At 38.5% G+C, this 109,935-nt stretch overlaps 8 protein-coding genes and 1 long non-coding RNA gene across 12 annotated transcripts; 6 read left to right on the top strand and 3 right to left on the bottom strand.

The window, feature by feature from the left end:
* Positions 1–471: 471 nt before the first annotated feature.
* Positions 472–1,806, bottom strand: LOC148200805 (ribosome biogenesis protein BRX1 homolog 1-like). Its single transcript, XM_088113049.1, has 5 exons — positions 1,551–1,806; positions 1,223–1,364; positions 878–956; positions 553–677; positions 472–501 (listed from the first exon to the last, which is right to left on the bottom strand). Exons 1-5 carry the CDS (start codon positions 1,760–1,762, stop codon positions 472–474), a joined length of 588 nt encoding a protein of 195 aa, XP_087969175.1. The 5' UTR covers positions 1,763–1,806.
* A 12,074-nt stretch (positions 1,807–13,880) lies between these two features.
* LOC148200804 (notchless protein homolog) lies at positions 13,881–15,520 on the top strand. The gene is made up of 6 exons (XM_088113048.1): positions 13,881–14,059; positions 14,150–14,231; positions 14,423–14,512; positions 14,688–14,813; positions 15,242–15,369; positions 15,446–15,520. The coding sequence occupies exons 1-6, from the start codon at positions 13,895–13,897 to the stop codon at positions 15,518–15,520; spliced, it is 666 nt and encodes a 221-aa protein (XP_087969174.1). The 5' UTR covers positions 13,881–13,894.
* A 2,801-nt stretch (positions 15,521–18,321) lies between these two features.
* On the top strand, positions 18,322–20,682 carry LOC148200803 (uncharacterized). Its single transcript, XM_088114673.1, has 2 exons — positions 18,322–19,717; positions 20,258–20,682. The coding sequence occupies exons 1-2, from the start codon at positions 18,529–18,531 to the stop codon at positions 20,680–20,682; spliced, it is 1,614 nt and encodes a 537-aa protein (XP_087970799.1). The 5' UTR covers positions 18,322–18,528.
* Positions 20,683–27,379: 6,697 nt separating this feature from the next.
* Positions 27,380–35,564, top strand: LOC148200802 (notchless protein homolog). 4 transcript variants are annotated; one of them, XM_088113609.1, is made up of 15 exons: positions 27,399–27,536; positions 28,505–28,704; positions 29,162–29,436; positions 29,527–29,608; positions 29,800–29,889; positions 30,062–30,187; positions 30,616–30,743; positions 31,227–31,426; positions 31,752–31,815; positions 32,806–32,916; positions 33,962–34,099; positions 34,490–34,632; positions 34,710–34,764; positions 34,892–34,948; positions 35,043–35,564. In XM_088113609.1, exons 3-15 carry the CDS (start codon positions 29,272–29,274, stop codon positions 35,124–35,126), a joined length of 1,443 nt encoding a protein of 480 aa, XP_087969735.1. In that variant the 5' UTR covers positions 27,399–27,536; positions 28,505–28,704; positions 29,162–29,271; the 3' UTR covers positions 35,127–35,564. The 4 variants fall into 4 exon arrangements, with proteins under 4 accessions (XP_087969734.1, XP_087969737.1, XP_087969735.1 ...); XM_088113608.1 differs by lacking the exon at positions 28,505–28,704 and having other exon boundaries at positions 27,380–27,536; XM_088113611.1 differs by lacking the exon at positions 28,505–28,704 and having other exon boundaries at positions 27,389–27,536; positions 29,168–29,436.
* Positions 35,565–44,305: 8,741 nt separating this feature from the next.
* On the top strand, positions 44,306–67,849 carry LOC148200800 (ribosome biogenesis protein BRX1 homolog 1-like). Its single transcript, XM_088113632.1, has 9 exons — positions 44,306–44,471; positions 47,963–48,189; positions 48,376–48,517; positions 48,781–48,859; positions 49,060–49,184; positions 49,652–49,753; positions 66,973–67,041; positions 67,124–67,222; positions 67,310–67,849. The coding sequence occupies exons 2-9, from the start codon at positions 47,978–47,980 to the stop codon at positions 67,439–67,441; spliced, it is 960 nt and encodes a 319-aa protein (XP_087969758.1). The 5' UTR covers positions 44,306–44,471; positions 47,963–47,977; the 3' UTR covers positions 67,442–67,849.
* LOC148200801 (uncharacterized) lies at positions 65,793–66,333 on the bottom strand. Its single transcript, XM_088112470.1, has 2 exons — positions 66,121–66,333; positions 65,793–66,053 (listed from the first exon to the last, which is right to left on the bottom strand). The coding sequence occupies exons 1-2, from the start codon at positions 66,331–66,333 to the stop codon at positions 65,793–65,795; spliced, it is 474 nt and encodes a 157-aa protein (XP_087968596.1).
* A 27,435-nt stretch (positions 67,850–95,284) lies between the features above and the next one.
* Positions 95,285–98,746, bottom strand: LOC148200799 (uncharacterized). Its single transcript, XM_088113047.1, has 4 exons — positions 98,582–98,746; positions 97,907–98,374; positions 97,117–97,543; positions 95,285–95,706 (listed from the first exon to the last, which is right to left on the bottom strand). Exons 1-4 carry the CDS (start codon positions 98,744–98,746, stop codon positions 95,285–95,287), a joined length of 1,482 nt encoding a protein of 493 aa, XP_087969173.1.
* Positions 98,747–100,333: 1,587 nt separating this feature from the next.
* On the top strand, positions 100,334–102,403 carry LOC148200798 (uncharacterized). Its single transcript, XR_015785787.1, has 3 exons — positions 100,334–100,442; positions 100,544–100,632; positions 102,256–102,403. It is a non-coding gene; the product is annotated as an uncharacterized LOC148200798 (long non-coding RNA).
* A 483-nt stretch (positions 102,404–102,886) lies between these two features.
* Positions 102,887–104,262, top strand: LOC148200797 (uncharacterized). The gene is made up of 2 exons (XM_088113046.1): positions 102,887–103,887; positions 104,196–104,262. The coding sequence occupies exons 1-2, from the start codon at positions 102,887–102,889 to the stop codon at positions 104,260–104,262; spliced, it is 1,068 nt and encodes a 355-aa protein (XP_087969172.1).
* The last annotated feature ends 5,673 nt before the right edge of the window (positions 104,263–109,935 follow it).

Genomic DNA, 109,935 nt, shown 5'->3' with positions numbered 1-109,935 from the left:
TTACATAGTTTATGTCATATATCTGTTTAATGTATAAAATTGGTTTTAACTAAAAAAGAAGGATAAAATTGGAATTAAATGAATTTGGAGAGGTGGAGGAAGCACGGTGTGGTGGTAGAGAAAAAAATAAATGTAAGATTAATTGATCAGACATAATAAATTAAACAGATATATGACATAAACTATGTAAAATATATGACATAAACTATGTAAAATAGATGGGCATAACAATAACATCAATTGAATTTTCATTGATCAGACATAATAAATTGAGAAAAAAATCGTAGGAAGATATATGACGACAAAAATGTAAGATTCCAATTAAATTGGTAGAAAGCACATGAAGCAGTTCTTAATTTGGCCGGAAATTCATGGTGTACAACATCACGAATCATAAAAATAAGATGAAATCATCAAGCTAACCTTTACCTTATATATGAAAGTGCACATATGAGAGTTATCAACATAAGTTTACAGAAATCCATCTTTCCTCGGATGGAACTAGATGGACAAAAACGAAAAAACTTGCAACGAAAGAAACCAACAACACACCTGTAACAACATCTCCTTTAACAATTTCCAATGTGCATCTTTTTCAAAATTTGCAGAAAACGTCAAAAGTGGACGAGAACCTTTTATATGATTTCCCGTTAGCTTCAACTCCTCCATTGTATGAACTGAAAAAACAGGAGGAAAAAGGAAAATCACTAAAAGTGTATATAAAAAATGGTCGAGATAGAGAGAGAAACACAAAAGACATAGTTCACTGGGAAGAATGACCAGTGATGCCTAGAGTATACAGACATCAGAACTCTAAATAATCAGAGCAAGCAAACTAGTGTTATATCAACATTACAATGATTGAATCGGAATATACTTGCACTGACTAAAAATTTTACAGATGGGCCACTAGGGCATTTGGCCATCCAGAGATAAAGATCTTTTGCTTTCCTGCACTGAAATTGATACATAAAAAATGAGAGAAGACACTAATAGAATATAACAAGTTGACCAGACTCAAACTCACGACTACAGCATCTCATTGAAATAGCATCAACAGTTGTGACCAACAAAGAATTCCCCTACCCATTAGCATGCTTCAGGTTTTCCAAATAGCGCAAAAAAAAATTGCAAATACTAGTCTAGAGAACAGCACAACATATCAATCCTAAATTGAAGTAACACGGCACTGAAAAAACCTTGTGGCATATAAATAAAATACCTCAAAAAATAAACACGAAGAACAACTTTTGAGCTCAACAAGCTCATTAAGGGTGGCGCCTTTAGTTTCTTTTGATTCAACCTTGTTATCCTTCTTGCAATGCGGCAAAAGTGACACCAAGTTCAACATCAAATGTCGGTACCTACAAATTAATGGAAAACAATCACTCCACCCATGAATACCATAACAATATACAAAACCTAACTCACTATCCAAGGTTTCTCTGTCCTTAAACTTTGCAAATCAAGACACAAAATTAGAGTAATCCAAACTCGAAAAAGCAACAAAAACTGTAACTAAAAGTTATGGGGTGTGTATTAGGTTGTACCAGTAACTGATACGCCTAGAGCAAGTGACCAAAACCTTCTCTTTGTTCCTAAATATTGGTGAAGCAACGTTATTGTCTTCTACTTCATCAGTGACTTGACTCCTATCCTTCCAACCCAAAAGGGTCCTCACCGGTCTCTCTGGAGCAGCATCTTCCTGTTTAGGATGTGCAACAACTTGACCACTCTCACTGCGCTTTCTCTTCTTCACCATTTTCTTCTTCAAAATCTGCAAAAACCAAGAACGACAATCACAAAAACAAAACAAAACGAAAAATTGCCAACGACCCTTTAGCAAGGTGCCCGCCAGAGAATAAACGCACCTGGGGTGGGAAGAGATGATAGAAAAACTGGAATGGGATTTTGATAACAGTTGAAAAACTGTTATTTTCATGCTTAAAGTTGATACTAAAAGCAACCTTTAGACTTAGAAACTAGCTTGAAATCATGCCTTTTGTTTATATTTTCAGAAATAAGAGAGCTGGACAGGTTTATGCTTGATTTAAGTGTTCTTGTGCAGGTTTTGAGGTGAATTTGATGAAAGAAGTGAAGAATAAGAGAGAGGACATTAGAAAAGACAAGAAAGAGTGCAAAAAGGAGAAGTCGAAGGCACCGCTCAGCGGCAAACTACCGCTGAGCGGCACTCAAGAGGTGACGTTGGAACCGCTGAGGGGCAAAATGGCCGCTGAGGGGAAGAAAGAAGACGCGCAATCACCGCTGAGCGGTAAATACCGCTGAGCGGCACTTTTTGGGCTTGGACTTTTGTAATCTTTTGTAACTCTAGATTAGTATATAAGGGCTTGCACGTCCTATAGTTAGGCATCTTTGGCAGAAACGAGGCAAACACTCTCTCTTTCACCCCTTTTGAAGGAGGATCTTGGATGCTCAGGCTACCTCTTCACCTTTATTGGGTTTATTCTTTCATACTTTCATTGTAATTCATCTAGGTTCACCATGAATATGGTGAACTAAACCTTGTATGTTTGTTGGGGAGTCAAAGTAATCTCTTGAAGCTCTCATATATGGATTTGTTGAGTACATCTTTGAATTAAGACATATGCTTTCTTTCATCATTAGTTAGGGTTTTTCCTCTTTGCTCAATGCTTGCATTGTTTAACTCATTCTAATGCATGATTATTGGTTTTGTTGATACGGACACGTACGGGGAAATCTAGATCCGGGGAATTTCTCCCAATATTATACTGACAATATTATATTGGTTGCCTTTAAGCTCCTGCACTCATGAACTAATCATTAGGAATGCTAGGAATTGTATGAACTATTTGATTAGGGAGAAGCCATCTAGAATGGTACATTAGAGAGTGGCATTAACAATGATGATTTGAATGTTGAATTCCTAAAATATATGAGAGTGGATGAGATGAAATTGACCCCCAACAACATATTCATTCATATATTTCCTTGAAAGTGTTTATCTTTTGTCTTTGTCATTGATCAATTCATGCATACATATTTAATTTTCGTCTTTGCATATTAAACTTCAATTATTGTGTTCTTAAGTCGTAGCTAATCAACAAATCACATAACTAAACTAGGCCGTGAGTCCTTTGGGAGAACGATACTTGGTCTTACCAAGTTTATTACTTGAAACGATTCGGTCATACTTGCCGATTGTGAAACAAGTTTGTGACATCATATTTTGGTGCTTACAAATTTGTCCATCAAGTTTTTGGCGCCGTTGCCGGGGACTCGTGGTTTAACTGGTTAATTTGTGTGATTATTGATTATCTTTGACTTTAATTTGAATTTTTGTTTTTATTTTTCTGTTTTTATTGTATTTTATCTTTTTATCTTTTTAGATTAGATTTTATTTTATTTTATTAGATTTTATCTTTTTATCTTTTTAGGTTAGATTTTATTTTATTCTTATTTTATCTTCTTATATCTTTTCAATCTTTATTTTCTTCTATATCTTTTTGTGCTAACAAATCTTTTCTAGGGTTTTGTTTTCTTGTGCATGCAGGAGGCAATTCGAACTAGAAGTAAGAAAACAACAGAACCACTACTTGAAGGGCTAGACGAGAGTAGAAGGAGGAGAAGAATCAGAACGTCCAGAGAACTTTTCCCTTCTCCTGAAACTCTCCTACAATCATCACCACAAGGTTCTGTTCATAGCACAGGGAGTATGGAGAACAATAATAATGCTAGAAGAACTCTTGCAGATTACACTAATCTTGCTGGACCTCAGCACTTCAATAGCATAGCTCGACCTAGAGTCAATGCAGCCAACATGGAGGTCAAACCAGCATTAATTCAACTGGTAAAGAGTAATCAATTTAATGGGTTATCACATGAAAGCCCATATGAGCACCTTACAACATTTAATGAGATCTGTAACACGGTCAAGATTAATGGGGTGCCAGACGAAGCTATCAAACTTAGCTTGTTTCCTTTCTCATTGGGAGGCAATGCTAAGCTTTGGTTGAACTCTTTTCCAGAAGAAAGTTTCACGGAGTGGGAAGCAGTGGTTGCAAAGTTTTTGAATAAATACTTCCCACAATCTAAAGTGACTAAGGGAAAGCAAGAGATATCTTCATTCAAGCAGGGCATGGAAGAATCACTTGGACATGCATGGGATAGGTATAAAAGCTTGTTACGTAAAACTCCCACGCATGGCTTTGAAGATCAAGAAGTAGTCCTAACTTTCCTTGGAGGGCTTGGTTCACAAACCAAGATGATGCTAGATGCCTCAGCTGGAGGCAATATCAAATGGAAGACTCCAGAGGAAGCAACTGAAATCATTGAAAATATGGCTACAAGTGATAATGAGCTGCACAATGAAAGAGGAGCTCCTATGCCACAGAAAGGGGTTCTACAATTACAAACGCATGATGCTCTGCTAGCACAGAATAAAATTCTAACTCAACAGCTAGAGACTCTGACAAAAACTTTGGCTCAATTACCTAAAGAGTTGAAGTCTGCTGCCCAGATACAAACCCAGTTGTGCGAACTATGTGGAGGTGATCACATAAATGGCCAGTGTGCTTTTCCAGTGGAGGCCGTGGAGGATGTTAATTTCATGGCTAATCAGTTTCCATACCGTCAAGGGAATTATAATCAGGGTTGGAAACCACATCCAAGCATTGGCCAAGGACAAACTGGGCAGGCTAATCAGTATAATAAGCAGCAGCAGCAACCAACTTTGTGGCAACAATTATCTATGCTTAATGACAGATCAACAAGGTTGGAAGAAACTCTTCAGCAATTCATCCAGAAAACTGAATCTTCTCAAAAGAGCACTGAAGCTGATATAAAGAATTTGGAGATTCAGATGGGTCAGATCACCAAGCAATTGGAAGAAAGACCCAACAGAAACTTTGGGGCTAATACTGAGGTTAACCCCAGAGAAGAGTGCAAAGTGGTCAAGAGTGTAAATGAAGAGATCATTGAGTTGGAAGAAGAAGAAACAGAAGAAAGAAGAGAAATAGAGAGTGAAAATAATTTTCCTTTTCCAATAAATCAAGAGAAACAAATGGATTTCACAGAATTATTTAATATGTTGGATAATGAAGCACCTTGGGAGCAGATTCTACAGAAAATCACAGTTTACACAAAATCTGATGAGAACATCTCTACAAAGAAAAGACGTAGAGATGAGGAAGCAAAGAAGTGTATAGCTGTTAAAAAAGAGCCATTCCCTCCTAAAGCATCTGATCCAGGCAGCTTTTCTATCCCTTGTACTATAGGGAAGAAAAAGGTAAAGAAAGCTCTCCTTGATTTAGGTTCAAGTGTTAACTTGATGCCTTATTCTTTACTGGAGCAAATTGGCAAGGTTAAAATGAAACCTGCAAAGGTTAGAATAGTAATGGCCGATGGATCTTCAAAGGAGTCAAGTGGAATTGTAGAGGACATTATAGTTTGTGTTGGCAAACTTCAGTTCTTGGCAGACTTTGTGGTGATGAAGATGGAGACCGAGAAGATACCTATCATACTTGGAAGACCGTTTATGAAAACGGCCAGGGCTATTATAGATGTAAATGAAGGTATAGTGGTGCTCCAGGACAGAGAGGAGAGAGTGGTGGTAGATGTCTTCAAAGATGAGACGCAAGCAAAGGAGGAAGAAGCTAGTTATAAAGCTGCATTTCGAGATGCACCCATGACTAGCCGTAAAGAAGAAAATCTTGAGGTTTTAGGTAACCATTGTTTGTTGTTTCAGGTACCCAAGGAAGAAGATATTGGAAGAGGAGAAGCAAGTCCTAGAGACTGGAAGAAAAGAGGACCCCAACTTGGCACACATGTGAGACTAAAGAACAAGTTGTGGGTTGTGAAGGGCTTTAAAGAGAAGGAGATGATAGAGATAGAGTCTCCTTATTCTAGAAGAACCAAAACAGTCCAAAGGAAGCAGTTGAGAAGTTGGTGGAAAGACATCATTAACTATACAGAAGATGGAACTTGAACTTTACTGGGTCAAGCTAATGACGTTAAAAGAGCGCTTGCTAGGAGGCAACCCAGTGGATTTAAAAACTTTTGATTTGGTTTTGTAACTTTTAAATTGTGGATATTATTCTGTAATTATTTTTTTTTTTTGTTGGATCCAGCATCTACTGAAGGATGCTAGGTGGTTAAGCATCTACTGAAGGATGCTAGGTTTGTAACACCTGCTGATGGGTGTTGGTAAGAAAATTTTGCATCTACTGATGGGTGCTGGTGGAATTTGGGTCAGGCTCGTGACGTTAAACAAGCGCTACCTGAGAGGCAACCCAGTTGATTGATTGTTTTTGTTTGTTTATTTTAGTTAGGGTTTGCATAAGCATTTTTAACATTGAATTGCAGGGAACCTATGAGGGACATGTAGGGAAGGCACGTAGGTCAAGAAAAGAAGGAGAGGAGCACATCACGAAAGTGCCGCTGAGCGGTATTTTACCGCTGAGCGGTAATCTCGCAGACTGGGCTTTAGTTCCCCTTAGCGGGACCCGAGCCCATTAGGGTATTTTTATACCCCAAGCTGCGTTTTAGGGTTTATTTCCAGACTTCTCTCTGCACAAACACTTCCACACACCTTCTCCTAGGTTTTCCACATCTTTTCACTCTTCCCTCTTAAGAAAATCTCTCTTCTATTCACTTTTTCACTAGTGTGCTATCAAAGTTTGGGGTTGGAAGAGAGCATTCTAGTTTGGAAGCATTCTCATATCATCTAGCATCTCCACCCAAGTAAGTAAAATGCATTTTGTTCATTCTAGGGTTCTTGAAATTGACTGTGATTGTCAAAGCATGAATATTTAGGGGTTTTGATTTCTATGCATGATTTGATGATATATTTGATGTTTGAACCGATTAAACTGCTTGATTATGAACTGGAAAACTGAAAATTGCATTTGGGTGGAGTTAGGACAGTTTAAAAACGAGATTTGCAAAAATCTGCAGATCACCGCTGAGCGGCATTTACCGCTGAGCGGCACTCTGCCAGATTTGCTTTTTCTGGTTTGTTGAGTGTTTGAATGTGGCACTGGTGGCGCTGAGGGGAAATTCTGGCCCTCAGCGGTGGTTTAGCTTCAAAAGGAGTTTTGTTTTGTGTTTACTAATGATTAACATCATGTTCTGTGGTTTTGGATTTATGATTGAATGCAGGAATGACATCTTCTTCAGGAAAGAGATTGAAAACCATGGCAACCAAGAGAAAGGAAAAGGAACCAGAGCAGCCCCATAATGGCAGGTTCCTCTCTAGGAAACATGAGAAGCACTTTAGGGTGGTTCAGGACAGGAGACTTTTAATGGAGAGAAAGGTTGGAATGATACCTAACTTTGCTCCTCAATTTGGGGAGCAAGTGTTAGGGAATGATTGGGGGAAGCTAGCCACTTATCCATCACCTGCCAACATAGCTGTGGTGAAAGAATTCTACACCAATGCAAAGAAGATTGGTGATTATCCAGCTGAGAATTATTTGGGCTATGTTAGAGGCCATGCTATCAGCACACAGGTGGACTATGGATGAATTCCATAATGTGGTAGCTTGGCCAGAAGAACCATGGCATGGAGGAGCTGAAGCAGCTGAAGCTTCAGCCCGAGACATGGATGAAGATGAAGCTGAGGAGGAGGATGCGTTTGATGATGATGATGATGAGGAAGAAGAGGAAGATACAGAGGACAGCTCAGACTGATGAGGAGCTGAGATAGCATTTACTGATGAATGCTATCATATGATTATGCTTTTGTGGTTTAAGTTTTCTGAACTTATTTGTTTTTGTTTTTAGATTAGGGTTTGATGTACTCTATTTGAAACCTGGTTTCTTGTGATGGTTTGCTATTAACTGTGATTGTGTGATAAGTAATGCTGAATGATGCTTATGATTAATTGATGTTGAGATGATGTGCACATTAAAATGCTTATATAGGTGATTCACAAGCTTTGTGAACAAATGTGTAATATCATGATTGTGATTGTGAAATTAAGCAGGATGAGTATGTCAAATGTGAATGAGCTTATATGTGAGGTTTTGAGCTCCAGAGTTGTTATTGTTGAATGCTATTACTTTGAAAGCATGAATGACTTTGCCCAGGTTTTCTATGATTGAATCAATTGCTTGTTTTGCATCATATGATCAAAGGCCGTGTTTTTGAAACCCTTTTTATTGGCCAAATTCATAAAGTTAGCCTTCTAAAAGAGAACACGTTGTGTTCTATCCTTTGAACCCTTAGCCTTAAATATACACTGAACACCCTTGATTGAAAATCTTTACCTTGAGTTAAGTAGAAGATCTTGTGTGGTATTGTTAAATGTTCAAGTTTGGGGTTATTGGGGAAACATGAAAAAGGAAAAAGCATTGAGCTAACAGCTAAAAAGTAAGAATATGCAAAGAAAAGAAAAGAAAAAGAAGCAAAGCTCAATGCAAATGCAAAAGCAAAGGCAAAAGAAAGTTGGGAATGAATAAGAAGATTGTGTTGTTATGATTCTCTTAACTCAAGGATTTTGTGATCCAGAAAAACCAATTTTCTTGTTAGCCCAGCCACATTATAAGCCATTGAAAAGTCCTTGTGATGATGCATGCTTGTGAATGTATTTGATTGTGGTTAAATGAAAGGCAAAGTTGATTCATGTGATTGTGATAGTGGAGTGAATGAGTGAAACACTTTACCTCTTATACACTTGTGTGTTGAGTGAAACACTTTACCTAGTGAGGAAATAGTCCATAAGCACATGAACATCCATGCTTAATTGATTGATCATTCATGAAAAATAGCATTTGTTGGATTTTAAATGACTTTGTGAACACTAAAGCATGTGCACATCTTGATTGAACTCTTGGTCTTAAGTTTGAGTGAAGTTATTACTTATCTTGAAAAGAGGATTTTGAATGAGTGAACCATCATATGAATTGGTTGGAGATGGAGTTACATTTTATTTGCTTGAGGACAAGCAAAGTTCTAAGTTTGGGGTTGTGATAACAGTTGAAAAACTGTTATTTTCATGCTTAAAGTTGATACTAAAAGCAACCTTTAGACTTAGAAACTAGCTTGAAATCATGCCTTTTGTTTATATTTTCAGAAATAAGAGAGCTGGACAGGTTTATGCTTGATTTAAGTGTTCTTGTGCAGGTTTTGAGGTGAATTTGATGAAAGAAGTGAAGAATAAGAGAGAGGACATTAGAAAAGACAAGAAAGAGTGCAAAAAGGAGAAGTCGAAGGCACCGCTCAGCGGCAAACTACCGCTGAGCGGCACTCAAGAGGTGACGTTGGAACCGCTGAGGGGCAAAATGGCCGCTGAGGGGAAGAAAGAAGACGCGCAATCACCGCTGAGCGGTAAATACCGCTGAGCGGCACTTTTTGGGCTTGGACTTTTGTAATCTTTTGTAACTCTAGATTAGTATATAAGGGCTTGCACGTCCTATAGTTAGGCATCTTTGGCAGAAACGAGGCAAACACTCTCTCTTTCACCCCTTTTGAAGGAGGATCTTGGATGCTCAGGCTACCTCTTCACCTTTATTGGGTTTATTCTTTCATACTTTCATTGTAATTCATCTAGGTTCACCATGAATATGGTGAACTAAACCTTGTATGTTTGTTGGGGAGTCAAAGTAATCTCTTGAAGCTCTCATATATGGATTTGTTGAGTACATCTTTGAATTAAGACATATGCTTTCTTTCATCATTAGTTAGGGTTTTTCCTCTTTGCTCAATGCTTGCATTGTTTAACTCATTCTAATGCATGATTATTGGTTTTGTTGATACGGACACGTAAGGGGAAATCTAGATCCGGGGAATTTCTCCCAATATTATACTGACAATATTATATTGGTTGCCTTTAAGCTCCTGCACTCATGAACTAATCATTAGGAATGCTAGGAATTGTATGAACTATTTGATTAGGGAGAAGCCATCTAGAATGGTACATTAGAGAGTGGCATTAACAATGATGATTTGAATGTTGAATTCCTAAAATATATGAGAGTGGATGAGATGAAATTGACCCCCACCAACATATTCATTCATATATTTCCTTGAAAGTGTTTATCTTTTGTCTTTGTCATTGATCAATTCATGCATACATATTTAATTTTCGTCTTTGCATATTAAACTTCAATTATTGTGTTCTTAAGTCTTAGCTAATCAACAAATCACATAACTAAACTAGGCCGTGAGTCCTTTGGGAGAACGATACTTGGTCTTACCAAGTTTATTACTTGAAACGATTCGGTCATACTTGCCGATTGTGAAACAAGTTTGTGACATCATATTTTGGTGCTTACAAATTTGTCCATCAGATTTCGCCGGTGGTGGCGACAAATGAATAAACGAATGAGTTGCAGCAATGGGGGCAAAAGGTTTTTCTACTTAGCAAAGGGACTACGCTTAAATTGGGCCTTTATTCCCGATGGGCCTGACGGAAAGCCTAAATATACGACTTTTAGGGTGTTGCTGCATCCACCACTACACCATGTTTCCTCCGCTTGCCCTTAGGTTAAATTTTTTTTACTTTTATCATTTAGGATTTTTTAATTAATTTGAAAACCCTATTTTTCCTCATTATTTTCTCCGCGCGCCACCACCCATCTCTCACACGGATTCCTCTCTTCTCCCTTTTCGTTTCACTTCATCTCGTTTCTTCTTCCTTTCCTTTCTTTTTCCTTTTCTCACTCATTTGTTTGGTTTGTTTTTTTCTTCATCCAGGTTGGTTTTCTTCAATGGTTTTCTTCAGCATTCTTTTGTAGCCTTGTTTGGTAGTTTAATTTATGGTGTATTATTACTTTTTGGCTTTGGATGTGTGCTATTTTGTCGTTCTTGTCCACTGTCTTTCTGCTGATTGTATTGCTGGTCGCTTGAACAGAGCCAAAACGGTAGATCAATTCTGAAATTTCTTTTTCGAAAGACATTTAAAATGTTAAGTTAGACATTTAAAAATGTTAAGTTGTTCTTGGTATTTGCTAATTAAGTACAGGAATATAAATGATCAATTTAACTAAATGGTAAAAGGAGTTAGAATTAGTTGAAGGTTCTCGATGAGAAGTAGTGTGTTACTACTAAGGGGAATGTTCATACTATTAAATCTGGATCATGATGGAATTCTAAGCTGGCAAAGAATAGTGGGATGGTGGGAAAGAATAATGGAAAACAATCACTCCACCCATGAATACCATAACAATATACAAAACCTAACTCACTATCCAAGGTTTCTCTGTCCTTAAACTTTGCAAATCAAGACACAAAATTAGAGTAATCCAAACTCGAAAAAGCAACAAAAACTGTAACTAAAAGTTATGGGGTGTGTATTAGGTTGTACCTGTAACTGATACGCCTAGAGCAAGTGACCAAAACCTTCTCTTTGTTCCTAAATATTGCTTTCTCTTCTTCACCATTTTCTTCTTCAAAATCTGCAAAAACCAAGAACGACAATCACAAAAACAAAACAAAACAAAAAATTGCCAACGACCCTTTAGCAAGGTGCCCGCCAGAGAATAAACGCACCTGGGGTGGGAAGAGATGATAGAAAAACTGGAATGGGATTTCGCCGGTGGTGGCGACAAATGAATAAACGAATGAGTTGCAGCAATGGGGGCAAAAGGTTTTTCTACTTAGCAAAGGGACTACGCTTAAATTGGGCCTTTATTCCCGATGGGCCTTACGGAAAGCCCAAATATACGACTTTTAGGGTGTTGCTGCATCCACCACTACACCATGTTTCCTCCGCTTGCCCTTAGGTTAAAACTTTTTTTACTTTTATCATTTAGGATTTTTTTAATTAATATGAAAACCCTATTTTTCCTCATTATTTTCTCCGCGCGCCCCCACCCATCTCTCACACGGATTCCTCTCTTCTCCCTTTTTGTTTCACTTCATCTCGTTTCTTCTTCCTTTCCTTTCTTTTTCCTTTTCTCACTCATTTGTTTGGTTTGTTTTTTTCTTCATCCAGGTTGGTTTTCTTCACTGGTTTTCTTCAGCATTCTTTTGTAGCCTTGTTTGGTAGTTTAATTTATGGTGTATTATTACTTTTTGGCTTTGGATGTGTGCTATTTTGTCGTTCTTGTCCATTGTCTTTCTGCTGATTGTATTGTTGGTCGCTTGAACAGAGCCAAAATGGTAGATCAATTCTGAAATTTCTTTTTCGAAAGACATTTAAAATGTTAAGTTAGACATTTAAAAATGTTAAGTTGTTCTTGGTATTTGCTAATTAAGTAGAGGAATATAAATGATCAATTTAACTAAATGGTAAAAGGAGTTAGCATTAGTTGAAGGTTCTCGATGAGAAGCAGTGTGTTACTACTAAGGGGAATGTTCATGCTATTAAATCTGGATCATGATGGAATTCTAAGCTGGCAAAGAATAGTGGGAGGGTGGGAAAGAATAATGGAAAACAATCACTCCACCCATGAATACCATAACAATATACAAAACCTAACTCACTATCCAAGGTTTCTTTGTCCTTAAACTTTGCAAATCAAGACACAAAATTAGAGTAATCCAAACTCGAAAAAGCAACAAAAACTGTAACTAAAAGTTATGGGGTGTGTATTAGGTTGTACCTGTAACTGATACGCCTAGAGCAAGTGACCAAAACCTTCTCTTTGTTCCTAAATATTGGTGAAGCAACGTTATTGTCTTCTACTTCATCAGTGACTTGACTCTTATCCTTCCAACCCAAAAGGGTCCTCACCGGTCTCTTTGGAGCAGCATCTTCTTGTTTAGGATGTGCAACAACTTGACCACTCTCACTGCGCTTTCTCTTCTTCACCATTTTCTTCTTCAAAATCTGCAAAAACCAAGAACGACAATCACAAAAGCAAAACAAAACAAAAAATTGCCAACGACCCTTTAGCAAGGTGCCCGCCAGAGAATAAACGCACCTGGGGTGGGAAGAGATGATAGAAAAACTGGAATGGGATTTCGCCGGTGGTTGCGTCAAATGAATAAACGAATGAGTTGCAACAATGGGGGCAAAAGGTTTTTCTTCTTAGCAAAGGGACTATGCTTAAATTGGGCCTTTATTCCCGATGGGCCTTACGGAAAGCCCAAATATACGACTTTTAGGGTGTTGCTGCATCCACCACTACACCATGTTTCCTCCACTTGCCCTTAGGTTAAAACTTTTTTACTTTTATCATTTAGGATTTTTTTAATTAATTTGAAAACCCTATTTTTCCTCATTCTTTTCTCCGCGCGCCCCCACTCATCTCTCACACGGATTCCTCTCTTTTCCCTTTTCGTTTCACTTCATCTCGTTTCTTCTTCCTTTCCTTTCTTTTTCCTTTTCTCACTCATTTGTTTGGTTTGTTTTTTTCTTCATCCAGGTTGGTTTTCTTCACTGGTTTTCTTCAGCATTCTTTTGTAGCTTTGTTTGGTAGTTTAATTTATGGTGTATTATTACTTTTTGGCTTTGGATGTGTGCTATTTTGTCGTTCTTGTCCACTGTCTTTCTACTGATTGTATTGTTGGTCGCTTGAACAGAGCCAAAACGGTAGATCAATTCTGAAATTTCTTTTTCGAAAGACAGTTAGCACACCCCTGTTCCAGATCAAAATTTTCGGAAGCCATTTATGAGGTGTAGGTAGAAATTCGATGGGATGCACGAAGAAACACCCATCACCATGCATTTTTATCCCCATTCGTGTGCGTGTCTTGTTTGAGAACGTTCCGACGCATCTGTAGCACCGGAGAGAAGGATTTGTGGCAGAGCATCGTTCACGACGGCTGGGTAAGAAATTTTTTTTGTGCATGAAGAAAATCCCAAAAGGTGTTGTTTAATGCGTTCACAAGGCTCTCAATTCGAGTTTAAATTCTAATATAGAGAGTCTAATTTTTGTTCACTATAGAAGCGACACCCAAGTGGAACAGTAAGAAGCATCATCCATAAGAGAATCTCTGTATAAGAGAAGGAAAATCCCTGATTGAAAAATGGAGGTAGAGACAGAGACTATGGTGGAGAAGAGGGAGATAATCAACAACGTGATGTGTCTTTTGACCGACCCAAATGGAACTCCCTTGGGCTCTCCCATGTACCTACCTCAGAATGCTGGCCCTCAACACCTCAATCAGATTGTTAATAAGCTTCAAAACAATGTAAGCAAGTCCCTTTATTCTTCTCAAATTCTATTTTACATTTTGTTTATTATTTATAACATTGAGCGATTATCTATGCTTTCATTTTAGGAAGAGAAGTTGTCGTATGCTTTCTATATATCAGATGAGGAGCTCATTGAACCACTTGAAACATACTTGCAGAAAAACAAAGGTTAGTCATGTTTGTTTACAATAAATTATTTCTTTTTCCTTCTTAATTCGTTGTAAATTCACTTATTTACTTGCTTTTAACACATTTTGAGAAAAAAAATCCTCATCTTTCTAAAGAATTGATACAAAGAATTACGCACTTGTAATGATGTTTTTCTTTTCCTTTGCAATGTTACTTTAACACTATTCCAGTCTCGATGGACAAGGCTTTGCCTATAGTTTATCAACCTCAAGCTATTTTCCGGATTCGTCCTGTGAATCGTTGTTCTGCAACTATTTCTGGTATGTGAGACATATTGTGTATTTTCCCATTCGTAGTGGCACAATGTTGTATTGTGCTTGCTAAACTGTGAGAGACAACAGCGTGGTTTGGATGTTGATGATTATTGTAGCACAAGTTTGTGTTATTCTTTGAATTTTCTAGAATTCATATTTTTGCGGTTGTTTATATTTTTAGGTCATGCCGAAGCTGTACTTAGTGTTGCCTTCAGTCCCGATGGACGACAACTGGCAAGTGGTTCTGGTGATACCAGTGTTCGATTTTGGGACTTGACCACTCAGACACCATTGTACACTTGCAAAGGTTTGACATTTAAAAACGTTAAGTTGTTCTTGGTATCTGCTAATTAAGTACAAGAATATAAATGATCAATTTAACTAAATGGTAAAAGGAGTTAGAATTTGTTGAAGGTTCTCGATGAGAAGCAGTGTGTTACTACTAAGGGGAATGTTCATGCTATTAAATCTAGATCATGATGGAATTCTAAGCTGGCAAAGAATAGTGGGAGGGTGGGGGTTATTGCAAAGGAATGAGAAAATAATAAGAGGGAAGGATAGGGACTGTGAAGGCTGAGAATTATAGTATTGGGAGAATTATAATGGTCTACTCTGCTGTAAAGAGCTATTCTTTATCCTTCCTTATTAAATTAATATCAATTTCTATAGTTTCATAATGCTTCGACAATTTTAACGAGTCATATATAGCATTATAGCTGTTAACATTTTATGCAGGACACAAGAACTGGGTACTTTGTATTGCGTGGTCACTGGATGGAAAGTGTCTTGTAAGTGGGAACAAGGTTGGTGAACTTATTTGTTGGGACCCTCAAACTGGAAAGTCATTAGGCAATCCACTAACTGTAAGATCTTTGATCACCAATACAAACATCCATTATAAAGTTTGTTTACTCTTTTCTTAAATTTTTTTCATTTAAGTTTATTGATAGCATTGCAAACTTCCAATATTTGAAGATTCAAACAGAGAAACTTGATGCTTTGAACATTGAATAGTACATTGTCGTAGTGAAGTACATATTGAAAACAGTAGTGAGCAATGGAGCAATGGCTGCAGGAGCAACATTGATTTAGCTATAAGAATTACACAACTCTAGTTACACAGCTTCCCCTTCTTTCCTTGCCCTAATTCCAAAAGTAAATAAAAGAACATCATGCCTTATTCTGGAGATGTTTTATATGAATTGTCATTTATTTATTATTAGTTACTGATAACACTCTAGATTTACATATTTTTCTCTATTAAAAATCATTTCTTAGATTTCTTTAGTTTTTAATTTCTTAGAATTAGATTAGTTTTATGTTTTTCTCTTAATTCTTTAGTTTTATAAAATTTTAGTTAAAAAGAGGTTTTTAAGTGTAATTTTTAGCTTTTGTTAATAATTAGGAAATTAGTATTTTTTTGAAATTCTTTCAATAAAAATGTTTTGTTTTAATTGCATAATTTTTCTTCTTTTTCTTAATTGTTGTTTGATTTTTTACAGATTGAAACAACATTTGGGGCATAATAGAAGTTGATTGAGAGGTATTGAATTGAAATGAGCTGCTGGATTAAATTTGGGCCGCTGTTTTGGGCCACTGTTTTAACATTAAGCTGCTGCAAGTGAAATTGAAGGCAGCGCTGGCCTGCTACAATGGTGCTGCAATTGGAAGAGTGCTACTGATTGGATAATTGGGCTGCCAAATGCTGGTATGGACTTAAGTGAAACGGTGAGTTTCAATGGAGGCAGCTTTTGGGGGTCATTGCAGAGCAGCTCATTTGAGAAAATTTCATTCTCTCAAGCACATTCATTTGGAAGAGAGTAGAAACACTTAAGCTAGGGCTTGTGCGAGAGAAGGGAGAAGAAAAGCTCTCGCCACTTACCCAAAGAAGAACCTGACCGGTGAAGCTGAAGACGTGACCGGAGCGCGATCCTCGCCAGAGAAGAAGCTGACCGAAGCTTAAGTGGATCGGAGGGTTTGAAGAGCAAAACTTTTGGAGACCGTTGGATCAAGGTGAAGCTCGAAGCGTCATAGCAAGGTTTCCCCTCTCCCATTTTTCTTTTCCCCCTTCCTTTTCTCTTTTCGTTTTTGACCCTATATAAAGGGCCTTCACCATGTAAATAGGGAGATATAGAGAACACTTCTTCATATACTTTTGAGATACATTTTCAGACGCTCTGTAGATTAGGGTTTTTACGCTTTTCTTAGAGTAGAGATATTGTTCTTGTTTCTGGATTTCGCTGAGACAATTGCGAGAGTGACAGTCGCGAGAATATTGGTGACTTCCGATGTAGTTGTAATCTTCTTTTCATATTAATAAAGTTCTATTTCGTATTCTCGTTTGTGTTGAGATTGTTCTGTGTTCTTGATTTCTACCATTGTTATGTTTTGAGAAAATGATTTGGATTCTGATTCTCTGCAATTTTATGATTTCTTTCGGAATTAAATGTCTCCATAGTGAGCATTTTTTATCGAGATGTCTTCTCGAGACAGAGAAAAGTCCAATGCATAAAAATTGATTCAAATTTGTGTTTCTTGAATTTGTTTGTGAATTTTAGATTGATGAATAGGCTAATGAACCTTGATTGGAAAAATGAGTGGAAAGAGTCAAATTAAAGTTCTGAAATATGAACTAGAATACCCTGGATTGGGATTCACATTATCATGATGTCTTCTTGAGAACTCTAAGCACTCTTTTATTCATATCAATGTACATTCACCTATGAAATCAATTCTGTCTTTGCTTTTGATAGTGATAGTTGAAGTTCAGTTTGAGTTTTGATGTTCCAGTTGTTTACTTTGAGTATTTTAGAATTTATGATCTGCTTTACTTCTGTTTCAGCCTTTACATTCTTGTTGATATGATGCTTTTCAATCTTGAGTTTTAAGTTCTTTTCAATTTGGTTTTATTTCTGATTTTGTTCCAGTTTTAGTATATAGGTTTTGTTTTGGATATAAATAGGTTTAATCTCTTCATCACTTTAGCTTAGGTTTTATTTCTTTATTTTCTTCCTTCTTTTATTTTAAAATAGATTATAGTTTCGCTTTTCTTAATTTTTTAATTTCTGTGTTTTCATTTTAAATGTCCCCACCTGTTTAGTAGTAGTTAGTAAGTAAATAATTAGTAAATAAATACAAGACTTAACTCTACATTTTAAAACTTAATTTTGTTGAGTCCTAGGATTGATATTCTGGTTGCCCTATGCTACATTAGTGGGGACCAGATTTTGTTCTGATTTTAGGCGACAAAAATCAGTTTAACAAATGGCGCCGTTGCCGGGGACTCGGCGAGTTAAGTCTTAGAGTGTTAGGTTAGTCTTGTTTAGGCTTGTTTTCTTGATTTTATTTCTGTTTTGTGTTCATATATGTTCCTTTTTAGTTTAGGATCTGTTTGTTTTGTTTTCATTTTTGTATATTAGGATCTGTTCTGCAGAGTAGAAATTGTGAATATAGCTTGTATAGATTTTCTTTTCTTTCAATTCTTTTGTTGAATTCTGTGATAGAGGCTTTATTGGTCTGATTGGTTTTTATCTTGTGAGCAATTGTTAAGCATGGATCACTCCTCTGCATATGGTAATTTCTCATTTCCTTATAATGCTCAACCACCAAGATTTGACATGTTTTATGAGCCTATTCCTGAGGTTTTTATGCAGCCAGCCAATCAAGCTTTCCAGCAGCAACCACCACATTGTTTTCAACCATATCATGAGCAACCACCCTTGCAAGTGCAGCAGCAGCTGCCACACGTATACTGGGACCAATATGCTGAACCAGAGCAGGAGAATTTTTTGTCGGAACAGCCATGGCAGCCATCTTTTTTCCATTATGATGCACCAGAGCAAGAGGAAATTCATTCAGAACAGCCATGGCAGCCACAATTCTGTGATCAGTGGCAACAGGGGATTCCAGCGTATGAACTTCAAGGACTAACCAATCAAGTGGCTGAGTTAGTAGCTGTAGTCAACAAGTTGACTGGGAGAGTTGAAAAGGAGAAAGAGGCAGCAACCAATGAAGCACCACTGATGGTAGCTGCTACCCCAGAGTTTCAAGTGATTAAGTGTCCAACCACCTCTGTAATTGTATACGCTAATCCTTCTTTCACTGATTCAGATTCTGTTTTAATTTCTGTTAATGATAGTTCCAATTCTCTGATGAGTGGTGATTGTATGAATGCATCTGTTGATTCTGAATCTGTATATGAACTTTATGTTGGTGATGAGAGTACTGAACCTCATTCTGAAATTGATTGTATTGTTGATTTGAACTCTGATTTTAAAATTGAACCTGCTGAGCTTGAAGTACAAATTGATTTCAGAAAGTCCAAAGAGTATTTGAAAAAAATGAGGGAAGCTGCCAACCATGTTTTGGTGCTTCAGTACTATGAAATGGACTTTTATGCTGATGTATGTGATCCTAAAATTGATTTGACTACGTTTGATCAAATGCTTGATGTGCCTGTAGAGGTTGTTGATTTTAGTCCTTGCTTTGATAATTCTAATATCACAAATTCAGTATTTAACATTGATAGAGTTCATATACCTGCATCTAGTGTTTTTTATGATTGCACAGATTTAAATGCACTTCTTGATGATGAATCAGGTGCTCATGATGATAGATATGTAGTTTTTGATGATGTGAAAGTTGATATGACTGATTTTGAAAATGCCTGTACTGATTTAGGATTAGAACTTGAACTTGAGTTTGCTGGGTTCTTAAACTCTTTAGAACTGAGTAATGAAAAACTCACTGGTTGTACATGCCTTGGGGGTGGTTGTGAAGTTTGTGAAGAAATCAGTTCTGCCATATGTTCTGCTTCTAACTATTTTGCAGGCGCCAAGGAAGAGATCATTATGTTCAAGCTGGATGGAAATGACCTTGATGAGGTAGCTAGTGATCAGAGAACACAGGTTTATTCTGAACTGAGCATTCCCATAGAATTCTCTAAGGTTCAATATGAATTTAATGCTTTGGATCTGTTTAAAGTTGAACCCATAGAACCTGCTCCAGATTATGTTCCTGTTATGCCTGCACACAGTCATATTTTAGATTCAGCCTGTTCCATTGAAAATATTGACATGCCTTATGCTGTTTCAGAGTTATGCACTGGTTTTGACATTATTCCAGTTGATGATAGCTTCACAATAGGTGTTCATTTAGCTGCTGATTTGATAGATGCTAGTGAGGTCATTTTTGAGGAGCCAGTACAGGTTGATTTTAAATTTGAGCTTCCTGTCTGTTTAGGTGAGGTACAAACTAGCTTTGATAATCTTATGGATGAGAAAACCTTGCCAGATATTCTTGCTGTTATACCTGATTGTACTGAAAAGCTGGATGAAATTTGTGTTGTAGAACATATTGATATTTCTGATGATTTTTATGATGTGTGCATTGGTCTGGACAACAATTTTGAGGATAACTTTATGGACTGTGTTGAGTTCACTATGGATTTTGTTGTTATTACTAAGGAAGAGCCAACACAGGTGTTGTTTAACCTTGAAATTCTAGTTGTCTTATCTGAGTTTCCTTTGCAGTTTAGCTCACTTGATTGCCTATGCATAGATCCTTTAGAGCCTGTTGTTAACACTGCAGTAGTTATTGATTCTAAGGTTCTTAGAGCACCATTTGAGATTGAATGTATCCATACCCCTACTGTTTGCACTGATAATATTTTTCCCACCTTTGATGCATTGGTTCTTCATGAGAATGATCTTGATTTCAGTTTTAACAAAGCTGAAATGTTTGATGATTCACTGATGAACATTGACTTTGATTTTGCTGTTGCAGCTGACATTACTAATATTGCCACTCATCCAAAGGAAGCTGCAGACACAAAGGAAGTGGTCATGAATGCAAGAGAAGGTATAAATGATGCTCAAAGAGCCTGGAATTTGCAAAATCAACAGCAAAGGCATGAGGAGATCTGGTTGCTGCAGCTGAAAGCATTGAATGGAGAACTGATGATGCTAAAGCAGAGAGCTGGGAAGGAGCTAATGCACATCTTGGCTGACAATGGAGAAAATCCAATAAGCTCTTTGTTGTCCCTTCCTTTAAATAGTAGTTATAGGTCTTTTATAGTAGTTTACATAGCTTTAAGTAGCATAATAAATAGTAGGGTAGATCATATGTTGTTTTTCATAAAAATAAAAAGAATTAACTTTGATTTGTGGCCAATCTGAATAAGTTCTTTGCCTCTTTAGTTTTGTAGTTTTACTTTTAAGTCTTGTTTCTGTTCTTGTTCAATTGCTGTTTTTTTTGTGTTTTTCAGTTTCTATTCTTGTACATATCTATTGCTGTTTGATCTGAGTATGTTTTTGTTGATTAGAAAACCTTACTCACTCACACATTGAGGGCAATGTGTCTCTTAAGTGTGGGGGTGAGGGGTTGTAGTTAAAATTTTTGCTTTTACTTTGATAGATGTGTTTAGTATCTGTTTTAGCAATAAAATAGGGGTATTTTTTTCTGAACTGTTTTTCTCTTAGTTTAGGTCTGGTTTGGTTTATAAATCCCTAGAGTAGTTTACTATTCTTTCTTTAGTCTGTAAATACTTACTCTTGTTACTGATCTGTTTTAGTTTAGTTGTTAGTTTAGTTGTTAGTTTTGTTGATAATAGTTCTTAGGTCTTTTAAAGTTCATTCATTTTCTGGTTTATGTTGTTTTAGCTTAGGTTCTTTTGCTGTTTTTTAATCTGTTTTAGAACTTATTTTAGGTCCCTTTTCTTGGCTTATTTCTATTATTTTGTTTTCCTTATGCTAGTTTCTTGCTCTGTTTTTAGTTCTTCATTAGTTTCTATTCTTCATTTTATTTTCATGCTTTGCTTCAAGTTTTAATTAGGATTCTTTTCATAATTTGGTTCTATTTTCTTTCTGCTACTGTTTTTAAAATTTTTCTGAATCTGTTTAGCTTTCTTTTTGTCAATTCTCTATTCTGGTTATATTGCATAAGTCAGGTAGCTTATAGGAATAGTTTAGGTTTAACTTCTGTCAATATATTAGGTAGTTTAGGACTGATTCCAGGTTCCTTTTATTTCTCTAACCTTTGTTTCTATTCTTTTAGATTCTATTTTATGCTTATCTTCATTCTTTGGTGATGTCATTCAAATTTTAGCTTTATTTCCTTAGATTAGAATTGTCAAGAGTAGACTTAGCTTTGGATTTGGGCAGAAGTAGTTCTAGCATTAATTTTTACAGTCTTTAGTTCATTTCAATTCAGTAATTTTTACATAGGATGAGTAGCAAGTCAGTTTTAACAAATTTTAAACCCTTGAGAGATTTTGGGCCAGTTTTTGTCTTTCTTGTGTGATAACATGCATGTTTAATTGTCATTCTGATTTTGCATTGATTCTTTGTGATGTGCTCGCTCTTGGTAACTTTAAATATGATCTAGGCATCCTTCATTTTTCCAGTTTAGCTTATCCATTTCATTCCTTACCATTGCACCTTATATTGAGCTTTAGTTTTTTTTTCTTTGCTTTTCATCCATTTCAAGCCATTTCCCCCAACCAATCATTCCTTAGAGACTTGTGAGATGTAGGGAGAAGTCTAGAACTTGGTGAGTGCATGAAAAAGAGTGAGGCCAGAAGTGAAAAAGAAAAAAAAATGTGTTAAAAAAAAAATCTGGTTTGGTTGAAAAAGAAAGAAACAGGTTTGGAAATGAGAAAAATCAGAAAAAGAAATTGAAAAAGAGACCTGAAATGAATGAAATAGAAAGAGAACCAGAGAAAAAGAAAGAAAAAATCATCTGGCCAAAGTCTGAGAAAAATAGTATGTTCTGAGTTCTAGTTTTATCCCTTTTTCTTCACATTTCTCTACTCATTTCAGTTCCCATTCTTTTCTGTTTTTCCATTTCATTCCATGAACATTACAAGCCAATTAAAGACCTATTGATTTAAAGAAGCCTTGAGTCAAGCACATTTAGAGTCTTTTCAAAGTTGTGAATGGTAGTTGGCATGACATGATTGAGTGTGTAACATCCCAAAATTATACAGTCATCAACTATATACTTAGAATAATCACATTAATCAATATGGCAAAACAGTTTTAAAGAAAAGGGAAGAAAAATTCAAAAATAGCCGAACGGCCTTTCATATAATAATTGACGAGCGTTTACAAAAGAATTAGAACGAACGGTTTACAAAACATGACCGAAACGTTCAAATATTTACAACTAACAAAAGAGCGCTCGCTCACAGCCGCTCGCTATTCTAACTACACTAAACCGAACGCCTTTACTGTTCGGCCTTCACTTCAACTTCAACTAAGTTATCTTCAGCAATAACTTCCTCTTCAAGCGCTTGCTCCAGAGAAGCATCTCCATCTGCTCACATCCACACGGATGATCATTGCATTTGACAAGACGGATATACATAGACAGACAACACAATGGAAGTGCAAGGGTAAGCTTATTGAATTTAATTCAAATCAAACATACTTTTCATACATATCAAATACACAATCAAATAAGTCACAACACATACATTTCATTCCATCATTAACTCAATCAAAATCCTGATACTAGACCGACCGTCCGGACTTGTATGAATTCTGTGTAGCTACGACGTCCGTGCACTCAGGTGGAAGAGCTGGAATACTCGTCAGCTGCCACCTGAGGTTAGTCCGTTCTGTCCAAGTTACAGTTATGGACTAAGACCTCCTGCCATTCCCACACATGACATGCTCCTCTCTACTTGAGAACGAGCACTCACGGAATATCAGGATGACCCGCCAGCTAAGCTTACCACATTCATACTTTACAAAATCTCAATTTCCATTCAAGAGTCGTTCCTCCATGGAACGCTCGTTCAAAAACCATAATCACAATTTCAACTCTTATAGTGTTCGCACATCTTAATTCTTCCTCTTAAATACATTTTCATTCTATGTTCCACTTGCATAAAAAGACGAACGTTCACTCCCCTTCATAACGAGGACGAACGTCGAGAGCGAGACCGAGAAAGACTCCTTTGAATCAGTTAAATGAACTGACTTTAGTACGACCCGAATAACACTTAGAATAATTTAAATTCAATAATTCTGGGACGAATCAAATGGATAGATACATCACAATTGTTTAGATAAAGAATCCGAACCACGATTTACTCCAAGAGTCAACCGCCAGTCAATGACCGAGCGTTAAAATGAAACTTTTGGACGAACGTCACTGAAATCTTGGACGAACGTTACTAGAATTATTGGTCGAACGCTATTTAAATACTAGGACGAACGCTAGGAGAATTCAGGACGAATGCTATTACCGTTTCGTTGATAATTAAAGAAGGAACGAACGTTCGGTATATGACCGAGCGTTCTTTTTCCACATACACATTTGGACGAGCGTTCGGTATCAGACCGAGCGCTACTTATCACTTACTCTTTGGAACGAGCGTTCGGTCTAAGACCGAGCGCCACTTCAGGACGTACGCTTTTAGGTAGGGGACTTTCACAGATTCTAAATCAAAGAAGTTTGGGATTTCTATAAGATAAGATACTTAAAATTTATGTCTTACAATTTGACTAAGTGTTCAAAAGGATGTTATCAAGCTTCTCAATTCTCACGCCACACTCATGAAGTGTACGTCTGGCCAACTGCTCAAACGTAAAACTATAGAAGAGGGCGTTCGTCCTCAAAGGGAGTCCTTTCCAAATGAAAGGGTCCGATTAATACAAGAATTTACTGATAATACCGAACGGTAAATGACCGTATCGATAACGAACGTTCAATTTCACGCACTTTTCATATAAAATCCTCTTTTACAGTAACTCATTTTCCAGTATAATCTTACAGTCATTTAATCAATCATACTATGGTATTTTCCATACTTCTCAAGCTTTTAATCAAAATCATATACTAACATCAAATATCAAAATCGTACCACATACAACTTTTACAGAACATTCATACACCCAGCATATAATTTCCAGTACATACATGCATCGTTTTCTCATATCATATCAGAATCATATTCATAAACTCAAAAGTTCAATATCATAAATTCATATTTTCCAACATCACATAACGCACATGCAGTACAAAAATCATGCGAATTAAATTCTAATAAGCTTCCCTTACCCGGATTGTAGTGAACGTCCTAAAATGAGTGGATCTTGATTCGTCTAACCGAGACTCTCTCAACGTTTCACTTAAGCTTTCCAACTAAACTAACCAAAGAAAATGAAAGGACTTAGTCCACACCATTGCATGCAACTGAATATGGTTTGCAGGAACTTCCAGAAATGAGCGTCCAAATAAAACTTACCAGAACTGTAAGTTGTTCGGTTCAATCTGAAGCTCTTGGTGCAGTGATCGTCCTCACGGCTCTGAAACGTGATCGGAGTGCAGAATGGTAAGTTACAGAAGAGAGAAGAAGAAAGGTCTCTAGAGAGAAGGTAGAGAATTTGGAAAGCAAGAGTTTGGGGAAGAAGATGAAGTGTGCAGAAGAATGGGAAGAGTTTCCCAGAGAAATTAATTTCTCTTCCCACGTAGGACGAACGTCCATTCGTCTGCTGCCACTTGGATTCCACTACCGTTTTAGAATGTTCTAAAGTGACACTTGGCAGTCTGCATGCGGTGTGAGTTAGTGCGTTTTAATGAAGGGGTGTGCGTGTCACGGTGCATTAATGGAAGCAGAGAGGTGACTAAGCAGAATAGTTAATGGGACGTGACAAAATCCAATATAATTTAACCATATTTCAAAATCTGATAAATTTTTAAATAAGATTTCCAATTTGATTAAGTTCTTAATTAAATTTCAAAATATGATGTATTTCTATATCTAATGAATTATATTGCAATGTTAATTTCTTAATCAAAGTCTAAATTATAATAATTACTGTGATTACTTGATTTTGTCTGAAAAAATATAAAAGTAATTTTTAAAAAATTAATTAAAAATAAATGTAATAACCCAAAATATAACGATTAATCATATCTTAATCATTATATAATTAATAAGATAGAACAGTTATAAACTATAATATATAATACAAACTTACCGTTATCCAAAACTATTATAAATTTTTGGTTTAATCATTCACTAAGTCCCTATTTTCGCATGGAATCTCAATTTCGTCCCTTTCTTTCTGAAAATATCAATTGGGTCCCAATTTTATGAAAATTGCAACAAATCGATCCTTTCCGTTAAATAGTGTCAAACGGCGTTAAAAAAATTTATGAGTGGATGCTGAGATGACGAACGAACGCTCGTCCACCAGCGAACGAACGCTCGTTCACCAGCGAACGAACGCTCGTCCACCAGCGAACGAACGCTCGTCGACCACCGAACGAACGGTCGTCCAGTGTGGAACGAACGGTCGTCCAGCAGTAAGAGGTCCACGAGCGTTCGTTCGCTGGTGGACGAGCGTTCGTTCGCTGGTGGACGAGCGTTCGTTCGCTGGTGGACGAGCGTTCGTTCGCTGGTGGACGAGCGTTCGTTCGTCATCACAGCATCCACTCATCAATTTTTTTAACGCCGTCCAGCCAATTTAACGGAAAGGATCGATTTGTTGCAATTTTCATAAAATTGGGACCCAATTGATATTTTCAGAAAGAAAGGGACGAAATTGAGATTCCATGCGAAAATAGGGACTTAGTGAATGATTAAACCTAAATTTTTAACTTTATATACAAACTGGATAAATAAAAATAATTACATCATCAATCTAAAGAAAACTAAACTACGGGATTCCTCAGACATACCTCATTCTCCAAACTTTAGAATCTAAACGGAGTCAAATATTAAAAAAGGACACAAATTGACGCATGCAACAGAAACTCCTTGCATGGTCAAGAATAAAGAAAATGCCATGAAAGTGAGAATGAAACTTACTTGCTGTAATCACGAAACTGATCGGTCAAATAGGTAACCCTTGACTCTAGAATTGCCTAAACACCTCCTGATCATCGAATAGATAATTTAGGAGTAAGAAATTGTAGAAAAAAGTGAGAAAGAACAAAGATAAAGACTTTTAAAAGATGAAGTGTTCTTAAAATACTCAGACGAGTTTAAAAAATTCTATTTACATCATAAGATTATTTTATAATAAAATAATCAATCTCATTATTTTACTACACCTATTTAGTCTAATAATCTACTTTTTAAGTTGTTACAATAAAGATTTTAACTTAAAAAAAATATAATAATAATAAATGAATTAAGATGAAAAAATATCAATTATGTTAAAAATGTTATTACTAATATAATAAAAAAAAATATATATATATATATATATATATATAATAAAAATTAGGCTTAATTACCTACTTAGTCCCCATGTTCAGAGGTAATTTGCTGTTTAGTACCCGGTTTTAAAAATGTAGGCATTTGATACCTATGTTTTGAAATTTGTATCAATTGAATCCTACCCACTTAACGTCGTTATAAATCTAACGTTTTTCTGACTGTGTATGTGATTTGTGGACGAGCGGTTATGGACGAGCGTTCGCTTCGTTGGACGAGCGTCCTCTTCTGCCTGACTGGGCGTTCGCTTCGCTGGACGAGCGTCCTCTTCTGCCTGACTGGGCGTTCGCTTCGCTGGACGAGCGTCCACTGAACGTACTTGCGTCCACAGGACGAGCGTTATCAAACGCTCGTCCACAAATCACATACACAGTCAGAAAAACGTTAGATTTATAACGGCGTTAAGTGGGTAGGATTCAATTGATACAAATTTCAAAACATAGGTATCAAATGCCTACATTTTTAAAACCGGGTACTAAACAGCAAATTACCTCCGAACATGGGGACTAAGTAGGTAATTAAGCCTAAAAATTATTACTAATATAATAAAATTTAGAAACAAAATAAAAACAAAAAATAGAAAAATAAGGAAAATCTGAAATGCCCAATGTAAAAACCTAATCAGGGTTTTCTGCTTGCGTGGTATTTGAAAAAGGGAGAGGGGGACTGGAATTGAAAAACGGGGAAGGGAGCTAATTGGTTTCTGGAATTCGGAAAGTTGGAAAGAATTAGAGGGAAGAAGAATACTGGATTGAAGAAAGAAGAAAATTAGGATTGTATTGGTTTCCCACAAAGAAGGTTATTTACCCAAATCTTATCTCTTTACTTGAACTGTTTAAATCACTGGTCAAATTTTCTTATCTTTTGGATTTGTTCATGCGCGTTTTCTGAATCTTTGTTAGTTGTATTTCCTCTGTTATGCAAATCTGATGCATGATTTCTTAGCATTATTGCGATAAATTTTTGTGTGTCATAAATTTTTGTGTCTCTGTTGATTCATGGATACGGAATAAACAAGAAACCATAAACAAAAAATGACAGACCCATTATCAGAGATGATTTAAAAAAAAAATTAAAACCCAAGGTCACAAACACGAGCGATGCGATGCAGGAGGCATTTTCTTCTAACAACAATGGCCATTTTTGGTTAAACTGTCATTTTTGTTCACCTTGTCACTTTTGTAGTGTTTGAATGGAGTATTTTAAATTGAGATGTAACGGTTAAAATTTAGTTCTTATTTTGTAAAGCTGTGTTCAGACTTCTATTTAGTGAAATTAAAACATCCATGCAAACATGAAAAGAGATGTGAAAGGCTTGGAAGTACAACACGACGAAGTGCTGTGTGTGGATGTCCTCATTGAACCATTACACCCCTCCTTTAACCAAATCGTAGATGAATGGTGGGTGAGGTATCTTCAGAGATTCAAACTTCTAGTTTTAGATGGTTTAAATGGTTAAAATGTTGAAAAGAAAGAACCCTTTAGATATGTGACTTCAATTCGGCAATAGAATAATATGATATGTAAATATAATATTATTTTAATTTATTTGATTGAAAACATTAATTAAAAATTTTAAAAAAATTATATAATTAAATATGCTTTAAATATGGATAAACGAATTTTAAAAATAATTAAAAAATTTAAAAATAATTAAAAAATTTTAAAAAAAATGGCAGGCTAGGCTGTCCCTTAATTGCATAAAACTGGATTTTACTTTTCGCAACACAGTAGATCAATTCTGAAATTTCTTTTTCGAAAGACAGTTAACACACCCTGCACCGGATCAAAATTTTCGGAAGTCTGTGATGAGGTGCAGGTAGAAATTTGATGGGATGCACGAAGAAACACCCATCACCATGCATTTTTATCCCCATTCGTGTGCGTGTCTTGTTTGAGAACGTTCCCACGCATCTGTAGCACCGGAGAGAAGGATTTGTGGCAGAGCATCGTTCACGGCGGCTGGGTAAGAATTTTTTTTGTGCATGAAGAGAAGCCCAAAAGGGTGTTGGTTAATGCATTCACGAGACTCTCAATTCGAGTTTGAATTCTAATCGGGAGAGTCTAATTTTTGTTCACTGTAGAAGCGACACCTTCAAGTGTTCGTTAAAATGCCAGAGAAAAACTCTTATGTACACAGTCAATTCCTCACCCCACGAAGGTCACCCAGGTTCCTCCCCCAACTAAACCACACCACTCTCAACCCCAAATCTGCCGCTGTTTTCGTAAATAAATCCAATGAGTTGGGTTGAGAATATCATCATTTAAAATTTAAAGTTTAAAATTTAAAATTTAAAATGCTGATATTTAACAAAGAAAAAAAACATAAATATGGGAAGTCTGAGGTCTCTGTATGATGGGTCCTGGGTCCGATTTAATTTAGGGTTTGTGCCGGTGTGACTTTATTTCACTACTTTTATTAGTTTCAGCACGACAACGAAGATAGAACCAAATAGAATCCCAGGTGGAAGAGTAAGAAGCATCATCCATAAGAGAATCTCACCATAAGAGAAGGAAAATCCCTGATTGAAAAATGGAGGTAGAGACAGAGACTATGGTGGAGAAGAGGGAGATAATCAACAACGTGATGTGTCTTTTGACAGACCCAGATGGAACTCCCTTGGGCTCTCCCATGTACCTACCTCAGAATGCTGGCCCTCAACACCTCAATGAGATTGTTAATAAGCTTCAAAACAATGTAAGCAAGTCCCTTTATTCTTCTCAAATTCTATTTTACATTTTGTTTATTATTTATAACATTGAGCGATTATCTATGCTTTCATTTTAGGAAGAGAAGTTGTCGTATGCTTTCTATATATCAGATGAGGAGCTCATTGCGCCACTTGAAACATACTTGCAGAAAAACAAAGGTTAGTCATGTTTGTTTACAATAAATTATTTCTTTTTCTTTCTTAATTCGTTGTAAATTCACTTATTTACTTGCTTTTAACACATTTTGAGAAAAAAAATCCTCATCTTTCTAAAGAATTGATACAAAGAATTACGCACTTGTAATGATGTTTTTCTTTTCCTTTCCAATGTTACTTTAACACTATTCCAGTCTCGGTGGAGAAGGCTTTGCCTATAGTTTGTCAACCTCAAGCTATTTTTCGGATTCGTCCTGTGAATCGCTGTTCTGCAACTATTTCTGGTATGTGAGACATATTGTGTATTTTCCCATTCGTAGTGGCACAATGTTGTATTGTGCTTGCTAAACTTTGAGAGACAGCAGTGTGGTTTGGATGTTGATGATTGTAGCACAAGTTTGTGTTATTCTTTGAATTTTCTGGAATTCATATTTTTGCGGTTGTTTATATTTTTAGGTCATGCCGAAGCTGTACTTAGTGTTGCCTTCAGTCCCGATGGACGACAACTGGCAAGTGGTTCTGGTGATACCAGTGTTCGATTTTGGGACTTGACCACTCAGACACCATTGTACACTTGCAAAGGTTTGACATTTAAAAATGTTAAGTTGTTCTTGGTATCTGCTAATTAAGTACAAGAATATAAATGATCAATTTAACTAAATGGTAAAAGGAGTTAGAATTAGTTGAAGGTTCTCGATGAGAAGCAGTGTGTTACTGCTAAGGGGAATGTTCATGCTATTAAATCTGGATCATGATGGAATTCTAAGCTGGCAAAGAATAGTGGGAGGGTGGGGGTTATTGCAAAGGAATGAGAAAATAATAAGAGGGAAGGATAGGGACTGTGAAGGCTGGGAATTATAGTATTGGGAGAATTACAATGGTCTACTCTGCTGTAAAGAGCTATTCTTTATCCTTCCTTATTAAATTAATATCAATTTCTATAGTTTCATAATGCTTCGGCAATTTTAACGAGTCATATATAGCATTATAGCTGTTAACATTTTATGCAGGACACAAGAACTGGGTACTTTGTATTGCATGGTCACTGGATGGAAAGTATCTTGTAAGTGGGAGCAAGGCTGGTGAACTTATTTGTTGGGACCCTCAAACTGGAAAGTCATTAGGCAATCCACTAACTGTAAGATCTTTGATCACCAATACAAACATCCATTATAAAGTTTGTTTACTCTTTTCTTAATTTTTTTTCATTTAAGTTTATTGATAGCATTGCAAACTTCCACTATTTGAAGATTCAAACAGAGAAACTTGATGCTTTGAACATTGAATAGTACATTGTCGTAGTGAAGTACATATTGAAAACAGTAGTGAGCAATGGAGCAATGGCTGCAGGGGCAGCATTGATTTAGCTATAAGAATTACACAACTCTAGTTACACAGCTTCCCCCCTCTTCCTTGCCCTAATTCCAAAAGTAAATAAAAGAACATCCTGGAGATGTTTTATATGAATTGTCATTTATTTATTATTAGTTACATATTTCAACTATTATTTGGTTTGTTAACTATTTACTTTTAAACAGATATTAGTAGAAGGGTTTTTGTGTCATGAATTCCATATGATGTGTTTCTTTGATAATATAATTCAAATTATTCTTAAATATAGGGTCACAAGAAATGGATTACTGGTATCTCTTGGGAACCTGTCCACCTGAATTCTCCATGTCGTCGCTTTGTAAGTGCCAGCAAAGATGGGGATGCTCGTATATGGGATGTTTCTTTAAAGAAATGTGTTATGTGCCTTAGTGGCCACACACTTGCAATAACATGTGTAAAATGGGGTGGAGATGGTGTGATTTATACTGGGTATTTTCTCTCTCTTTACTTCGTCCTAGTTTCTGTGAAGTTTAGTCGGGATTTTTATTTGTGCTCATTGTCATAGTTTACATATCCCTGCATTCCCCCTGTTAGACTGGAAATATAAATTCATTTTGGTTCAATTCTCATTTTATGATTTTAACTCACGTTTTTATCTCAAGAGATTTTATTTTCTGTACTTTAACTGAACTGATCCTAGTGTTTAGTGATGCCTGTAGATGGCTTTTCCCTTGTTTTGGTTAAGTTAATGTCTTAATTATCATTCTGTAATTCTATTTACTGCTTGGAGCCTATCTGTGTTGCTTTATTACAGTTCTCAGGATTGTACTATCAAAGTCTGGGAAACCACACAAGGGAAACTAATCCGTGAACTTAAGGTGAGCCTCATCCCTTTTCAGTTGAACTTTTCATCTGCATGTTTATTTTTTAACATGGTTTTTGTTATGCATGACCCCTGTTTCGGATCTGGTGTAACTTTTTTCTTCATTTAGTGTTTTGATAATATCTTCTCATCAGATGTAGCTACCTATTGGTATTTTTCTATTTCAATCTGGAAGGATTTCGATGTTTTATTTTGAATCAATGTTATGTAAATTTGTTATACAATTATTGAAAGGATTAGTGACAAATCAGGTCACAAGGATGATACCGCTCTATTACCATGTTGAGAAGAGAGAAACCAAGATGGAATATAATGAATTCCGTGTATTGTACATATGAGTATTCTTATTAATAATAAAGAAGATATGCAATAATAAGGAACACAATCAATATCTAATAATAGAAAATATTTGGTAAGATATTTCCCTACCAAATCATATCATATCTTTCTATTTAGTGTAATCAAATCATATCTCTAACACTTCCCCCAAGCCAAAGCATATGTATCACATGAGACAACTTGCTACAGATGTCATCAACACAAAGACTCCTTAGAGACTTAGTAAAATGAAACTCAGTTGGTTGCTGAAGCTGACAAAGTAAATGATGACAAAGCTAATAGATATTTCCTCGACATGACTTTCTCTATGTCAAAGTGACTATCAATATTCATCATGTTTCATTTTTTCAAATCATATCTTTATTTAATACACCTCCTCAAGTTAGAACATATGTATCATAAGTCAAACTTCTTAAAAGTGGTTAAAGGGTATAGCAGCTGCTGTAGAGAAAAAATGTGTAACTGACACGATGGCTGTGGAAAGCAAAAAAAATACTTAGAGGTATTTTTAAAGCCAAATGAAAGTCTATCATTGATACGATGATGTTCTTTCTTTTCTTAATTTTTGAATCAGCTACATGTATTTTCTGTTATTAAACTGTCTTTACTTTCCAATACTTTTTCTAATATTTTGGAAAAATTTTAGGGACATGGGCATTGGGTTAATTCTTTGGCATTAAGCACCGAGTATGTTCTTCGCACAGGAGCTTTTGATCATACTGGAAAACAATATTCATCTCCAGAGGAAATGAAGAAGGTAACTTTTTAAATTTAATGGTATTGTTGGCCCTCTGAACGTAGGATTTTAGTTACTAGACCCGACTGCATTGGCTGGTCAGATTGGTTAGCCCAAACTCAGATTGGTCAGGTTTGTTTAATTATAGATTGGTTCATTGCTTATATTCTTGCTTATCTCAGAATTTTTTTTTTTGATATTGCTCAATGGCATTGCTTTATTCTGTATCCAATCCCATATAACAGTATTAGGCTTGATTTTTGTTATAAAAATGTTACTTGAACTTGGAAATTATTCTTAATAATTTATAATATTTTAGTGACCAGCTTAATGTTTGTCGAAGTTTGTAATTTTGTATGCTTTAGAGTTTAAAGCTCTCGAGTACTGCTTTATGCCGTCCATAAGTGATTTGTGTGGTTCTTAGTTTGGAAAGATTTATTGTTTTTCTGATAGGAAGTTGAAAGTGTATGTAAGGAAGAAGAGAGGTTAGTCGACTGTTATTAAACAGTTAGAGAGAGTTAGTTGGTTAGTTGGCCTAACTGTGTTAACAGTTAGATGGGGGGGAATGTTATGTTGTATAAATAGGTGAGCTGGGGATTAGAGGAGGAGGAGGAGGGGAAGCTCTGGTGTTTGAACAGACTTGTGAGTCTTGTTGGAGGGAGGTTAGGCTCCCTTGTTGCTCCATTCTTGTATTCTTTCTTGATCGATCAATAAATCAGAGGTTATATAGTATTCTTTCTTCTCTGTTAAAGTGTGTAGTGAGTGGTGGATAAGGTTTCTTAATTGGAAACCTATCATTTTCATATTACATTTTTCTCATTTCTGTTAATTAATGTTTTGGAACTTTGGTTTGAAATAATTAATCCTTCCATTCTTTTCTTTTAGTTATCCATTTTGCATTCATAGCTATTGTTAGAGTAGTTGATGCTTTCAATCTATTAAATGTTAAATTTATCTTTTCCTCACATTTCTCAGGTTTTAACTATTACAGATTGCTTCCTCTCGGAACATCTTCCATCTCTGTTATACATTTACTAATACCAGCTTATGCCACTGATGAATATAGGTTGCTCTGGAAAGGTATAAAGCAATGAGAGGCAATGCCCCTGAGAGATTGGTCTCTGGATCTGATGATTTTACTATGTTCCTTTGGGAACCTTTTGTCAACAAGCATCCCAAAACTCGCATGACAGGTCATCAGCAGGTACAACTTTTCTTTATTTTTCTTATCATTCAAATTATGGGAATGAGAATAAACCAAAACTATCATCAAATGCAATGCAACTTCGGTTTATATAAGCGTTATTGAGTGCCTAAGGCCTTTTGAAAGAATATTATGATATATGACTGTATCTTTGCAATCTAAAATTTGGAAAAAAGGTTCTAATAAATCTGATATCCTTTTCTTGGCCAATGTATCATATCTAAACTTGAGTCACAGCAGGTTGTCCTGCGGACTGCTATGTCTCCAAATTATGTTAAATATTTGCTGATGTCCATTTCTTGTTATTAGTTGCTGGTTGAAATTGATTGTATTGTTACACATGTAACATCTTTTAGGTTTAATGATTAAGTTAAGCTTTGTTGCTGACAGCTTGTGAACCACGTCTATTTTTCACCTGATGGGCTATGGGTGGCAAGTGCTTCTTTTGATAAATCTGTGAAGTTATGGAATGGCACCACAGGGAAATTTGTTGCTGCCTTTCGGGGCCATGTCGGGCCTGTTTACCAGATCAGGTACAATTACGTGATTCCTTCTTACTTGAAGCCAACGATATTTCATTTAGAACCCTAACCAAGTTATTATTGTACAGCTGGTCTGCAGACAGTAGACTTCTTCTAAGTGGCAGCAGAGATTCCACACTTAAGGTAAGCATGGTTTTCTGTTTCTATTAATAAAGGATTTTGTGTCACGATTTTTTAGTTTGATTTATACATCAGAACGTATAAATTTTCATTTGCAAAGGTGGAACCTTGGCCATGTTTGGTTTTCCAGGTTTGGGATATTCGGACTCGGAAGTTGAAACAAGATCTTCCAGGCCATTCTGATGAAGTATGTCTTTTCACATGCCAAATTTTTTGGTATTATTTTGCTATATACTTTTTCGTTCTAGTTGCTTACCTAAATTTATTTTCTTGCGGTAAAGGTTTTTTCTGTTGATTGGAGTCCCGATGGAGAGAAGGTAGCCTCTGGTGGTAAGGATAAAGTGCTGAAGTTGTGGATGGGCTAGGCTAATTTTGGGACGAATGTTGGAATCTAAAGTAAGTGTAATCTAATCTCAATTGAGTCATGGAGATTTCATGGAGATTCCAATGCAAGGTCCTCTTTAAATTATATGGACAGCATATAAGATGTGTTCATCAGAAATATTACTCCACATAAGCAATTCGGGTCTGGCCCTGGACGAAGTTGCTCAAATTGAGTCTCAGCACAGTGGTAAAGAAGCTGATTGAAATTTTTGGATGCCAATCACATACTAGCGAGAATATATACCTACCAAGATGTTTTATTGTCTGTTTTGAAGTCTTTTGTTTTTGTCCTCTACCCTTGGCATTTTCTTCTAACAACAATGGCCATGTTTTGGTTAAACTGTCATTTTTGTTCACCTTGTCACTTTTGTAGTGTTTGAATGGAGTATTTTAAATTGAGATGTAACGGTTAAAATTTAGTTCTTATTTTGTAAAGCTGTTACGTGCCTGACCACGTAACTTGCCTCTCACAGTGAACAAACGTACTTAACTGAATAAAAACTCTTTATTATTGCAACTTTGGTAATCACAAAACACAACCAATGACTGGGAGCAGGGTCTCCTTCAGTCACACGAGAGCATAACCTCTCTTACAGTACTCGAATAATCAAAAGCATACCCTAAGCTCTAGGTGCCTCCTTTATTAATACTAATCACTCCTTCCAGAAAAGGTAGGGAATAATAGTAATTGCCTATTTATTATAATTATCTGGAAAGAATCATTCTATCCTTATTTACTATAGTAATTGCCTATTTATTATAATTATCTGGAAAGAATCATTCTATCCTTATTTACTATATTTATTGTATTTATTACTGTAATACTCTGTTGACGTCCCTTGGGTCCCGCCTGTCCTTCCGCTTGCCAGTTAGACGCTCGTTGTCGTCTTCCTTTGTTCAAGACGCTCGTCCTCACTTAGGACGATCGTCCTCACTCCCTGTTGTGCCGTTCGCTCCGACCGTACGTCCTCGCTCTGCTCGCCCATGGCGCTCGGCCTCACTCCTTGTTGCCCCGCTCGCTCGGCCTCCCCTCGCTGAGGACGTTCGTCCTTGCCCCTCGTCATCTCCGGCCCAGAACGCTCGTCCGTTACCGTACGATTCCCCTCTTGCTCAGGACGCTCGTCCTCTCCCCTATCCCTCCTATATCTTCTTCTCTCGTACACTCGCCAGGCCCTAACATTACCCACCTCCTGAAGATCAACCTTGCCCTCAAGGTTGAAGTCGGGATATTGATCTTAGATGGTGAGGGCATCTTCCCATGTCGCCCCGTCAGGGCCTCCCTCTTGCCATTCGATCAAGACTTCCTGCCGCTCGTCCTCTCCCTGGTGCACCTGCCTTCTATCCAAAACTCTGACCGGCCGTGGAGACGGTTCCTCCATCTCTAAGTCTATTGGTAACTCCTGTTCGATCCGGTGGTCCCCTACTGCCTTCTTCAGCTGTGACGCATGGAATACGGGATGTATCCGTGCGGATTCCGGTAATTGCAGCTTAAAAGCGACTGCCCCCACCTGCTGAATGACCAAGAAAGGTCCAAAATAACGAGCGGCCAGTTTAGATTGTACTGTGGTCGACATCGTAGTTTGTCGGTGAGGTCTAATCTTCAGATAGACCCAATCTCCCACCCCTACCTGGGACGGCCTCCTTGCCTTGTCAGCCTGCCTCACCATTAATTCTTGAGCCCTGGCTAGATGGAACTTTAGCTGGTGGAGTGCTTCATCTCTTGTTTGTAACTCCTGATTGACTGCTTCCACTAAGGTTTCCCCCGGAACGAACCTGTGCAGTGAGGGAGGCGGCCTCCCATAGACGGTTTCAAATGGAGTGCATTTGGCCGACTCCTGGTAGCTGGTGTTGTACCAGTATTCCACCCACGGTAATACGATGCTCCAGCCCTTGGGCTGTTCGGAACAAAAGCATCTTAAATACCCCTCCAAGACCCTGTTGACAACCTCCGTCTGCCCATCAGATTCAGGGTGATAGGCGGTGCTCATCTTTAGTTGAGTGCCTTGTAATTTGAACAACTCCTTCCAAAAATTACTCAAGAACAGTGGATCCCGGTCACTTACTATAGATAGCGGCACTCCATGCAATCGGACGATCTCCTTCACAAAGACTTCGGCTATGGTGCGTGCGGAATAAGAGTGTTTTAAGGGTATGAAATGTCCGTATTTGCTAAGACGGTCCACCACCACTAACACAGCATCATATCCTCTAGACTTGGGTAATTTGACGATAAAATCCATGCTTATCTCCTCCCAAATTGCGTTGGGAATGGGTAACGGTTGCAGCAACCCTTGCGGTGATGAGGTCAAATATTTATGTTGTTGACAGACCAGACAGCTTGCAACGAAGTCGGTCACGGCTTTCTTCATTCCCACCCAATAAAGAGATTGCGCCACCTTGCGGTACGTTCGGTAGACCCTCGAGTGGCCTCCTGTCTGTGTGGTATGGAATTCGGCTATCAATTTGGGCACCCAGGCCGAACGGGCTGATAGCACGAGCCTCCCTTTATAGTGCAAGCGCTCGTTCTCCAGCGTGAACGAAGGGTGGGAGTTGGGGTCTGTCTTCAAATCGTCAATCACTTTCCTTAGCTCCTCATCCGCCTCGACTTCTTCCGAGATTTCCCTGAAATCTTGCCAGTACGGGCGAGCAATCACCGTCAATTCCTTCTCTTCCTGCAGTTCATCCTCATCCTTGCGTGATAGGGCGTCCGCCACCTTGTTGGTTACCCCGGATTTGTACACAATCTCAAAGTCGTATCCCAGGAGCTTTGCCAGCCAATTCTGCTGATTCTGAGTGGTGATGCGTTGCTCCAAAAGATACTTCAAACTCCTCTGATCAGTGTGGACCACAAACCGTTGCCCTAGCAGGTACGGCCTCCAGTGTTGTATGGCTAAAACCAACGCCATTAATTCCTTCTCATATATTGACTTCCCCAACGACCCCTCAGATAGCGCTTTGCTGAAGAAAGCTATGGGCTGCTTCCCTTGCATGAGTACCGCTCCAATTCCCCTTCCGGATGCGTCACACTCAATGTGAAACGGCTGGTCAAAATCAGGCAGAATCAATACAGGAGCAGTCGTGATTGCCTTCTTCAACCTTAACATGGCTTCCTCTGCTTGTTCCGTCCACGCAAACTGCCCCTTCTTAAGAAGGTCGGTCAAGGGTCTGGCAATCTTTCCATAATCCTTTACGAACCTCCTGTAGTATCCCGTCAGTCCCAGAAATCCCCTCAAAGCCTTCACCGTCTTCGGTTTCTCCCACTCCAGCACAGCGCGTACCTTGTCTTCGTCTATCTCTACACCCTTCTCGGATATCCGGTGGCCCAAATAACCTATTTGAGTTCTGCCGAACTCACATTTCTTCCTGTTGGCTACCCATCTATTTGCCACGAGCTCCCTTAGCACCGTCCCCACATGCTCCAAGTGCTCCTCCCAGGTACGGCTATACACCAGTATATCATCAAAGAATACCAGTACGAATTTCCGCAGATAAGGCTGCAATAGTTGGTTCATGGCACTCTAAAAAGTGGCTGGTGCGTTGGTTAGGCCGAACGGCATCACCATGAATTCGTAGTGACCCTGGTGTGTCCGGAAGGCCGTTTTCTCTATGTCGCCTGCTCCCATTCGTATCTGATGATAGCCTGACTTCAAATCCACCTTTGAAAAATATTTGGCCCCCCTTAGTTCGTCTAGCAACTCCTCTATCAAGGGAATCGGGAATTTATCAGGTACAGTGGCTCGGTTTAAGGCCCTGTAGTCCACACAAAATCTCCAGCTGCCATCCTTCTTCTTTACCAAAATTACAGGGCTCGAATATGGACTGTTGCTCGTCCTTATAACGCCCGTTTTCAGCATTTCCCCCACCTGTTTCTCAATCTCCCCCTTCATCACATGGGGATATCTGTACGGCCTTACATTCACGGGGTCCGTACCTTCTTTTAAGGGAATTTGATGAACCATTCCCCTATCTGGCGGTAGTCCGGTCGGCTCGTGAAATACGTCCCCGTACCTGTCCAAGATTCGTATCATGTCGAGCGTCTGCTTCCTTGTCAACTCCGGACCGAACGTTTCTTTTACCTCAGCGTACGGTCTTTGCTCCTCTTCCTTTTCTGTCTCCCTAAGCTCCCACATTAGCAACCAGACCTCTACTTCCTTCATCTTAAGCAATGCTGCAGGTTCCACCAATCTCCGAGTTAGAGTCGGGTCTCCTTTAATTGTCATTTTGCGCCCTGCTTGCACGTACGCCATAGTTAGCTGCCCCCAATTTAAGGTTACCTCGCCCAACTTGGCCAACCATTCTACCCCCAGTATCACATCCACTCCGCCCAACTCGAACAGGTGAAATCGTTCATTGATCACCACCTCTCCCATGTGGATCGTTACTGCCTCACAGCACCCCCTCGTCTCCTTTCTCTGTCCATCCCCCAAACTCACCCTGTAGGGTGGTGTATCTACTACGGGTAATGCCAGGTCTTCTACCAATTTCCTGCTTATGAAATTGTGGCTGGCGCCACTGTCAATCAGAATCAGAACCTGCTTCGTCCCTATCTGCCCATACAGCTTCATCGTTCTGGGCTGGGTGAGCCCTCCTGCCGAGAAAGCAGATAGCTCCATTTGTTCGAGTTCAACCTCGACCTCTTCTTCCCCTCCTGGCTCCTCGTCTTCTGCCAATATCAGCATCCGAAGTCCCCTTTCTGGGCAGTGATGCCCCGGACCGAACGGTCCTCCACACCTGAAACACCTCCCTTCCTCCCTACGTTTGACGTACTCAGCGTACGGTAAATCCCGTACGTTCCTGCCTTGAGCGTTAGAGAACGTACGTGCGCCTTCTCTCCTTGGGCCTCCTTCCTTCTCAACTGTACCCGTTCGGTTCTGATTGTGGCGGCTAGGATCCACCCTTGCCACTGAACCGCTCGGTTTTCCCCACATTTGTCCTTTGCTGCTGATTCCCCCGCTTGCCCTTGCTCCAGCTTGGAATGCCTCCACGTCCCTTGCTAGTCTCATGACGTCCATGAACTCCTTCGGGTCAAGCAACCTGAGTTGGTTACGAATCCCCTCCTGTAGTCCGGCCATGAAATACCCCATCAACTGTGCCTCGGGTATTTTTTCTGCTTGGCCCACCAACACCTCGAATTCTTGGATATAGTCTCCCACGGACCCTGATTGTTTACAGGATGCTAGCCTCTCGAAGACCGTTCCTTGATTTCTGCCTCCAAACCGAACCACCAACGCCTCTTTTAATCCTGCCCATGTTCGGTTCCTGGCTTTCTCCCTCCAAAACCGAAACCAGTGTCCTGCTATCCCTTCCATGCTGATGTATGCCAGGCGCAACTTTTCGTCCTCTGATACCCCTTGTAGTTCGAAAAATTTATCTGCCCTATAAATCCAGTTCATAGGCTCGTTACCTTCGAATACGGGTAACTCAACCCTCCTCCTCCAGTACGGCTGCTCCTCTCGGTGTCCACCCTCCAAGCCGCTACCGTCCTTCTCCTCCTCGTCATTCCTTCTTCCATTGACCGATCCCTGACTACCGTCAAGGTGGCCATCCTCCCGTCGACCTCGCTCCCCTATCACCCTCACCAGTTCCTGGACTGCCGATTCCAGACCGCCCATGGAGATTTCTAGGGTCTCCATTCTTCCTTCCATAGCATTCAGCCTTCCTTCCATGACGCTTTCCTCCCTTCAATAGGATCCGGCAGTTTCCTCCCTTGACGATCCGGCAGGTCGGACCAATTGTTACGTGCCTGACCACGTAACTTGCCTCTCACAGTGAACAAACGTACTTAACTGAATAAAAACTCTTTATTATTGCAACTTTGGTAATCACAAAACACAACCAATGACTGGGAGCAGGGTCTCCTTCAGTCACACGAGAGCATAACCTCTCTTACAGTACTCGAATAATCAAAAGCATACCCTAAGCTCTAGGTGCCTCCTTTATTAATACTAATCACTCCTTCCAGAAAAGGTAGGGAATAATAGTAATTGCCTATTTATTATAATTATCTGGAAAGAATCATTCTATCCTTATTTACTATAGTAATTGCCTATTTATTATAATTATCTGGAAAGAATCATTCTATCCTTATTTACTATATTTATTGTATTTATTACTGTAATACTCTGTTGACGTCCCTTGGGTCCCGCCTGTCCTTCCGCTTGCCAGTTAGACGCTCGTTGTTGTCTTCCTTTGTTCAAGACGCTCGTCCTCACTTAGGACGATCGTCCTCACTCCCTGTTGTGCCGTTCGCTCCGACCGTACGTCCTCGCTCTGCTCGCCCAGGGCGCTCGGCCTCACTCCTTGTTGCCCCGCTCGCTCGGCCTCCCCTCGCTGAGGACGTTCGTCCTTGCCCCTCGTCATCTCCGGCCCAGAACGCTCGTCCGTTACCGTACGATTCCCCTCTTGCTCAGGACGCTCGTCCTCTCCCCTATCCCTCCTATATCTTCTTCTCTCGTACACTCGCCAGGCCCTAACAAAAGCTGTGTTCAGACTGCTATTTAGTGAAATTAAAACATCCATGCAAACATGAAAAAGAGATGTGAAAGGCTTGGAAGTACAACACGACCAAGTGCTGTGTGTGGATGTCCTCATTGAACCATTACACCCCTCCTTTAACCAAATCGTAGATGAATGGTGGGTGAGGTATCTTCAGAGATTCAAACTTCTAGTTTTAGATGGTTTAAATGGTTAAAATGTTGAAAAGAAAGAACCCTTTAGATATGTGACTTCAATTCGGCAAAATCTTACATGGTCCCCGTCAAATTAGCGGTGGATTGTTCTACTAACCCGTTTTTTTTAAATTAAAATATAAAATAAATTAAAAGTTAATATTTTTATGTTATATTATTTTAAGAATATAAATATATATTAGTGTTGTAGTTTAAACCATTATCATTATAAATTAAAATTTATTTTTTATTTATAATAGAATAATGTGATATGTAAATATAATATTATTTTAATTTATTTGATTGAAAACATTAATTAAAAATTTTAAAAAAATTATATAATTAAATATGCTTTAAATATGGATAAACGAATTTTAAAAATAATTAAAAAATTTAAAAAAAAAATTGGCAGGTTAGGCTTTCCCTTAATTCCATAATACAGGATTTTACTTTTCGCAACACAGTAGATCAATTCTGAAATTTCTTTTTCGAAAGACAGTTAACACACCCCTGCTCCGGATCAAAATTTTCGGAAGTCTGTGATGAGGTGCAGGTAGAAATTTGATGGGATGCACGAAGAAACACCCATCACCAAGCATTTTTATCCCCATTCGTGTGCGTGTCTTGTTTGAGAACGTTCTGACGTATCTGTAGCACCGGAGAGAAGGATTTGTGGCAGAGCATTTTATCCCCATTCGTGTGCGTGTCTTGTTTGAGAACGTTCCGACGCATCTGTAGCGCCGGAGAGAAGGATTTGTGGCAGAGCATCGTTCACGGCGGCTGAGTAAGAATTTTTTTTTTTGTGCATGAAGAAAAGCCCAAAAGGGTGTTGGTTAATGCATTCACGAGACTCTCAATTCGAGTTTGAATTCTAATCGGGAGAGTCTAATTTTTGTTCACTGTAGAAGCGACACCTTCAAGTGTTCGTTAAAATGCCAGAGAAAAACTCTTATGTACACAGTCAATTCCTCACCCCACGAAGGTCACCCAGGTTCCTCCCCCAACTAAACCACACCACTCTCAACCCCAAATTTGTCGCCGTTTTCGTAAATAAATCCAATGAGTTGGGTTGAGAATATCATCATTTAAAATTTAAAGTTTAAAATTTAAAATTTAAAATGATGATATTTAACAAAGAAAAAAAAACATAAATATGGGAAGTCTGAGGTCTCTGTATGATGGGTCCTGGGTCCTGTTTAATTTAGGGTTTGTGTCGGTGTGACTTTATTTCACTACTTTTATTAGTTTCAGCACGACAACGAAGATAGAACCAAATAGAATCCCAAGTGGAAGAGTAAGAAGCATCATCCATAAGAGAATCTCAGCATAAGAGAAGGAAAATCCAGGTAGGGACAGAGACTATGGTGGAGAAGAGGGAGATAATCAACAACGTGATGTGTCTTTTGACAGACCCAGATGGAACTCCCTTGGGCTCTCCCATGTACCTACCTCAGAATGCTGGCCCTCAACACCTCAATGAGATTGTTAATAAGCTTCAAAACAATGTAAGCAAGTCCCTTTATTCTTCTCAAATTCTATTTTACGTTTTGTTTATTATTTATAACATTGAGCGATTATCTATGCTTTCATTTTAGGAAGAGAAGTTGCCGTATGCTTTCTATATATCAGATGAGGAGCTCATTGCGCCACTTGAAACATACTTGCAGAAAAACAAAGGTTAGTCATGTTTGTTTACAATAAATTATTTCTTTTTCTTTCTTAATTCGTTGTAAATTCACATATCATTAAAATTATACCACATACTTCAATTAAAAGCAAATCCTTTATCTTTATAAAACTTCCATAGTTTCCCCAATTGTAACTTACACCTTAAGAAACTTCTAAAAATATGTGCAAATCACCGATTGGTGATTGGAAAGAAACTTTAGAATCTAAAAGGAGTCAAAAATTGAAGGACACAAATTGACAGATGCAACAGAAACTCCTTACATGATCAAGAATAAAGAAAATGCCATGAAAGAGAGAATAAAATTTACTTGCTCTAATCACGAAACTGATCGGTTAAATAGGTAACCCTTGACTCCAGAATCGCCTAGACACCTCCTAATCATCGAATAGATAACTTAGGAGTAAGAAATTTTAAAAAGAAGTGAGAGAGAACAAAGATAAAGACTTTTAAAAAGATGAAGTGTTCTTAAAATAATAAAACAAGTTTAAAAAATTCTATTTATATCATAAAATTATTTTATAATAAAATACTCAATCTCATTATTTTAGTATACCTATTTAGTCTAATACTCTATTTTTTAAGTTCTTACAATAAAGATTTTAACTTTTAAAAAAAATATAATAATAATAAATGAATTAAGATGAAAAAATATCAATTATGTTAAAAATATATATGTATATATATAAATATATATAATAAAAATTATTATTAATATAATAAAATTTAGAAAAAAAATAAAAACAAAAAATAGAAAAATAAGGAAAATCTAAAATGCCCAATGTAAAAACCTAATAGGGTTTTCTGCTTGCGTGGTATTTGAAAGAGGGAGGGGGGGACTGGAATTGAAAAACGGGGAAGGGAGCTAATTGGTTTCTGGAATTCGGAAAGCTGGAAAGAATTAGAGGGAAGAAGAATACTGGATTGAAGAAAGAAGAAAATTAGGATTGTATTGGTTTCACACAACGAAGGTTATTTACCCAAATCTTATCTCTTTGCTTGAACTGTTTAAATCACTGGTCAAATTTTCTTATCTTTTGGATTTGTTCATGCGCGTTTTCTTAATCTTTGTTAGTTGTATTTCCTCTGTTCTGCAAATCTGATGCATGATTTCTTAGCATTATTGTGATAAATTTGTGTGTCATAATTTTTTGTGTCTCTGTTGATTCATGGATACGGAATAAACAAGAAACCATAAACAAAAACTGACAGACCCATTATCAGAGATGATTTAAAAAAAAAATTAAAACCCAAGGTCACAAACACAGAGAAGAGATATGACTTTTGATTTCAAAATTTTGGATGGTGAGATAATGAAAACCACGTCGCGCCAGAGAACATAATGCAGTGGTTGAGCGATGCTTCCGGCAAGTGGTTTTGTCAACACCAATGACGGTGGCGATGATTGAATGACGCAACGCAGGAAACAGTCAGCGGCAACGGCGTGGCCAGCGATCTCGGGGTTAGGCGGCGCAGCACAAGTTGATGGTTTTTTAAAATGTTTAAAAACATATAAAATAAAAAAGTTAAAATAATAATTAGAAATTGGATGTGGCTGGACTTGACCCAATTAATTTAATATTTTATATATTCAGAAGGGACGTATTTGGCATCACCGTAAAATTTGGGTATACAAGAAGAAAAAGGATGTTGCTCCCTCCACCACTACAACATCCTTCTTCCATCTTTCCAAATTCTTTTAATTTCAATTCTGTCCTTACCTTAAAACTTTTTTACTTTTATCATTTAGGATTTTTTTAATTAATTTGAAAATCCTATTTGTCCTCATTTTTTGCTCCCCGTGCCTCACCCATCTCTCACACGGATTGCTCTGTTCTCCCTTTTCGTTTCACTTCATCTCATTTCTTCTTCCTTTCCCTTCTTTTTCCTTCTGCTGTCTCTTACTCATTTTCCTTTAGGGTTTCATTGCTTCCATTGTTGTTGATCTCTGGTATGGAGGGGCGTCAAGGAGCGTGGATCCAGATTTTGTTTGGTTTGTTTTTTTCTTCATCCAGGTTGGTTTTCTTCACTGGTTTTCTTCAGCATTCTTTTTGTTGTTTAATTTATGGTGTATTATTATTTTTTGGCTTTGGATCTGTGCTATTTTGTCGTTCTTGTCCACTGTCTTTCTGCCGATTGTATTGTTGGTCGCCTGAACAGAGCCAAAACAGTAGATCAATTCTGAAATTTCTTTTTCGAAAGACAATTAACACACCCCTGCTCCGGATCAAAATTTTCGAAACCCTGTGATGAGGTGGAGGTAGAAATTTGATAGGATGCACGAAGAAACACCCATCACCATGCATTTTTATCCCCATTTGTGTGCGTGTCTTGTTTGAGAACGTTCCGACGCATCTGTAGCACCGGAGAGAAGGATTTGTGGCAGAGCATTTTATCTCCATTCGTGTGCGTGTCTTGTTTGAGAACGTTCCGACACATCTGTAGCACCGGAGAGAAGGATTTGTGGCAGAGCATCGTTCACAGCGGCTGAGTAAGAATTTTTTTTTGTGCATGAAGAAAAGCCCAAAAGGGTGTTGGTTAATGCGTTCACGAGGCTCTCAATTTGAGTTTGAATTCTAATAGGGAGAGTCTAATTTTTGTTCACTGTAGAAGCGACACCTTCAAGTGTTCGTTAAAATGCCAGAGAAAAACTCTTATGTGCACAGTCAATTCCTCACCCCACGAAGGTCACCCAGGTTCCTCCCCCAACTAAACCACACCACTCTCAACCCCAAATCTGCCATCGTTTTCGTAAATAAATCCAATGAGTTGGGTTGAAAATATCATCATTTAAAATTTAAAATTTAAAGTTTAAAATTTAAAATTTAAAATCTAAAATGATGATATTTAACAAAGAAAAAAAAACATAAATATGGGAAGTGTGAGGTCTCTGTATGATGGATCCTGGGTCCTGCGTAATTTAGGGTTTGTGGCGGTGTGACTTTATTTCACTACTTTTATTAGTTTCAGCACGACAACGAAGATAGAACCAAATAGAACCCCAAGTGGAAGAGTAAGAAGCATCATCCATAAGAGAATGTGTCAATTTGCTTCTTACTTTTCCACTTGGGGTTCTATTTGGTTCTATCTTGGTTGTTGTGCTGAAACTAATAAAAGTAGTGAAATAAAGTCACACCGCCACAAACCCTAAATTACGCAGGACCCAGGATCCATCATACAGAGACCTCACACTTCCCATATTTATGTTTTTTTTTCTTTGTTAAATATCATCATTTTAAATTTTAAATTTTAAACTTTAAAGTTTAAATGATGATATTCTCAACCTAACTCATTGCATTTATTTACGAAAACGGCGGCAGATTTGGGGTTGAGGGTGGTGTGGTTTAGTTGGGGGAGGAACCTGGGTGACCTTCGTGGGGTGAGGAATTGACTGTGTACATAAGAGTTTTTCTCTAGCATTTTAACGAACACTTGAAGGTGTTGCTTCTACAGTGAACAAAAATTAGACTCTCCCTATTAGAGCCTCGTGAACGCATTAACCAACACGATTTTGGGCTTTTCTTCATGCACAAAAAAAAATTCTTACCCAGCCGCCGTGAACGATGCTCTACCACAAATCCTTCTCTCCGGTGCTATAGATGCGTCGAAACGTTCTCAAACAAGACACGCACACAAATGGGGATAAAAATGCATGGTGATGGGTGTTTCTTCGTGCATTCCATCGAATTTCTACCTGCACCTCATCACAGGCTTCCGAAAATTTTGATCCGGAACAGGGGTGTGCTAACTGTCTTTCGAAAAAGAAATTTCAGAATTGATCTACCTTTTGGCTCTGTTCAGGCGACCAACAATACAATCAGCAGAAAGACAGTGGATAAGAACACAAAATAGCACACATCCAAAGCCAAAAAGTAATAATACACCATAAATTCAACTACCAAACAAGGCTACAAAAGAATGCTGAAGAAAACCAATGAAGAAAACCAACCTGGATGAAGAAAAAAACAAACCAAACAAATGAGTGAGAAAAGGAAAAAGAAAGGAAAGGAAGAAGAAACTGAGATGAAGTGAAACGAAAAGGGAGAAGAGAGGAATCTGTGTGAGAGATGGGTGGGGGGCGCGCGGAGAAAAAATAGGGTTTTCAAATTAATTAAAAAAATCCTAAATGATAAAAAGTAAAAAAGTTTTAACCTAAGGACAAGCGGAGGAACATGGTGCAGTGGTGGAGGCAGCAACACCCTAAAAGTCGTATATGTGGGCTTTCCGTAAGGCCCATCGGGAATAAAGGCCCAATTTAAGCGTAGTCCCTTTGCTAAGTAGAAAAACCTTTTGCCCCCATTGCTGCAACTCATTCGTTTATTCATTTGTCGACACCACCGGCGAAATCCCATTCCAGTTTTTCTATCATCTCTTCCCACCCCAGGTGCGTTCCTTGCTAAAGGGTCGTTGGCAATTTTTTGTTTTGTTTTGTTTTTGTGATTGTCGTTCTTGGTTTTTGCAGATTTTGAAGAAGAAAATGGTGAAGAAGAGAAAGCGCAGTGAGAGTGGTCAAGTTGTTGCACATCCTAAAAAGGAAGATGCTGCTCCAGAGAGACCGGTGAGGACCCTTTTGGGTTGGAAGGATAAGAGTCAAGTCACTGATGAAGTAGAAGACAATAACGTTGCTTCACCAATATTTAGGAACAAAGAGAAGGTTTTGGTCACTTGCTCTAGGCGTATCAGTTACAGGTACAACCTAATATACACCCCATAACTTTTAGTTACAGTTTTTATTGCTTTTTCGAGTTTGGATTACTCTAATTTTGTGTCTTGATTTGCAAAGTTTAAGGACAGAGAAACCTTGGATAGTGAGTTAGGTTTTGTATATTGTTATGGTATTCATGGGTGGAGTGATTGTTTTCCATTAATTTGTAGGTACCGACATTTGATGTTGAACTTGGTGTCACTTTTGCCGCATTGCAAGAAGGATAACAAGGTTGAATCAAAAGAAACTAAAGGCACCACCCTTAATGAGCTTGTTGAGCTCAAAAGTTGTTCTTCGTGTTTATTTTTTGAGGTATTTTATTTATATGCCACAAGGTTTTTTCAGTGCCGTGTTACTTCAATTTAGGATTGATATGTTGTGCTGTTCTCTAGACTAGTATTTTCATTTTTTTTTTGCGCTATTTGGAAAACCTGAAGCATGCTAATGGGTAGGGGAATTCTTTGTTGGTCACAACTGTTGATGCTATTTCAATGAGATGCGGTCGTGAGTTTGAGCCTGGTCAACTTGTTATATTCTATTAGTGTCTTCTCTCATTTTTTATGTATCAATTTCAGTGCAGGAAAGCAAAAGATCTTTATCTCTGGATGGCCAAATGCCCTAGTGGCCCATCTGTAAAATTTTTAGTAAATGCAGGTATATTCCGATTCAATCATTGTAATGTTAATATAACACTAGTTTGCTTGCTCTGATTATTTAGAGTTCTGATGTCTGTATACTCTAGGCATCACTGGTCATTCTTCCCAGTGAACTATGTCTTTTGTGTTTCTCTCTCTATCTCGACCATTTTTTATACACTTTTAGTGATTTTCCTTTTTCCTCCACTGTTTTTTCAGTTCATACAATGGAGGAGTTGAAGCTAACGGGAAATCACCTAAAAGGTTCTCGTCCACTTTTGACGTTTTCTGCAAATTTTGAAAAAGATGCACATTGGAAACTGTTAAAGGAGATGTTGTTACAGGTGTGTTGTTGGTTTCTTTCGTTGCAAGTTTTTTCGTTTTTGTCCATCTAGTTCCATCCGAGGAAAGATGGATTTCTGTAAACTTATGTTGATAACTCTCATATGTGCACTTTCATATATAAGGTAAAGGTTAGCTTGATGATTTCATCTTATTTTTATGATTCGTGATGTTGTACACCATGAATTTCCGGCCAAATTAAGAACTGCTTCATGTGCTTTCTACCAATTTAATTGGAATCTTACATTTTTGTCGTCATATATCTTCCTACGATTTTTTTCTCAATTTATTATGTCTGATCAATGAAAATTCAATTGATGTTATTGTTATGCCCATCTATTTTACATAGTTTATGTCATATATCTATTTAATGTATATTTTCTGTGTGCAGTTCTCTCTATTTCTGATACTGTTGTTTGTTTACTGTATTTGATAATTTCTAATATACTATTTCTTTCCTTTTGTTTAGATATTTGAAGTACCAAAGGACCATAGAAAGGTTAAGCCCTTCCATGATCATGTTTTTGTTTTCTCAATAGTTGATGACCATATATGGTTCCGGAATTACCAGGTTTGTGTCTGTATTCCGGAATTACCATAGACTATTTTTGCATTAAGACAAAGGTTAAAAAATCCTGGAGATTATTGTTAGGAGCATCTTTTCTGCCTATTTCTATACAAATTAAGTGTATGCATTGTTATTATAAACATGTTTATTGCTCTTTTTAGCCACATGTTAATGATTGAAGTGAAGTTTGGGTCGAGCATTTTTAACCTTTACTCCTTTACTTTCTTATAAACATTACTCAATTATCAACTTATCTATACATTTCAATTTGAAGTTTTAGTTTTTGACAAGACTTAGATAATATATAAAGAATGGTTAACCACAGTGTTTCGGTGGATACTTTTAGGGACCGAGAGACTAACCTGCTGACGCGTCTCGGCCGCTCGCTCGCTTCCAAACTCCTCCTGTTGGCCGATCGGTGTTGGCGCAAACCGATCGGTCTCCTTCTTGACGAGGGGGATGTACCTGCAAAAGTGATGGACAAATTTGTAAGCACCAAAATATGATGTCACAAACTTGTTTCACAATCGGCAAGTATGACCGAATCGTTTCAAGTAATAAACTTGGTAAGACCAAGTATCGTTCTCCCAAAGGACTCACGGCCTAGTTTAGTTATGTGATTTGTTGATTAGCTAAAACTTAAGAACACAATAATTGAAGTTTAATATGCAAAGACGAAAATTAAATATGTATGCATGAATTGATCAATGACAAAGACAAAAGATAAACACTTTCAAGGAAATATATGAATGAATATGTTGTTGGGGGTCAATTTCATCTCATCCACTCTCATATATTTTAGGAATTCAACATTCAAATCATCATTGTTAATGCCACTCTCTAATGTACCATTCTAGATGGCTTCTCCCTAATCATATAGTTCATACAATTCCTAGCATTCCTAATGATTAGTTCATGAGTGCAGGAGCTTAAAGGCAACCAATATAATATTGTCAGTATAATATTGGGAGAAATTCCCCGGATCTAGATTTCCCCGTACGTGTCCGTATCAACAAAACCAATAATCATGCATTAGAATGAGTTAAACAATGCAAGCATTGAGCAAAGAGGAAAAACCCTAACTAATGATGAAATAAAGCATATGTCTTAATTCAAAGATGTACTCAACAAATCCATATATGAGAGCTTCAAGAGATTACTTTGATTCCCCAACAAACATACAAGGTTTAGTTCACCATATTCATGGTGAACCTAGATGAATAACAATGAAAGTATGAAAGAATAAACCCAATAAAGTGGAAGAGGTAGCCTGAGCATCCAAGATCCTCCTTCAAAGGGATGAAAGAGAGAGTGTTTGCCTCGTTTCTGCCAAAGATGCCTAACTATAGGACGTGCAAGCCCTTATATACTAATCTAGAGTTACAAAAGATTACAAAAGTCCAAGCCCAAAAAGTGCCGCTCAGCGGTATTTACCGCTCAGCGGTGATTGCGCGTCTTCTTTCTTCCCCTTAGCGGCCATTTTGCCCCTCAGCGGTTCCAACGTCACCTCTTGAGTGCCGCTCAGCGGTAGTTTGCCGCTGAGCGGTGCCTTCGACTTCTCCTTTTTGCACTCTTTCTTGTCTTTTCGAATGTCCTCTCTCTTATTCTTCACTTCTTTCACCAAATTCACTTCAAAACCTGCACAAGAACACTTAAATCAAGCATAAACCTGTCCAGCTCTCTTATTTCTGAAAATATAAACAAAAGGCATGATTTCAAGCTAGTTTCTAAGTCTAAAGGTTGCTTTTAGTATCAACTTTAAGCATGAAAATAACAGTTTTTCAACTGTTATCACAACCCCAAACTTAGAACTTTGCTTGTCCTCAAGCAAATAAAATGTAACTCCATCTCCAACCAATTCATATGATGGTTCACTCATTCAAAATCCTCTTTTCAAGATAAGTAATAACTTCACTCAAACTTAAGACCAAGAGTTCAATCAAGATGTGCACATGCTTTAGTGTTCACAAAGTCATTTAAATTCCAACAAATGCCATTTTTCATGAATGATCAATCAATTAAGCATGGATGTTCATGTGCTTATGGAATATTTCCTCACTAGGTAAAGTGTTTCACTCAACACACAAGTGTATAAGAGGTAAAGTGTTTCACTCATTCACTCCACTATCACAATGTCACATGAATCAACTTTGCCTTTCATTTAACCACAATCAAACACATTCACAAGCATGCATCATCACAAGGACTTTTCAATGGCTTATAATGTGGCTGGGCTAACAAGAAAATTGGTTTTTCTGGATCACAAAATCCTTGAGTTAAGAGAATCATAACAACACAATCTTCTTATTCATTCCCAACTTTCTTTTGCCTTTGCTTTTGCATTTGCATTGAGCTTTGCTTCTTTTTCTTTTCTTTTCTTTGCATATTCTTACTTTTTAGCTCTTAGCTCAATGCTTTTTCCTTTTTCATGTTTCCCCAATAACCCCAAACTTGAACATTTAACAATACCACACAAGATCTTCTACTTAACTCAAGGTAAAGATTTTCAATCAAGGGTGTTCAGTGTATATTTAAGGCTAAGGGTTCAAAGGATAGAACACAACGTGTTCTCTTTTAGAAGGCTAACTTTATGAATTTGGCCAATAAAAAGGGTTTCAAAAACACGGCCTTTGATCATATGATGCAAAACAAGCAATTGATTCAATCATAGAAAACCTGGGCAAAGTCATTCATGCTTTCAAAGTAATAGCATTCAACAATAACAACTCTGGAGCTCAAAACCTCACATATAAGCTCATTCACATTTGACATACACATCCTGCTTAATTTCACAATCACAATCATGATACCCTGCATTTGTTCACAAAGCTTGTGAATCACCTGTATAAGCATTTTAATGTGCACATCATCTCAACATTAATCAATCATAAGCATCATTCAGCATTACTTATCACACAATCACAGTTAATAGCAAACCATCACAAGAAACCAGGTTTCACATAGAGTACATCAAACCCTAATCTAAAAACAAAAACAAATAAGTTCAGAAAACTTAAACCACAAAAGCATAATCATATGATAGCATTCATCAGTAAATGCTATCTCAGCTCCTCATCAGTCTGAACTGTCCTCTGTATCTTCCTCTTCTTCCTCATCATCATCATCATCAAACGCATCCTCCTCCTCAGCTTCATCTTCTTCCATATCTCTAGCTGAAGCTTCAGCTGCTTCAGCTCCTTCTCCATGTACTGGTTCTTCTGGCCAAGCTACTACATTATGGAATTCATCCATAGTCCACCTGTGGGCTGGAGGTGTATCATACATCCCCACTATCATCTCAGTAGTGGCCACCTGCCCTCTGTGAATGGACTGCATCTGAGCCCCTATAAGAGACATATACATGTCCCTCATCTGGAATGGCTCTGCTTCATGTGTCTCAGCAGATGTCTGGCTCTGTGCTGGCCCTCTCTCTCTACGAGCACGGCGTGGTGGAACTGGCTGAGCTGCATCCTCACCTCCACAGTACTGTCTATAATAAGCCTCATCAATAGCTTTTCTTGGCCTCTCAAATGGTGGAACAGAAGTATCCACCCCAGCTAGCTTGCAAAGGTGAGTAATCAAGGAGGGATGTCCTAATGGTGCTTTGTTGTTTGAGGTGTTGGCGCACATACTAATTTCATCAGCTATCACCTGCCCAATATTAACATTTAAGCTTCTGATAGTACAGTAGATGAATAGTGCCCTGCTGAGAGTAATATCTGACACATGTGAACATGGCTGAATGTTGGCATGAGAAAACGCCATCCAATACTTTGCAAGAGGAGTCAAATCTGTCCTCCTAATGTTAACCACTGAGCCAGATCTATTCCTTTGGAAGTGTCCTCCAGGTATACACAATACTCTCTCCACATCCTCATAATCAGCACCTTCCTCCATGCTAAGAGCAAACTGACATTGCTCACCAGCCCACACAGTATCCAGGAAATTGTTGATAGAATCAGGATCATACCTGATAGCATGGCCTCTGACATAGCCCAAATAATTCTCAGCTGGATAATCACCAATCTTCTTTGCATTGGTATAAAATTCCTTCACCACAGCTATGTTGGCAGGTGCAGGATAGGTGGCTAACTTTCCCCAGTCATTCCCTAACACTTGCTCTCCAAATTGAGGAGCAAGGTTAGGTATCATTCCAACCTTTCTCTCCATCAGAAGTCTCCTGTCCTGAACCACCCTAAAGTGCTTCTCATGTTTCCTAGAGAGGAACCTGCTAGAGTGGGGTTGCTCTGGTTCCTTTTCCTTTCTCTTGGTTGCCATGGTTTTCAATCTTTTTCCTGATGAGGATGCCATTCCTATATTCAAAACACAAGCAAAACCACAGAACATGATGTTAATCATTAGTAAAACATAGAACATAACTCCTGTCGAAGCTAAACCACCGCTGAGGGCCAGAATTTCCCCTCAGCGCCACCAGCGCCACATTCCAACATGCAAAAATCAGAAAAAACCAAATCTGGCAGAGTGCCGCTCAGCGGTAATTTACCCCTCAGCGGTAACTCTGCAGATTTTTGAAAAATCAGTTTTAAAGCTTCCCTAACTCCACCCAAATGCAATTTTCAGTTTTCCAGTTCATAATCATGCAGTTTAATCGGTTCAAACATCAAATATATCATCAAATCATGCATAGAAATCAAAACCCCTAAATATTCATGCTTTGACAATCACATTCAAATTCAAGAACCCTAGAATGAACAAAATGCATTTTACTTACTTGGGTGGAGATACTAGATGCAATGAGAATGCCTTCAAACTAGAATGCTCTCTTCCAACCCCAAACTTTGATGGCACACTAGTGAAAAAGTGAATAGAAGAGAGATTTTCTTAAGAGGGAAGAGTGAAAAGATGTGGAAAACCTAGGAGAAGGTGTGTGGAAGTGTTTGTGCAGAGAGAAGTCTGGAAATAAACCCTAAAACGCAGCTTGGGGTATAAAAATACCCTAATGGGCTCGGGTCCCGCTAAGGGGAACTAAAGCCCAGTCTGCGAGAGTACCGCTCAGCGGTAAAATACCGCTCAGCGGCACTTTCATGATGTGCTCCTCTCCTTCTTTTCTTGACCTACGTGCCTTCCCTACATGTCCCTCATAGGTTCCCTGCAATTCAATGTTAAAAATGCTTATGCAAACCCTAACTAAAATAAACAAACAAAAACAATCAATCAACTGGGTTGCCTCCCAGGTAGCGCTTGTTTAATGTCACGAGCCTGACCTAAATTCCACCAGCACCCATTAGTAGATGCAAAATTTTCTTACCAACACCCATCAGCAGGTGTTACAAACCTAGCATCCTTCAGTAGATGCTTAACCACCTAGCATCCTTCAGTAGATGCTGGATCCAACAAAAATAATTACAGAATAATATCCACAATTTAAAAGTTACAAAACCAAATCAAAAGTTTTTAAATCCACTGGGTTGCCTCCCAGCAAGCGCTCTTTTAACGTCATTAGCTTGACCCAGTAAAGCTCATGTTCCTTCTTCTTTTTCTTCTTTCTACTGAACTTCTTCATAAATTTGATCAAACCAGGAACCTGTTGCAATGTCTCAATCATAGGAACTTTAATCTCCAATTTCTTGAAGATTTCCATAAAGCACTTGAATTTCTTTTCCTTCCTATGATTCTTCTTTAGATGAGGATGTGATTTTTCATATGATTTCTTCTTCTTTCCTCTCATCTTCTTTTTCTTACGCTTTCTCTCCCCAAATTTTCTCTTTTTCTTTTCTTTTATTTTTTTCTTCCCTTCTCTTCTTCTCCTCAACTTCTTTATTTTCACACAAATTTTCTTTCTCTCTTCTCTCTCAACCACTTCTTTTTCTTTTTCTTCATCTTTATCTTTCTCACTCAACTCTTCTTTCTCTTTTCTCTCTACCCTTTCCTCATCTTCCTCTAATTTTTCCTCATCAAGAATCTTGTTACTTTCAGTGATAATGACTTGCCCTTCCTCCTTAAGGTTAACTTCAGTATTAACATCATCATTCAATCTCTGACTGATGTAATGAAGTTGCATCTCCATTCTTTTAAATGATTCTTCAATGCTTTTCTGAGTAGAGTCGGAATTTTTCAAAAATCGTTGAAGGGTGTCCTCCAACCTATCCAAACTTCCTGATAGAAAGGGTTGTTGCTGCCATTGTTGTTGTGGTTGGTTCTCAAATTGTCCAGCAGCTTGCCAAAATTGGCTTTGATCCATGCTTGAGTGAGGTTCCCACCATTGGTTGAGATTACTTTGGTAGAATTGAGTGCCCATATAGTTAAATTCTTGACCGAATTGCATTCTGCAGACATTAGGCACAAAACCCTAAAAACAATTGTTAGCACAAACAGATAGAGAAAGAAAAAAAAAATCAAAGGATATAATTGAAAAGATAAGAAGATAGGAAATAAAAACAGAAAAATAAAAACAGAAAAATAAAAACAGAAAAATAAAATAAAATAAAAACAGAAAAATAAAATAAAATAAAATAAAAACAGAAAATAAAATAAAATAAAATAAAAACTAATCTAATCAAATAAAATAAAATCAAATCAAATAAAAACCGAAAAATAAAAAACAGAAAATAAAAATAGAAAACAGAAAAACAGAAAACAGAAAAATAAAATAAAATCAAATAAAATACAAACTGAAAAATATAAACAGAAAAATAAAATAAAATTAAAAAAATTCGAAATTTAAATTAAAAATAAAAAAAATAAGTCAAAGATAATCAATAATCACACAAATTAACCAGTTAAACCACGAGTCCCCGGCAACGGCGCCAAAAACTTGATGGACAAATTTGTAAGCACCAAAATATGATGTCACAAACTTGTTTCACAATCGGCAAGTATGACCGAATCGTTTCAAGTAATAAACTTGGTAAGACCAAGTATCGTTCTCCCAAAGGACTCACGGCCTAGTTTAGTTATGTGATTTGTTGATTAGCTAAAACTTAAGAACACAATAATTGAAGTTTAATATGCAAAGACGAAAATTAAATATGTATGCATGAATTGATCAATGACAAAGACAAAAGATAAACACTTTCAAGGAAATATATGAATGAATATGTTGTTGGGGGTCAATTTCATCTCATCCACTCTCATATATTTTAGGAATTCAACATTCAAATCATCATTGTTAATGCCACTCTCTAATGTACCATTCTAGATGGCTTCTCCCTAATCATATAGTTCATACAATTCCTAGCATTCCTAATGATTAGTTCATGAGTGCAGGAGCTTAAAGGCAACCAATATAATATTGTCAGTATAATATTGGGAGAAATTCCCCGGATCTAGATTTCCCCGTACGTGTCCGTATCAACAAAACCAATAATCATGCATTAGAATGAGTTAAACAATGCAAGCATTGAGCAAAGAGGAAAAACCCTAACTAATGATGAAATAAAGCATATGTCTTAATTCAAAGATGTACTCAACAAATCCATATATGAGAGCTTCAAGAGATTACTTTGATTCCCCAACAAACATACAAGGTTTAGTTCACCATATTCATGGTGAACCTAGATGAATAACAATGAAAGTATGAAAGAATAAACCCAATAAAGTGGAAGAGGTAGCCTGAGCATCCAAGATCCTCCTTCAAAGGGATGAAAGAGAGAGTGTTTGCCTCGTTTCTGCCAAAGATGCCTAACTATAGGACGTGCAAGCCCTTATATACTAATCTAGAGTTACAAAAGATTACAAAAGTCCAAGCCCAAAAAGTGCCGCTCAGCGGTATTTACCGCTCAGCGGTGATTGCGCGTCTTCTTTCTTCCCCTCAGCGGCCATTTTGCCCCTCAGCGGTTCCAACGTCACCTCTTGAGTGCCGCTCAGCGGTAGTTTGCCGCTGAGCGGTGCCTTCGACTTCTCCTTTTTGCACTCTTTCTTGTCTTTTCGAATGTCCTCTCTCTTATTCTTCACTTCTTTCACCAAATTCACTTCAAAACCTGCACAAGAACACTTAAATCAAGCATAAACCTGTCCAGCTCTCTTATTTCTGAAAATATAAACAAAAGGCATGATTTCAAGCTAGTTTCTAAGTCTAAAGGTTGCTTTTAGTATCAACTTTAAGCATGAAAATAACAGTTTTTCAACTGTTATCAAAAAGGTACTCCGACGCCCAAGTTAGGCGTGTGATTTGAAGAGCCTCGGCTCTTGGTTGAATGTTTAGTGAATGATTATCACTATTGAGTATTTGAGAGTAACGTAGAGTAAAAAATGCCTAAGTGGAACGTACCTGGCTTTTGGCCCTGGCTTTGTATTTATAATTTACCTCATGGAGCCTAAGCTGATATAAGCCCAATAAAATATAAACAGAATAAGATATAAACAGATTACCTGAATATCCGGTTGGTTGTTTGTAACCACTCGGTTAATATTTTATATTGTACACTATGCCCCCCAAGTCCGAGTTAAGCGTTTGGCTTTAGCCGTGGTTAACTATAGGACTGATAAGTTTGAGGGAGGCTGCGTTTGCGGAATTGAAAGCGTTTTACCGCTCGACTTTCAACATTAACCGAGCGGGATTTACCGCTCGTCCTTCAACAGGAACCGAGAGGAATTTACCTCTCGGGCTTCTACGTTAACCGAGAGGGCTTTACCTCTCGACCTTCGACATTAACCGAGCGGGATTTACCGCTCATCCTTCAACATGAACCGAGAGGAATTTACCTCTCGGTCTTCAACATCAACCGAGAGGGCTTTACCTCTCGACCTTCGACATTAGCCGAGCGGGATTTACCGCTCGTCCTTCAACATGAACCGAGAGGGATTTACCTCTCGGGCTTCGACATTAACCGAGCGGATTTACCGCTCGTCCTTCAACATGAACCGAGAGGGATTTACCTCTCGGCCTTTGACATTAACCGAGAGGGATTTACCGCTCGTCCTTCAACATGAATCGAGAGGGATTTACCTCTCGGCCTTCGACTTTAACCGAGCGGGATTTACCGCTCGTCCTTCAACATGAACCGAGAGGGATTTACCTCTCGGCCTTCGACTTTAACCGAGCGGGATTTACCGCTCGTCCTTAGACATTAAGCGAGAGGAATTTACCGCTCGTTCTTCAACATGAACCGAGAGGGATTTACCTCTCGGCCTTCGACTTTAACCGAGCGGGATTTACCGCTCGTCCTTCAACATGAACCGAGAGGGATTTACCTCTCGGTCTTTGACCTAGGAGTGCTTCCTAGGGAACGGGCTTTACCGTTCGTTCTTTGAGAGGGCTTTACCTCTGCTTTGAGCTAGGAGTGCTTCCTAGGGAACGGGCTTTACCGTTCGGCTTTGAGAGGGCTTTACCTCTCTGCCGAGCGGGATTTACCGCTCGGTCTTCGACCTAGGAGTGCTTCCTAGGGAACGGGCTTTACCGTTCGGCTTTGAGAGGGTTTTACCTCTGCTTTGAGCTAGGAGTGTTTCCTAGTGAACGGGATTTACCGTTCGTCATTGAGAGGGCTTTACCTCTCTCCCGAGAGGGATTTACCGCTCGGTCTTGGACTTGATCGTTAATTATGAACTTTGCTGACGAAATTGGTAATTAGTGTTTGCAATAGGAGACTTCCCTTCGTTTATTGAATTCCATGATACTTTAAGCATGAAGTTCGTTTATGACAAGATCTTAGTCTGCACTTGCATAATTGATGGCGTGGATTTTGATATATATTTCTTCAAGATGTTGTCTTGCTGAAATTCTCATGATGATATATATTATGGTATATAACCATATAATAAATGATTCGATTACCAGATCTTATGAATTGCACCGAATAAATAACATATATAATAGACAAGGTATCAAAACCGTCTTGAGATTTTATAATATTGTTGTTGATAGTTATCTCTAACACAACCATTTCTTTGACTATTTTAATCATGCCAAAAAATGTTTCGGTTATAATAATTAGATAACTATATTTATAGTTATATACTATAATATATATAATATATCATATATCATTAATATATTATGGATTATACTATATATATTTAAAATATCTATATAAAATAGTTGTTATAATATCTATTATAAATTAGATATTTTATGAAATATTCATATTTCAAAAAATACTTATCTTGTGGATGACGTCTCACGTAGAGATGATGATTCACGTAGAGTGCTTCATAGGGAACGGGCTTTACCGTTCAGCTTTGTTGTTCCTCCATGCTCCTCGTGGTCACCGTTGGGTTTGCCGCTCGGCCCCACGGTGGGCGCCAAAATGTTTCGGTGGATACTTTTAGGGACCGAGAGACTAACCTGCTGACGCGTCTCGGCCGCTCGCTCGCTTCCAAACTCCTCCTGTTGGCCGATCGGTGTTGGCGCAAACCGATCGGTCTCCTTCTTGACGAGGGGGATGTACCTGCAAAAGGTACTCCGACGCCCAAGTTAGGCGTGTGATTTGAAGAGCCTCGGCTCTTGGTTGAATGTTTAGTGAATGATTATCACTATTGAGTATTTGAGAGTAACGTAGAGTAAAAAATGCCTAAGTGGAACGTACCTGGCTTTTGGCCCTGGCTTTGTATTTATAATTTACCTCATGGATCCTAAGCTGATATAAGCCCAATAAAATATAAACAGAATAAGATATAAACAGATTACCTGAATATCCGGTTGGTTGTTTGTAACCACTCGGTTAATATTTTATACTGTACACACAGGAATTTTGAAGATGGAGGATATTCGACCATTATAATGAGTTTAAATTTTATCTACTACCGATGTAAAACATTTTATTTGTAAATACATTAATATGTTCCGCTATGGTATTGTTTTGTAAGCTCAAAGGTTAAACTATGATGCATGTAATGTTTTATTTTATTGATCATCTTTATTCATTTAATTATGGTCAGTCTTACCAGATCAGTGAAGATCGAATCAAGTGGGGATTTTGGTTTGACCTGTGCGTGCCTGCGATAGATGTTATACTCCGTTTTTGTTGGACAATATACCGTTAGATTGAGTCATTTGTGTTATACTCATGACATGGTCATTAGAGGACAATTGTTACTATTAGTTGTTCGCAATACTCCTATTTAATTCGAACATTATATGGTCTCATTTTCTCCAACTATATAATATTGATTTTTCCATGAGACAATATTGTAGTATTTTCTAGGTTTAATGTCTTCGTAGGTCCCTATTTTGGTCATGAATTTCAAATAGGTCCTCTTCATTTTCGGCGTGTCAATTGAGTCTTTGTTTTTGTAAAATTGAATCAATTACAGGCCTGCCGTTAATTTGGACAAACGCCCGTTACGGTATTGGTTAGGTGGCATGGTTGAGTGCAGACGTGGCATTTAAAACGATTATTGTATTAAATAATTGGTATGCACGTATGTTTATTCAGTTTTGGGTAAGGGCAAAGTAGGAAATTTGAAAAAATTAAAGGGCAACTGAGATTGGGGAAAGAATTTGAGGGTTTTTATTATTAGGGTTCGCGTGAGAGGCCAAAAATCGCGATCGTAAGTTCGAGCTGAAGCGGCAGAGTGCATGCAGTGGGCGGTGTCTGTGGGTCCTTTTGTTGTTGGAAGCAAGAAGCTGAAGCACGTGGTCAGTGGAGGTTCATCTAAAGGAAGGTAAGTGTTTGTGCTTTATTGTATTCGTTTTTATTCAATCGAAACTACAATATTCGGTGGTGGTCCCCCATTGATGTATGGTTTGGTCTCTGGTTTTGATTGCATTTTGGTGGTCCCCCATGTATGTTTAAAGTTATTTGACTTTGTCTGAGTGCGTATGTTTAAAGTTATTTGATCTTTGTGCCTGTTTTAATATATATTTTTTTTGTCGTGATATGTTTTCATAATAGGTTTGTAGATATATTTATGTTGTGTTGTGCGTAATGGAGGACGCTATTGTGTGTGTGTTCCACCATGGAGGAAAGTTCATTAATGATAGTACCGTAAAGTATGAAGGGGAGACAACAACTTTGTCCTTTGACCCTGACACGTGGAGTTTTTTTGTGGTTGTCAGTGTAGTCAAAAGTTTAGGATATGAGAATTTTAAAGATTTATGGTACTGTTTAGGAGGGGGTTTAGTGTTGGAAAATAGGTTGGAACAATTGATTGATGACAGAGGTGCCATGCATAGGGCTAACTTAGCTAGGCTTAATGGTGAAGTTCACTTATACGTTGTCCATGTAGTTTCTGATCCTGAAGTCATTCATATGCTTCAAGACATTACTAATGATGAAGGAGAAGTTGAAGGTAATGGTACAGTACAAAAAGAGGTTGAAGAAGATGGTGATTCTGTTAAAGTAAATGGTGAAGGTGATGGTGACTTACAAGAGGTGAATGTTTGTGAAGAAGATGGTGAGGGTGTTGAAGTAAATGGTGTAGTTGATGGTGACTTACAAGAGGTCAATGTTTGTGAAGAAGATGGTGACGGTGTTGAAGTAAATGATGTAGTTGATGGTGACTTACAAGAGGTGAATGTTTGTGAAGAAGATGGTGACGGTGTTGAAGTAAATGATGTAGTTGATGGTGACTTAGAAGAGGTGAACGAGGGTGAAGAAGATGGTGGTGCTGTTGAAGTAGAGGTTGAAGGTCATGGTCACGTACAAGAGTTGCATGAGGTTGAAGAAGAGCAAGAGTTGAATGTGTGTGAAGGAGTCGTGGAGGATGAAGTTTATCTTTGTAGTTGGAGTACATCTACTGAAGAAGGTGATGTACATGGAATTAATGAGTGCGTAAAGGGCCTAGTAGATGTGAGTGTTGAATGTGATATAGATGGTGATGTAGATTGTAATGTCGAAGTAGAAGTAGAAGTAGAAAGTCTTTATGATAGTGATGATGACCGTGATAATGTCAGTGTTGAATGTGATGATCATGACGATAGAGGATTGTCAGATTTTGAGTGGAAATCTGAGGAATTTCTTAGTGCAACAGATAGTGATGAAGAGGTTAATGACAGTGAAGGTTATGGGAGGTTTGGTATTTTTTGTATGCCAAAAAGTATGGTAGACTTTACATAGGAAGTTGGGACTTTTTTTGCAGAAAAGCAAGATATTTTAGATGCTGTAAAAGGGTATGCCTTGGAAAATGGGAGGAATATAAAGTTTGTAAGAAATGACAAGAGAAGATTGAGGATGAAGTGCTTTGGTGCAAAAGGAGAATGCCCATGGACCATATACTTTGGTTATATGGAGGCTGTAAAATCATGGCAGCTGAGAACTAAAAAAGACATTCATACATGCAGCAGGGAGTTCAACCTGAAGTTAGTTGACGCCAAGTGGTTGAGCAAAAAGTTGGTGAAAACAGTTCAGGAAAATCCTAAGATGAAGGGTGTTGATATTCGTGAAAAAGTTCAAAGGAAGTGGAACATAGGTATATCAAGGTCTATGGCTTATAGAGCCAAAGCTATTGCTTCTAATGAAATTGATGGGTCCTTTAATGAGCAATATAAGAGGATATATGATTATGCGCATGAGTTGTTGGAAAGAAATCCAGGATCTACAGTTAAGGTCCATGTTGAGAATAATGAGGGTGAGTTAATTTTCAAGAGATTTTACTGTTGTCTGAAGGCATGCAAAGACAGTTTTGTCTGCTGTAGGCCAATAATTGGATTAGATGGAGCCTTTTTGAAAGGGAAGTATGGTGGTGAGCTATTGACGGCTGTTGGGAGGGATGGAAATGATCAAATGTTGCCCATTGCATATGCGGTGGTAGAAGTCGAAAACAAAGATTCATGGATGTGGTTTTTGGAACTTTTGATTGATGATCTTGGTGGTGGAGAAGTGTGTTCTTCAATTACTTTTGTCTCCGACCAACAAAAGGTAATAATCATATTTAAATTGCTTCTTTCGTATATTGGTTCATTAATTTGATATGGTGATAAATCATTTATGTTAACACCACAGGGTCTACTACCAACCATTCAACAGTTACTCCCAGGTGTTGACCAGAGATTTTGTGTCAGACACTTATATTCAAACTTTAGGAAAAAGTTTCCTGGTAAAAATCTGAAACAGCTGATGTGGAGGGCAGCTACTGCCACTCATCCACAAAACTGGGAAAGGGAGATGAGAAACATTAAAGATATATGAAGACGCATTCAAGCATTTGATTGCCATCCCTCCAAGGTTGACAATTTGTATTAATTATTTTTGCCCTTTGTATATTATTTTATGTTTGTCCATATTAGTTGCAGTTTTAACATATATCATCTGTTGTAGATATTGGTCAAGGTCCAGATTCAGTCCAACACCAAAATGTGACACATTGGTCAACAATATCAGTGAGGCTTTCAATAGTGTCTTGGTTCACACCAGGACTAAACCAATCATAACAATGCTGGAAGAAATTAGGGTATACATAATGCAAAGATGGGCAAAAAACAGGTCTAAGATACAATCATTTTCAGGACCAATTTGTCCAAAGATCCAGGCCAGATTTACAAAGGAATCCCAAGCAACCAAGAATTGGATACCTAGGTAACTTTCTTCATAACTTGATAAATGTTTATTCATTCCTTGGTAAACTTTATGTCAGACACTTAAATGTGTTGTTTAAATTTTTTATTTCTTTATAGCTGGTCAGCACACAAACTGTTTGAAGTAAGACACGTCTCCCAAAGTGGAGAAAAATTTGTTGTAAACATAGACGAGTTCTCATGCTCGTGCAGGAGATGGAGCATCACAGGAATTCCATGTTGTCACTCCCTTGCCGCAATGAAGTTTCTTAATATTGATGGCCAGCAGTTCATTCCGGCTTGCTTTCTAAAGTCCACCTATGAAGAAACCTATGCATCAATCGTATATCCCATCAACGGCAACAACATGTGGGACCTAACACCATATCCGGATGTCATGCCTCCTAGGAAAAAGGTTATGCCTGGAAGATCTAAAAGGAAAAGAAGACTGGAGCAGTGGGAGATCAGAAAGGATGATTCACGAGTGAGCAAGGGTGGTTTGCGGAAGAGATGCGGGATATGTAGGGAGGTTGGGCACAACAAGAGTCGTTGCCCGAAAGCAACCCAAGAACCAATCATGCCATCATCGCAATTATCTGAAGTCTGTATGAATGATGAGGAAGCTAAACTATAGATGTGTGTATAAATGACAATGATGCCAAGTTTAAGGAACTTTGGTTATGTAATAGTCTAAGGAACAAGGTTAATTGTTTTACTGCTATGTAATTTAATGAATGACAATGATGCCAACTATGTATGGTTTTGGATGTATTACAATGTTTTGGATGTATTACAATGAGCAGGAACTATTTTGTCAATGACCAGGAACTGTTTTGGATGTATTACAATGTTTTGGTTATATTACAATTTCCTTCTTGGGGACGTCTTATATACAACGATACAGGACGACCAGACCGAACGGTCTGCAGCACAGAGATTGTTGGAAGAGCGATGCACGAGGGTGGACGACCAGACCGAACGGTCTTGAACACGGACGTAGTTGGACGAGCGCTAGACAAGGGAGGACCACCAGACCGAACGCTCTTCAGCACGGACGTAGTTGGACGAGCGGTAGACAACGGAAGACGACCAGACCGAACGCTCTTCAGCACGGACGTACTTGGACAAGCGCTACACAAGGGAGGACGACCAGACCGAACGCTCTTCAGCACGCACGTAGTTGGACAAGCGCTAGACAAGGGAGGACGACCAGACCGAACGCTCTTCAGCACGCACGTAGTTGGACGAGCGCTAGACAAGGGAGGACGACCAGGCCGAACGCTCTTCAGCACGGACGTAGGTGGACGAGCGGTACACGAGGGAGGACGACTAAACCGAACGCTAGGGAACAGGGACCTCGTTTGACGAGCGATACACACGGTAGGACGACCGGACCGAGCATTAATTATTATGTAACATTGGTGTGAATAAAATAAACATTAAACAATTTTCAAAAGGCTTAAAACCTGCTACATTAAACCAAAACCTCAATTTATTATGTTTATCACTTCAGTAACACAACTTCATTCCTTCACATCTAGTCATATACATAAACACTACTACATCTAGTCAGATACATAAACAGTTCCATCCTAACAAACCGAAAAACCCGGCTAATTTCTTCCTAAGAATACGATCAACACTACTACATTATGGATTTATGATCCATATTGAAAATACAATAATATTAAGTAAAAAAATCAAAATAACCAATCCTGTCAACACCTTCATCCATTTCTCCACAACGTTGACAGATTTAATCAAATCACTCATCATCTTCGATCCACCTCCCATTTCTCTTGTCTTTGACAAAGACTCATGTTTTTCTTCCCACTTCACATTCGTATAGCTTTTGTCATCACCGTCTTCACAACACCATTTGAAGAAATTGCAACCACCATCATGTCCAGTCTGTGAAAAAAATAAAAATTAAAACCACTTTCCACTCAAACAAAACCCTACTTCTACACGTTCTTACCTTGTACTTAGGGCAGCTCCAGAATTGCTTCCCTCTGTTCTTAGCAGTTCTAGCTGTTCTTACCACTGTTTTGTCTCCACAGAGGCAAAGGGGTGATACACCATCAATGGTAGATACTCCACCACCACGAAAAACGACATCACAGTTTTGATTCCGCCACCCATTGCATGTCGAAGATGAATAAGAATGCGACTTTTGCACTTCATTATCCATCACTTCGAATCGAACAAAGAACGCGCACCCTCCCACTTCGAATCGAACAAAGAACGCGCACCCTCCCACTTCGAATCGAACAAAGAACGCGCACCCTCCCACTTCGAATCCAACAAAGAACGCGCACCCTCCCACTTCGAATCGAACAAAGAACGCGCACCCTCCCACTTCGAATCCAACAAAGATACACCTGATTTTTGGATCGAACTTAGGATCCCATTTTTTGCCTCTCACGCGAACCCTAATATTAAAAACCCTCAATTTCTTTCCCCAATCTCATGTGCATTCGTCAATTAAAACCTCTTGGCCTTTAATTTTTTCAAATTTCCTAGTATGCCCTTACCCAAAACTGAATAATCATACGTGCATACCAATTATTTAATACAAAAATCATTTTAAATGCCACGTCTGCACTCAACCATGCCACCTAACCAATACCGTAACGGGCGTTTGTCCAAATTAACGGCAGGCCTGTAATTGATTCAATTTTACAAAAACAAGGACTCAATTGACACGCCGAAAATGAAGAGGACCTATTTGAAATTCATGACCAAAATAGGGACCTACGGAGACATTAAACCTATTTTCTACCTATTGCTAATGCCTACTGAGGAATGTTACATCTTTATTCCCTTGCAGATTTCTACTCATCATAATGAATCAGACAAATTACCAAGGGGAGGCCTTGATAAAATGACATTGATTGAGGTCTGAAAACTGGTTCTTCATGTATCTTTTGATCTTTCAATTTCTAACATTCATTTAACCTATGACCAAACTATTTGTTTAGGTCGGTCCACGGTTCTGCTTGAACCCAATTAAAATATTTGGTGGCAGTTTTGGAGGCCCGACATTATATGAGAATCCATTTTATGTATCTCCAAATCAGGTACCAATCAATATATTTTTCATGTATGCTTTGAATTTCTCTAGCTTTCTACTAATAATTATATCTGTCATTGGTTGGTTGTGATAGGTTCGGGCTTTGGAGAAAAAGAAGAAGTCTGGAAAGTTTGCTAAGAAGGTCAAAGGAAAGACAAGGAGGAAAATGCATGAGATGTCTAATCCTCTGGAGCCTGATGAGTTTGCAGATATGTGGAAAGATTGAACATTTGGTTGTCAGCAACAGCTTTTGATGTGAATTGCTTTATATCTTCAGTTGGAGATATAGGCTGTACTTCTTTTTCTTCAATGTTATTTTCTGTTATGGTTGCAGAGGCTGGTTGTTCTCTTATCAAACATTGATTTGGTGGAAATTAAATTTTGGCAGAGAAGGTTCCAGTTGAGTTTGAGATTAGGTTTGAACGATATGTTTATTGTGAGCTTCCACCTGTAGCGATGGAAGTTATATCTGAGCTTTCATCTCCTGTGGAGAACAACCTTTCTTTTGTATCTCACCCACCCAAAGTAATCAGATTTTGGCCTATGACATTTTTACCATGTTTGTGTTTTCAATATGGTTTGTTTCGGGTGGCTCTTCGACAAAACAAAGAGATTGAAAGTATTTTAGTTGATTTGTCCTTTTTTAAAATTAACAATTTTTGGCTTCTTTATTGGTCGTTAATTTCAGGCGTACTTTTGTTTCTGGTTTTCTTAACAAAAGAGAAGGGTTTCCAAGGCCCGAATTGCGCCATGGGCTCCCAAGTTGTGATTTTCTTTCTACACAGTAGGAATATCTCCCTGCACCCCCAAAAGTACCAAATGATCAAATTGCCTTTAAACAAACTCTTGAACTTGGTGGTACCACAAAATTATATCTTCTGAATGTTTCACAATTTAATTTATCATTTCGGAATGAATTTTTTGGAAGAGGCTATAAATTATTCCAGAAATTTTTTGGCATAAAAACACTTTTCTTTTGGTCTTATGCAATATTTTGAAAAATTAATCCGAAAAATAACAATCTAAACCTGTGAAAGCGTACAAAGTCATGTTAAGTACTTGAATTATAGGACACTTTTAACTTTTTGATTGATCAAATTTTAAGAGCCATAAGCCGATATTGTAAAAAAAACTATAAATTGATGACCTTTGGCTTGAAAAATATTATGAATGGAACAAAAGGATATATATACTTCCTCTTAAAATAGAAAGGATTTTTCTTGATTTTAAAATATATAATTGTGAAGGAAAACCGTGAGAAATAATAATAACTAATAAATCACCGGCAACTCATTATCCTATCTACCTAGTGTGATGCCACGACATAGTTTTCATTATCAAATACTCATGAAAGCATGTCACGTCTCAAACATAAAATAGTGTCACATGTCGGTGTAGAACATTGGTACAGATACTACCAAGAATAGTGGCAGTATATGCAGATAATATATGTATAATTTGCCGTATTTTTCTTCCTCAAAAGGAAAACTTTGTCAACACACTCTTTTAATTGATAAATTTTGAAACAAAAACAAATAATCATAGAAACTAGTATGTTAAGATAACCTTTCAAAAAAAATATTGGAATTGCGTAATACTACGGATCATGTATGAGATGAAAGCAAGTTTAGCACGCAATTAAAATACTTCATGTCACACTTTTCACCAAATTTTTTAATTGTTTTCACATTTTTAGTTACAAGTAGTATGAGAATATAGATAAAAGGTAATTCAGCATTCAAGTAAGTAACACGACCCTTCGGATAATCAACTAAAATCTTAAATTTATAATAAATATAATTATTTATCTTTTTATTTAAATTTTATATTTATAAATTTCGAGATAAATTTATAATTAACTAACATAAACTTAATTATGATTCTATATACTTCACCTTTAAATTTGATTATTTCGAAATATTTAAGTAATTGGTGAGTGTTCAATTGATCAGTTTTTTGATTGATTAATTGTTGAAACATCATAGTTAAGATACGTTTTCACTAACTACAATATTTCATTTAAGTATATGAATAAACAGACGATGATACAATATCATTTATAATATAATTTTAATACGATTTAAATCACATTATTTTTTAATCTCAACTTTAACCAATCCTTTTAATATGATTTAGATTCACATTATTTATTCGTGAATCTCAACTTTAACCATAACATTTTTGTCCTTTAGCTAGGTGAATAGATATGATATTCCTCAATCATGACTTAAAATTATCTGATATGATCATTGATTTTCTTAATGGGAATCACTTTTCTAGAAGTGTAGTCTTTGGTTAGCACTTAAAGTCACGGCCACAAAATAAATGTTGGCCTCATGTAACTCCAAAAGAAACAGAACATATTCCAATGTTAACTCTTAAACCAAAAATCCAATCACCATTTCTTCTTTACATATTTGGTTCCAATTGGCCTGAGACATGAACTGAGACATGTTATATTTAAATATATGTTTATGTGGAGTTGGAATATGTGAGTGCTGGGTGGCCCTCCAACAATTTTCTTAACCTCATCAGTTCATAAGTCTTAAAGACAATGACCCTTCCATCAACCACTCCCACTCACTTATTTTATTCCAATTTACGCCACAAAAAGATTTTCCTTTTTCCACCTTAATCCACCAACTAAGTGACCATTCTATTTTCCACATAACCCCATTAGTCACACACCAAATCCATTATGTCAGTCCACAGATTTCTCTTGTTAGAGTACAATGGATCACATAATTAAACCTCTTAACTAGCTTATTCCATTACAAAAAAACACTAACCCCATTATGTGTTTCTCCACTGTTTTCCAATGCCAGACCATAATAATTATTATCATTATTTCTATCAATTGCTGCACTGTTGTCGTTCAATCGTTCAACTGTTGTCGATCGACCTAGATGGACGACCTTGGAGTGCGGCTCGTTCTTGATGGTCGTCTTGAATGCACGACCTTCGACGACCGTTCGGTCTATGTGTCGGACGGACCGTACGATACAGTATCTAACCCTAGTCTTGGCTTGAAGGCGCTACATATGGCGTAGAGGTGGAACCGAACGGTGAGTTGGATGGCACGAGGTTTTGAATCTGCGATCTGCTTGGGTTATGATTTGGGATTTGATGGTTTTTATTTGCAGGATTGTGCGATCGTGGAGACGATGGGGATGAATTAATGGTGCCCCTGCGACAGCGGTGTCTGGTGGTGCGACGAAGGGTGATGGACGGACCCGATTTGGAGGCTGTCTCTGCGCTGGGTCTGACCCGCAAAGAGGCACGATTTCGCAAAGGTGTTTACTGGCGTTAATGGCTCACGGGGCAGAATCCTTGCGGTGATGCGAGAGTCACGGTCGTAGAAGACGCCGAGCCAGTTGTTGCAGCAATTGGTGCTGGTCTAGGAATTGGATCTTGATAAAGACGACGTCGGTGGCGGCGGAAGAAGGAGAGAAACCCGCTGGAGGCGTCGTTCGATCTGGTAATGACAGTGGCGTCAATGGCTCGCAGAGGAGAATCTTGGCGGCGATGCAGCGATTTAATGGAGTAGCTTTATCCGAAGAAGTGATTCATCGAGGCCGAGTGCTCCTTTGCGGTTTTTGTGAGATGACACTCGGCCCCACGGTGGGCGCCAAAATGTTTCGGTGTAGATGTTTTCCAGTGTGTCTTTGTTGCTCCTGCTATCTGGGACGCTTGCTTTCCTCCAATTGTTGTTGTTCATGCTCTCCAAAGGGGGGAGGTACCTCCAAAGATACTCCGACGCTCAAGTCAGATGTGAGTTATGGAGCCTCAGCTCTCAAGAGAGTGGTTGTGATACTGCTCTGAAATATTATTTAGGGTCTCTAGAACATCGAGAAAACGTCTCTGGACTTTGGTCCTGTCATTGTATTTATAAGCCAAAATAAAAATAACCTTACCTAAAAATGTGGTTAGTTATTCATAAATATCTTAACCGTTTAAAATATCTAAGATATTTTATGTAATAAATATCTTACTACATAACACTTATCAAGAATACAATAAGTGTGTCGTGATTTAATTTATTTCCAAAATAAATCAGACTTTCATATTTTTTAAGTCATCTTTAAAAAGGTTGTTTTCAAGTTTAATTTGGAACAAAGAGACAAATTTAGGACATCTTTTAGATTTCCCTTTAAATTTCTACATATGTCTAATAAGATTAGTTTCTTTTCTATAAAGTTAATTTCGAGTTGAAAGACTTAAACAAACTTTAAAATGTGATTTTTATTATAATTTTATTTAAAATATTTTTTTCAAAAATTTTGAGTTTTTTTTTTTTTGTTTTAAAAAAATTTTGAAGACTTTTTTACTTGGAAGCTTAAATTAATCCCTACTAAAAAAATGGAGACCTTCTTTTCTTAAAAACTTAAAACAAGGGTTTATCAGTTTGGACTTTGAAATGATCCTGATAACTCTAGAATCACCTAAAATTCTCTCAAAGATAACTTTAGTCTACTAAAATCACTTACATGAGTTTTCATAAATCATATTCTTAGTAAACTTTTGTCGTATTTGGTCAAATGATTTGATGAGTTAGAATTTGTGATCTCTGATATTTATATATATAATGTTAAATAAGAAATTAAATGTGCAATGTGAAAAATGTTAGTTGAAATGATGCTAAATCTTACTGTACAAACTTATTAATTAGTCATACTAAAATAAAATAAAATAAAATATTGAAAGATGGAGTTACTATATATACGAGACAAGTTCCTGAGGCCCTCCTTTGGAAAAGATAGAAGAAAGAAAAATTGCAGCAATTGATGCTCCAAACACAAGAAAAAGAACCAACAATGATTTGAAGTTTCACACAAGACAACCTCAAAGAAAAAGAAAAACCAGATGGGCGTTTTAGTAACTTCCGAACACTCTCTTTCATGGAAGATCCGTAACTGTAGCAGTTGTACTTAATCATGGACTATAAATTGATTAAACTCTATCACATCCACACCATCCCAAAATCAAAAACCAGTTTCCAAAGAAAAAAGATTACAACTTTGTAAAAAAAAGTAGTAAAAAGAATGAACTCAAACAGAAGAAGTGAATCGGAAGAAGGTGGTTTGAGAAAGTTGAGTTCTCCCATAGCTTACCTGTTTGGTGGCTTAGCCCTGATGCTCGCAGTCATAGCAGTTGCATTACTCATCATAGCTTGTTGTTATCGTAAACATTATTATGCTTCGAACTTAGCCGGTGATGAAGAGAAAGCAGCAAAGATGGAGAAAAAGAAGGTTAATATTTCAGAGCCACAGATTGTTGTGATCATGGCTGGTGAAATCTACCCTACTTATTTAGCCAACCCATTCTCATCGACAAGAGACTATTTGTTGGAAGTCTTGGAATTCTTACGTAAATTAAAGATAAGATCAATTCATAATTTATAAACAAATACAAATCTTGTATTACAAACTGATTTTATAAGATAGAATTAGACTTAAAGTCTACTTTCTTCCAAACCAAATTAGGAGGATCACAATCACAAATTTTCTCCATCTGCGGTTTAATTTAGTTTCCTAACATTTTTGTAGTTCTTTAAACTCTTGTTGGATTGATCTCCTACGTTTAAATTGAAGAAAATGAAATGGATATCGTAGCTAGCTTTAGCACTGAGGTGTTGGTCTTTTCATGTAAAGTATTTCAGTATGAACTTTAAACTTAATTCCACGTTACAAAAATTAGTTTATATAATAAAATTTTCATGAACTTGTATATTTTAAATTTATCTTCTGAATCGTTGAGGGAGACTTCCAACATTGTCATTTTGTTCTGACCAACTTTGGATCAAGGAAATTGCGTTTGTTGAATCCTCGTCCAATGGGAAACTGATGAATACTGTAGAAATAAGTGGAAGAGACAAAATTAGCTTTCAGTTCAAAGTTAAAGAACTTCAGATGCGTCTCCAAACTAAGAAAAGGAGATGAAAGAAACAAAAAAATTTCAGCTTACAGTTTCATCCTTTGAACGCATAATGAAGTACACCAACTCATTTAGTCATGAGTAATGCATGGTCATAAAAAAATAAATTTTTTGTATTTTTTTAAAAAAAATTAAAAAAAAATGATGTCAAATAAATATAAAAATTTAGACGTGTTAAAAAATAATTATATATATATATAATTTTTTTTAATATTGTACTATATGAACAGGTATATTAACAGGTATTATTGAGTTTAATTGTCTAAAAATATAATGTGTTAATGGTTAATGAATGTGTTTGGCTGCCACTAACCTATAAATATACAATTGATGTACAGATAAAATAACTTTGATCTATCTTAAAAATATAAAGACCTTTTTCAAAAAGATATCTGACTTAAGCGTCATTGTCTTCTACATATCAACAATGCATCGAAGTCGATTGCATTCTTAGATAGGATTTGAGGATTAAAAGAGAGCAGAACAAAAAAAAAATGACCGATCCTCGGATCAATTCAACCGATACAAGTTATATATTGTGTGTAATATTGGTTATATAATATAATTTATACATTATATTTAATGAACAATATTATTTAGCAGTTATATTATGTGTACTAGACTATTTAGCATCAAGTTTCTCTGTTTGAATCTTCAAATAGTGGAAGTTTGCAATGCTATCAATAAACTTAAATGAAAAAAAATTAAGAAAAGAGTAAACAAACTTTATAATGGATGTTTGTATTGGTGATCAAAGATCTTACAGTTAGTGGATTGCCTAATGACTTTCCAGTTTGAGGGTCCCAACAAATAAGTTCACCAGCCTTGCTCCCCACTTACAAGATACTTTCCATCCAGTGACCATGCAATACAAAGTACCTAGTTCTTATGTCCTGCATAAAATGTAAACAGCTATAATGCTAAATATGACTCGTTAAAATTGCCGAAACATTATGAAACTATAGAAATTGATATTAATTTAATAAGGAAGGATAAAGAATAGCTCTTTACAGCAGAGTAGACCATTGTAATTCTCCTAATACTATAATTCCCAACCTTCACAGTCCCTATCCTTCCCTCTTATTATTTTCTCATTCCTTTGCAATAACCCCCACCCTCCCACTATTCTTTGCCATCTTAGAATTCCATCATGATCCAGATTTAATAGCATGAACATTCCCCTTAGCAGTAACACACTGCTTCTCATCGAGAACCTTCAACTAATTCTAACTCCTTTTACCATTTAGTTAAATTGATCATTTATATTCTTGTACTTAATTAGCAGATACCAAGAACAACTTAACATTTTTAAATGTCAAACCTTTGCAAGTGTACAATGGTGTCTGAGTGGTCACGTCCCAAAATCGAACACAGGTATCACCAGAACCACTTGCCAGTTGTCGTCCATCGGGACTGAAGGCAACACTAAGTACAGCTTTGGCATGACCTAAAAATATAAACAACCGCAAAAATATGAATTCCAGAAAATTCAAAGAATAACACAAACTTGTGCTACAATAATCATCAACATCCAAACCACACTGTTGTCTCTCACAGTTTAGCAAGCACAATACAACATTGTGCCACTACGAATGGGAAAATACACAATATGTCTCACATACCAGAAATAGTTGCAGAACAGTGATTCACAGGACGAATCCGGAAAATAGCTTGAGGTTGACAAACTATAGGCAAAGCCGTGTCCACCGAGACTGGAATAGTGTTAAAGTAACATTGCAAAGGAAAAGAAAAACATCATTACAAGTGCGTAATTCTTTGTATCAATTCTTTAGAAAGATGAGGATTTTTTTTCTCAAAATGTGTTAAAAGCAAGTAAATAAGTGAATTTACAACGAATTAAGAAGGAAAAAGAAATAATTTATTGTAAACAAACATGACTAACCTTTGTTTTTCTGCAAGTATGTTTCAAGTGGTGCAATGAGCTCCTCATCTGATATATAGAAAGCATACGACAACTTCTCTTCCTAAAATGAAAGTGTCGCAACCGGAATCGCGACGGGACGACGATCCGAAAAGAAAAAAAAAGTTTTGAAAAAGAGATTTGGAGTCGCCACCATAGTTTATTCTAGAAAACTACGGAAAAATCATAAAATGATAAGGCATGGTCTGCGAAAATGAGATTCTAAATTCGGGAGTCGGTTACGTGTAGGGAAGGTATTAGCACCCTACAACGCCTGCCCTAAGGCAGTACCTTTAACTAAATATGCGAATATGAAGTGGTTTTCAAAATGTTTAACTTTTCCCTAAAATAAAATTCTAAAGAAACAAAATGTATTTTTTAGTTTTTTTGGGCCCGACAGGGATTGACCTTGTTCCTACGTATTCTCATTCAGAATGAGAAATTAGGGTTACGTAGTTCTCTTAGAAAACTGCTTGAAAATTTGTTTGAAAATTGTTTAGAAAATTTGTTTGGAAAATGATTATGGATAAATTTGGATTTTCGGGAAAGTGAACCTGACAAGGACTAGCCTTGCTCCTACGTATCTCCACTTTTGATGGAGAATCAAGGATCACGTAGTTCTGGCTAGCCATATTGTTTGTTGTTTGAAATTGTTGACATTTTTTTGTTTTTTTTGAAGATCTTTATATTTTTTGGTATTTTTTTTAGTATATTTAAATTTTTGCGTAATGAGCACTAGGCTGATGCGTACGATCGCACGAGCACTCACACGGCTTTTTCAATGTTTTTTATTGTTTTGCGTAATGAGCACTAGGCTGGTGCGTACGATCGCACGAGCACTCACACGACTTTTTCCTTATTTTTTATTGTTTTGCGTAATGAGCACTAGGCTGATGCGTACGATCGCACGAGCACTCACACGGCTTTCTTCTTATTTATTGTTTTGTAATGAGCACTAGGCTGATGCGTACGATCGCACGAGCACTCACACGACTTTCTCCTTATTTATTGTTTTGCGTAATGAGTACTAGGCTGATGCGTACGATCGCACGAGCACTCACACGACTTTCTCCTTATTTATTGTTTTGCGTAATGAGCACTAGGCTGATGCGTACGATCGCACGAGCACTCACACGGCTTTTTCCTTATTTATTTTGGATTTTGGGTAATGAGTAGTAGGCTGATGCGTACGATCGCACGATTTATTACATTTTTTTTAAGTTTTATATTTTTTATTTTTTACTATTTTTCTTTTGTAATTTTTTTTATACAAAACGAAACGAACAAATCCGAAATATAAATAAAACAAAGGGGTGGGGGTTACTGTACAAAGGGGTTACATGCAATAAAAAACCAATAAAAAGAAAGAAGAAAGCAAAAAAAAAAAAAAAAGGAAAGCTTAACAGGATTAGGGGTACAGAGGTAAAAACCACGGGTGTCGAGTGAAATTGAAGTTCCTTTGTTTGGGCCAATACCCTCTGGATCTATCAGGGGTATAAGAATGAAAATGGAAGTGCATCCTGAAATGTGTGTCGTGGCCTGAACTTTTCTCTCCCTTTTTATTTTTGTGTTAAGTTGTTGGGTGGTTTTTGATGATCGGTGCTTATCTCGTAGGTTGAAGATGGTAGAACTGGTGTTTGAGGCGAAGGCCAGTGAAGAAGAAACAGGCTTGGTTAGAAAGCTGGAAGGTGTCGGGAAAGTTGAAGACTGATGAATTAATAGGGTTGGAGGTGAGGGGAGAAAAGGAAAGGATAAAAGGATGAAGATGGTAGGCTGGAGTGGGCGAATACGGATGTTTGGCCGTGTGTGAGTGATGATGGTCGTGAGGTGTTGGACTGTATAAGGTGTTGGAGACGAACGCTCGTGGGGAAGGCGAACGCTCGGGGAAAAATGAGATGGAAATCGTCCGTGAGTTAGGTTGGAAATCCAGCGTTGAAGACGAACGCTCATGGAGAAGACGAACACTCGTAGCGAAGTGAAGATGGGAATTGGCAGTGCGGTAGGTTGGAAATCCAGTGTTGAAGACGAACGCTCATGGAGAAGACGAACGCTCGTGGCGAAGTGAAGATGGGAATTGGCCGTGCGGTAGGTTGGAAATCTAGTGTTGAAGACGAACGCTCCTGTAGAAGACGAACGCTCAAGGAGAAGTGAAGATGGGAATTAGCCGTGCGGTAGATTGGGTTACCTTTCAACATTTATCTAAGAACCACCAACTGGCATTAGACATAGCATATACAAAGAGCCACACGTCAAAATCTAGTGTCCCACTAAGATTTGATAAGTGTAAGTGTATATGACCTTCCTTTAAAGATTTTGGACCTAAATACAATACCTCTTATGTATGTCTTTTTTCAGCATTCAAGAGGCATCTCTCTTGGGAAACCTTATCTTACAACAGTGTTAGAAAAGAAAATATTCTGTCAGTTATGCAGTTTAAAATTGAACCCTAGAGCATCCTCATCCTTTTTTTCCACCACATTCAAAAGTTTAAGCCTTGTTTTCAAAAGTCGGTGGGTCACTTGTAACATCCCAAAATACAGTAATCACCATATAATAGAATTTAATTACAATTAACAGTTAAACAATGCAGTCTTACACTAACGATTTGAATTCATAAGCCAAAAAGCTTTAATTACAGAATTCCATACCGTAATGCAGAAATACTGGAAGTTTGGAACGAACGGTTTTACAAAACCAAATAACCGAACGTCAAAATTTAAAAGCTAACATCTAATTCTCTAATATGAACGAACGTTCTAAGGCTCTGCTTTAACTTCCACTTCAACCAGGTTTTCTTCTTCAATAATATCCTCTAAAGTGGCCTCGTTTTCTGCTCACATCCACACGGATGATCATTGCAATGACAGGACGAACGTACAGGGACAACAGACAACACAAGGAAAACAAAAGGGTAAGCTTATGTAATCTAATTCATACATCAACATATACATTTAACATTTCAATCCACACAACATGTAACTCAACATATAACATCATAAGAAATATATAGTACTAGACAGACCGTCCGGACTGTATGAATCTGTGTAGCTACAGGCGTCCTTGCACCCGAGTGATGTAGTAACTGGGATACACTCAACAGCTGCCACTCGAGGTTAGCCTTATCAAAAGTACCCCTAAGGACTAGGACCTCCTGCCGTTCCCACACATGACCTACCCCCTCTACGTGAGGATGCGTACTCACGGAACATCAGGATGGACTGCCAGCATTAGCATAACCACAGTCATACTTTACCAAATCCAATATTCAATATATATGAGTCGTTCCTCCCTGGAACGCTCATCCAAAATCCATAATCGTATAATCATTCCATAACATGTTCACACTCTAAAATCTTGTATTTTATTCTCATTTTCGTCTTCAATTTCAAATACCTAAAATAACGAACGTTCAGCCCTCTGAAGGACGAGGACGAACGTTAAAGACTAGATTTAGAAAGACTCGTCGCCAATCAGAATAAGTCGACACATAATTATATGACGAACGTTATTGCTACTCGAATCAGTTGAATGAACCGACTCTTAGAGAGGTACAATCAATATTCAGAATAATTTAAGTACAAAGACTCTAGGCCAAATCCAAATGGATAAATATACAAGACAAGTAATTAACTATACTGAGAACAATTTGTTTAAAGGGATTGACTGCCAGTCAATGACCAAACGCGATAATATACATTTACTAAATATTTGGACGAACACTATTTACGCCTGTTTGGAAATCAAAGGTAAGGACGAGCGTTCGGTATAAGACCGAACACTACTTAGGACGAACGCTAGGTATACGACCGAGAGTTCATTAGGACGAACGCTTGGTATAAGACCGAGAGTTCATTAGGACGAACGCTTGGTATAAGACCGAGAGTTCATTAGGACGAACGCTTGGTATAAGACCGAGCGTTACTAATTTTAAGTATAAGGGTATAAATTTTATTATTTCATTTCAGAGACTCGGATACCGCTAGGCTGAGCCGAACGCTCAAACATAGCATTTCACAGGAGGACGCTCGTTCTCGATCAGAGTTCTTTCTGAATGAAAGAATTCCCTTTTTTAAACCATTTACTAGAAAATAGAACGGTATAAGACCGTTCGATGACGAGCGTACATTATCAAGGTAAGAAATCTCATATTCAGATTTTTCATCTATTCTAATTCAACATTTCTCATACAGTTCATATCTTATAATTTCATATCCATCATTAATTCACATACTTTATAGAATTCATATTAACATCTCATACTCTACAATAATCATCCATTTTTCCAATTCATACATATCAATCAGCGCATACCATATTCATTCAATCATAACAGCGATCATTCATACATAATCAATCAGCATATATTCATACATTCAGTCAATATCGGACGTTCATGCAACATACTAGTATCAATTAAATTAAATAAGCTTCCCTTACCTCTAGTGTAGAAGGACGTCCTACTGACTGAAGTTGGTTTGCCACAGAACTAAGGTCTTCTTCTACCCTTAACAGCTCAACTACTCTACGAACCAAATCAAATAACAGTTCAACAATGGTTCAGGATTAAACTAAGGACTCATGAAACCAGAACTTGGTTTGCATGATGACCAGAATGAACGGTTAAGAAGTAGAAGACTTACCAGTATCAGATCGTTGAAGTGATCGGTTCAAATTGAAGCTTAAGGTACCAGGAACGGTTCTACGGTTTCTGAAACGTGATCGGAGAAAAGGAAGATGAGTTATGGTAGAGAGAAGATGGAGGTTTTCTAGAGAGAAGATGGAGAAAATGAGAAGTCAGTTTTTAGGAAGAAGAAGGGTGCATGAGAGTGGGAAGGAGTGTTTCAGAAAAATCAGTTTTCTTCCCAAAGTCAAACGGACGTACTCTCTCATACGGACACCTGTCTTCCACTACTGATTTCAGAATGTTCCAATTTGACACTTGGCAGTGGTGCGTCAGAGTTAGTGAGTGGATTTTTAATGGTCTGAGCAGGGTTTTTTAATGCATTAATTTTGATTTGACAGATGGCTTACGGTTTAATTTTCCAAGGTCTTACATCACTGATATACCAGATACAGCTGGAACAAAATTTGGTAAATTCAAATATACTTCACTACTAAAATTTGAAGGTTCCACTAGCCTTTTACTTTATCAGTGTTTGAGATTGATTAGATGAGTTTAACCGTTTCTAAACCTAGTCATAGATGGCCAGTCAATACAAATAGGTGCCGTTGTTTTGCTTAGTCACCCACAAGCACAGAACCGTGATTTTTGGCTATTCTTTTGTCTCATTCTTTTGTTCCCTTCAAATCAAAATACCTTCATCTTGATTGATATCTTGTTTATTCAATTTGTGCTAGAAAAGTATGTACATAAATACGTCTACCACATAACAGAATCATCCTTGAAACTTCTCTTACATACTGCTGCTTGAGAAATTCATTTATAAAGTTAGGATTTTCATAGTGACACAAGCTGAACATATGCATTTGATATTTACAGAGAATGAAAAATAGTCCTACAGAAACAGTTAAACTTGTACATGGACTTGTGAGTCAGCTGTGTAATCTGAAACACGTGTATCATGTACATGTCATTGATTTTCACAAAGTCGTTTCCAAAGCCACTGAATCAACTAACATGGTATTATTTAAACTTAATCTGATATCCAATGGAAGTATAGGTCATCCATAAAAATATATTCAGAACAATTTTTTTTATAAATATTACCTTGAATAAATCAACTTACGATTGGAACTCTCGTATCTATTGGATAAGTTAATTTAAAATATATATATATATATATATACATATATATATATATATATATGTATATATATATATTGCAAAACAAAACGATTTAATGCGATTGAGTTAGATTTAATTTTATTAATTAGTACATCTATTTTTTGAACCCTCTCGTTCATTACCTAGTACCAGAACGCTATGTACTGATATCAGTATTACTATCTGCTTTATTTGGATTGACTGATAGGAAAATATTAAATAAAGCAGAATTTCAATCAATTTAGTTGTTTTTTTTTCATCTGTCGCATAAGTGAAATTAAGAAAAACAAAATGTACTAAATTTTAAATTAGAATTTAAACTTAATAAATTTGTTAGCATCATGTTCATAGTTTAACTTTTACTCTTTTCTTTCTATGATTTTATCAAAATTGGTATTGTGCAACTATTATGGGTTGATGTTCATGTCTTTTTACGGAATTTCTTGTTTTTTATTTTTTTTTAGTTTTGAAATTATTATAAACATTAATATCATCAATTATTTTGTTATTAATCAAGAGCAACTGTAAGACCCTAGATAATTACCTCTGCAAAACACCTGTCCAATCACATTAAATTCTGCACTGAAACATTAAAACCCACTTAGTAAACCATGCACCGAAAACCCCACCTGTAAGCCATAATCATTACCACAAAAACCCTGTTCGGCTGCTTTTAAAACCCACTCACATACTCTCTGCCACACACGCCAAGTGTCACTAAGTTAGATTGGAAATCAGTATTGAGGGGTGCAGGTGTCGGCAGGAGAGACGCACGTTCGTGCGGAAGTGGGAAGAGCAAAATGAATTTCTGAAAACTCTTCCACTCTCCTGCACTCATCTTCTTCCCTCCAAACTCAGACTCCATTTTCCTCCACCTTCTCTCTAGAACCTTTTCAACTTCTCTCCACTGTAACTCACCACCCCTTTCTCCGATCACGTTTCAGAGATCGTAGGGACGTTCGCGGATCCGTGAGCTACAAATTGGACCGAACAGTTTCAAGAGCTGAAACTGGTAAGTTCTCCTTCAGTAGCTCGTTCTTAGGTTTTCTGGAAACTGAGTTTTTACTGCATGCAAGTGTATAGTCTAAGTATTTTGATTTTCTCGTGGCTAGATTCGTTTTGGAAGAGTTAAGTGATATAGAGGGTAGAAAAACATTAGTGGGACGAAGCCAAACCTTGCGTCTAGGACAAGCTGTTTACGAATCCGGGTAAGGGAAGCTTATTAATTTAATTTGTACTTGTATGCTGTATGAAAGCATGAGATGATCTGGATGCATGAGCTGTATGCTGATTGATTGGTTGTGAACAATCGCTGTTAGGATGAATATGATTTCTGTGTGTTTAACTGCATGTTGATTTTGATACGTATGGATTGAGAGATGTATGATTATGGTATAGTTTGATTTTGTTAATATGATGAATTCTATAAAGTATGTGTATTAATGAACGATATGAAAGTATAAAGTAGGAAATGATATCTTGAAAATTTGGATCTGTAATAGCATAAAAGTCTGAATGTAAATTTCTCCATATGATAAATTACGCTCGTTATCGTACGGTCTTATACCGTTCGGTTTCCCTGAAAAAGACTTAGAATGGAATTCTTTCATTTGGGAAGAATTCGGTTTGAGAACGAGCGTCCTCATTCCAAAATACTATGTTTGAGCGTTCGACTCAAAATAGTGATGTTGTATACCTTAATATTACATTAAACCTTTAAACTTCAAAACAAGTAACGCTCGGTCTTATACCAAGCGTTCGTCCTAAATAGCACTCGGTCTTATACCAAGCGTTCGTCCTAAATAGCGCTCGGTTTTATACCAAGCGTTCGTCCTAAAAAGCGTTCAGTCTTATACCAAGCGTTCGTTCTAAGTAGCGCTCGGTGTTATACCAAGCGTTCGTCATGATTGGTGCTCGGTCATCTACCTAGCGTTCGCTTTAATGTAGTGTTCGGTCTTAGACCGAACGCTCGTCCTTACCTTTGATTTCTTAACGGACGTAAATAACGTTCGTCCAAATACTTAGTAAATGTATATGGTTGTGTTCGGTCATTGACTGACAATCGACTCCTTTAAACTAATGGTTCCCAGTGTAGTCAATTTATCGTCTTGTTGTATCTTCATCCAATTGGGTTCGACTTAACATCTTGGTACTTAGAATATTTTGAATATTTGTTGTATCACTCTAGAGTCATTGCATTCAACTGATTTGAGCAGTTGTGTCGTTCGTCAAATAATCATGTGTCACTTTATTCTAATTGGTGACGAGTTCTTCTCGATCTCGCTGTTCACGTTCGTCCTCGTCCTTTAGAGGGTTGAACGCTCGTTTTTTTTATGGAAGTGGAACAAAGAATGAAAATGTGATTAAGAGGATAAGTTATGATGTGCAAACAATATAAGAACTGAAATTATGATTGTGGGTTTTGAACGAGCGTTCCAGGGAGGAACGTCTCATATATGTTGAATATTGGATTGGTAAAGTATGACTGTGGTTATGCTAATGCTGGCTTGGTCCATCCTGATATTCCGTGATACTCATCTTCACGTAGAGGAGGGTAGTCATGTGTGGGAATGGCAGGAGGTTTTATTCCTTAGGGGTACTTTGGATAGAACTAACCTCGAGTGGCAGCTGTTGAGTGTATCCCAGTTACTACATCACTCGGGTGCAAGGACGCCTGTAGCTACACGGTTTCATACAGTCCGGACGGTCTGTCTAGTATATCTATATACATATATATATTTCTATGTTAAATTACATGCTGTGTGTGAATTGTAATGTTAAATGTATATGTTGGTTGTATGAATTAAATTATATAAGCTTACCCTTTCGTTTTCCTTGTGTTGTCCATTGTATATGTATGTTGGTACTGTCTTGCAATGATCATCCATGTGGATGTGAGCAGAGGGTGAGGCAACCTTAGAAGATGTGATCGAAGAAGAGAACTTAGTCGAAGTTGAAGTGAAAGCGGAGCAGTAGGACGTCCGTCTTTCCCTTTTAGTTTTTAGGCGTTCGCTTTTGGATCGGACGTTCGGTTAGTTTAGTTTTGTAAAACCGTTCGTCCTAAACTGTATTATTTCCATTTCATGTATAGTGGTTCTGTACTTAAGCCGTTTGGCTTTTGAACTTCGTTTATTAATATAAAGACTGCATTGATTTACTGTTAATTGTAATTAATTCTGATTTATAGTAATTACTGTATTTTGGGATGTTACAGCAATAAATTGCGATGTCGTAGATTTATATGTGGGTGTGAGAGAGAATGGAGATGAGAGAGAAACAAATTGAATAAGTTAGGAAGATAGATTAGGGTTAGGCGAGTGTTTCTGATTTTTTTCAGTTAGGACTACTGTTGTAACATCCCTTATAGGATATTAATAATAATAATAATCTTGTAGCATGAATCTTATGAAAGTTTTTTTTTTTTTAAAACAATACCTCATATAAACAAACCATACACACATCATAAGTTCATACATTACAACAAACCAAATCTTAATTGTTTCCTTGAAATAACAAAATCAAACGAACATAAATAAGAAAACATTATAAAAATCCCAACAAGTTTTATTTCCCGTCTCTCTCGAAGAGCTATTCCAATCCAGCTTTATCTGCAATACCATCTACTCCCGTACAAGTACGATCATCGTAGGTGGAAACCACAACCACAACATTTGAGGGTGAGTAACCAGAAATATCATATCATAAACCCATTACATATAAACTTTAACAATTTCCATGACTTAATATAAATCGACAAACATGACCTGGCAGACTAGTCTTTCATAAACTAATGTCGTTTCCTTGTAATTCGTCTTCATAACCTGTTCTCAATAACAGGCGACTCGAGTCGTCTTCCATCGCGACTTCAGACCTATCTCCCCAACTCCTCAAGGACTAACGAGTAAAAACATCGATACTACGCATAACGATGCACTATACTCAACACGAGCCGAAGTCATTGGGCGAGACATTCACCTCCTCGCACAGAAGAAGGTGACACTCGAATCTTAGTCTCACGTGAGACTCGCATTTATTTTAGTATTAAAATGCTCATAAGACAGACGAAGTTACAAGCAAATAACATAGTGTATGTACCAACATCAAACAAAATAAACGTGCTCAATCACGGATTCATACATATTCTCAATAACATGTATAAATAAACTAACAATAGACCAAGAAATAACCAACAATTCTCAATAATTGCTTTAAAATACTACCAAAGAAAATTACGGATTCATACATATTCACCGAAGGCTATTTGGACGGACACTATTCGCCAAACGCTAATTGGGCGAACACTATTCACCGAACGTTATTTGGTCGAACACTATTCACCGAACGTCATTTGGTCGAACACTATTTTATCTCGACGGACGCTATGAGATCCAACATTATTGTAGAATACTATTTGAGCGACCACTATTCACCGAACACTGTTAAACGAACGTTAAAACCGAGCGCCTTACTGGATTCAACACTATCAGGCCGAACGTTAAAACCGAGCACCTTACTGGATTCAACACTATCAGGCCGAACGTTAAAACTAAGCACTATTCGGACGAACGCTCAAAGATTGAGCCTAGTTCGAACACTACCTTTGACGAGTACCTCCTGAGGATTAACATAATTGAGAACAAACGCTCACAATCACAATTAAACCAAGGTCGAACGTTCAAGATCCGAACCTAAGAATACCAACTTAAAGCCGAACGCGCAAGATTACTACCCAAGAATTCCAAGTTAAGAACGAACGTTTATACTCACTAATAATATATCAATACCGAACACTCAAAATCAAACACTATTAATCCGGACACCATTAGGACGAACATTTTGATTCTTGGTCGAACCCCTAGGTCACTTTGCCGAACACCTAAAGATGATCGTCTAGAATCCTGGCCGAATTATTACAACTTAATCGAACAGTATTAAATCAAAGCCTGACCGAACGGTAGCAAAATCAAGACATAACCGATCAGCAGAAACTAACGACTGAACGCTCATTAATCACTTATACCCCAAAACCGATCGTTCAAGATCCAAAACTTAAGAATAAGCAACTTAAAACCGAACGCTCACTTATACCCAAAAAACGAACGTTCAAGATTCAAACCTAAGAAGGTTAACTTATGACCGAAACACTATAATCACTAATACATCAAACCGACCGTTTAAGATTCAAACTTAGAATATCAATTTAAGGCCGAACGCTCACAATCACTTATTCACCAAGACCGAACGATTAAGATTCAAACCTAAGAATCCAAATTAAGACCGAACGCTCACAAGCTAAACCTGAGAATACCTCATCAAAATCGAACGCTTACTATTATGAATACAGAATCAAGACCGAACGCTAAGGATCACCAACTGAGACTACCAAATTAAAACCGATCGCCGAACGCTCACTAAACAAGCCCAGAACGAACGTTAACGCTCGTTACTGGAAGAGGCAAGATCGAACGGTTAATTTGTCCAACCACTAGGTTGAGCACTAGTTCAGCGAACACTCGTTCTACACTTTATAATTTGGCCGACCACTATTTGGTCGACCACCAAATGGACGTACGCTCGTTTTACATCACCTATATTTTGGCCGACCACTATTTGGTCGATCACTGTTTGGACGAACGCGCGTTCTGCAGAATTCTGCAGAATCACACCAGATTTTCTAGAAACCCAGAAACCCCATTTTCATCCCCTTCTTCTCAGATTTGCATCAAACACAGTATATTTCAACAATCAAAGGAATAGATCTAGCTCCCCTTACCTTCTACCCATCATACAATATGTTATATCCCAAGTTAAACCCCTTACCTCTTGAAGACTTCCTTGAATCTAGAAATGCAGTGTCTTGATCTCCTTCCAAATCCAAAAGCGCTCCACTTCACCTCTCCCAGATTTGCAGCAACTCTTCCAGTCTGTAAAGCCTCCCCCCAAACTCTTTGAATCCACGAACTCTTCCCTCTAAGAGGAAGAAAAACTGCACTCTTCCGTTTCTCCCTTCCCTTCTAGTGTTGTGCCCACTAATAATGGAGATGATGGTGTTTCTCGGTGGTTGAAGCACTACAAAGTGGAGTGACTCATCCTCCATCAGCAGCTGCACCACTCCTGAATAGGGAGCCCCACCACTACCAAAAGAAAGAGGATGTGCGGTCCTCACACTCTCCACCAGCAGCCGAAAGTGATCCACCTTCTCCACTACTTTCATTATATAAAAAAAAAATGCGGTCCTTACATTCCTCCCAACTTTTAAAATTTTCGTCCTCGAAAATCAAGGTATTACTCAAATAAGTGTGGGTACTCTTTTCTCATAAAATCTTCTAGCTCCCAAGTTATCTCTTGAGTTTTCTCATTCCAAAGCACCTTCACCGTGCAAATCTCTTTTCCCCGCAACTCCTTCGTTTGTACTTCTAACACTTTTATTGGTCCGACTTCAAAAGTAAGATCTTCACGAACTTGAATGTTGTCTTCCTCCAAAACATGAGTTGGATCATAAATGTACTTCCTTAGCTGCGACACGTGAAACACATTATGCAGGTTTGCCAACCGTGGCGGTAAAGCTACCTCGTATGCTACTGGTCCAATCTTCCTAATAATATCATAAGGACCAAGAAACTTTGGTGATAACTTCCTTGACTTGATAGCCCTACCTATGCCGGTCATCGGTGTCACACGTAGAAATACGTGATCTCCTTCGTTGAACTCAAGCGGTCTTCTTCTCTGATTTGCGTACGACTTCTGTCTGCTTTGAGTTTCTCTCATTCTTTCTTGAATAAGCTTCACTTTCTCAGTAGTTTGTTGTAACAACTCAGGGCCCACCACTATAGATTCTCCATCTTGAAACCAACACAATGGAGTTCTACATCTTCGCCCATACAAAGCTTCAAAAGGCGCCATCCCTATGCTAGAGTGATAACTATTATTGTATGTAAACTCAACCAATGGTAGGACCTTGCTCCAACCTCCCATATGATCCAACACGCAAGCTCTCAACAAATCTTCTAATGACTGAATAGTCCTCTCAGTCTGTCCATTTGTTTGAGGATGATATGCTGAGCTCATCCTCAATCTTGAACCCAAAGCCTCTTGTAACATCTGCCAGAACCTTGACGTAAATCTCGGATCTCGATCTGAGACAATGCTATCAGGTATACCATGCAATCTTACTATTTCGCGAATGTACAACTCTGTCAACTTTTCCATTGACATACTAAGGTTGATTGGCAAAAAGTGAGCGCTCTTCGTTAATCGGTCAACTATCACCCAAATGGAATTGTGACCCCTCAAAGATCTTGGTAAGTGAGTCACAAAGTCCATCGAGATGCTGTCCCATTTCCATTTAGGTATATCTAATTGTTGTAATAATCCACCTGGCCTTTGATGTTCTATCTTGGCTTTCTGACATACCAAACAAGAAGCTACGAACTCTGCCACATCTTTCTTCATTCCGCTCCACCAAAAGGATTCTTTTAAGTCCTTATACATCTTGGTCATTCCTGGATGTATACTAAGACTACTCTTATGTCCCTCCTCCAATATAAGTCTTTTCAACTCTGTTTTCGCTGGAACACATACTCTATGCCGAAAACGAAGAATGCCATCACTGTTCAAAGCGAAGTCTTTGACTTGATCACTCCCCAACAATTTCACAATATTTTGCAACTCTAGATCTGTTTCTTGTTCTGCTCTCAATTGTTCTAAGAATCCACTTGTGATCTTTAGATGACTACACCACATATGACCTTGTCCCAACTGTACACCAAGGTTCATGTTCCGCAACTTTTCTAGTAACTCCAACTCCTTGATCATTAAGGCAGACATTTGTACCCGTTTTCTGCTCAAAGCATCAGCAACAATATTTGCTTTTCCAGGATGATACTGCAACTCAAAGTCGTAATCCTTCAGATATTCCATCCACCTCCGCTGTCACATGTTTAACTCCTTTTGATCAAACAGGTATTTCAGACTTTTGTGATCACTGAAAAGTTGAAACCTCGCCCTGTACAAATAGTGTCGCCAAATTTTCAAAGCAAACACCACCGCCGCCAACTCTAAATCATGTGTTGGATAGTTTCTTTCATGTACCCTCAACTGTCGAGATGCATACGCCACTGGTCTCCTTAGTTGCATCAAGACATAACCCAAACCTTGATATGATGCATCACATTATACTTCAAACGTCTGATTTGTGTCTGGAATAATTAGTACTGGAGCAGTTGTCAATCTCCGCTTCATCTCCTCAAAACTAGCCTCACATTGATCTGTCCAAACAAAAGGTTGGTCCTTCCGTGTCAACTGAGTCAAGGGACCCACTATCTTGGAAAATCCCGCAACAAACTTCCGATAATAACCTGCAAGACCAATAAAGCTTCTTACTTCAGTCACCGATGTAGGGCGTTCCCATTTTAACACTGCATCAACCTTCGCTGGATCAACTGAGATTCCTTGAGCTGATATCACATGTCCAAGGAACTGAACTTCATCCAACCAAAACTCACATTTCGATAGCTTCCCATACAACTGATGTTCCCTCAGAATCCCCAACGCTGTTCGTAGATGTTCAGCATGCTCCTCATGATTCTTTGAATAAATTAGAATATCGTCGATGAATACAACGACAAACTTATCCAAGCAAGAACGGAAGATGCGATTCATGTAATCCATGAAAATAGCTGGAGCATTCGTCACCCCGAAAGGCATCACAACAAACTTGTAATGTCCGTAGCGTGAGCGAAACGCTGTCTTCTGCACATCCTCAGATTTGACAAGGATTTGATGATATCCTGACCGCAAATCTATCTTTGAAAACACGCCAGCACCCTTCAATTGGTCTAACAGATCATCAATCCTTGGCAACGTGTACTTGTTCTTAATAGTGACCTTATTCAGTTGCCGATAATCAATGCACAACCTCGAGCTTCCGTCTTTCTTCTTAACCAGTAACACAGGTGCACCCCACGTGAAACACTCGGCCTGATAAACTTCTTCTCTAGCAATTCTTCAATTTGTTTCTTCAACTCAGTCAACTCTGCTAGAGCCATACGGTATGGAGCCATTGATACTGGTCCTGTTCCTGGTATCAGATCAATTGCAAAGTCTACCTCTCGACTTGGTGGCAATCCTGGAACCTCCTCAGGAAACACATCTGCGAACTCTTCTACCACATGTATTCCACTGATCTGCTCGTCTGTGCTTTCTCTTTGCTCTTTCATCATTACTGCAAAAAAAATCGCTCCATCCTTGAGATCATGCATCACTTCTTTCGATGTTGACATCTCAAAACCTTCTCGTTCTTGGAAAACTAATTTCTGACGTCCGCAATCAATCAACACATGGTTATCAACTAACCAATCCATCCCCAAAATCACGTCCAAACCCTCCAACGGCAGATGATGGACAAATTTATGATCACCAAAATATGATGTCACAGACTTGTTTTACAATCGGCAGGTATGACCGAATCGTTCAAGTAATAAACACCTACTGATGGGTGTTGGTAAGTTTGAAGCACCTACTGATGGGTGTTGGTAAGTTTTAAACACCTACTGATGGGTGTTGGTGGATTTTGGGTCAGGCTCGTGACGTTAAACAAGTGCTACCTGGGAGGCAACCCAGTTGATTGATTGTTTTTGTTTGTTTTATTTTAGTTAGGGTTTGCATAAGTATTTTAAGCATTAAATTACAGGGAACCAGTGAGGGGCATGTCTAGGAGGCACGTAGGATAAGAAAAGAAGGAGAAGAGCACATCACGAAAGTGCCGCTGAGCGGCAACTTACCGCTGAGCGGTACTCTCGCAGATGGGCTTTAGTTTCCCCTTAGCGGGATCCGAGCTCATTAGGGTATTTTTAAACCCTAAGCTGTGCAAATGCTTTTATTTTCAGGCTCTTCTCTGCACACACTCCTACATACCTTTTCAAAGGGATGGCCTCCTCATCGGGCAAAAAGAATCAAGACTATAAGATCCAAGAAGAAGGAGGATACAGAGGACAACTTAGATTGAGGAGGAGTTGAGATAGCATTTACTGATGAATGCTATCATAACTAGAGCAGGACTTATGCTTTTGTTTGGTTTAAGTTTTCTGAACTTATTTGTTTTTGTTTTTAGATTAGGGTTTGATGTACTCTATTGGAAACCTAGTTTGTGTGATGGTTTGATATTAACTGTGATTGTTTGCTAAGTAATGCTTGATGATGCTTATTGATTGATTGATGTTGAGATGATGTGCACATTAAAATGCTTATAAAGGTGATTCACAAACTTTGTGAACAAATGTAGGATATCATGATTGTGATTGTGAAATTAAGCAGGATGTGTATGTCAAATGTGAATGAGATTATATGTGAGGTTTTGAGCTCCAGAGTTTTTGGTATGATTGAATGCTATTACTTTGAAAGCATGAATGACTTTGCCCAGGTTTTCTATGATTGAATCAATTGCTTGTTTTGCATAATGTGATCAAGGCCGTTTGTTGGAACCCTTTTTATTGGCCAAATTCATAAAGTTAGCCCACTAAAAGAGAACACTTTGTGTTCTATCCTTTGAACCCTTAGCCTTGAACATACACTGAAAACCCTTGATTGAAAATCTTTACCTTGAGTTAAGTAGAAGATCTTGTGTGGTATTGTTAAATGTTCAAGTTTGGGGTTGTTGGGAAAACATGAAAAAGGAAAAGCATTGAGCTAAGAGCTAAAAAGTAAGAATATGCAAAGAAAAAAAGAAAAAGAAAAGAAAAGAAAAAGAAGCAAAGCTCAATGCAAATGCAAAGGCAAGTTGGGAAGAATAAGAATAATTGTGTTGTTATGACTCTCTTAACTCAAGGATTTTGTGATCCAGAAAAACCAATTTTCTTGTTAGCCAAGCCACATTATAAGCCATTGAAAAGTCCTTGTGATGATGCATGCTTGTGAATGTTTTTGATTGTGGTAAAATGAAAGGCAAAGTTGATTCATGTAACATTGTGATAGTGGAGTGAATGAGTGAAACACTTTACCTCTTATACACTTGTGTGTTGAGTGAAACACTTTACCTAGTGAGGAAATATTCCATAAGCACATGAACATCCATGCTTAATTGATTGATCATTCATGAAAAATAGCATTTGTTGGAATTTAAATGACTTTGTGAACACTAAAGCATGTGCACATCTTGATTGAACTCTTGGTCATAAGTTTGAGTGAAGTTGTTACTTATCTTGAAAAAGAGGATTTTTGAATGAGTGAACCATCATATGAATTGGTTGAAGATTGAGTTACAACTTGTTTGCTTGAGGACAAGCAAAGTTCTAAGTTTGGGGTTGTGATAACAGTTGAAAAACTGTTATTTTCATGCTTAAAATTGACACAAAAAGCAACCTTTACACTTAGAAACTAGCTTGAAATCATGCTTTTATCCATATTTTCATAAATAAGAGAGCTGGACAGGTTTATGCTTGATTTCAGTGTTTTTGTGCAGGTTTTAAGGTGAATTTAGTGAAAGAAGTGAAGAAGGAGAGAGATGGAATCAGAAAAGTCAACCAGAAACCAGAAAAGTCAACCAGTCAACCAGAAAAGTCAACCAGTCAACCAAAAAGTCAACCAGACGAGTTTTGGGCCAGTTTTATGCGATTTTATGATCTGTTTGGGCCTGGACCCGTTTTCTATTATTTTTATGTCCTATTTAAAGACCTAGATGTCTTAGGGTTGGTATCTTTAACAAAGACGAAGCAAACACTCTCTCTTCCACACCTTTGAAGGAGGATCTTGGATGCTCAGGCTACCTCTCCACCTTTCTAGGGTTTTATCCTTCATTCTTTCATTATTGTTCATCTAGGTTCACCATGAATATGGTGAACTAAACCTTGTATGTTTGTTGGGGAATCAATGTAATCTTTTGAAGCTCTCATATATGGAATTTGTGCTTGCATCTTAATCTAAGATTTATGCTTTCTTTCATCATTAGTTAGGGTTTTTCCTCTTTACTTAATGCTTGCTTTGTTTAACTCATTCAATGCATGATTATTGATTTTGTCGATACGGGAACGTACGGGGAAGTCTAGATCTGGGGAATCTCTCCCAATATTATATTGGTTGTCGTTAAGCTCCTGTGCTACAAGAACTAATTATTAGGAATGCTAGGAATCGTATGAACTCGTAATTAGGGATAGGCCTTCTTGACAAGGTAATTTAGAGAGTGGCATTAACAATGATGATCTGAATGTGGAATTCCTAAAATATATGAGAGTGGATAAGATGAAATTGACCCCCAACAACATATTCATATATATATATTTCATTGAAAGTGCTTGTCTTTTGCTTTTGCCATTGATCAAAAACTCATGCATACATGTTTATTTTCTGTTTTGCATATTAAACTCCAATTATTTTGATCTTAAGTCTTAGTTAATCAACAAACCACACAACTAAACTAGGCCGTGAGTCCTTTGGGAGAACGATACTTGGTCTTACCAAGTTTATTACTTGAACGATTCGGTCATACTTGCCGATTGTAAAACAAGTTTGTGACATCATATTTTGGTGATCATAAATTTGTCCATCACCTACCCCCTCTATGTGAGGATGAGTACTCACGGAACATCAGGATGGACTAGCCAACATTAGCATGCCCACAGTCATACTTTACCAAATTCCATATTCAATATATGTGAGTCGCTCCTCCCTGGAACGCTCGTCCAAAATCCATAGTCATATAATCATTCCATAACATGTTCACACTTTAAAGTCTTGATTTTATTCTCATTTTCGTCTTCAATTGCAAATACCTAAAATAACGAACGTTCAGCCCTCTGAAGGACGAGGACGAACGTTAAAGGCGAGACCTAGAAAGACTCGTTGCCAATCAGAATAAGTCGATACATGATTATTTGACGAACGTCATGGCTACTCGAATCAGTTGAATGAACTGACTCTAGAGCGATACAATCAATATTCAGAATAATTTAAGTACACAGACTCTAGGCCGAATCCAAATGGATAAAGATACAACAAGACAAGTAATTAACTATACTGAGAACAATTCGTTTAAAGGGATCGACTGCCAGTCAATGACCGAACGCGATAATATACATTTACTAAATATTTGGACGAACGCTATTTACGCCCGTTTGGAAATCAAAGGTAAGGACGAGCGTTCGGTATAAGACCGAACACTACTTAGGACGAACGCTAGGTATACGACCGAGAGTTCATTAGGACGAACGCTTGGTATAAGACCGAGAGTTCATTAGGACGAACGCTTGGTATAAGACCGAGAGTTACTAATTTTAAGTATAAGGGTATAAATTTTATTATTTCATTTCAGAAACTCGGATACCGCTAGGCTGAGCCGAATGCTCAAACATAGCATTTCACAGGAGGACGCTCGTTCTCGATCAGAGTTCTTTCCGAATGAAAGAATTCCATTTTAAACCATTTACTAGAAAACCGAACGGTATAAGGCCGTTCGATGACGAGCGTACATTATCAAGGTAAGAAATATCATATTAAGATTTTTCATCTATTCTAATTCAACGTTTCTCATACAGTTCATATCTTATAATTTCATATCCATCATTAATTCACACACTTTATAGAATTCATATTAACAACTCATACTCTACAATAATCATCCATTTTTCGAATTCATACATATCAATCAACGCATACCATATTCATTCAATCATAACAGTGATCATTCATACATAATCAATCAGCATATATTCATACATTCAGTCAATATCGGACGTTCATGCAACATACTAGTATCAATTAAATTAAATAAGCTTCCCTTACCTCTAGTGTAGAAGGACGTCCTACTGACTGAAGTTGGTTTGCCACAGAACTAAGGTCTTCTTCTACCCTTAATAGCTCAACTACTCTACGAACCAAATCAAATAACAGTTCAACAATGGTTCAAGATTAAACTAAGGACTCATGAAACCAGAACTTGGTTTGCATGCTGACCAGAACGAACGGTTAAGAAGTAGAAGACTTACCAGTATCAGATCGTTGAAGTGATCGGTTCAAAACGAAGCTTAAGGTACCGGGAACGGTTCTACGGTTTCTGAAACGTGATCGGAGAAAAGGAAGATGAGTTATGGTAGAGAGAAGATGGAGGTTTTCTAGAGAGAAGATGGAGAAAATGAGAAGTCAGTTTTTAGGAAGAAGAAGGGTGCATGCAGAGAGTGGGAAGGAGTGTTTCAGAAAAATCAGTTTTCTTCCCAAAGTCAAACGGACGTACTCTCTCATACGGACACTTGTTTTCCACTACTGATTTCAGAATGTTCCAATTTGACACTTGGCAGTGGTGCGTCAGAGTTAGTGAGTGGATTTTTAATGGTCTGAGCAGGGTTTTTTAATGCATTAATTTTGATTTGACAGATGGCTTACGGTTTAATTTTCCGAGGTCTTACATTCCCCCTAACTACAAAAATTTTCGTCCTCAAAAATTAAGACTTACCCGGAAATAAGTGGGGATACAAGTCCTTCATAGCATCCTCCACTTCCCACGTTGAGTCACCAGTCTTTGCGTCCCACACCATCTTCACTAGGCGAACGTCTTTTCCTTTGTAATACTTGGTGCGGCTGTCTTCCACACGAACTGGTTGCAACTCCAGCGTTCGATCTTGGCACAGTTGAACGTCTTCCAACTCCAATATATGAGAAGGGTTGGCTATGTACTTCCGGAGTTGGGAAACGTGGAAGACTGGGTGATGGTTCGACAATTGAGGTGGTAAGGCCAACTCATACGCCACTGGTCCGATCTTTCTCAGAATTTGATAAGGCCCGACAAACTTGGGGGATAGCTTCTTTGGACGAACGGCTCGGCCTACTCCGGTGATCGGATTGAGTCTAAGAAAGACATGATCTCCTGCAGCGAACTCCAAAGGTCTTCTTCTCTTATCTGCATAGGACTTCTGCCTGCTCAGGGACGTCTTCAACCTCTCTTGTATCAACTTCACCTTCTCGGTCGTTTGCTGGATAAGTTCAGGTCCAGTTAGCACGTTTTCTCCTTCTTGGAACCAACAAAGTGGCGTTCGGCACTTCCTACCATAGAGAGCTTCAAACGGCGCCATTCCGATGCTAGACTGAAAGCTGTTGTTATACGTGAATTCCACTAGCGGCAAGACTTCATCCCAAGCGCCTAAGTGATCTAGGATGCACGTCCTCAGTAAATCTTCTAGCGTCTGGATTGTCCTCTCAAATTGGTCGTCCGTTTGAGGATGATAAGCTGAACTCATTTGCAACTTGCTTCCCAATTCACCTTGCAAAGATTGCCAAAACCGAGATGTGAATCTCGTGTCTCGGTCAGAAATGATGCTCGAAGGTACTCCATGCAAACGAACGATCTCCTTGATGTACAACTTAGCTAAGTTGGTCATCGACATCTTCAAGTTGACTGCCAGGAAGTGGGCGCTCTTCGTTAACCGATCCACAATCACCCAAATTGAGTCATGATTTCTAACCGTGCGTGGTAGATGGGTCACGAAATCCATGGAGATGCTGTCCCACTTCCATTCGGGAATCTCCAACTGCTGAAGCAAACCGCCCGGTCTCTGGTGTTCAGCCTTCGCTCGCTGACAAGTCAGACATGATGCCACAAAACGAGCGACATCCCTCTTCATTCCAGGCCACCAGAAAGACTGTCGGAGGTCTTGATACATCTTAGTCATACCAGGGTGTATGCTAAGACGACTGTGATGCCCTTCCTCCAAAACAATCCGCTTCAGATCTCCATCGTTTGGAACGCACGTCCTACCCATATAACGCAATAGACCGTCCGTTCCAGTATTGAATCCTTTAGCTTGATCTGAACCGAGCGTGCTCAAAATCTTCACCAGGTCTTCATCCTCTCGCTGCTTCATCTTGATGCTGTTCGGTTCCAATTCGAACTGCAACCTTAGATCTCTAAAGCTCTCAACCAAACTGAGTTTTTTCACCATCATAACCGAGACATGAACTGCCTTCCTGCTTAGGGCGTCCGCCACTACATTAGCCTTCCCAGGATGATACAGCAGTTCAAACTCATAATCTTTTAAGAATTCTAACCAACGCCGCTGCCTCATGTTCAACTCCTTCTGATCAAATAAGTACTTGAGGCTCTTGTGGTCACTGAAGACTTGGAATGTAGATCTGTACAAGTAATGCCTCCAAATCTTCAATGCGAAGACGACCGTTGCCAACTCTAGGTCGTGCGTTGGATAATTTCTCTCATGAATCTTCAACTGACGAGACGCGTACGCTACCGCTCGCTTCTCTTGCATCAGCACACAACCCAAACCTTGGTGAGAAGCATCGTAGTATACCTCGAACGGTTTGGCTGTGTCTGGAATAATCAGAACTGGAGCGCTCATCAATTTTACTTTCAACTCCTGGAAGCTCGCTTCACACCGATCGGTCCATGTGAACGGCTGATCTTTTCTGGTCAGCTGAGTTAACGGTGCTACTATCTTAGAAAATCCCTCGATGAAACGCCTATAATAGCCCCCAAGCCCCACAAAACTTCTAACCTCCGTGACTGAACGCGGACTCTCCCAATCCAGTACCGCTTGCACCTTGGCCGGATCTACTGAGATACCTCTGGCAGAGACGACGTGCCCCAAAAACTGTACTTCCTTCATCCAAAATTCACACTTTGACAGCTTGGGATATAACTCCTTTTCCCTCAGCACGTTCAGTACTGCCCTCAAGTGTTCTTCATGCTCGACCTGGTTCTTGGAGTAGATGAGGATATCATCTATGAAGACGACCACAAACTTGTCCAAGTACGGCCTGAAGATGCGATTCATATATTCCATGAACACTGCTGGAGCGTTCGTTACTCCGAATGGCATTACCACGTACTCATAATGTTCATAACGAGATCTGAACGCTGTCTTCTGGATGTCTTCCTCCTTAACTCTGATTTGATGATATCCAGATCTCAAATCAATTTTAGAGAACACTGCAGCCCCATGCAGTTGATCCAACAAGTCATCTATCCTTGGCAGTGGGTACTTGTTCTTGATGGTCAGCTTATTTAATTGCCTGTAATCTATACACAACCGAGAGCTGCCATCTTTCTTTTTCACCAAAAGAACCGGCGCTCCCCAGGGTGATACGCTCGGTCTGATGAATTGCTTATCCATCAATTCTTCAATCTGCGTTTTAAGTTCAGCTAACTCCGCAGGCGACATCCGATAAGGCTGAACTGAGATGGGTGCTGCCGTCGTCACCAAATCAATGGTGAATTCAACTTCACGAGGAGGGGGAAGTCTAGGTATCTCTTCCGGAAAGACATCCGGGAATTCATCCACAACCGATCGTCCGTTACTGTTACTGCTGGACGATCGTTCTAAGCTCACTTCTCCCATTTCTTTGTCTGCGTGCGTCATTATCAGGAAACAGCTGGCGCCCTCCATGATGTCTTCTTTTAGTTGGCCGAGCGTTACCGATAATTCTTCCTCTTCTTCATCCGGAAAAATTAAATCCTTCCTACCATAGTCTATGAGAATGCGATTGGTAGCCAACCAATCCATCCCTAAAATCACTTCTAACTCCTTTAAAGGTAAACAGATCAAGTTCACCTTATAACTACGCCCCTCAACCACAATAGGACATCTAATGCATACGGTAGACGTCCTAATCTCTCCAGCCGCTGGGGTTGACACCACCAAGTCGAACTGCATCTCCCTCTCAGTTATTCCCAATTTTTCAACACACGCCTTCGAGATGAAGGAGTGAGTTGCCCCCGAATCATACAGTACACGACATGGTATTCCATACAGCAAGCATTCACCAGTTATAAGATTACCTGAGCTTGCTGCTTCCGCTCCAGTTATAGCATACACTCGTCCCACTGCTTGAGCTCTGCCACCTCTCGGTTGGTTCCTTCCAGCATTTTGTGGCCTCATCACTGCACGTCCACCCATGTTGCACTCGTTCTACAAGTGCCCATTCCTTCCACAACGGCTGCAGTGCTTTCCTCCCACCAGTTGAGGACATGAAGAACGATAGTGTGGTCCTCCACACTGGAAACAAGTAACGTTTCCGTACTGCCCAGACTGTCTGGCAGGAACCAATGCTTGAGACCCACTTGTATTAGATGATTGATTGGGACGAACGTAAGGGGTTCTCCTCTGATTAACACTGCCCCTGGACACGATCGGTCCTCTAACCACCTGTTGTTGCTTCTTCTGCCATATTCTTCTCCAGTACCTTGGCCCTTTCCACCATGGCAGGAAAAGACCGAATACACAAGCTGGATATCAATACCTTCAGGTCGCTTCTTAGTCCGTTCTCAAATTTCCTTCACTGCCACTCTTCACTGGTGGCCATCGTATTGAATCTGACAAGGTGTATGAACTTGGTGGTGTATTCAGAAACGGACATCCCACCTTGAACCAGCTGCAGAAACTCCACTTCCTTGGCAAAACGGACGCTGTCAAGGAAGTATTCTTCATAAAACTTGCTCCGGAATACTTCCCAGGTGATAGGTGATGAGAGGGTCGCACCTCCCACAAAAGTTGTGCATAAAAGAATGCAGTATAGACTAGGAAGTGACTCCTAGGTCGTCTCTCAAGGACCAAATTGGGTTCAGTCTCAGATCAACACGTAGTGGGGGGGGGGGGTTTTGTGAAAGATTTGTAACTGTAATTGAACTTAAATTAAAATGAGAGTTAAACACAACCGAACATAATTGACAACCTTAAAGTGAATGAAAATATTAAACCGAACAATGCAAAGATAAATTTCCAAACACAATTAAAATGTTATTCAATTGCAACACTAAAGCTAAAAATGAAATGCACATTACAACTTGGAATGAAAATTCAAATAAACAGAGATGTTAACCAATTAAAATACAAAGTCACTGGAATAAAAGAAACAAGGTTTAGCTAATAATTAAAATGCTCATTGCAGTGGAATTAAAGAAACACACTTAGCTAATAAACTTCAATTCAAATTTAAATGCATTGGGTATAAACGAAATGCCAAAGTGCACGACACATTAAAATGCAATTAATTCCCGGAATAGAGTGTGTGCACCGCTTCTACTAAAATGAAAATTAAATGTGCTTTTCAAATGGAAATTAAATGAAAGTGGTGATTGCTCCTTCCAACAGTGACATTGTGTGAGACCCTGAAAATTTAACTCTGTAAATTACCTGTCATATCACCATTAATGCACGCCACGTCACTTCTCAAGCCATTAAAACCCACTCCCAACTCTGATTTTCACCTCTCTACTGTGCACGGAAAGCTGAGCCAAATCATTTCTCTGGAAACATTAAAAACGCACCAATCTTTGCATGCAAGCACGCCACGTGTTGCGGAAGAAGTTTCCAAATCAGAGTTTGGGTGCAGGTGTCGGCTTGAGACACGTTCGTTCAAACGAACACGAGTTTAACAAAACCAGATTTTTCTGAAAAACTCTCTCACCTGCATCACTCATCTTCTTCCTCACGAAACACACCCATTTATCTTCTCCAACTTCTCTCTAGAACTCCCAAGCTTCTCTCTACTGTAACCTCTCATTTTCTTCTCCAAATCCCATTTCAGAACCATAGGAACGTTTCCAGAGACGCGGACGTTAGTTTGGACCGAACAGAATTTGGTTCTAAGCTGGTAAGTTCCCTTTACGTAGCTCGTCTTTAGGGTTCTGGGAAAAATAGGATTTTTAGTTGCATGCAAGCATGTATTCTAAGTGATCTGTATTCCGTGGTTAGATTGTGTTCTGGAAGAGTCAAGAACCTAAGAACAACGTAGTTGGACGAAGCCACATTCACATCTAGGACAAGTTTGATTTCCAATCCGGGTAAGGGAAGCTTATACGTTTAATTTATACTTGAATGATTGTGTAATCTGGAATTTGCATGTATGATAAGTATGATGTTTGAGCTGTATAGACGATCCCTGTTATGGAATATGATTTCTGATTTTGATTAATCTGCATGTTGGTTTGATACGTATGAAAAATGGATGTTATGTTGTATGAAGTAAATCTGTATTTTGATGTTGAATATGAAGTTACTGGAATGCATGTTATAAAGTGTATAAATTGAAAATCCTATGAAGCATAAAGTATAAGTTTAAAGGTTGAAATCTGGAAATTTGTTAAGTTTGAGAAATCTGAAACTTAAATCATCCCCTTGATAAATGACGCTCGTCACCGTACGGTCTTAGACCGTTCGGTTTTCCTTTAAACAACTTAGAATGGAATTCCTTCATTTGGAAAGAATTCTGCTCGAGAACGAGCGTCCCCATTTGATTGACTGAGCGTTCGGTTCAGCTCAGCTGTATTTAAATATTTGAAACTTTACAAATACGGAACGCTCGGTCTTTAACCGAAGCGTTCGCCATTATAGCGTTCGGCCTTATGTCGAACGTTCGTCTTTCATAGCGTTTGGCCTTATGTCGAACGTTCGTCTTTCATAGCGTTCGGCCTCAAGTCGAACGTTCGTCCTTAATATCGTTCGGCCTTATGTCGAACGTTAGTTCTAAATGACGCTCGGTCTGATACCGAAGCGTTCGTCCTAAACAGCGCTCGGTCTGATACCGAAGCGTTCGTCCAAAATAGCGTTCGTTCCAACATTTGAATATCTATCCTCTTATGTTCGTTCAAATACTGGCATCAGTTCTATATATACAAAATTTTACAAAGAAAATTATAAGTGTTATTGACCATCCTTGATACATTGAATCTGGTCCAAGATCTATATTATGAAATTTTCTAAGTATCATTATACCTTCAATATAGTCAGTTCATTTAACTGGTCAAACAGAGAGTTACGTCCGTCCATCCAGTACTGTATTTGGACGTTCGTCCTGTTTTCTTCAAAGGACTGAACGTTCGTCCTTTTGTACTCTTAAAGTTAAAGATGAGATTGATTATGAATTATGATAAATTACAGTGCGAACGTTATATTAAGTGATTTTATGATTATGGAATTTGAACGAGCGTTCCATGGAGGAACGTCTCAGTTGTATTAAATGCTAAATTTGGTAAAGTATGAACATGGATAAGTTAGGACTCGCGGTCCATCCTGATATTCCGTGATACTCATCTTCACGTAGAAGGGGGTAGTCATGTGGGGGAATGGCAGGAGGTTCTTCGTTCATCGCTTAGTTATGGGCGAGGGATTAACCTCGAGTGGCAGCTGTTGAGTGTATCCCAGTTACTACATCACTCGGGTGCAAGGACGCTTGTAACTACATGGTTCATACAGTCCGGACGGTCTGTCATATTTATATACATATTTCTATGTTAAATTATATGATAAAATTTCATGTCGTATGTATGAATTGAAGTGTTAAATGTATGTGTTAATTGTATAAATTAAATATTATAAGCTTACCCTTGCATTTCCATTGTGTTGTCTACTGTCCATGTACTTTCGTCTTGTCAAAATGCAATGATCATCCGTGTGGATGTGAGCAGATGGTGGTGCATCTCTTGAAGAAATACTGGAAGAAGAAAATTTGGAAGATGCAAATCTGGTTGAGGTGGAAGTCAAGGCCGAGCCTTAGAGCGCTCGTTAGATTTGTGATGTAAATGGTAGAATAGTTGTACGTACGGTTAAATGTTTTGTAAAACCGTTCGTCCTGTTTATCCCTGAATTCTATTTTGAACGTACTTTCTTTTGTACTGATGCCGTTCGGCTTTTAAACGTTGAGTTTAATGCAAAGACTGTTTATGTTGCTGTTAATTGTAATTAATTCTGAATTATGGTAATTACTATATTTTGGGATGTTACATTAGTGGTATCAGAGCAGTTTTGTTCTATTAAGGGACACTGTAGGGTTATGAGTTCACTGTGTTTTTGCTGTGTGCTTATTGCATGTTTAATGAGTTATTATTGTTTTAACTCTTGGACATAACTAACGCTCGTTTGTTTTTCTCTGCATCCAGAGAACAAATGGCACCTAGGCTACCTCCTCCTCCTCAACCGAACGAGTCTGATACGTCCAGCAACACTAGGTTGTTGGAAACCGTGGTTGAAAGGCTACATCAACAGAACACAACGTTACTGGAGCAGAACGCCACGTTGATGCAGCAAAACCAGGCTGCTATGCAAGGTTTGGAGGCTTCACGTGTCAATTTTGAAAACACGCAAAGACAATTGATGGAGATTCTTGCTGCCACCAGAGGTGCGCCTGGAGCATCCTCTTCAAACGTTGTCCAACCGAATGCTGAATGGAGTTTGGAGAGTTTCCTTCAGCATCACCCTGCCAAGCTTAGTGGAAAGTGTATTCCGGATGAAGCTGACCAGTGGCTGAGGGATATGGAGAGGATCTTCAATGCCAAAAGGTGTCCGGATGAGAACCGCTTGGCATACACTGAATATCTATTAACGGGAGAAGCAAGCCACTGGTGGGCGAGCGCGAGAGCCATCTTGACGGACGCTCAACAGCCAGTCACTTGGGAAGTGTTCAGAAACAAGTTCTATGAAGAGTACTTCCCTGACAGCGTCCGCTTTGCCAAAGAAGTTGAATTTCTGCAGCTCGTCCAAGGAGGTATGTCCGTCTCCGAGTATACCAACAAGTTCAAGCACCTTGTGCGGTTCAATACAATGGCCACCAGTGAAGAGTGGCCATGTCGGAAGTATGAGAACGGCCTAAGGAGTGAATTGAAAGTTATGATTTCAAGCTTGTGCATAAGGACGTTTCCTGCCATGGTGGAGAGGGCCAAGGTTCTGGAGAAAAATATGGCAGAAGCTGAACGACACAAGAAGCAACAACAAGTGAGTAGGGGACCCATAGTGTCCAGGGGAGGTTCTGTTCAAAGAAGATTACCTTACGTTTGTCCAAACCAACCATCTCATGCAAGCGGGTCACAAGCGATCGTCCCTGGCGGGCAGTCTGGACCAGGGAACATGATTTGTTATCGGTGTGGAGGGCCGCATTATAGGAACGCATGCCCTCAATTGACTGGTGTGAAACACTGCACTCGTTGTGGAAGGAATGGACACTCGGATAACGAGTGCAACTTGAGCGGACGAGCCGTGACGAGACCACCTGTTGCTGGAAGAAATCAGCCGAGAGGAGGACGAGCACAAGCAGTAGGGCGAGTGTACGCTATCACTGGAGCGGAGGCAGCAAGCGCAGGTAATCTTATAACTGGTGAATGCTTGCTGTTTGGAATGCCTTGTCGTGTACTGTTTGACTCTGGGGCGACGCACTCCTTCATCTCGAAGGCGTGTGTTGAAAAGCTGGGAATAGTGGAGAGTGATATGCAGTTTGACTTGGTGGTATCAACACCAGCGGCTGGAGAGCTTAGGACATCTACCGTGTGCATTAGATGTCCTATTGTGGTTGAGGGGCATAGTTATAAGGTGAACTTGATCTGTTTACCTTTGAAGGACTTGGAAATAATTCTAGGAATGGATTGGTTGGCTACCAACCACATTATTATAGATTGTGGCAAGAAGGAATTAATGTTTCCTGAAGATGATGAAGAATGCTTGGGGGTGACGCTCGGTCAATTAAAAGAAGATATAATGGAAGGTGCAAGCTGTTTTCTCATCATGACACATGACGATCAGGAATTAGGAGGGTTGGCAGAAGAACGAACGTCCAGGGAGAGCAATATTGAGCAATCGGTCGTGAATGAATTCCTGGACGTTTTTCCAGAAGAGATCCCTGGACTGCCTCCCGTTCGTGAAGTTGAATTCACCATTGATTTGGTGACGACAGCCGCACCTATCTCTGTTCAACCCTATCGGATGGCGCCTGCAGAGTTGGTTGAACTCAAGAAGCAGATTGAAGAGTTGATGGAAAAGCAATTTATAAGGCCGAGCGTATCACCATGGGGAGCGCCTGTGCTCTTGGTGAAGAAGAAGGATGGCAGCTCTCGGTTGTGTATAGACTACAGGCAATTGAACAAGCTGACCATCAAGAATAAATACCCGTTGCCAAGGATTGATGACTTATTGGATCAACTGCATGGGGCAACGGTGTTCTCTAAGATTGATTTGCGTTCGGGATATCACCAAATCAGGGTGAAGGAGGACGACATCCAGAAGACTGCTTTCAGGTCGCGTTATGGACACTACGAGTATGTAGTGATGCCATTTGGAGTAACGAACGCTCCTGCAGTGTTCATGGATTATATGAACCGCATCTTCCGGCCATACCTGGACAAGTTTGTGGTCGTTTTTATAGATGATATTCTCATCTACTCTAAGACACAAGCCGAGCATGAAGAACACTTGAGGGCAGTGCTGAGCGTGTTGAGAGAAAAGGAGTTGTATGCAAAGCTGTCCAAGTGTGAATTTTGGATGAAGGAGGTACAGTTTTTGGGCCATGTGGTCTCGGCTGAAGGTATTTCAGTGGATCCTTCTAAGGTGAGAGCAGTGTTGGATTGGAAGAGCCCGCGTTCGGTCACAGAGGTGAGGAGTTTTGTTGGACTTGCGGGCTACTACAGACGCTTCATAGAGGGGTTCGCCAAGATAGTGGCTCCGCTTACACAATTGACTAGAAAGGATCAGCCGTTCGCTTGGACTGATCTGTGTCAGGAGCGTTTCCAGGAGCTGAAGGTAAAACTGACGAGCGCTCCAGTTTTGATAATTCCAGACACGTCCAAGCCCTTTGAAATATACTGCGACGCGTCTCATCAAGGGTTGGGCTGTGTGCTTATGCAAGAGAGAAGGGCAGTAGCGTACGCGTCTCGCCAATTGAAGATTCACGAACGCAATTATCCAACGCACGACCTGGAATTGGCAGCGGTCGTTTTTGCACTGAAGATTTGGAGGCATTATCTATACGGATCAACATTTCAAGTCTTCAGTGATCACAAGAGCCTCAAATATTTATTTGATCAGAAGGAGCTGAACATGAGGCAGAGGCGTTGGTTAGAATTTTTGAAGGACTATGAGTTTGAGTTGCTCTATCATCCCGGGAAGGCCAATGTAGTGGCGGACGCCCTAAGCAGGAAGACAGTGCATGCCTCGTTAATGATGGTGAAGGAGCTGCACTTAGTGGAGAGTTTCAGAGATCTAAGATTACAGTTTGAGTTGGATCCTAGCAGCATCAGGTGCTGTAATCTTAGAATATCTAGCAATGTGTTTGACCAGATTAGAATGAAGCAACGTGAGGATGAAGAGCTAGTAAAGATCTTAAGCGTGCTTGGTTCGGATCAAGCCAAAGAATTCAATGTTGGAACGGACGGCCTATTGCGGTACATGGATAGGACGTGTGTTCCCAATGATGGCGAGCTGAAGAGGATCATACTGGAGGAAGCACATCATAGCCGTCTTAGCATACATCCCGGTATGACTAAGATGTATAAGGATCTTAGGCAGTCGTTCTGGTGGTCTGGAATGAAGAGTGATGTCGCTCGTTTTGTAGCGTCCTACTTGACTTGTCAGCGTGCTAAGGCCGAACACCAACGACCAGGTGGATTGCTTCAACCATTGGAGATTCCTGAATGGAAGTGGGATAGCATCTCCATGGATTTCGTGACCTATCTACCACGCACGGTCAGGAATCATGACTCGATTTGGGTGATCGTGGATAGATTAACTAAGAGCGCCCACTTCTTAGCCGTGAACTTGAAGATGTCAATGACAAATTTGGCTAAGTTGTACATCAAGGAGATCGTTCGTCTTCATGGAGTGCCTTCAAGCATAGTATCTGACCGAGACACGAGATTCACCTCTCGGTTTTGGCAATCTCTACAAGGTGAATTAGGAAGCAAGCTACAGATGAGTTCAGCATATCATCCGCAAACGGACGGCCAGTCTGAACGTACCATCCAGACTTTGGAAGACTTACTGAGGACGTGCGTCCTGGACCACTTAGGCGCATGGGATGAGGTCTTGCCACTGGTGGAATTCACGTACAACAACAGCTTCCAGTCTAGCATTGGGATGGCGCCGTTTGAAGGTCTCTATGGGAGGAAGTGCCGAACGCCACTTTGCTGGTTCCAAGAAGGAGAGAACGTGCTAACTGGACCTGAACTCATCCAGCAAACAACTGACAAAGTGAAGTTAATCCAGGAGAGGTTGAAGACGTCCCTGAGCAGGCAGAAATCCTATGCGGATAGAAGAAGAAGACCTTTGGAGTTTGCTGCAGGAGATCACGTATTTTTGAGACTTAACCCAATCACTGGAGTAGGCAGAGTCGTTCGTCCAAAGAAGCTGTCTCCCAAGTTCATAGGGCCGTATCAAATTTTGAAGAAGATTGGACCAGTAGCTTATGAACTGGCGTTACCTCCTCAGCTGTCAAATCTGCATCCAGTCTTCCATGTGTCTCAGCTTAGAAAGTATATAGCCAATCCCTCTCATGTCTTAGAACTGGAAGACATTCAACTACAACCGAACCGAACGCTGGAGTTGCAACCAGTCCGCATTGAAGACGTTCGCACCAAGCTACACAAGAGAAAAGACGTTCGTTTAGTGAAGGTGGTGTGGGATGCCAAGACTGGAGATTCAACGTGGGAAGTGGAGAGTGCAATGAGGGACTTGTATCCGCACTTATTCACGGGTAAGTTCTAAATTTTCGAGGACGAAAATTTTTGTAGTTAGGGAGAATGTGAGACCCTGAAAATTTAACTCTGTAAATTACCTGTCATATCACCATTAATGCACGCCACGTCACTTCTCAAGCCATTAAAACCCACTCCCAACTCTGATTTTCACCTCTCTGCTGTGCACGGAAAGCTGAGCCAAATCATTTCTCTGGAAACATTAAAAACGCACCAATCTTTGCATGCAAGCACGCCACGTGTTGCGGAAGAAGTTTCCAAATCAGAGTTTGGGTGCAGGTGTCGGCTTGAGACACGTTCGTTCAAACGAACACGAGTTTAACAAAACCAGATTTTTCTGAAAAACTCTCTCACCTGCATCACTCATCTTCTTCCTCACGAAACACACCCATTTATCTTCTCCAACTTCTCTCTAGAACTCCCAAGCTTCTCTCTACTGTAACCTCTCATTTTCTTCTCCAAATCCCATTTCAGAACCATAGGAACGTTTCCAGAGACGCGGACGTTAGTTTGGACCGAACAGAATTTGGTTCTAAGCTGGTAAGTTCCCTTTCCGTAGCTCGTCTTTAGGGTTCTGGGAAAAATAGGATTTTTAGTTGCATGCAAGCATGTATTCTAAGTGATCTGTATTCCGTGGTTAGATTGTGTTCTGGAAGAGTCAAGAACCTAAGAACAACGTAGTTGGACGAAGCCACATTCACATCTAGGACAAGTTTGATTTCCAATCCGGGTAAGGGAAGCTTATACGTTTAATTTATACTTGAATGATTGTGTAATCTGGAATTTGCATGTATGATAAGTATGATGTTTGAGCTGTATAGACGATCCCTGTTATGGAATATGATTTCTGATTTTGATTAATCTGCATGTTGGTTTGATACGTATGAAAAATGGATGTTATGTTGTATGAAGTAAATCTGTATTTTGATGTTGAATATGAAGTTACTGGAATGCATGTTATAAAGTGTATAAATTGAAAATCCTATGAAGCATAAAGTATAAGTTTAAAGGTTGAAATCTGGAAATTTGTTAAGTTTGAGAAATCTGAAACTTAAATCATCCCCTTGATAAATGACGCTCGTCACCGTACGGTCTTAGACCGTTCGGTTTTCCTTTAAACAACTTAGAATGGAATTCCTTCATTTGGAAAGAATTCTGCTCGAGAACGAGCGTCCCCATTTGATTGACTGAGCGTTCGGTTCAGCTCAGCTGTATTTAAATATTTGAAACTTTACAAATACGGAACGCTCGGTCTTTAACCGAAGCGTTCGCCATTATAGCGTTCGGCCTTATGTCGAACGTTCGTCTTTCATAGCGTTTGGCCTTATGTCGAACGTTCGTCTTTCATAGCGTTCGGCCTCAAGTCGAACGTTCGTCCTTAATATCGTTCGGCCTTATGTCGAACGTTAGTTCTAAATGACGCTCGGTCTGATACCGAAGCGTTCGTCCTAAACAGCGCTCGGTCTGATACCGAAGCGTTCGTCCAAAATAGCGTTCGTTCCAACATTTGAATATCTATCCTCTTATGTTCGTTCAAATACTGGCATCAGTTCTATATATACAAAATTTTACAAAGAAAATTATAAGTGTTATTGACCATCCTTGATACATTGAATCTGGTCCAAGATCTATATTATGAAATTTTCTAAGTATCATTATACCTTCAATATAGTCAGTTCATTTAACTGGTCAAACAGAGAGTTACGTCCGTCCATCCAGTACTGTATTTGGACGTTCGTCCTGTTTTCTTCAAAGGACTGAACGTTCGTCCTTTTGTACTCTTAAAGTTAAAGATGAGATTGATTATGAATTATGATAAATTACAGTGCGAACGTTATATTAAGTGATTTTATGATTATGGAATTTGAACGAGCGTTCCATGGAGGAACGTCTCAGTTGTATTAAATGCTAAATTTGGTAAAGTATGAACAGGGATAAGTTAGGACTCGCGGTCCATCCTGATATTCCGTGATACTCATCTTCACGTAGAAGGGGGTAGTCATGTGGGGGAATGGCAGGAGGTTCTTCGTTCATCGCTTAGTTATGGGCGAGGGATTAACCTCGAGTGGCAGCTGTTGAGTGTATCCCAGTTACTACATCACTCGGGTGCAAGGACGCTTGTAACTACATGGTTCATACAGTCCGGACGGTCTGTCATATTTATATACATATTTCTATGTTAAATTATATGATAAAATTTCATGTCGTATGTATGAATTGAAGTGTTAAATGTATGTGTTAATTGTATAAATTAAATATTATAAGCTTACCCTTGCATTTCCATTGTGTTGTCTACTGTCCATGTACTTTCGTCTTGTCAAAATGCAATGATCATCCGTGTGGATGTGAGCAGATGGTGGTGCATCTCTTGAAGAAATACTGGAAGAAGAAAATTTGGAAGATGCAAATCTGGTTGAGGTGGAAGTCAAGGCCGAGCCTTAGAGCGCTCGTTAGATTTGTGATGTAAATGGTAGAATAGTTGTACGTACGGTTAAATGTTTTGTAAAACCGTTCGTCCTGTTTATCCCTGAATTCTATTTTGAACGTACGTTCTTTGTACTGATGTCGTTCGGCTTTTAAACGCTGAGTTTAATGCAAAGACTGTTTATGTTGCTATTAATTGTAATTAATTCT

This window comes from Vigna umbellata, chromosome 4 (genome assembly GCF_029865625.1).
Source record: "Vigna umbellata cultivar VRB3 chromosome 4, Vumbellata_1.0, whole genome shotgun sequence".
NCBI classification, from domain to species: Eukaryota; Viridiplantae; Streptophyta; class Magnoliopsida; order Fabales; family Fabaceae; genus Vigna; species Vigna umbellata.
The sequence above is the reverse complement of the archived record's forward strand: the minus strand, read 5'-3'. Positions and strand labels throughout refer to the sequence as shown.

Bases quoted from the DNA above. Each gene is read 5' to 3' on its own strand.
- LOC148200805 (XM_088113049.1), bottom strand. From the start codon at position 1,762: ATGGTGAAGAAGAGAAAGCGCAGTGAGAGTGGTCAAGTTGTTGCACAT. The intron at 678-877 runs GTATATTCCGAT...CTGTTTTTTCAG, and splicing joins AAAATTTTTAGTCAGTGCAA to TTCATACAATGGAGGAGTTG. The intron at 502-552 runs GTGTGTTGTTGG...TTGTCCATCTAG, and splicing joins TAAAGGAGATGTTGTTACAG to TTCCATCCGAGGAAAGATGG.
- LOC148200804 (XM_088113048.1), top strand. From the start codon at position 13,895: ATGGAGGTAGAGACAGAGACTATGGTGGAGAAGAGGGAGATAATCAAC. The intron at 14,232-14,422 runs GTTAGTCATGTT...ACACTATTCCAG, and splicing joins ATACTTGCAGAAAAACAAAG to TCTCGATGGACAAGGCTTTG. The intron at 15,370-15,445 runs GTAAGATCTTTG...TTTTCATTTAAG, and splicing joins CATTAGGCAATCCACTAACT to TTTATTGATAGCATTGCAAA.
- LOC148200803 (XM_088114673.1), top strand. From the start codon at position 18,529: ATGGTAGCTGCTACCCCAGAGTTTCAAGTGATTAAGTGTCCAACCACC. The intron at 19,718-20,257 runs ATTTTAAATTTG...TTGATGATTCAC, and splicing joins TGAGGAGCCAGTACAGGTTG to TGATGAACATTGACTTTGAT.
- LOC148200802 (XM_088113608.1), top strand. From the start codon at position 29,272: ATGGAGGTAGAGACAGAGACTATGGTGGAGAAGAGGGAGATAATCAAC. The intron at 30,744-31,226 runs GTAAGATCTTTG...TCTTAAATATAG, and splicing joins CATTAGGCAATCCACTAACT to GGTCACAAGAAATGGATTAC. The intron at 34,949-35,042 runs GTATGTCTTTTC...CTTGCGGTAAAG, and splicing joins TTCCAGGCCATTCTGATGAA to GTTTTTTCTGTTGATTGGAG.
- LOC148200800 (XM_088113632.1), top strand. From the start codon at position 47,978: ATGGTGAAGAAGAGAAAGCGCAGTGAGAGTGGTCAAGTTGTTGCACAT. The intron at 48,190-48,375 runs GTACAACCTAAT...ATTAATTTGTAG, and splicing joins TCTAGGCGTATCAGTTACAG to GTACCGACATTTGATGTTGA. The intron at 48,860-49,059 runs GTATATTCCGAT...CTGTTTTTTCAG, and splicing joins AAAATTTTTAGTAAATGCAG to TTCATACAATGGAGGAGTTG.
- LOC148200801 (XM_088112470.1), bottom strand. From the start codon at position 66,333: ATGGATAATGAAGTGCAAAAGTCGCATTCTTATTCATCTTCGACATGC. The intron at 66,054-66,120 runs GTAAGAACGTGT...TTTTTTTCACAG, and splicing joins GGAGCTGCCCTAAGTACAAG to ACTGGACATGATGGTGGTTG.
- LOC148200799 (XM_088113047.1), bottom strand. From the start codon at position 98,746: ATGGGTGGACGTGCAGTGATGAGGCCACAAAATGCTGGAAGGAACCAA. The intron at 97,544-97,906 runs GTGAAAAAGAAA...TCCAAGAACCAG, and splicing joins GGGGAGCGCCGGTTCTTTTG to GTCGAGCATGAAGAACACTT. The intron at 95,707-97,116 runs GTTTGGGTTGTG...AGTTCGCTGCAG, and splicing joins CTACGATGCTTCTCACCAAG to GAGATCATGTCTTTCTTAGA.
- LOC148200797 (XM_088113046.1), top strand. From the start codon at position 102,887: ATGCAAGGTTTGGAGGCTTCACGTGTCAATTTTGAAAACACGCAAAGA. The intron at 103,888-104,195 runs GTACGCTATCAC...AAATAATTCTAG, and splicing joins GCACAAGCAGTAGGGCGAGT to GAATGGATTGGTTGGCTACC.